Source organism: Vipera berus (genome assembly GCF_964194415.1).
Source record: "Vipera berus genome assembly, chromosome: 3".
NCBI classification, from domain to species: Eukaryota; Metazoa; Chordata; class Lepidosauria; order Squamata; family Viperidae; genus Vipera; species Vipera berus.
Genome location: NC_138204.1, coordinates 180,821,739 through 180,965,917, shown reverse-complemented (window position 1 = coordinate 180,965,917; position 144,179 = coordinate 180,821,739). Strand labels below are relative to the sequence as shown.

The 144,179-nt window shown below is 37.4% G+C and overlaps 4 protein-coding genes across 11 annotated transcripts in view; 2 read left to right on the top strand and 2 right to left on the bottom strand.

Moving 5' to 3' along the window:
• The window catches only part of DNAJC5B (DnaJ heat shock protein family (Hsp40) member C5 beta), a gene marked incomplete at both ends in the record, with an annotated part of 14,321 nt that extends 13,079 nt beyond the window's left edge, over positions 1-1,242 (bottom strand). The window contains one exon of the mRNA XM_081326127.1: positions 1,136-1,242. Within this exon, the coding sequence (XP_081182253.1) occupies positions 1,136-1,242 (107 nt within the window). The remainder of the gene's footprint in view (positions 1-1,135) is intronic.
• Positions 1,243-23,341: 22,099 nt separating this feature from the next.
• PDE7A (phosphodiesterase 7A) lies at positions 23,342-69,366 on the top strand. Of its 2 annotated transcripts, XM_081325820.1 has the most exons (13): positions 23,342-23,851; positions 28,662-28,722; positions 37,226-37,309; positions 45,046-45,197; positions 46,068-46,131; positions 48,371-48,466; positions 53,740-53,840; positions 57,459-57,590; positions 58,984-59,075; positions 60,332-60,476; positions 61,854-61,950; positions 64,834-64,914; positions 67,577-69,366. In XM_081325820.1, the coding sequence occupies exons 1-13, from the start codon at positions 23,714-23,716 to the stop codon at positions 67,786-67,788; spliced, it is 1,455 nt and encodes a 484-aa protein (XP_081181946.1). In that variant the 5' UTR covers positions 23,342-23,713; the 3' UTR covers positions 67,789-69,366. The 2 variants fall into 2 exon arrangements, with proteins under 2 accessions (XP_081181946.1, XP_081181947.1); XM_081325821.1 differs by lacking the exon at positions 37,226-37,309.
• Positions 59,157-88,059, bottom strand: MTFR1 (mitochondrial fission regulator 1). 5 transcript variants are annotated; one of them, XR_014026176.1, is made up of 11 exons: positions 87,956-88,059; positions 84,512-84,606; positions 83,153-83,296; positions 82,552-82,650; positions 79,767-79,894; positions 78,473-78,708; positions 76,851-77,097; positions 75,918-76,068; positions 74,518-75,061; positions 60,290-60,404; positions 59,157-59,802 (listed from the first exon to the last, which is right to left on the bottom strand). XR_014026176.1 is itself a non-coding variant. In XM_081325822.1 (9 exons), the coding sequence occupies exons 3-9, from the start codon at positions 83,216-83,218 to the stop codon at positions 74,999-75,001; spliced, it is 990 nt and encodes a 329-aa protein (XP_081181948.1). In that variant the 5' UTR covers positions 83,219-83,296; positions 84,541-84,606; positions 87,956-88,059; the 3' UTR covers positions 73,087-74,998. The 5 variants fall into 5 exon arrangements, 1 of the variants encoding a protein (XP_081181948.1); XR_014026177.1 differs by having other exon boundaries at positions 83,153-83,218; XR_014026178.1 differs by having other exon boundaries at positions 84,541-84,606.
• Positions 88,060-89,621: 1,562 nt separating this feature from the next.
• Positions 89,622-109,739, top strand: ARMC1 (armadillo repeat containing 1). Of its 3 annotated transcripts, none has more exons than XM_081322473.1 (7): positions 89,622-89,744; positions 92,065-92,264; positions 95,032-95,123; positions 101,321-101,510; positions 106,610-106,726; positions 106,822-106,896; positions 107,571-109,739. In XM_081322473.1, the coding sequence occupies exons 2-7, from the start codon at positions 92,091-92,093 to the stop codon at positions 107,760-107,762; spliced, it is 840 nt and encodes a 279-aa protein (XP_081178599.1). In that variant the 5' UTR covers positions 89,622-89,744; positions 92,065-92,090; the 3' UTR covers positions 107,763-109,739. The 3 variants fall into 3 exon arrangements, with proteins under 3 accessions (XP_081178599.1, XP_081178598.1, XP_081178600.1); XM_081322472.1 differs by having other exon boundaries at positions 89,629-89,850; XM_081322474.1 differs by having other exon boundaries at positions 89,702-89,850; positions 92,068-92,264.
• Positions 109,740-144,179: the final 34,440 nt, after the last annotated feature.

Genomic DNA, 144,179 nt, shown 5'->3' with positions numbered 1-144,179 from the left:
CATATAAGGAACGGCTGCTGGAATTGGGTATGTCTAGTTTAATGAAGAGAAGGACTAGAGGTGACATGATAGCAGTGTTCCAATATCTCAGGGGCTGCCACAAAGAAGAGGGAGTCAAGCTATTCTCCAAAGCGCCTGAAGGCACGACAAGAAGCAACGGATGGAAACTAATCAAGTTGAGAAGCAACCTAGAACTAAGGAGAAACTTCCTGACAGAACAATTAACCAGTGGAACAACCTGCCTCCAGAAGCTGTGAATGCTCCAACACTAGAAGTTTTTAAGAAGAGACTGGACAGCCATTTGTCTGAAATAGTATAGGGTTTTCTGCCTGAGCAGGGGGTTGGACTAGATGAACTCCAAGGTCCCTTCCAACTTCACTGTTATGATTATGATTATGACCTTGATTGAGGTAAATATAAATGATTAAATAAATGTTTAAGGTGAAAATATATTTTAAACATTTTTAGAATTAACGTAAACTTCACATACTGATGTATTTACATTATTAATACAATTTCATTTTAACTATTAAATATTTCTTAATTAGGAATAGTTGAAAATCATTCTTATATATTTATTTATATACTGCAAATATTAGTTGATGCATTGTCTGGATTAAATCTGCATGACTTTAATCATCAGTCTTCTCATAATAGTAGCAAATTCAGGGTTGATATTAAGGTTTTTCACACTTTAAAATAATAAACATATTTGAAATATTTTTTTTAAATAATGTAGGAGTCTAGAAAATAAAGCAGAGCTATTTTTAACACCTATGTTTGTCTTTTTAAAAAGGGCTCTTCCTGTAACTTTATAAGGTTTATGATTTCATTTGCAAAACTGTTTTCATAACAAAGCATCAATAGCCATTTTGTTTTTTGTTTTGATTTGAAACATAACTGACACTATTGTAATCCATTGTCCTACAATGAAACATTTAAGCATGTCCAGCCCTCAAAGTAGGCAATTCACATTCAGCCCTTGAGCATCAACCCTCAAACTCTAGACAAAATAATCTGAGCACCTCTGGAAATGGCTTAGGTAAAACAAGGTATTGATATTTTTAGAATAGAAATAAACAAATATGAATGGATAGATAAATCTGGGTACTGTATGTTAGATTTTCATAATTACCTGTAACTTTTCTTGATTTCGTCATGGGATGCCCGTTTTTCAAGACCCAGGAGTTCATAGAGTGCTTCTCCTGATGTAGATAAAGTTCTCTGTCTTTGGTCAGCCATCTTATCAATGCATTTTCAAGAACTCTGTGAAAAAAGGACATCCAAGAAGAAATGTTTATTATTGGTTAAGGAAGCTCTGAAATGACTCCGTATCTCATATTCTATTTTTTATGCCACGACTGGTGGAACATAGATGATCAGTGTACAAAATGTGGCAAGCCACCTGACTCTTAAATGTATGCAGCAATATAGGCAACGGTTTGGTTTTGAACCATTCCATAAACTCAGAAGCTCCGCCCCAATATCTGACTCATTCCGTTGCCATGGCATGATTAGGTTAGCTCTTCCTTTCCCTCCATCCATTGCTGCAAAGTTTGAAAGTTATTTCCCAGTTTCATCTTTCATCACATTTATTTTTGACATTTAAGGAACTAATTGCTGAATCCCATTAGTGGTGCTAAAGAAGTATGACTAGCTTGATTTTAAGACTGGAAAGTTACTGATTTTGAAGTATAACCTGAGCAATAATCTAAGGTTGCTTGCTTGCTTATTTACTTATTTATTCCTGCAGTCAGGACAGGAATGTAGCCTATGATTTTATGGTTTAAAATCAAGCCACATATACTTAGTATATTGGCACTGGATCCAGGAGCAGCTGATCATAATATGATCTCACAGGCTTCAACCAGTCCTTTGGAAAGTTGTGCTTGTGTTTCACTTTACAGAATTGCCACATTAATTGATTTTAAAGATAAAATCTGGCAATATAAAGCTCTCTATTACATATAAAGTCAGTGCCTAGCCTTTTCTTTTATTGGTCAGTGAAGCAGAATCATGTGTCAGTTTATAAATTGTTAATGGGTTATGTTATGTTATGTTATGTTAGATATTCAGATTGTAATAAATTAATTTTTGTTATATATTCAAACTGTAAAGTATTCTGTCATGCTATCTACTACTGTCTTTTGAAATCAATAAATATTAAAACTTAGATTCATAATAACTTGGGAAAAGTCTTTCCATTTTATATTGTTTTACATTTAACATTGCTTTTCTCAACAGCATTTTTGAAACAAATATACAAACATAAAATGGTGCATGATTTATTGATACTGATTTTATCCAGAGGAAGTTCATGTCTCAAGAGAAATAACATTAAAAGACATTATTTAAAGAAATGAGTATCAGTTTTTTTCCTATTGTAAAGACTAATGGTCATTTCAGGTCTCTAAATTATTAAGTTGCTGGCTGCACTGTGTGCTGTTAATTAAGAATAATGTATCCACAATATACTAAACACTTGAATAACATGGGGACTAGAGTTGCCATCAATGAAATTAGTGGAAACAGGTTCTATAACAGGATGGCACATGTCAGTAAAAATCCGATAGATACTTTTAAGGACAGTATTATTCCTTTTACTTTATATAAAACCATCTATGATACTTTTATAATTACTGGTGTTTTCCTATTTTTCGACATAATCTGAGTTTCTGAAATCGATAGATTTTATTCCAAACACAAAAATGATAGGAAATTAACAATGCAGTCAGAAATTAATTTTATGGTTGAATCAATTGGGTCTTAAAAAGAAAAGATGCATAGGTTATTTTTTTACACAATTGCAACATTGTGTACATCTGCACAAAAGCAAGTCTTAGTGAATTTGATAGTTTCTTTTGGCCAAGAATACATAGAATTACATGGAAAGACTACAGTCCTGGAAGACAAATCTACTAAACGCAGTGGAACTTCTCTCCAGTTAAACTTGCACAGCACTGAGTTTCGCAGCTTCAATATGATAGTGGTTTTTTTGGTTTCAAGCAGCCTGCAGAATTATTTGTCTAGTTAGAATCCATCCATCTATGAAAACACAAATGGTTAACTAGGGACAAAAATGCAGTAAAGCTATCCATCTCATTTAATTTGGGGAAGAGACAACTATGTTTAAATCATTTTGATGATAAGTTCAGTGGTATTTATACACATAGCCCAATCCATTTTAAGTTTATTCTGAAGAGAATCAGAGTCCAATGTCATGAGACCCAAGACTATATACAAAGATTCTTAATCTTACATGCAGTATGAATTGTAATAACAATCCTACATTTACTATTCTACATCACACTAAAATAAAATGGGAAATATAATAAAATAATCTTATACAAAATATTAAGCCTTATTCTAGAACTGGAATAAACAGCATCATTTGTATTTCTGGGTAGAATGTATCTTGATTTGTGCATATGGTTCTAAAACAAATGCAAACATTCACAGATGCAATTAAAATATTCCCAAAATTCCAAATGGAATACATTTTACAAACATATTACTATTTGCATCAAATAAATACAAAACAGGTAAATTCTAGAAAAAGGGGAAAACATACCTGCTTCTGAAACAGAAGTCTTGTATATGTACAGTATATATATTGTTGCTCTATATTAGTAAGTTACTGTAGTGGTGATTTTTAAAATATAAAAGAATCAGTTTTAAATAATTACACAAAAATGTAAGACAAAAATGCAATGGAAGGCTAAACACCTGTATTTGAAAAGCTCTCCTATGGAAAGAAGTTGTTTATATTTTTCTTCACCAACAGAGATCAATGGCATCTGGTTACTTTTTGTTGCTCCAATATTCCATTGGTTGTCCCTTCTGTAGGCTAGTGAAAAGGTGAATTAAAGATTAATGAGTGGACAGGTTGCTATAGCACAATAGTCAGTGACACCAGAGAGGGCATGGCATCCCAGTTTTATTATGCTTCATTCTCAGCTTTGCTTTGCCTCCATCAGTGTTGTTGAGCTTATATAAGAATTAATAAATGTTTCTTTGTAGCATCTCTAAGCAATCAGGTTTTCTTATATTAACAGGTTAAAATGAACAAATAATAGGGAAGGAGCTCTTTCTGCCAGAACATTTAGGAGATAGCAGAATGCTGTTGACATGTTTTCACATCTCATGAATTGAATATGATGTCTAATTGGGCTTTAATTTCAGTAAGGATGCTCAAACAAGGTTAGCTGTAAAACACCAAATTTGTCTAATATTTATTCATTTCATTTCCAGACTGCTTAACAACCACAGTTTCTGGGTGGTGCTCAGATCTTTAAGTGACACATCTAAAGACATTTTTTTTATTTCTGTACTATGAATAAGATGTTTCTACCTCCAAATGTAGGGTGCAGTGTATGCCTCCCAGCATACACAAAGGACAGCACAGCAGGAGGCTGATGGTGCAGATCAGCAGAGGGGCTGGACAGCTCCGGGTGATAACTGCTCACTCAGGATAAGCCTAATGACTTAAGCTGTTGACAGCCCCAGGCAAGATCAGCCTGGTGGGAAGCCAGGATCTACACCCATTGTCACCTGCACTGGCAGGAAGCCCAGGTTTGAACTGATTGGATGCCATCCACCTGGGCAGGTACAAATAGACGCCAGGCTTCCCTGTTTCCCCAGTTCGTTCTGTTCAGAATAAACTCATCTTTACCCCAGCTCTGTGTCCGTCTCTATGTGAAGCACGCGACTTTACATAGGGTAACAATTCTTAACTGGTAATTGTTACTAAGCTTCTGTTACACATTATCAGAGTGACTGCAGGATTTCTTAGCAGTATAAAATTTTACTATTCATTCTGGTCCAAGTGCTTGAAACAGAATACCACTTAAAAATCACCACTGAATCTTAGACCAATCACATTAGATTAATATACTGTGCTGAATTATAATATGATATATTTGGGTTTTTTTTGCTGAAATGTTGCATGAATTTTGCTCAGCGTGTTGCATGAATTAATCAACTACTTATAGAACATGGTTTAGATTTTTCATATTATGTGAACTTAGACCATTGTAATTAATTCAGTAAACTAGAGAGTAAATTATAGCTGTGAAGCAAAATTATATGGACTTCTTCAAGGATACTCTTTTTGTCTCCTAGATTTTAAAAAAATCCAAAACTAATCTCAGCAATACTAAGGACACATATGTTAACATATTTACAGTCTCTAGAGCTTGCAGAAAACTGCCAGCAACTGGTGTTTATCTTTTTGAATCAACTGAGAATGCACATGGAATGGTAAGCAAGTCTAGTAAGAATAAATTTTAATTTGTTCACATTTTTTGACTTAGAGTAGGAAGACTTATCTGTCTTCCAAACTGTTGATAATTGTGCATTTGGGTTCCTCTTCTAGCAAATGAAAAGCAGGGGCTCACCTCTCCCAGTTCCAATATTGAGTTATCATGTTTGTGTATGCAAGATTTTACATCTGTAACTAACTGTATTTGAAAGACATCAGTGGACATCAATGGACTCTTCTAGATGGCTCAGTTAAAGTGTTACCCACTAGTCTTTCAGCCAGCAGAACATTACATTGACCAAATTGTGTCCCCCCCCATTACCCAAACCCTGGTTTGCCAAAATAAAGCCAGAGAATGAAACTATCCTTATTTATTCTGATCTAAGTTAAGGAAACAAATGGTGCTGTTGTTTTTTTAGCTTGGTTTCCCCTTTCACCACATATTATCTATCAGCAGAAAGATCAACTACTGTCTATCTTCCTAATATGGGATGGGGCAAGATGGGCTGAAATGAGACTCATGCCCCCAAATGGTGGATTTAGCCTCATCAAATTGTCAAACTAACGGGTGGCAGGTACTAAGAGGGGGTATGCATGAAGTAAGAGAGAGTTCTCCTGATGCTTTTTGAAGTCCCATGTGCCAGATGGCTAAAATTTTGATCATGGACTAGTTCTTCTAAAATACCACTACAACTAGTATTCAAAAATAGCCTGACTAGCAGAGGTGGAAGGTGGGATAAGGGGGACGCAGGGGGAAGATGAGGAAACTTACTCCTTTATTCCTTCTTGGTGCAACCATTTATTTGTATCTTGACCTTCTAAGGCTATTTCTAAGCATGGACCCAATGCACTTTTGCGCTGTCATGTTCAAAACTAACTTGGCTGAGAGATAAAAGATGTGGAGGGGACTGGGTAAAGCAGGAGGAAATGACTGAATGAGTTGTATGCTTAATAAGGGCTGCAAGGGAATGGAAGTGCTGGTCGTGAGCAGGCAAGGCTCTTCTGACTGGCAGCATCCAGGATTAATTGGTGGACAGCAGCAGAGAACATGCAGCTATGACTTACCCATGCATAACAAGAACTGTGATCACTGTGGCACTATTATTCCAGCAAAGTTGGTGTGCAGATTACAAAAGGATGCTGCCTTGTAACATGGTGCACTGTATAAACAGCAACAGGAATCGCATCTGTGTGATGCTAATTCTCAGAGTACTGGCTAATTCAGCTGTTCTGCTCAGACTCAAGTTCTCAGAAATAAGGGAAGTAATAAAAACTGTAAAAAATAGCCCTTCCTTATGGCCCCTTCTTTGAGCTGCCACCACCACCAATGTCTCAGTGTGGCATCTCCTACCTATCTCCTGATCTTCTCCTTTCCTCACCTTTCCACACCCCCATTATCTGCACATGTAGCCACCAAGGAAATCCCTTAGTTTTGATTTTTTTTAACCTTCTCACCCACATTTGGCTGGATCATCATATTGCAGCCTAAATGCAAATAAAAAAACCCAAAATGGTTTTGTTCTATGGAGCCAGACAGCCAAAATGTGTATGTTGTTGCAGTTTGGACAAGACTACACAAGTCAGCTGTCCTGTATAAGAAATAGTTTGTGCATGGAATGTTTTGAATAGTTTTATTATTAACCCAGTTTGTCAAACAGCTCTACTACATTTCTGATGATAGCAAACATGTAAAGGAGCACTTCTGCCTTAGTGTTATTTTTTTCCTGAAGGACTGTTCCTACATATGGGATAAAATAATCTCTAAAATTTTCATATGAAGGTAAAATTGTAAAGGAAGCTCATAAAATAGCATATTCTCATCTAAGGAGTGAAAGCAACTTCACTTTCTAGATTTATAATTGAAAAGCCAGACATATACAAGTAAGAAATCAAATGCAATCTCTGTCTTATCATTTATACTCAACTCAGTTTTGTTAATTGTTTGTTTCCTTCTCGTTTTTATTTGTTAATTCACATATTCATTTAACATTATAGTATTGAGGGCAGCAGGTTGGCACTATATTCTCCTGGCTTTTTCTCAAAATTTCCATAGTATTTATATAGTATTAGTTGAGTTAAATACTTTACTAACAGTCTTTAGTACAATTAAAATTCTGTAAATATTGTTTCTGGGAATCTCTGGTTTGAGGTATTTTGAATGAGGTTTCAAGAAAAATAAAGATGTTCTGCAATTGTTAGGCAGTGCTATAAATTGTATACTACATTCCATATGCTGGCAGTGCCCTCTGGTGTCAAACTATAGCAACTTATTTTAAATTGATTTGCATGCTAAGATAAAAGATTTTTTGAGGTAATATGTGGTATGAGTCAAACAGAAGAAAACAACATCACATCTAGTACGTGAGAATTAGACTATTAAATGCAGAGTTAAATGCAAGTAGAAAAATAGGGACCACTCCGGTGGGAAGGTAACAGCGTTCCGTGCGCCTTTGGCGTCTAGTCATGCCGGCCACATGACCACGGAGACGTCCTCGGACAAGCGCTGGCTCTTCGGCTTTGAAATGGAGATGAGCACCGGCCCCTAGAGTCGGAAACGACTAGCACGCATGTGCAGGGGAACCTTTACCTTTTTTTACTATAAAAGATTTTTTGAGGTAATATGTGGTATGAGTCAAACAGAAGAAAACAACATCACATCTAGTACGTGAGAATTAGACTATTAAATGCAGAGTTATAATAATACCATCGTGTGAGCATTTTAATTAATACAAGCAAAGCAACAGACATCAGGAGATACAGGTGGAGAATTCAAGTATATATAGTTGTTTGTGTATATGTTTATGTCTGATGAGCTTATGATTTCATTCATTAAGAAATGAAAAGGCAGTCCAACTCATAACAGCTAATATGACACATACAATCAAGACATTTGTGTTTCTCTCTTCTATCACCTTGCCTTTTCGCAGAAGGAGCCTTCAAGATAGCTTCCAATATAAAACTTGTAATATAAACAAAGATATGATCTAAATGTAATTGATCTGTAACCAAACTGAAATAAGCTACAGCGAGAATATGCCAATTAACTGCAGATTATATATATGTTCCATAAATCTCTCAGGAGAAAGTTCTTACAAGCAGGATTATTTCCTAAAGAAATCCTTACTTCCAATGAAGTCTGCTCTTTAAACAAATTCTGTATTTTTATCCTTAATCCACAAAAACATGTATTTATTTCTTATGTCTTGGTTGGGTTTTGGCCATTCTGGTGCTTGATGGATTCTCTGGCTAATGATAGTCTGTGCGTGGATATAGAATAGAAAAGAGATGGAAGGGACCTTGGAGGTCTTCTAGTCCAGCCCCCTGCTGAAGCAGGAGAACCTATACCATCTCAGACAGGTGATTGTCTAGTCTCTTCTTAAAGATTTCCAGTGATGGAGCACCCACAATTTCTGGGGGTAAGCTGTTCCACTGGTTAATTGTCCTCACTGTCAGGAAGTTTCTCCTTAATTCCAGGTTGCTTTTCTCCTTGACCAGTTTCCAACCATTGTTTCTCATCCTTCCCTCTGGTGCTCTGGTGAACAACCTGACCTCCTCTGCTTTGTGGCAGCCCCTCAGATACTGGAATACTGCTATCATGGCTCCCCTATTTCTTCTTTTCTTTAGACTAGCCAAACCCAAATTCCGTAGCTGTTCTTCATATGTTTTAGCCTCCAGGCCTTTGATCATCTTAGTTGCTCTTCTCTGAATTTTTTCCAAACTCTCAACTTCTCTTTTGTGATATGGTGACCAAAACTGGCTGCAGTATTCTAGGTGTGCTCTTACTAGGGCTTTGTAAAGTGGTACTAGTACTTCGCACGATCTTGATTCTATGCCTGTTTATACAGCCCAGGATTGTGTTAGCTTTTTTGGTTGCTGGCTCATAGTGAAGTGATCGTCCACTAGGACTCCAAGGTTCCTCTCACATTACTGTTTTCAAGCCAGGTCTCACCCAATCTGTATTTGTGCCTTTGGTTTTTCCTGCCCAAGTACAAGACCTTGCTTTTCTCCACATTGAAACTCATTTTGTTGGATAGGGCCCATTGTTTGAGTTTGTCAAGATCTTTTTGGATCCTTAGTTTGTCTTCTGGTGTGCTGGCTACTCCTGACAGTTTGGTGTCATCTGCAAATTTGATAAGTTCCCCTTTAATTCCCATCTAAGTCATTTATGAAGATATTGAAGAGTACTGGGCCTAAGACAGAACCTTGTGGTACCCCTCTACTAACCTCTCTCCATGTGGATGTAGTGCCGTTGAGGACTACTTGCTGAGTATGGTTTGCCAGCCAGCTACAGTTCCATCTGGTGGTGATGTTGTCTCTTCCACCTTTTTCTTGCTAGCCAAGGAGTAGGTTGTGATCTACTTTGTCAAATGCCTTACTGAAATCTAAGTATACTATGTCCACTGTGTTTTGCTGGCCTACTAGTTTAGTCACTTTATGAAAGAATGAGATAAGATTGGTTTGGCATGATCTGTTTTTAACAAACCGATACTGGCTACTAGTTATGACTTTGTTTGCTTCTAGTTGTTCGCAGATCTGTTTTTTGATTATCTTTTCTAGGATCTTCCTAGTTATTGATGTTAAACTGATATGTGCTTCCTGATCTTCTGGTCTCTAGTTCTAAGATGACTATAGCCTGTACCACATCCAGCAGCTTATCCTCATTCTCTGACAAGCATTCCTCTAGTGCAGGGGTCCCCAACCCCAGGTCCGTGGACCGGTACTGGGCCGCAGCATGCCAGCAACCAGTCCACACAAACAAGTAAAGCCCCATCCGTGGAATGCAGACAGCACACTAAACCACGCCTCCTCTGGTTCGTGGAAAAACCTCTGCCATGGAACTGGTCCCTGGTGCCCAAAAGAGTCCCTGGGGGCCTCTGCTCTAGTGGGTTGTCTGATACCATCATGGAAAGTGAAAGTATTGGGGGCACTATCTGAAACTGAAACTACAGTATATTATTTTTGATTCATTGCAGAAGAGACATGACATTGGATTGAATACAAATAATAGCTTTCTTTCAGAGTTAGAATTCCTTCAAAACTATATGAACACTTATATATTTTAAAACCACTTTCTAAATTTTTAAAAATTGTGAGAAAAAAGTCTTTCATAATTTAGTTATTGGGAGAATAAAACAAACCTATTCATTGGCCCAAATGGACACCTTTTAATAGAATAGTCTACTCTTTAGTTTTCTAACATATGGGTCTACTGAGAAGTCACATTTTTGACTACTCTACTTTAGATGTGTAAAATACAGTATGGTTTCATAGTACATTTATGTTTAAGGGCAAACTTTATACATTCTTCCATCAGAGGAACAGAAATATTTATTAGGTAAGAAAATTCCAAAGAGTTATTGTTTAACTCTTTTGTGTGTTTTCTGTGTTCCCTTTCTTTAGCAACTTTATATGAAAATATCACTTAACAGAATCACTCAACAGGAATAAGAGAAGTTTGGAGAAACTTAATTTACTTGTTTCTGATTAGAAATTTCAGATTGCTAATTTACAGCAGAATTCTTTCAGTATGAAATTCCAATTTCCTGAAGCCTTTCAGTGAAGTGTCGCAGTAATTTTGACAAGCTCTTCCTCCAGGAGAGCTAGAAAGTTAAATGTAGGATAGATCTCATAAATCTTATTCACCATCAGAATTATTGTGTTATTATCTTTCTCATTTTCTTTTAGCCCACAGACACATTGATTTCCCTTTCTATTCTGATGTTCCAAATTTTCTGAATAAAATATTCTAGGTACCTTAGAATATCTTTTTGTTTCTTCTATGTCATTTTCAATCATGGATTTGTCCATTTTATTCTATAGACTGCCCTGTACCAAATCCATACTTTTCTAGCAATTTGTTAGACCAGAGAAGTAAGTCAGATTTTTGGATGGAGTTATCTAATAATTTTATAACCTTAAATGTTCTAAGGAATAGTGAGACTTTCCAATTGTGAACTGAACTTATGTGGCTCTTATTTTTAATTAAATATAATTTTTGGACCTGATCAAGTAATGTATTATGTTCCTGTTTCATTCTGTAGAAAATTCAAAGAGAAAATATTTGTAAGCTTATCAGAAGCAGTTTTTAATGTAACTGAGATTTATAGGGCATAGAGTTCTTTTTTAAATGGTCAATAGTTCTTCAACTACTCTACCTGGAGCTCCAGAAGAAAGGAAAGGATAGTACTTCTTAGAAATAAGTAATGAAAATAAACATTCCAGTTCCTGCACGTCTCTTGCACTTCTTAATAGAAGAGTAAGTTAATGCAGAAGAAACCTGAAGATACATCTCACCAGTGAAGCTCAAGAACATTACAGTATTCTTAGTAAGAAGGCTAAATCCTGTATGATTTTTTTATATATACAAACCTGTTTTATTTTGGTCTGGAATCCAGGGATGGAACTGAATAACTTATGGATTTTGATACACTACTCTGGGCCAGATTTTGGGGAAAAGGGATCAATTGAAGTGACAGGGGAAATAGAAATAGAAAAGAATAATTTTCGAGAAATGCTGCATTGAATCTTTTTTTTTTTAAATTCCATTTATATCCCGCCCTTCTCCGAAGACTCAGGGCGGCTTACAAGCTTAGCAGTAGCCTTCATTCTATGTATATGCCTGCTTATTAGGGTTTTCACACACACCCCAAGCGGCATTATTACAAAGTCAGCTTAATTGCCCCCAACAATCTGGGTCCTCATTTTACCCACCTCGGAAGGATGGAAGGCTGAATCAACCTTGAGCCTGGTGGGACTCGAACCTGCGCTAATTGCAGGCAGCTGGTGTTACTTAAGGAGCTTGTGATACCACACCACGTGAGCCAACAGCTTCTTTGAAACCTAGACAGACCGTCTCCAGCCTTGCAATTGGTCTACCTTGGCGGGAAGCATGGGTTACATTCTATTGGCTGCTGCTAGAGGGTTGGACTGTATATATATATAGTGGCTGGGCACGGCTGGGGTTAAGCTCTGTCGTAACTAATAAAATATGTGTTACTTTCTGAACAACTGTGTATATTCATTCTGGATCACCAGAGCCCACAACATAACAGAATCATAAGCCTTTTGTGGATGAAAGGCTTTTCACTCATGGGACACAAACTATTGTTTAAATAATAAATGACATTTGAAAACAATATTAGTTGGATTTTTCTGAGAAATGTCTATGATACAGTTGTTTCCCATTGTTAAACATGTTACGATGTAATCCTATGTATGCTTATTTGGAAATAAATCCTATTGAACTTCTGTAGGAAAATGACAAAATCTGTATTCTTTATGTCTTTCTTATTTTTTCCCCATTGCACCTTCTTTTCCTTTGTATTAGTTTTTACTGTTATAATTATAATCTTTAATAATCTTTACTTGAAAAAAGTGCAAAAAAAACCCTGTCAATGTTAAATTGATTGTATTTCTTACGATATTTAGGATACGAAATAAAAGTGCATTTTAGATTGTATTAAGACATTAATCACACTGGTCTTTATTAGCAACATTTCCCACTGAGTGTGCTCAGGAGGTTTCCTTCCTTAAATTTCAGCAGTAAAATTCCAATTTAACAAAAATAAATCACTTTGGGCATGAGTAAACATCAACAGTTCTTCAGAATCCTTCATTCTATCCATTTTAAAGTTTTGCATTATTTGATACACATCAATCTCAATATTTGATGCAGTCCAATGAATCTGCTAGTTGATCATGCTCACAAACTAGTAAATTAGAAATTATTTCCAGGAATGAGCTCTACTCTGAGTCATATCTCCCTTTTTATTCCACATTTCAGACTTTGAAGTATATATTCATAAACATGAATTTATTCTTTTAGAGCTCCAGTTCCTTTTCTAAGCCCAGTTAAATGCTGCCTTTTGCTGGTCTTGAAAAAGTTGGGCAGAATTAGACCTGGTTAGGTGCAAGATCATCAGAAAATATCAGAACTGTAAGCTAGACTGGAAAGTCAAATAATATCTTGGAAAAAGGAGACGAGTAATTGCTAATGTATTGTTGCAAACAAAACTATATGGAAATATCCCTGAAGTCACAAATTAAGCTGAACTCATTTTGAGTTTTTATTTTTGCCACCTTTGTTAAAGTATGTTAATTTTTAGGGTACTCAATAGCAATTTGAATTACTTGTGCATATGCCATGTACTGAATTTTATTAAGAGCAGCATTAACTCTAATATATAACAAGCCAGGATCTATTTATTCAGAGCAAAGTCCTATTGAGTTTAATAGGTCTAACTGTTAGTACTGTGTTCCTGTATTCACAGAAGTGATGTTTTATTCCATGAGGTTGATTTTTTAGGCAAAGATAGATGGTGAGCTTTCCCAGTATTGTGTATTTCAGACATGTTGGCAATAAAAAGGTAAAGGTAAAGGTTCCCCCGCACATGCGTGCTAGTCGTTTCCGACTCTAGGGGCCGGTGCTCATCTCCGTTTCAAAGCCGAAGAGCCAGCGCTTGTCCGAGGATGTCTCCGTGGTCATGTGGCCGGCATGACTAGACGCCAAAGGCGCACGGAACGCTGTTACCTTCCCACCGGAGTGGTCCCTATTTTTCTACTCGCATTTTGACGTGCTTTCGAACTGCTAGGTTGGCAGAAGCTGGGACGAGTAACAGGCGCTCAACTCTGTTACGCGGCACTCGGGATTCGACCCGCCAAACTGCCGACCTTCCGATCGACAAGCTCAGTGTCCTAACCCACTGAGCCACCGCGTCCATGTTGGCAATACAACCCCTAGAATACCCAGCCAGCATAGGAAATTATGGCCTTAGAACTTTCAATACAGTGATTTTATATTTGTCTTTGAATATTTGTTACTTGTTTGTAAATTATTGTTTTTAAAATGTTATAATCTGGAATTCAACTTGTATTATATAAAGTACAAGTGATACGTTGCTGGCTGACAAACTGTACTCAGTGAGTAGTCGTCAATGGTACTGCATCCACATGGAGAGATGTAAGCAGTGGGGTACTACAAGGCTCCAACTTAGGCCCAGTACTCTTCAATATCTTCATAAATGACTTAGATGAGGGAATTAAAGGGGAACTCATCAAATTTGTAGATGACACTAAACTGGCAGGAATAGCCAACACCACAGAAGACAAGCTCAGTGTAATGTATTGGGCTTTGTTTTACTGAGTGTGTCACATGGGTTTGATTGCTGGAAGGTTGCTTAAGCAGGGAGCTGGCTAACGGCTCCCAGCTCCTCAGACAACCTGTCTCCAGCGCCGCCATTGGCTGCTTCTAGGGCGGCAATAAGTTGCTTTAAACCTATTGGCTGCCACCTAGAGGCCAGGGTATAAATAGCTGCATTTGCAGCCCTGTTCCCCAGTTCAGTTCCTGCAAGCAAATAAAGAATGTTCCTGATTGAACTCACTCGCCTCGTCTCTTCTCTCAAGCAACGAACCCAGTACACAACACTCAGGATCCAAAAAGATCTTGATAAACTTGAACAATGGGCCCTATCCAACAAAATGAACTTTAATGTGGAGAAAAGCAAAGTTTTACATTTAGGCAGGAAAAATCAAAGGTATAAATAAGTACAGATTAGGTGAGACCTGGCTCAAAAACAGTAACTGTCACAGAGACCTTGGAGTCCTAGTGGACAATCACTTGACTATGAGCCAGCAATGTGCAGCAGCCGCCAAAAAAAGCTAATACAATCTTGGGTTGCATAAACAGAGGCATAGAATCAAGATAATGCAAGTATTAGTACCGCTTTATAAAACCCTAGTAAGACCACACCTGGAATACTGCAACCAATTGTGGTCACCATATTACAAAAAAGATGTTGAGACTTTGGAAAAAGTTCAGAGAAGAGCAACTAAAATGATCAAAGGCCTGGAGACTTAAACATATGAAGAATGGCTGCAGGACTTTGGTTTGGCTAGTCTAAAGAAAAGAAGAAACAGAGGCAGTATTTGAGGGGCTGCCACAAAGAAGAGGGAATCAAACTATTCTCCAAAGCCCCAGAGGGCAAGACAAGAAACAATGGATGGAAAATAATCAAGGGGAGAAGCAACCTGGAATTAAGGAGAAACTTCCTAACAGTGAGGACAATTAACCAGTGGAACAGCTTACCTTCAGAAATCGTGGGTGCTCCATCACTGGAGGTTTTTAAGAAGAGACTAGACAGTCACTTGTCTGAAATGGTATAGGTTCTCCTGCTTGAGCAGGGGGTTGGACTAGAAAACCTCCAAAGTCCCTTCCAGCTCTATTCTATTCTGATTTGCAAGAAAAGGAAAACCATTAAATAATATTTAGTGGATATCCACTGTGTTATGTACTGGGCTCAGTAGTAATACCAAGTGGGTTGCTGGAGCAGCTGATGGCTCTCCAGCAACCCAGACTACAAGTCTCCAGCGCTATAATTGGCTATCTCTAGGCGGCAATGGTTGCTTCAAACCTATTGGCTGCTGCCTAAGGCTAGACTATATATTGTGGCTAATTGCAGCCATTTGTTCAGTACAGATTCTGCATGAAATAAACTATGAGTTTCCCTGTACTCAATTACCTAGACTTCATTCCTCTACCAAAGAACACTGTCTGAACACTACATAACACTGGCGACGAGGATGGGATTCTGCTTCACTGAAAAAAGAGTTGAAGTCTACGAGGGGAAGGCAGCGCATGCCAGAGGGAAAAGGCATTCCCCCCCCTCTCTCAAGGTTGGCTAGCAAGCTACGCTAGTGACCTCGTGCTCAGTGGACTCATTCCCTGAGCCTGGAAGCAGGATTTGGAAGGAAACGCAGGAACCAGCAAAGAAAGAATGCCAAAGGTCGGGAAACTTTGAGAATTTGACATGAAGCACCTGGAGGAATGGCCATCCTATTTGTCCCAGGTAGAGAACTACCTCAGGGCAAATCAGATTGCGGAAGAAGGACTGAAGGCTGCAACGCTACTCTGCGTGTGCGGCCCAGCAACCTTTGATTTGGCCGAGAACCTTTTCGTGCCGACACCGATTTGTTCAGTACAGATTCTGCATGAAATAAACTATGAGTTTCCCTGTACTCAGTTACCTCGTCTTCATTCCTGCGCCGAAGAACCCGCTACTTAATACACTGCACATCAAACACCATCTATTTCTTCTACATCAGGAAAGCAGCAGTTTACTGAAGGAGGAATTAAAATCTAAAAACAATTATTGGGAGTGAAGTACTTCATCTTGCCACCATTGCAATGATCTATCCTCTTATTTAAATTAACATAACTACATAACATGTAGTTTGGCCCAATTGACTTAGGACACATCCTGCTGACCATGACACAAAAATGCTCCACTCTCTATTTTCAAAGCACATGTTCACATGATGCACTCTTTGTCTTCCTTATGGCAACATTAAAGAGCTGCTTTTCAGTGCAGGAACTAGCAGAACACATGTTGACTTAGAGCAGAGGTCACCAATCTTTTCCTGCTGGTGGCCCGGAGGGAAAGGGAGCAGATGGGAAATTTGTGTGCATGCGCATGGGCCTGCATGTGGAAACAGCACCCACACAGTGCTATCGGCCCCATTTGCACAGGCGTGCTGGTGTCAGCTGTGCATCCCATGTGCATATAGCGGCCCCGTTTGCGCAGGTGCGGAGACGCTAGCCACCACCGCTAGCCCTGTGCACACGTGCAAACGAGCCTGCAGGCGCTAGCGCGGGTTTGTGTGTGTGTGCACACTGTCCAGCTTGTCCCACGGCCCGGTGGCCACTAGGCCATGGCCCAGTAATGGGCTGAGGCCCATAGGTTGGGGATCCCTGACTTAGAGAAGTGTTAAGCATACTTTCTACTGCTTTGCCAATGAAGCAGAATATGGGGCGAGAATATGGTATCATTTATAAACAATGGAAGATCAATCAGTCTTCTGCTCTCAATACTCAGATCTTAAAAAGTAATTACTGTACTTCGTGGGATCAGGGAAATGACACCAAAAAGAGCTTATCTGCTCCCTTCTATATATCCTGCTACTAATAACAAAAGAAAGCAGGCTGATCCTCTTTCTTTCCCGATTCACTTACTAAGAATGGTGGGAAGGATTGGTTATTCACTTCTGCCCAAGGAAGGGGGAAGCAGTTCGTCACACATACGCACACCTTTACTTCACTCCTTTAATGATGTATTTTTTCCTCATCTAGGAATTTCAAGATTTCACTTAAAATAAAAATGAAGCAATTCTTAAAATATGCAATCTGGAAATGGCTGGTGACCTTTAAGAAACATTTTAAGATGGCTTGCTTGATAATGATCTGTTTATATTTCCAGACTGCTGTTGTCTATCCTGCTGCTTTGCAGTTCCTATTCATATAGTCATTTTTGTATATATTTTGTATATTTGTGTATATATGTATATTGCTATGATTATCAGAAAAAAGAATGAACATTTAAGGAAAGTTTTACACATTTAAACTTGTCACGATAGGAAGAGAGAGTTGATTGGGATGTGGGATAGGGAATTTAGATTAGAGACTGATCAATCACCAAAATAATAGTAACAACAACAATTATTGACTATTATTTAAAAGGAAAGTCTATCAAATAATTATAAAGTAACAATAAATAAATAAAAAACTAAAGAACTATAATTGTGGCTATCTACTAGCATGAGATATTGATATTGCAACTTCATTAACCAATAAAAATAATCTGAGCTTTGGCTTATTTCCAAAAAAATGTTTTATACTTGATAAATCATACAATTACAGAGCCATAAAGATACAGGTAGCTAATATATAGTTCATTATTTGGCCTGGTTGGTATTTTTGAACTTCCTATTTAGTTATCATAAACAAAGACCATAACTGTATCTGTAACTAGTGTAAAATAAGGAAGATTGGACCAAAGATTAAACATTCAAATACTTTTATAGATATGTTTTCATTTGAATTTTGGGTAAAATGGAAGAATTGTCCCTTTTTGTCAAAGCCAATTCTAATAAGAGGACAAAAAGGTTAGGAATACAGTGTAGAATAGTGAGAACATTAACACAGAGAGCCTAATATATTTATTTGTTTATATTATTCCTATTGAGCAATTTGGTAGATTGCTAAATATTTAAATTTCCACAAAAAAGCTACTGTTTAACTTTGAAAAGAAAAATAAAATAAAATATAATCCTCCACCCACCCTTCGTTTTACTGTCATTCTTCAGTTTGTGTTGCCTAACGGAATTCTGTTACTTTGCCTAACAAAGTACCTCTGCATTAACTGTGATTGACCAAATTTGTATTAAGGGCAACAGTTCATCAAACATAAGTAAGATATAGCATATTTAGACAACATGATTTTGTTCTCCAAGTGCTTTAAAATCAAGTCACAGAACTGTAATAATTGCTGGAACTTGACATTATACTGATTTAGCTTTAGTTTATTGGTGTATTAGATTCATTGAGTTGCTTTTTTAGCACTTACATGATGGCTTTTCATGTTGTTACCATTCAAATGTTTGAAAATATACATGGCAAAGAGTTAGAAAAATGTTTTTGTCAGGAAGCAACAAAAATAAATATAGACTAATTAAGTAAGCAGTCTAGACTCCAGTCCAAACTTACAGATATCCAATTGCCAAATAGATTTATTTAATAATCCTCCACTAGGCTTGGGTAATACAAGTATCTGAGCACAGAGAATTCCTATCATGAACCATTACCATGATATGATTGATTATAGAATTCCCCCCCTCCATGTTTTACAAAATAAAAGTTGCATATGGCCTAGCAGGTACATAACTGGGCATGGAGGAAAAAGGAAATGAAGAGGAAAAATTAAAAATGAAGAAAGAAGCCTTGTCAGCTGAGGTGTCCTAATGCCCTGAAATCACAAAGAGCATTCTGGAGCTCTGTTTCACTCTCTTTCTTTTTAAGACTTCCACACCTGTGATTATGTTATTTTGGCTCATAAGATATTGCATATTTCTTTTGGCACCAGAAGCAGGATGTAGGTAAAATAAAATGGATATAGTTTGGAATCTTTCTATTATTTATCTTTTGTCTGAGAAAATTTTCTTCCTTACATTTATTTGGCACCCATCAATATACATGAATTTAATTTACAGGTTATGTTTAGAAATAGTTTATGTCACACACACAACCATATTTCATATGCTCATAACTGCATTAATGCAAAAATTTGCATAGCATGACTGATCTTTTAAAACAACTGAGGGGGCTCAGAATCAATAGACTGGCTCTGAACTTGTATTGTTTACATATGCACTATAGCAACACAGGCGGAATATGTCTGAACATAACTTAATATTGCTCTGTCTTAACAACTTTCATGGGGGAAATATATTCTCTAATTACTATAACTTAGTAGATAAGTATTATGTATCAATCAGTTCGTTAATGTCACTGGATATAGTCAATAAAAATTAAAAACAAGGAAGGTGGCTGCTGCATAAATAATTGAAGAAAAAATGTGATTGCTTTTCTATTAAAATAAAATAACTTGATCTTTTTCTACATAAAAAGATGTTTGTAAAAATGTTTATGTCTCTAATGTGACTTTTTTAAAAATACAAAGGAAAAAGTTTATTGAGTAATGGTTTTGTGCTATCTAGTTAGTGTCTAGGCTTAGCAACTACATAGATATATTATGGACAGGGCAATATGTTGTCAGCTGGATCCTCAGAACTTCTGTTGCTGCTATGACCCAGTCCATTCATCTTGCTGTTAAGTGATTCCTCTTTTCACTTCCCTTCCACCTATCCCAGAGACCTAGATCTTTGTATATGTACTAAATATGATAATTTGAATCTGCTAATTTGTTCAAGTGAAAATTCTTTTTTGTTCTATGATTCATGTAATTGTTTTCTTCAGAAGTCTTCTCCAACACCAAAGTTCAAAAGCATCAATACTCTTTCTAGCTTATTTATTCAATCTTCAGATTTCACTTCCTTAAAGTGTCACACACAAAAAAGTGTGCTTGATTCTGACCTTTGCAGGTATAGAGACATCCTGTAATCTGTATATATTTTCTATGGGCTTCATTGCTACTTTACTAAGTCATGGTTTACAGTATATAATAGCATATTAACTTATTGACTGTGCATCCTGATGATAGTTGATTCTAAAAGGCACATTCACCAATTACCACTGTCAGTTCTAAGGGTAGTTGCTGTACTCATTGTCATTAGTTTGATCTTCTTTATGTTTAATCTCATTTCTTTCATTGTATTCTTTGGTTTCTATTACAGCAGATGATTTTCATTTTCAGTTACTAATGTCATCAACATTGTGCAGATTATTTTTTTCTCCATTTAAAAAAACACCCTCTTCTAATCCATATTTTCTTAATATATATATTCAGCATTTAGATTGAATAAATAAGAAGAGGATGTACAGCCTTGTCTTAATCCTTTACTGACTTGAAAAAGACTGAGTCAGTCTGTTGAACCATGTCCCATCCAAATTGTGGTTTCCTGGCCTGTGGCTATGCTTCACAATCAGACTGCTTTGGCACTCCCATTTTCTTAAGCATATCTCACAGCTTGGATGGTTGACACAGTCAAAGGCCTCTGTATATTCAATGTGACACATATTAACTTCTTTTTAATATTCTTTGGCTTTCTCAATAATTAATTCACTGTGCATCAGCAATGTTTCTTTACTGTACAGTCTTTTCTGAAACTAGCTAAAGCTTATACTTTTAACATAATTTTAGAACATTCTCATATTTATCTTCTACTGAAACACAATTTTCTTATTCATATATGGTCAAATATTGTACATTAAAGCAAAAAATAAATTCTCAATACGAGAAATGGTATGCAGTAAACTGGATGCTGACTTCATTTCAGCTTCACACTTGATTTCAGTGAATATACTGTAATTATGACTAAGTCTTGCAACCCTACATTGGGATTTGGTTCCCACTAAAGAATTATGATTCATCCAAATTATTTTGTAAGCCACTTCCTTTTTCAATAAGGGTGAAAAGTGATGTGCTTCAAGCATTCCAGAACAGAGAAACAGTTATAAAACTCAAGATAGTGGGCAAATCCTTGGATCCAGAACAAGGTATTTTATTCCATGGGAAAATTTCCGCCGCGTGGCCAGGAGGAAACACCTTCATGCTTCATCAGTTCAGTTTGCAAAGCACTCTAGGAAGCCCCAAATCATAATGGGGAAATTAAAACCTTGAGTATGGAAGGGACACAGGGCTTGCAGTATTTATTTATTGGCATTTTATTTACTGAAGTAGACTTGTGAATTCATCAATGGTATCTTTCTGTACATCAAAGGTTACTTTAGCCTTTGAGGTCAGGGTTAGTTCATGTAACTTGGGAGTTGTTAAGGAAGTACAAGGAAACCACTGTTTGAGATATTATAGACTAAGAGTGGCCAAAGAAAGGCTGAGTGCTAGTATCTTATATCAATAGTGCTGGGTGTAGTTGCATCTTTTCCCTTAAGGCCCGTACAACTGCATTTGCTTTCCATGTAACTGTTGAAAGAAAAATCTTCATCAGGGTCCAGTCCAAACCGGGAATAAACAAAATGGAGACTGCTTTAGAAAGGTTCGTTTATTTAGTTGAAGAAACTTCACTGACAGCAGCACGTTTCTGGGTGGCTGACCACATGGAGCTGGGAGTGGTGAGTTTTTATACCTTCGTGGGCTTGTGTTTGGAGTTGTTTCGGTGGCATGAACTTTGATCTGAGGTTCAGTGTGCCCTTCTGGTATTCTATTAGTGGTGGGTTAATCCTATTATGTCCTAAAGTTCATGTCCTGTGGCTGATGGCTATGTCCTGTGTTGGATTTTTTGGGTGAGGGGTTGTTGGTTATAGGGATCTTTTATCTTTCTAATTCCATCAGCTCTAAGCTTCTTGGCTCCAGTCTTTCTGAAAGGATTATCAAATCTGCATTTTCTATTGGGGCAGAGACTTGGGGGTGGGTGGGTTTCTGCCCAAGATTTTCTATTATTCCTTTGGGGAAATATATTCTACTTTTTTAATATCCCCCAAAATATTTCTTTCTTGGGGGCGGAGCGGAGGTGGGGGTCCTGTCTTCCTACATAACAAAAGAACAGCTCAGAAGTAATGCAGTTTTTTCCTATGAGGCTTACATTTTTCTATGCAAAACTGTATGCAGATTATCAGTTTTAACACCTGTAGCTAGTATTACTGTGGAGCATTATTTTATGTAGCTTACAACACCTTTCCCAACGCTAATCCTTTTTTTTTAACCAAACAGGTTTTGTAGGTTACCAGAACCGTATTAAAAAATTTGTAACCACAAACCGTCAGTGAATAAATGAGTCAATCAATCCTTTTATCACGTCACCCATAACTGAATATATATTGTGTTTCTAGCATCATAGGTACAAAACAGGGCAGTTAAAGACAAACGCATGCTAGGACAAGTTAGGCAGGGGTAGGCAACCTCGGCTCTTTTATGACTCATGGACTTCAATTCCCAGAATTCCTGAGCCAGCTTGGCTGGCTCAGGAATTCTGGGAGTTGAAGTCCATGAGTCATAAAAGAGCCGAGGTTGCCTACCCCTGGGGTTAGGGGATAAGAAGGAAGTAACTTGAACGACTTATTCAGAGAGGCAGAGGTGGTTTAAGGTCAGGTTCTGAACATAAAAAGAGTTTTATGAAGTCTTCAAACACTTGGTACACCATGTCCTTTGCCCTTATCTAAAAATAAAGAAAAACAACAGACCTCACAACCCAGTGGAGATAGATGGGGCACTTTACACAACTACCCGAAGGAAACAAAAAAATAAAACCGGCAAGCGAGAAGGGTTTAAAAAAAAAAAACAAAAACAAAGGGGCATCAGGAAGGATCAGTGACGTCACGGCGTAAGACGTTCCCGCCGGGGATAGTCGCGCCCGCAGCTCATTCCAGGACGAGGTTTTCCTCTTTAGAGGCGTGCGCTCGCGTGACAACAAGGGAGGAGAACGTGCTCAGTGTGGGCGAGGAGGACGGGTTGCTGCACGCGCAACTCTACCCCCACCCCGTTAGCTTCCGGCGCCACTACCGCCATCACTCTCCAGCCAGCACCTGGCCCCGCCCCTCGTGCGCGGGGCCGCGCCTCGTGCTGGACAATAGCGGCGTTGCCGCAGCCGACTTGTGTCTCCTCCAAATCAGGCCGGGACTGCCGCAGTTACTACAGCCGCCGGGCCCGCCCGCTACGACCTGAACTAGCGGCGACAATGCCGCCGTCCCGGCCGCGGAGCTGACCGGAGGATTCGGTATTTGAGCCGGGAGCTTGATGTTGGTTTCTTCCGGATCGTCTCTAGGCTGCCTCTCCCGCTTCTCCTGCTTGCGAAGCTCGCCGAGCCCTTCTCGGACGGTAGAAAGAAGTCTTTGCTAGCGCTGCCCGGGTGTGCGTGCGTGCGTGCGTGGGGCAGGTGAAAGCGGTGTGTGCCGGGCCCTGCCTTGATCCCGGAGCCGGGCCTGGCTTTGATTAGCACCCCAGAAGACGAGGTGGTGGTGGCGGCGGCGGTAAGGCAGCCACCGTTTCAATGGAAGTATGCTATCAACTGCCGGTGCTGCCTCTGGACAGGCCGGTCCCGCAGCACGTCCTCAGTCGCCGGGGGGCCATCAGCTTCAGCTCCAGTTCTGCCCTTTTCGGCTGCCCCAACCCCAGGCAGCTTTCTCAGGTGAGGCCCCTCTCGCTGTCCCCCCATGTGGAGGTTGGGAAGCGGCCCTCGGGAGAAGGAGGGGCAGAAAAAAAACAAGGATACCCGTGCGGGACCCCGAGGGGGAAAAGGGATTGCTTTGAAAAAAAAACAAAAAACGGAGGCTCCAACGTGCAAGGTTTCGAGTCCTCCGGCACTGTTCGGTCAGGCGAGGAGGAACAAAAGCGGGAGGGTGGAAGATTAGGCCAGATAGCACGCAGATGAGGTTTTCAGTTAGCGGCGCAGGCAGGCAGGCAATCTCGGAACACGCGAAAAAGACGCACCAAAGCACAGCTTGACTCGGCGGAATTGCCCTCTGTCGGGCTCTCTGCTCGTCTCCCGTTTTATTTTTGTTAACTCTTGCTGTTTTGTCACCTGTAGCTGGGTAGTAATGCTGTAGTAGATCATCAAGATTGCCTTTAATGAGGCTTTTGTTGATTTTTCTCCCCCAAACGGGCTATACAGTTTGTAATTTTATCCTGATCATAAGGCTAGAAAGGAGGAGAGAACGAAATGGTTTATTTGGTAGGTGGTAGCTGAGGTAGTTTAGAAGCGTTCAGTCTTTTTCTCCTTAATATTTATACCGGTAGTAGTTATGAGAGTTACTAGGATATAATGAAGCTATTATACACGCTTCAGATTTTAGTGAGGAGTCTTTGCTTCACTTCAAGCTGAATCATGCTCGTCCTTTAAAATATTTTGCAAAAGATTGTCATATATATTTTTGTTCTGCCTTTTCCCGGCAGTTTAAATATGTCTCTTATAGGTTTTTAAAGTAAATATACTATGAGTCCAATGTGAATGATACCAGTAATAAACTTAACCATAACAAATGTAGGTAGGTGGTGAAATGTGAGAAAATAGATTCTGTTGCCATTTTTGGCGCTTTTCAAATGTTTTGAGGATTGGGTTACCCATCTGTTATTGCCCTGATGCAGTCTGCTGAGATTTCCCTGTGAATGATAACAAATCTCTGAATCTTAAGGCATTTGCCCAGAATTAGAGCTATGTATTTGCTTTCTTTTTGTAGCACTCCATATACTTGGGCAAATCACAATTTTATTCAAACATCTAAGGGTGTAGGTCCCTTTCAAATTTTGAAATAGCACTGGCTAATACTATTGCAAATGAAGAGGAATTTTTCTTTGGTTTCTTTTTTAGTTTAATAGCACAACAAAATATGCTACAGAATGTGGATTATAAAAAATTAGTTTGAAGAGAGAGTCAAACTTAAATTTATCAGGGTTGGTTCTAAAGAAATATCACAGATAAAAGCAAACTATATTGACTCCAAATTTATGTGAAATACAAAATTGCAAATTATTCAGAGGAGCATAGGTGGAATCTAATGTCAATGGTGTATTGAAAGAGTGCTGACTGAAATAGTCCTGCCATGTATCCTCAAAATCCAAGGATGGGAAGATGTGGGGTGTTTGGTGTATAGCAAATAGCTCTTTAAACATGTAGACTTTTGTTTGTGTGATGATGGATTCATCAATAACAAAACAGCTGCAGTTTTTGAGCCAGCCCACAGATATTCTTGAATTGAGATTAATGCATTAGCGCTGGGACTTTAGGCGATAATATCCTTTAATCTCAGATATTAAATATGCTTACATTTGAACTGATTTAGTAAAACCTGATTTGAAGCAAGGACTTTGGATCAAAGTTCTACTTTTATGTAACAGTAGAAATTACCTCCAATTGATTCTTATGCATTTGGTTACCTGAGTAGTTAACATAATTAAGTTGGCTGACAAGTTGGCTGACGGTGGAATTCATGTTCTGTTAATTATATCCTTTGGGTACAGAAAATGCATACAAGAAAAAGGTCTTTGTATGTTTATTGCTTAGTAGTTTAGCTATTCTATAAATCATATGCTATGATATCAATAGAAAATGCTATGCAGAATGGTATTAATTTTGAAAGGAAGATTGATAGCTTTTGTTTACAATTGTTGACACCTTATAAATTAAATGATTGTAGGCATTGCTATTTCTTTTGCAAACATTAATAATTCTTACAAGGAATTTACAGTTAATTTAATATTTTCTTTCCACAATTATTTATACTGAAGAATATTTAATATTAGTTATGGTCTCAGTATTCAGTAAATATGATTGTTTTTATACATAAGGACTGTTCTTAAGAACAAACCATTTTGATAAACTTATTAATAATGGAATGTATAAAAGAGCATATTTTATTCCAGATATTAGGATGCTAAGTTGTTTCGTACAATATTTAGTTACAACTATATTAGTGCAACTTTTAAGTAGAGCGATTCACAGAAAATACTGAAAGACTTAACAAGTCTTTTGATGACAGTAAATACATCTATGATTAGATGTTCTTATTTTTATTAAATTTATATGCCATCCATTTCACTGTCAGGTGACTCTGAATGGCTTACAAACATCATAAAAGCAAAGGTACATAACATTAAATATTAAACAAGCTAAATAAGTTAAAAACCCAGAATACCATGACGTGGCAGTGTGATCTTCTTAGGCCAATAATCACCTCCAACATGGAATGCCCCTATTGGGGCCCCAGGTCAGTTGGCAGAGCCAGGTTTTGAAGTTCTTATGAAAGTTCAAGAGAGTGGGGGCACATCTTAATTTGAGGGGCATGATGTTCCAGAGGGTGGGAGCCTTGGCAGAAAAGGTCTTTCTCCTGGACACTGCCAGCCAGAATTCCTTGACTGACAAGGTTTGCAGCATACTCCTGCAGGAACAAGTGGCTGGGCCAATCCCATTGGGTTGCTCAGGTAGCCTGGACTCATGCAATAAAGGGCTTTAAGGTCATAAAGCAACACACTGAATTGGACATGAAAGCAGACTGCAACTTATGTAGCAGCTAAGGGTTACATGGGCTGCCCTAGAACTGTCTGTCTGCAGGGGGGAGGGGGATAACTGCTACCAGCATTTAAGAATGAAGATTTAGAAAATGAGATGCAACAATTAAACATTAACAGCTCTAATATATAACCAAAATCCATGATTCAAAATCATGGTGAGCAAGATCCAACTTCTTTAAAAAAACAGTTGTATTACTCACTGTATTAACATTATTAACATTAACTAATTCGTTCCCTTACAGAATACCAAAAACATAAATGAGAGTGTAAAATCTCCTCTAGAAAGCCCATTAATTAATTCTCTAGTTAATAAATTCTAAGGATCAACATCCTTACAAAAAGTACACCCAAGTTATTTTATAAAAATATAAATAGATGGTAATATTGACTCAGTTGAAGACATTTTGATTGATGTCTTACCTATGGGTACATAAATTATCTTTTGTTTTTCTCTTCTATGTTTCATTGTATTTTAATGAGCAACTTGCTCTGAACTTGAAACAAGGGAACTCTACCTATAAGTTCAAAACAGCCTGATTTGAATTTGAATAGAGTACTTTGAACTCAAAATATTTTATACATCCCTGAACAAATGTTATGGAGACTTAAATTTTTCAGGATATGTGAAAATGTTTAGTTACTATATCTTTTGTTCTTTAAATCTTATTCAATCCATCCTTTTTCTTCAGGGGCCATCAGAAAACCTGTTTCTTACATCATCTAAATACTCCTTTTAAAGTGGCTGATGGTTTATAAAATGTGGACAGGAAATCTGGATTTAAACCTGCATATGCAGCTGTACGTCTTGTTGCCTCAGAAAGCCATTTTCATTTTCCGATGGTAGAGATTTTTGAGTTGATGAAAACTACATAGTATTGCAGAATACTGAAGGGTCTCTAAACTTCTGCACCTGCTATATTCACTATTGTCTTCTTATGAGATATACAGAAACATGGCATAAATATGTTGTCACTTTGTACCATATATAGATTGTGTCAGCTTCATTTTGCTTAGGGATTTATTGAAATACATAATTTGATAGAGTGTCTAAACTTTTGTATACAACTGCTGTTTAGTCAGGCCTTTTCAGTTTCATATCTTCTTCAGTTTCCTGTTTTGATTGTATATATCCTCAGAAGAAAGTGAGCTTTTTTCAATACTGTCATTGTCAATTATCAGACACTCTTATGAATTTTACATGGTCATGGAAGTTCTACACTCTTCTGTTATAATTAGAATGGTGCTTTCTGACTGGGAAGTGTCTATCATCTGGCACTCATGCTCAATTAATATTACACATTTTAATGCACTTTTCTTGGTAATAATACAGAAATGGTTTATTAGTACCTTCCTTCACATTTGATACTGGAGTGTTGGCCTTCCTTACATCTACCATCTATCATTCTTATCCCCATTATGGATTACTGTTACTATTCCACTCTTTCAACTATACTGGGAAAAGGTGCCTAAAATAGAGGTTCCCAATCTTGAATTATTATTAGAATAATAATCACAGGAGAAGAGTTTTACTAATACCCAGCCATTGGGGGAGTCAGGGGATACAGGAAGAACTAGTTCTAGTCAGGGATAGGAACTGTTTTAGTAAGTTTAGCAATTAAAATCCCTTGAGTGAATTGTTTTTTCTATGCAGAGATTGACTAGTAAGCTCACTGTAAAATATGATTGGATGTAGCCAAAATATATGCCATTGGCTTTATAACTAAGAAGCATCATTTTATAATTGATTTTAGAGAGTTAAGATGAGTGGAGTGTGAGGAAAAGTATGTCATCCCGGGTTAGTTTTATTAAACCTGATTGAAGTTTGAACTTTTGTCCTTTACTGAAGCATTAATTTACAATGGTCTTTAAATAAAATGAGAAATTAAGACACTTTTAAAAAAGTAGAACTAACATATATTTTTAATTTTCAGAGACGTGGAGCAATTTCCTATGACAGTTCTGATCAAACTGCATTGTACATTCGCATGTTAGGTAAGTGTGGTTGCTTATTGAGATATCAGTTCTCTCTGTCAAATAGACAATATGCAGAATGCATTTTAATAACTAATTGCTTCTTTTTGGTCCATTGCTTTCAAATGTTTCTTAAGTATTTACATTGAATTTGCTACCATTTTTACGTTGAGTCAGACACTAAAAATACATCTGAAGATTTCAAAAAAGGAAGATATGAGCTGTCCTGTAATTCAGATTTCAGTGGGAAGAAAATATGGGAGTGAAGATGCAAATATATAAGAGAACTACTAAAGCAGGGCTTTTCAACCTTTTCACCCATTGTACCACTTTTAGGATATGGCAGCATCCCAAGTACCACCAGTTGCCTAGCAAGGTGTCAAAAACCTGATGCCCCCCCCAAAAAGGAAAAAAGTGAAGTACAGGTAGTCCTCGACTTACAACAGTTTGCTTAGTGACTGTTCAAAGTTATATTGGCACTGAAAAAAGTGCCCCCCAAGCCACAGACAAGCAAGACACCTGCCTGCCTGCCCAGTGGCGCTCTTCCTCCTGTCCGAGGTTTTCATTGTTGTGAGCATTTCCGTTGAGGATTGGCAGCGGGGGTGGGATGGGGGGTGTTTGGTTTTTATTCTGCCTGTTTGCTGGATGGTTGCAGTAGGTTTTGGTCACTTCACATGTCCCTGGGACACTGTGACCATCATAAATATGAATCAGTTGCCAAGCAACTGAATGTAAAACACAAGACCCTGGAGATGCTGCAACATTCCAGCAGCATTTTTCTGGGCTCAGAAGTGCCAGGATCAGTGCTGAGCTCCAGCTGTAGCCTGGCGCTGATCCTGACGCTTCCACCGAGCCCTGAGAGCTCCGAAGAAGCGCTGATCTTGGCGCTTTTGCTGAGCCCTGACAGCCCTGCAGCTCCAGCCATCTTTCGCTCAGGCTTGTGCGGTGCTTCCACCGGTTCAGCTCATTCCCCTCCTCCACTACCACTTTTCTAGGATGGTCGCGTACCACCTGCCAGGTGCCAATGTACCACAGATGGTACCCGTACCACTGGTTGAAAAGCCCTGTACTAAAGAATATGCCAGATATTAAATATATGATACTGAAGTGCCATGTATTTACATTTATGTATAAATTGTATACATATATTTATTTTTAATGTCCTTTACCTGTGTTAAAGGTTAGCTCTTGTAGTTATAGTTCTTGTGTTGAACATGTAGAGATTACAGCAAATGCTGAATACATATAAGATTAAGAATTTGTTATGTTTAAAAATAGTTGAAATGACTCATGAATAAATATTTGTATAGGAATGAGTTTCAGTTTAAGTTGTAAACTAAATATTATTGTGTGCTAGCAATTTTGAAATATTGCAACAGAGAAAAAGATGTGGAAGGAATTTTTATTGTGAATTATTCATATTAGTTCCACAGATATAAGAAATACATCATCGTAAGTGATTTATTTGTTGCATCCTTTACAGTAACTTCTGTTTAGGTTATTCACTGTTATAAATTTTACAGAAATGTGTTGGTGGCTATTAGAGCACTGAACTCTAAAGTAAGTTCAGTTGTTAGTACTGAACAATCAGCAGACAGTAGGTGTTGGCTGATGTATCTACGAATTCTACTTTAGTACCTGGTAAATCATAGTAGAATCTCTGCATGTCCCCAGATAAAAAAAGAATTGCAATCCTGTTGCATATGGGAATTGATAGTAAATGATTCCTTAAAAATAATTACAATAGATTAATTCTAGATTTCCTTTCTGGTATTTACACAGTTATTCTTGTTTATTATACAGACAAGTTCAGACTAATTTGGCAAATTTCATTCATCCTTGTTTGTTGCTGTACCACAGCTACTAACCTCCCTGCTTGTTTTAATTTCCTTCTGTGGTATTTGTTGGCATTTGGCAACACTAGGGAAATATTTATTTTCATTGTTTCATTTAAGTTAAGAAGCCTTAATTTATTAAAAAGCACTTCCAGCCCTTTGATAGATAAGGCAACAAATCCAGAGGCATTCCTCTTTGTTCACCTGATCCTTCCATGAAAGTGAAACTTAAAATGAAACTAGCTCTATACCAGGAGTGTCAAACTGCTAGCCCATGGGCTGGATGCATCATAGCCAAACCGCTCCCACCCCATTGCCGGCAACACGTCACGTGACGTTGCGAGTTTGACACCTCTGCTCTATATCATTAGTAAGCTTATCTATTTTCCAAATCTGAGTGTTTCAGTACAGACATCATACAATTTATCTGGGACCATTATTTTATTTATTTTATTTTTATTACATTTATATCCCACCCTTCTTCGAAGACTCAGGGCGGCTTACAAGCTTAGCAGTAGCCTTCATTCTATGTATATGCCTGCTTGTTAAGGCTTTCACACACACCCCAAGCGGCATTATTACAAAGTCAGCTTATTGCCCCCAACAATCTGGGTCCTCATTTTACCTACCTCGGAAGGATGGAAGGCTGAGTCAACCTTGAGCCTGGTGGGATGCGAACCTGCACTAATTGCAGGCAGCTGGTGTTACTTAAGGAGGCATCAGCCCACTGCTCCACCAAGGCTCTATTATGAAAACCAAAAGCAATAGTTTTGAACCCAGGTTTTTAGAATTAACATTATGATTGTTAGAAGATACCTTCTGATTCTTCAGAAAAAATAACAGTGCTACTATAGTATGTAGCTCCCAAACCAAAATGAGTAAGATAAAAGATAGTAGTGCCAGAGGCATGGTGATTGCACTCATGCCCTCCAGATTTCAGTTGAGTCACATTCAACAGACTGTTCTCAATGCGAAGACTTGGAAGATACAAATCAGATGTGAATCCATGTAAAATTCCAGTTTAATAATGGTATAGAACTGAATATTCATGCTACCTGGTCGGTAAATTCACATAGATTTGGACTCTGAGCAAATTTGATTGAGTTGCCTAAGCACAGCCTTATGGCTTTATCTGGACTGAAATTGATTCTGTGACTCCCAGTGAGGTTGACAACTTTCACTGAATAGTAAATTTGGTCACTTATTTGCTAGGCCCAGTGTCCTGAGTCATTTGGTTGGGTCCATGTGGTGGTATTGCCATCTTTGAGGAGAGGATGATCCTTCTGGCTTGAAGAAGGAGGTAGTCCAGCCTTTTTTAAAGAGACCATTGCTGGATTCTTTTCTTCTGGATAGTTATTGTCCAATTTCTTAACCTTCGCTTTGTAATGTAGGTTACTGAAAAAGTGGTTGGATAGTTCTTGTAAAGGGGCTTGGAGGAAGCAGATTATTTGGACCCACTCCAGGCTAGGATACAGCACTGAAACAGCATTGGTCACACTTCTTGATGACCTTTGGTGAAGATGGTATGGGGATGGTATGTCCATCCTTGTGCTTCTTGATATATCAGCTATTTTCAGTACCATTGATGTCCTTTTGACTGGTTGTAGAAGCTAGGAGTTGGAAATGCTGTTGCAGTGGCTTGCCTCCTTCTTTAGTGATTAGTCCTAATTGGTATTGACAGTGGGGAGAGAGATTGCATCTACAGCCCCTCGGTACATGGTGCCTCAAGATTCTCACTCCCCCTTTTTAACACCTACATCAGGCATGTCAAACTTGCTGCATCCCGCCTGCGCAGGCCATGCCCACCCCGGCACTGTTTTGGCAAAAAACTCCCGATACGTCACCATGTGGCCCATGTTGCGATTGGCTTGACACCCCTGACCTACATGAACCTGTTGGGTGACATTGCCAATCAGTTTGGAGTCCAGTATCATCAGTATGCTGAGGATACCGACTTGTATATCTCATCCTTGGGCTGTGAAACTGTCAGTGGCCTCTGGAGGCTGTTTAGATCTGAATGAGAGAAGTAGACAACCATGACAGAATCCTGACTGGCTGTGATTGTCAGGACCCACCCCAAACCACGTCTTAGGAAGACAAAAACTCTTGGAGCCAGGTTTTTAGTCCAAAAGAAATCTTTACTATGACATGCTCGGTTGTAGGAAATGAGACAGGGCTTAATGGTTCCACGATGAAAATCCTTATAAAGAGTTCCCGGTTTAACCCCCCTTAATCCCCATTTGGTCAGTCCCCCCATCCTTCCTCTCGTATCATCCATCTCGTGGGAAAAAGGAAGTTAGGACCCTTTTGTTTATTGCTGTCTACCGTGACAAAAACCAGATGCTAGCCCCCCCTTTTGTTTCCCCAGTTCAAAAGGCTTCTCCTTTCCTTTGAAATGCCTATTGCCGGTTCAATACACATCTATCCTCTTCTCTTCGGGAGATGGCAGAATCCATGGGATATGTTTGAAACATTCCATTTATGAATATGATATAAATGGATTCTGACAGTGATTATTTGCCTTCCCCCCACAAGGGATGTTTTTGTCTTTGTCTTTGGATGGAATCACACTTTCCTCTGTGAGACTTATATATATGAGTTGAGAGTCAATCTGAACTCTCAGCTACTACTGAAAAAGCAGTAAAGTAAGGAGCTCTTATTTTTCTACTTATTTATTAGCAAGATAGTTGTTATTTATGCCTATTGTTGTTTAGATAATCTGGGCCACATAGAGTTTTTGTTGAAATCCTGGGTTATCATGAGTTCCTACCTTAAATCAGTGTACATAATACTGCATTGATGACGAAACAATTATGACAATGTTGGAAAAGTCAATTGGTATAATTTCATTTTTCCATCCAATATACCCAATTCATGCAACTGGCAAAAGAGTGGATTGTTAGTTTCATAAGATAGTGACATTCTTCGTTTCATTTTATCTCTGTTTTGAGATATTGCAACTTGCTTACTCTGTTTTCAGCAGAAAACCAGTATGATTTATAAAATGCTGCTAAATTAAGGTTTTGTTTAGTCAATAATCTCTTCTCAGAAAGGATTCAAGGAGTGAAAATCAGGAATGGATCTTGAATTTTTTTTAGTTCTGTATAGAATACAAATGACTGATTATATTCAAGAATCTCCCGCTGCATTTTGCATAAATCTTCCGTCCTACATAATGGGGAAAGGAATGCATTTTAGCAACTGGGTCCATTTTATTGGCATGTGGCCACAGTAGTTATTGGATATAATTTTGTACAGTATTTGAATGTGGAATATTTAAATTAGAGAAAAAATAGCAATAAGTCTGAAACTGATAGAACTATTATTGATTCAGTTAAATAAAGCAAGGTGCCCAAGACATTATGATGAATGTTTTTTCTCAGGGACAGAGGCAACTTTTGAAAATACCAGTATATCAAAAGGAGATAAAAGTGATAAGGTTTTAAAGTACTTGTCTATTCATCATAATTGCAAAGAATCCCTTTGAAAAGAAATGTTTGTTCTGTTCACATTGAGCCTAACTTTTTTTTAAAGGAATGTTTATTTTATTTAATTGGATTTGTTATCATGTTGGCATTGATATCACACTGATTTTATTCTGCATTTGTTAAGTTTAATATCCCCTGAGGAAGATGTTCACTGAAACATTGGGCAATGCATAATTCTTTAATCATTTCTGCTTTCTGCTCGTTTTTATTTTATAGGGTTTCCTGCTTGAGCAGAAGACCTCCAAGGTCCCTTCCAACTCTTGTTATTCTGTTATTTGGTCAAATGCTTTCTGAAAGCTCAAAATACATAGAAAAATTCTTATATTCTACAAGCTTGTAAGCCGCCCTGAGTCTTCGGAGAAGGGCGGGATATAAATGGAATTAAAATAAATAAAATAAAATAAAATTAATCCTATACCTATAAAACTAAGAAAGGATTAAAAAAGTTTAAAGTCCTAAAGACTTGAAATTTCAAATTATTTTTATTATTAATAGATGAATTTATGTTCATCCAGATGAATATAACTTGAGCCCCAGGGCTACATGTGCTCTTCCCAAAGTCTTAGATGTGTCTAAGAGACTTCTGAAAGTTGTTACCAAATAATATTTATAACCTATTGGAGCAAAGTTAATACATAATTGTGCTTTAACTATATTTAAATATAAATGTAATAAATTTAGCTGCTGTCCTGGCCTCACTCCTCCAGTGTATGATTCCAAGGTTCAGGAAATTATACAAATTATAACAATGTGTTATTTATCTTAACTATTGTTGGGAAGAAACTTCAAAGAATGGAAATTATATCTCAAATCATGGTATGTGAATCATGGTATATTTCAATTAATCATAATGTAAACTCAGTTTAGAATTTAGATAGCATCGTAAGCTGTGGATAATTTAAAATAAAAGTTCTGACTTCCTCATTTTTGTGTTGAAAGAGAGAGGGGGGGAAGTATAATATTGAGGCTTAATGAGATTTGCTGTTTTAATGTTAGATAACAGTGGTTAGGCACATTCACATGCAACTGCTGCAAGTGGTTGGGACTAATTTAGATGCAGGATTGGATTTGAATTTCCCAAACTGCCATTCTAAAATAAGATGCTCTGTTGCAGTCAGTGCTGTTTATTTTCCTAAGCATGGTAGAAGTACTAAGACTAAGAATTGCAAAATCGAAACAACTGCTGCTTTTTAGGTTGATGGGAACAGTGGCAGGTTGTAGCTGGGAACAGTGGCAGGTTGTAGCTGCTTTGGTTCTGCACTCCTAAGGCAATTGATCAAGGGATTATTTCATTTCGAGGTATGGAGAAATCAATTCCTTACATTTTCTGTTTCTTTGCCTTTGGTCTGTCTTTTCATCATTCAGCTAACTGGTGGCTCTTTGTCGTGAGTTGGGTGGCTGTAAACATTTAATATACAACCAAAGAAACATAGCTTGACTTGACTTGAACAATAATGGTCCTGATAGATTCATTCTGAGAAAATTGTGTGATTGCTGCTTGTGATTTAGTGCTAGCTACAGTGAAAGTTACATTGAAAGTGACTTTCACTTCTTTTTGATTAGGATTTTTGTAAAAAAAAAACTTCGTAAAACAATTAACAGCTTTTCATTTCCATTTGTAGCTTCTGTAGAAGGAAGGAAGGAGTTAGTAGAACTGAAAAACTCCTATATGTGAATACATTTTTTATTCATTGCATAAAAATACCATAGGATAACATGATTTTCTTCAAACTTGTTTCTATTTTCACCTAAAGCGTTTCTTATAGTTCAGTGGTTATGCATTTTTAACAGCCATAAGTGGATTCCTTATTAGGTTTATAGATAAGTTCATTGTTTTAGAAGAAAAACTCACAATTATGTCATATAAATGTTTTCTGCAAAAGGTGACATATATTATAACACAAGACTATCAACAATATTTTGAAAAGCAATCAATGATAATAATCAACAGAATCATCATCAGTCAAATATCAAATGCAGCTTTCTATTTGGAACAGCTTATATCCTGCAACAGAACCTTTAATATCATTAAACAACTGCCTGTCCCAGGTGCTTGGGAAACAGTTGATAGATGGACAAAAATGCTAAATCCAGTCTAAACATCTGGCTATGTAATTCATCATAATATAAAATTTGAACCTAGTGAGAAAAAAGGTTATAGTATATATCTGAGTTCTGAGTACAATTTGTATAATATCAGCTTTTGGCATATAGAAGTATTTCTATAATTTGAAAAAAAATCTAGGCATTGGTTAATACTGATTGAGAGCCTTTGATATAGGTCAGGGGTGTTAAACTGCCAGCCCACGGGCCGGTTGCATCATGTGGAGGTTGCGCCCACCCCAGCTTTGGCAATGTGAAAAAAGGCATGATACGTCGCAACACGTCACGTGACGCAGCGAGTTTGACACTGTGATGTAGGTGGTTAAGACATCAAGCTAGAAAGTGGGAGACAGTGAGTTTTAGTCCCATCTTTGGCATGAAGCCAGCTGGGTGACCTTGGGTTAGTCAGTTTTTTCTCAAGCTTAGGTAGGAGGCAGTGGCAACGGCTTCTGAAAAAGTTTGTTAAGAAAATTGCAGGGGCTTGTCTAGGCAGTTTTTGAAAAAGAGACATGATTGAATGGAAGAAAAAATATTTATTATTTTGCCAGTATAAATAATAACATTACTATAGAAGTTGTTTCTTTTTGCTGAAGGGGGAAATACATGCAGTAATTTTCATGTTAATAATACATTTTGATATTTTAACGGAAGATTGATATAATCAAGCTAAACATAAGTAAATTTTAATGGCAATTACTATAATTGTGAAAGCTATAAATGTAGGATTGTATATATTAAAAATCTATCAACAGGTATCTTTTAGAAAAATGATTTGATACTGAAGAGAAAAAAGAATTTTGATATCTTTAGATATATTTTTGTCATTTATTATGGAAATTTAGTATATGATATTAAATTTAAATATCTAGTGAATTGTGTATGAGAAGGTAGGAAAGGAATTTATGACAAGCAGGGAATTGGACATTTGTAACAAAACTTCAAACTTGTGAAATTGCATCTAAGGTAAAGGTGCTGAGACAGTTCCTTGTATTATTGTTACCCTACATCCACAGAACGTCTACACCTTGCAACTGTATTCAGTTGCATTTTTCTCTGTAGCTCTTCGACGGTATATTTCACTCTTGACCCTATTTCCAGGAGATGTACGAGTAAGAAGTCGGGCAGGATTTGAAAGAGAGAGAAGAGGTTCTCATCCATACATTGATTTCCGTATTTTTCACTGTAAGTATTTAATAGCAGTATAGTAATGAAGAATTCCATTTGTGTTTGGCTGCTGCGCATATAGTCATACCAGGTTTTATTAACTAATATTTCTCTTTTATGGAAATAATTTCTATTTTAGAAATTATGAATATACTTTAGGTAGAATATTACGGTATTGTTTCTTAAACTACATTATATGAAGTTTTTTAAAAAAGCACAATGAATTCAGACTTAAGAGTGTATGAGGATACAAAACATAGCAGTTGTCTTCAGATTTTTATTTTATTTATTTATTTATTTTAATTCCATTTATATCCCGCCCTTCTCCGAAGACTCAGGGCGGCTTACAAGCTTAGCAGTAGCCTTCATTCGATGTATATGCCTGCTTATTAGGGCTTTCACACACACCCCAAGCGGCATTATATGTCTTTTCCTGGGATAGTGCAGTGCAGTAACTGCAGAGAGTAATTGAATGATCTTTTGAAAAGACATAATTGTCTACCTTCACATATTAGGGCATAATTAGAGAATCTCATTATTGCGTAAATTTACTCGTTCCATTGGCAAAGAGACAATATTCTATAGGAATGTAAAACTCCTCTTACCTCTCCCAGACTTTAAGAATTAAAGACTCTGATGGCAAAGGATAACCAATCTTTGCCTGTTTAGATAGCCATGATGATAAGGTAGAAGTGCAAATGTTTTCACTGTGGACATGGCTTGAAATTTTAATGATAAAATTCATAAGATTCTACTAAAAGATAGTACATTTTGTAGTTGCAAAATGATAGGCTTGAGCAAATCATGACATACTGGATGTAATTATATCTATTTTTAAAATACTGTCTTCTATGAATGTTTAAAATGCTTGGATTAATCTGAAAGCTGCTTCTTGACAGAACACTGAAGATTCGTATATTTCAGCTACATATATATATATTATGTAAAGAAGTTCTGATGTTCCTGGTAGACTTTGGCTTTATTGTATATTCTTTCATGGGATGACTTCCCCACATTTTGATTTGAATTTTATTTAATTTGGAACACTTCATTTATATGCAAAGTGGAATGTTTTGAGTATTTTAGAAGTATTTTAAGTTCAGCTGTTTCAATTCTGAAACACTTCATAGATGCTCAGTTTAGGTTGCCCTCAAGTTACAACCACTTGTTTAGTGACTGTTCAAAGTTACAGCAGCATTCAAAAAAGTGAATTAGAACCAGTGCTCACACTTAACAACTGTCACAGTATCCCCATGGTCACATGATCAAAATTTGGGGGCTTGGCAACTGGTTATTTATTCATGGTGGTTGCAGTGTTTCGAGGTTATACGATTGCCATTTGCAGCTACTCTAGCCAGCTTCTAAAAGCAAAATTTATTGGTGAAGCTGGTTTTGCTTAACAAAAACATAGTTTATTTAACAGCTGCAGTGAATCACTTAATTGTGGCAAAAAAGGTTTTAAAATCAGGTGTGACTCGCTTAACAATCACCTTAGCAGAAATTCTGGTCACAATTGTGGTCATAAGTTGAGGACTACTTGTATGTTGCTTTCAGAAATATGCTGAAGCTCTTCATGAATACAATTCTTTCATCTATTCACTGGTACTAGAAAAAAAGCAGGAAGTAACAATGGCTTCCTTTTTCTTTTTGTTTGAACTGTGAAACTTTAGTTGCCAGCTTTCAACAAGGCACAATCTTTAACGCCATAGGCACTAAATTAATATTCTGGCTTAATAAGGTTTCTTGACATAGTTTTCTTATTCAGGTAAATTGAGTGACCATTATCTGCATTCATCTTACTATAGTTAGAATCGTCCAAGATTGTGCTGGAATCATTGATTGAAATGGGTATTTAGTGTCTCATTTTGATCCATCCTCTTTTCTAGTCCTTCTAATGTGCTGTCAAGTAAAAAGAGATGGGAAAAGAGTATGCAATTGGAACTATGTTTCCCTCTAGCATCTTCAAAATGCCTGCTCACTACTATTAAAGGATATATCTCCTGATAGAAAAACATTAAAATCAGTTTTTGAAAGCAAATGACCTTGATCAGGTACTTTATCACTGGTGAGAATCTTAGTCTGAGCTTAGGTAATAGTTGTCTGTTGAATTTCCTTCCTTCCTTCCTTCCTTCCTTCCTTCCTTCCTTCCTTCCTTCCTTCCTTCCTTCCTTCCTTCCTTCCTTCCTTCCTTCCTTCCCTCCCTCCCTCCCTCCCTCCCTCCCTCCCTCCCTCCCTCCCTCCCTCCCTTTAAATTATGCTAATATTCATGTATACTGGAGAACAGGTAATTTAACAAGAGTTGTAAATTATGAATAATAAGAGATGGCAAACCTAATTCCCTACATGAACAATTATTGAGGTTATTTGACGTAAGCAACAACGGCCGTGGCATACTACTGGGCCATGAGCCGTTCAGAACTGGGCCATGGAAGTGGTGGTCGCATTCCCACTTCTGTGAGTAGTGGGTGAGCAAGTGTGCATGCACTCTCATTTGCATGAGTATTGAGTGCACATGCCCACCACCCGTGCAAATGGAACTGAGCGCACACACGCTTACCGACCACTCGCTCGGAACCATCCCCTCACCTGGTAGTCTGCAAATGCAGAAAAGTTGGGGAACTCTGGTTTAGAGGGCAACCACTTTCAGAGCCATTTTTTCTATTTGCACTGTTTTACATGGACATTAATAAGTCTTTAGCTTGAGAATAACAGCTGAAATGTTTAAAAGACAACCTTTATTCACACTAGAAATAAAGAGGTTAAAAAGCCCTAAAAGGAATAAAAGGAAATCATGCAATTGAAGTGCATCACAGAGAGTGAGATTTGCTGGATTTTCTGTACCAAGTTGGAAGGTCTAAGCTGCCAATTACTTATACTGAGTGCATTAATGTGAAAATTATTCTAGCTAACTGGTTATGTGAAGCTTCATTAAATTGATTCAAAAAATCCACCATGATATTGTCTACATCTAGGCAGATTGATACAATTTTTCTGTTTCAGATAATCTTTCTTATTCCTGCCTTGAGAGTTTGGGGGTTAAATTTAGAGTCCTATGGGAATAGTATGTGCTGTACCATTGTCGATTGATCTTGTGAATGATAACCACAGGACAGTATATTAAGTCATTCATCCTTACATTTCTAGTTTATTGTTAAGATGGAAAAAAATAAGTTTATTCATATGTTCTTGTTTGGCAAGAATATTGCTGTGATAACACATTTAAATGTAGGAAGTATCTGTAACTGATTGCTCTATTAACAAAGATAAATAAATCTCAGTCCTAGAAATGTTAGTTAACAAGACGAGAGATAATGATATTTGGACTAACATATACTCATGAGCTTTCTACCTGGAGTATAATTCTCTTGGTTTTATATTTTCGCTGTATCTTTTAGGTTGGATTAAAATGGGCAATAAAGAACATGAAGTCATGTGACTAATATAGACACTTTACACAGAATTTTTGAATATGTGATTGATGAACTTTAAGTATTTCAAAGATTAATACTGTTTTGAAAGTAGCTATATACATCCCCCATAATTGTAACTTGTTAGAGCATGTTCTGATTCCTTCCATTGCTATAGCCTTTTCTCAGTCACTACCCATATACATGTGAAATTGTTATCAGACTGAATCCATACCTACTTGTACATAGTTTGTTTCTGATAACTCTATGTTAGATTGGATTTTAGAAATATTGGCATTATAGCACAATTTAATGTGTGTGCTTTTCAGATGAAATTGTTATATCTTGAGTTTTGAAAATTGCCTCAGAATCTTGACAAGGAGTAAAACTGTAGTGTAGAGCTATACTTATATAGGCACATACTTAAAGTGTGATCCCAACCAAAAGTTTGAAACTTCTAATTTAGTTATTTTTAGTATATTAAAATAAAGCCAAAACATTCTAATGTTTTTCTTGTGCCCTGTACTTTCTCCTTAACAATAACTTGACAAGGATTTCAAAAAATCTAGTGAAGATAAATATTGCTCTTAGCTTCACATTATTGTTAATCTCTGAATTGTTCCGCTTTAATAGTAAATGTACATCTACATATCCATACACACATACATATAATCAGAAATTAATCCTGTTAATATTTGTGGGATTAATTCTCAATATGTAAATGCATATAAAATTATAGTCTAGGTAGGTTAAACTATCATGGTGTAGTTAACTGAATGTTAATTGAAAACTGGCACTTTCAGTTAACACTATTACAGAATGTATACATTATTTAAGCTTTGTGTGCTTCATGTAAAGATAAAACCTGTCATGCCATATTCTTTGTAAAATGTTTCTAAATGTTAAAAAGCCAGAATGTTTTAAACTAGATTCTATTGTAGTTTAATTTACTATTATTTTTAGTTCCAGAGTTGTCCATAAAAAGCTTGAAGAATAGAGTCTTAATCCACTTGTGATCTGAGCTCACAGATGGACAATTTTTAGTGGAATTCAAATGTCCCTTATCATCTCTCTATCTCACCTCCATCCATAGATTCCACAATCTTCTGTTACAGATGTTTTGAAATGAAAAGGAAATTGAAAGGGATTGTGCATTCATTTGGTGTTAGCAAGTTTGAAAACTCTTGTTCTGATCAGACCTATGACTCTTATGTAGCTAATTTGTAAACCTGGCCATTTGGATGGCCTGCCTGCCTTAGAAATTGACACGTAATACTAAGTCATAATGTAAGAACTGATACCAGTATCTGAATGCTACTTACAGAATTTAAAGAAAAAAAATGTTATTCATTCTTTTAAGTTGTGTCCAACTCTTCACAACCACATGGACAATAGCACGCCAGGCTCCCCTGCCCAAACTCAAACTCAAAAGACTCATCTATATATGAATTATATGTTAGTAACTTTGGAGATAATATCATGTTTCTTGTACTTCAAATTCTGGCCAGCTGGTTTGGGTCCTTGGAATAAAATTATACTTTCACTGCTTTTACTTTACTTTCTTGTTCGCAGATTATTGGGCCAGAGGGAGTAAAGGGTTGATGGTTAGATATGGTGTTCAACATGGTACTTCTTTTTTTTTCCTGATAACAGTTTTATGGATATACCAGTGTATTGTAAGAACTGCTAAGGTTATAAGGAAGGGGAGTCAATATAATGCAGTGGTAAGATGTTGAAGCAGGTTTGAGGAAAGCCAGGGTTACGTCTACCCTCAGTCACAAAAGTCCTCCCATTCAAGTTATCTTTTCATAAGCTGATCCCAAATCTTGGAAGAAAGATGATACATACATATATAAATAAATGCACCTGAGTATGCTAAAACAAATGCGTGCTTTTCACTTCTGAAATGTTTATTGTATAGTAATGGACAAGTATGTGTGAAATTTTTAGAGCACAGTTTTGTCTGTATGGAGAGGAGATTTCCATTTTCAAAAATAAACTTTTTGAGAATCATTACGTAGACATCTACTTTTTCTAGTATTCCTTTTCCTTTTAATTGATATATTTCAACTTGGTCAACAGTGTTCTTTTCTTGCTATCATGTACTTTCTTCCTCTCTTTCCTAGTTTGAAATCTGAGAAAAATTGGTCAATTTGATCAGAAACATAACCATTTTTGTTATTAGTTTGGAAACATGATTTTTCACTTCTGTAGATCCTTTAAAAACATGTTCTAGAATAAAAAGACATTCGAAAAGCACAAACTGTCTTTCTCCTTATTCAGTTTAGGGCTTCTTTAAACAGGTGATTTTTTCCATTTTTTGGGATGTATTAGGACTTGTCTTTAAAGTGCTACTGGAAATGGAATACGAACTTATCTTGTGAAGATACATGTCTTGCTTACAGTTAATATCTTTATTTACAGGATTGTACTTTTGATATCCAAGCCACTATTCAGTGTTTGATGAGTGTATTTATTTTGTGGTGTAGGAGTTTGATATATTGGATGAAAAATACCTCAATTTTTCTTAATAATGGTAATTTTACATTTATTTTGTATTCATTTCTATTTTGTTTTTCTTTGAAAGAATTGATTGAGTACAATTAACTGTAGTATAGGATAATGCATTAAATCATATTGAATGTGCTTCTGAAATGTGAAGTTATGTCACGGGGTTAAATTATTTCGCATGAGACTTAATGCAGAGAACTTAAAAAGTAGTACAGATATTCCTCCTTTACCAACTTTTTTATTCAGTGGTCATCCACAGTTATGATTGTGGTGAAAAAGTTAACTTTATGACCACTCTTTGCATTTGCGACCTTCACAGGTCTGTAAAGCAAAGGAAAGCTGAAGTAAGATCATAAAGTTGCTTTTGATAGCGAAAGGTGTGGTATCATAAATTTAATAAACACATCCACTGTTTCACTTATCAATTATTTTATGACTTAGTTGCCAGTTCCAATTGTGATAACTAAATGAGAGCTACCTGTAGTTTCCTTCCCCTTCCCCCAAAGTTTTATTTACAAAGTGACGATTTAACATTTTGTCCAGGCAACGTAAAATCATGGCTTTGTGGATGACTAGTTCCTAAAAGTGTTGAAGGATCCACAGAGTGGGCTTTTCTGAAAATGGCCCTATTTCTCATAGTGTCTGAAAAAATACCAGAAAAAAATGAGTATTATGACTTTTATGTTGCAAAAGTATCGAAATAGGCTTAAAGTATTTTAGTAAAATCTGAAAATAAAGAGCTTAAAGATCTTAGTTTCAGAAATGTTTTTGTGTCAGAGACTGCAGTGGGTATAAAGCTCATGAATAAATATAGGAATACAAATAGAAAATGCAAGATGTATATTTTAGAAATAAGGGTTTTCTGTGCCTGAATCTCTTTGCAAATAATAAAACTTCCAGATTACACAGGATTATAGATATGTTTTATTATGTGAATTCTAAACTCTCAAGGTTGTTGGCCGAGTATGTCATTAATGTTTGTTACTATATGGCCAACCATAAGTTTATTTTCAGAACGTAGCCTGATCTATTGTTCTTATAAGGTTTACGATTAGTCCACTCACAGTAATTAAATAGCAATAGTTTATCTGCTAAAAGTCTTGGAATGTATTCATTCACTGTACCCAGTAACTAGAAGACTTGATATATCACAGTATTGAATTCAGCTTCAGAGACATGAAGTAGATTTCAAGCAATAAATTGGTTTTTATACATTTATGTTAATGGCATCATTACAGTTGAATAACAATTATAGCATAAAATAATCTAGATATCTAAATAATTTTTTCTCTTGCTTTGTCTTTTTTGGAATTTAAATGCTGCACCTTAAAATCCATGAGGTAAAATTTGCTCATGAAAGACATGTCCCTGACACTTGCTAATTGGATTGGGAGTTAAAGGCTGTTTACATTAGTTCCTGAAAATCTGATCCATATGTACTTTGGAGGGCTGGCAAGGGAATGTTGAAGAAGAGAAAATTACCTTTCCCTAGATATAAATAGGTTCTTTTACAGTCAAACCGTAAATATTCAGCACTAATCTATATTGTTTTTTTCTTGGTTTTCTTTTTTAATAAATGAGCTGACTTATCTGATCTCTGAACAAAATTGAAATAGTTAACACCAGATGAGAACTTTTGATCCACAAGTTCTCATCAGTCCCAGTCAGTGGGATCACTGGTCAGCAATGATGAACATGATAGCCCATAACATCTTGGGAGGGGGAATATATGTTTGGCTTTTCTTCTGTAAATAAATATTGCCTTTATAGATTCAGCTTTTGAAGTTTTAGGAAAGGGCTTTACAACTTAAATCTCACTATTTCCCTCCCATCTAGCAAATTCTGAATTTGAAGTTTCTGTGTCTGCAAGAAATATCCGAAGGTTACTGAGTTTCCAGCGGTACTTGAGATCTTCCCGTTTCTTCCGTGGTATTACTCTTCCAAATTCTTCAAACATTTTAGATGATGATTACAATGGACAAGCTAAGGTTTGTTTTTGTAGTTATCTTGTAACTTTGCTCTAAAAGAAATAGTAATTTTTCTTAAGGCATGCAAGTAAATAAATAATTTCTATTAAAAGTTAGTAATGCATCTATCTGTTCCAGACTTGTAGAAGTGACATTTCCGTTTATCTTCTCCCTCTGCAATTTGCCAACTCATCAATTTACATAATTTATATTGTAGATTTTTTTAAAAAAATCTATAATTAAAAAATAATGATAACTAAAAGTAAAAGTCAACACTAACAACAAGTCAATGTAATAAAATATGCATAATGCATAAACCTAGGAGAAAGCTGTCCAGAAAATCATGTTTAAATATTTTCCTGAAGACCAGCAAGGATCGCTAGCCTGATTGCTGTCAGGCTATTCCAAACCATAGCCACTGCAACAGAGAAGCAGCACCTTCTACTTCTAGCTGTGCCTAGAAAAGTATCCACATAGAAGTAGATCTAACTATAGGTGGCACATGGAAAGCAGCGGGCAAAATCTTTGTCCATAGTAAGGTTCAGATGAGTCTGCTTTGTTTTAGAAATAGTTGATCATTTTAATATTGGTCTACTTAGGTTAAAAAAAAAAGAGAGAGATGTTTTGCTTCTATGAGAGAAAGCTGTTGATGTAAGAAGGCAGTGCAACCCCTCTGATCCATTAGTGACAAATATGATTTTAGAATTTCTCAAGTCAAAACGATGATGTAGTCTCAGACCTGGAATATTGTTGCTTTTCTGTTCTGACTACTATTCTTTTCAGAATCTGTATAGATTTATAAGATTGCAGCAAGGATGATTCAGATATGTAGTATTTGGAAAGAAATGGTTTTTATTCCTAAATAAAATGTTCTTTTCTTTTGGTTTTCAGTGTATGCTAGAAAAAGTTGGGAACTGGAATTTTGATATCTTCCTTTTTGACAGGCTAACAAACGGTAAGATTCCATTTGTTACTTTGAAGATACTGCTTTAAAAATTGAGCAATTGCTATATGTGTATATAAGCTTATTTAGATTGTTGGGCTACCAAAATAGATTGACTAATATTCTACTTTCAGACATTAAATCTAGTAACTTACTACATTGGGCACAATCATTTAACTTTAAATCTTGTATCCTGTATTCTTATTTTTATTGCCCTGTACACCGCCCTGAGTCCTTCGGGAGAAGGGCGGTATATCAATCAATCAATCAATCAATCAATCAATCAATCAATCAATAAATAAATAAATAAATAAATAAATAAATCTGGTAATTAGTTGAGTATTGTGCTTGTAGAGTTGGAAATAAGTTTTCTCTTTAAACCTATGTTGGCATTTCTCAGTTTACATGCAGGGCTGATGAGGGGAGTGTGCACACATGCTTGTCTCCATGGCTGCTGAAAAGATGTTCATATGGATAATGGGGAAATGGCAAGGGAGTTTAAAAGCATATTCAATTTAACATTTATAAAACAATTTTATAGGCTGTTAAGTTGAAGGGAGGTCTAGAGTGTGTGTTCATAGCTCCAGTTATGCTTTAGCTTTATGAGCAGAAGGATATTTCTGTAGGGATTTTATGGTAAGAAGTCTGTGGCTCAAGAGACTTAAAACAGCCAGTTCCTTCACTTTTTAAAATTCTTACCCCATACTTTTTAAGGCAATCATGTGTTAAGGACATGTGCAGAATGTGATAAGGCAGAAAGTTAAGCTTGCATTTAGATTTACAGATGAACTATTTTGTATAAATATATTGTTTGCTTTATGCAGGATGTTCTGTATCAGTGATTTTCAAACTTGGCAACTTTAAGATGTGTAGACTTCAAATTCCCATTGGCTAAAGTAATCAGCCAGTAATTCAGCCAATAAACAAATTGGGATGGGTGAGTTCTGAAAAAGTGGTTGGAATAGATAATTTCAGAATAGTAGCAAATATATCTAGGGGACTGCCTGTTTTGTGGTTAGTGAGTAAATATACTCTAACTATTGAGAGAGGAATCAGAAACAACTTCCAATTACATCTTTGGAAGGTAATTCTTGATTTGTAACCATTTGTAAGTTAGACTAATTCCCTTATTATACTTGAGATTATAGGGAAGAATATTTTTCCAGCAAAATCTTATTTTTTTTTAATATTTCCTAATTTTATTTTGCTAAATGGACAACAGTGTTACATCAAGTTAACTGCTAACTCACCTGGTTCAATATTAGTGACCCAGACTATCAGCTACGGGTAGTTCTCGATTTAACAACCATTCATTTAGGACCCTTCGAAGCTACAGTAGGACTGAAAGGTGTGATTTATGACATTTTACAACTGATGCAGCATTCCCCACGATCATGTGATCAAAATTCAGCCGCTTAGCAACTGACTCTTATTTATGATAGTTGCAGTATCCTGGGGGTCATGTGATCATCTTTTGCCACCTTCTGACAAGCAGAGTCAATGGGAAAGCCAAATTCACTTAACAAACTTGTTACTAATTTATAGGCTGTTTGGAAACACCTCATTTTCTGTTCCCTGCTGAAGAGTTGTAAATGTCTAATAATGACACTGTGTAAATGCTCTCTCTCTCTCTCTCTCTCTCTCTCTCTCTCTCTCTCTGTCAGTGAGTGATAAAAAATTGTGAATGGAATTTATAAAAAGTATAGGTAGTCCTTGTTTACCAATTACCTTGTTTAGTGAACCTTTGAAATTACAATGATTGAGGGAAAAAAGCTTTGCAGCCAATCTTTGCAGTTATGGCCGTTCCAGTGTCCTGCAGTCACATCACCATTTGTGAGCTTCAAAACTGGCTTCCAATAGCAGAATTAATGGTGAATGCAGAAGTGAAATTGAAAGTTGTGGTCACCTGATTATTGTCATGGTGATTCATTCAATGTGATTTTTTTCCACCCAGCAATTGTAACACATAGCATTGGAGCTGCTTGTCCCAATTGTGGTTGGTAAACAAGGGCTACCCGTTAAGGGACTGTTGAAAATTAATGGATTCATTTTATAATACTGGGTGATAGATTTCTGAATCACTTGGTGATATGAAAGTACTGAACATTAGAAGTCTTAATTAAAATATTGAGAACTATATTCTAGTTACAGATTTGAAGAAGAAATATGCATGTTATGTATAACAGAATTATTTAAACAGACTTGTCTACTTCCTACTAAACATGGTTTCTTTGTGTATGTGTACTTTTAGGAAACAGCTTGGTCACATTAACCTTTCACCTGTTTAATCTTCACGGACTTATAGAATACTTCCAACTAGATACAATGAAGCTACGCAGATTTTTAGGTAAAAAATTCATAAGTTCAAACTTTCCCAGTAAATCTTTTCTTTAAATGCATTTCATTAATTTGCTGCAACTGTTTTCAATAAAATGAGAAAAATGTCTATATTATGGATTGATAACTCTTCATGAATATTGTCCAATATGACTAAATAAAAAAAACCCTATGAAGATAGGGAAAGTAAACAAAAAAAATGAGGTGATTATGTCGTCCTGGATATTTCTATATAATAATTTCCTAGATGTGTGCGAATATATTTGATAGATTTTACAGAGAAAGTCATGTTATGAATATAAAATGATTTTTTTTAAAAAAAGTAGTTTGCAAAATATTACTGAGGAATTGGAAGGCAGAATGTATACCTTGCCTTTAGTGATTATCAATCATGTTGGCAACTAGATTACCTCTCTTCTCCTACCTTAACTGCAGAGCAATTCAAACTATAGCAGGTACATTAAGGATGTGTGACTGGCATTTTCCAGTACTGTAATACTGAAGAAGTGATTAGAAAAACAGTAATGTCCACAACTGAAGAAACCTGGATTTTTTGCAGCAGTTGTGCTACATGGTAGAAAATGAAACACTTTGCTAGAAAGGCCTTTGTGCTAATGTTGCACTTAAATTTGCATATAAATGTATGTTGTATACTAGCATTTTCTGGTAAATTAGTCACTGAAAAATGCAGGATGATACAAGTCAAATAAATTAGGTAATTTATTAAGGCAAAGACTTCCTTGAGGTAGATACTGTACTTGGTGACTACATGAAACATTTGCAGCAATATGGAAACAGTTGTTTTTTTACTGCCTTCTGGGATATTACTTGATTTCCCTGTCTTTTTGAATACCTTGAGATTTCCTGGTAATCTCTTGTCTGAAGATTTAACCATGGCTTTTTGGATCAGATTTTGGTTAGATGCCAGGCATAGCAAAACAATACATTCTTGATTATAACAAGTTAAAAAGATGTTATCTAGAAACTTCATTTGGGGGCATTTATTATCAGTGTGCATCTCCTGAATGAGATTATTTTCTGTCCCCCCCCCCAGAAAAAGGATAATGAAAATAACAACAACAATAACAATAATAAGTTGGCTGTCCAGTCTGTTCTTAAAAACTTCCAGTGTTGGAGCATTCACAGCTTCTGAAGGCAGGTTGTTCCACTGGTTATTTGTTCTGTCAGGAAGTTTCTCCTTAGTTGTAGGTTGCTTCTCTCCTTGATTAGTTTCCATCTGTTGCTTCTTGTCCTGCCTTTGAGCGCTTTGGAGAATAGCTTGACTCCCTCTTCTTTGTGGCAGCCCCTGAGATATTGGAACACTGCTATCATGTCCCCCTGCGTCCTTCTCTTCGTTAAACTAGACTTACCCAATTCCAGCAGCCGTTCCTTATATGTTTTAGCCTCCGGTCCCCTAATCATCTTTGTTGCTCTTCTCTGTACTCTTTCTAGAGTCTCAACATCTTTTTTACATCGTGGTGACCAAAACTGGATGCAGTATTCCAAGTGTGGCCTTACCAAGGCATTGTAAAGTGATATTAATACTTCACGTGATCTTGATTCTATCCCTCTGTTAATGCAGCCTAGCACTGTGTTGGCTTTTTTGGCAGCTGCAGCACATTGCTGGCTTATATTTAAGTGATTGTCCACTAGGATTCCAAGATCCCTCTCACAATTACTTCTATTGAGCAAGGTACCTCCTATACTATACCTGTGCATTTGATTTTTCCTGCCTAAATGTAGAACATTACTTTTTTCACCATTGAATTTCATTTTGTTAGATAGCGCCCGGTGTTCATGTCTCTCCAGATCCTCCTGTATCTTAAGCCTGTCTTCTGGAGTGTTGGCTATTCCTGCCAGCTTGGTGTTGTCTGCAAATTGGATGAGTTTCCCATCTATCCCCTCGTCCAAATCAAATTGTTGATGAAGACGTTGAAGAGCACTGGGCCTAGAACAGAGCCCTGGGGCATGCCACTACACATTTCCCTTCATGTAGACGCGGTTCCATTGAGGACCACATGCTGAGTATGGCCGGTCAGCCAGCTACGAATCCATCTGGTGGTGATGCTGTCTAACCCACATTTTTTTTATCTTATCAAGTAATAGGTTGTGATTTACTTTATCAAATGCCTTACTGAAGTCCAAGTAAATTATATCCACAGCATACTTCTGATCCACTAATTTTGTCACTTGGTCAAAGAATGTTATAAGATTTGTCTGGCATGATCTGTTTTTGACAAACCCATGATGGCTTTTAGTAATGACTTTGTTTGCCTCTAGGTCAGGGGTAGGCAACCTTGGCTCTTTTATGACTTCAACTCCCAGAATTCCTGAGCCAGCCATTGAGGTCAGGCTTATAGGTCTGTATTTTCCTGGATCCATTTTTCCCCCTTTTTTGAAGATGGGAACTACATTAGTTCTTTTCCAGTCCTCTGGTAGTTCCCCAGTGCTCCAGGATCTTTGAAAAATATAGTTCAGTGGTTCTGAGATCACATCTGCCAGTTCCTTGGGGTGTAATCCATCTGGTCCTGGTGATTTGAAGTTGTCTAGGCTGGACAGGTGCTCACTTACCATTTTCTTGCGTATCTTAACTTGTGTTTCTATTCTGTTTTTTATGGCACTATTTTTGATAGGTTGGTCTGTTTTTTTCACAGACAGATGCAAAAAGACAGATGCAAAAAATGAGTTAAATAGTTTGGCTTTCTCCCTGTTGCTTGTCACCTTCTTGCCACTTTCACCGACTAATGGACCAATCATTTCCTAGACTTTTTTCTTGTTTTTTACATGTTGAAAGAAGCTTTTTTGTTATTTTTGGTCACAAGCCTTAGTTCATTTTGAGACTTAGCTTTCCTCACTTCATCTTTGCAGGCTCGGGCTATTTGCTGATATTCTGACTTAGTTATGTGCCCCTCTTTACACTTTCTATACTTGTCCTTTTTATCTTTCAATTTATCAGGTTCCTGTGGCTTCAACACCTTCTATCATTTCATCTCTGTTGGTGAGAATTAGATCCAAAATGGCTAATCCCCTAGTTCCCTCCTCTACTTTTTGGGTGACAAAGTTGTCTGCTAGGCTTCTTAGGAATCTGTTTGATCTTCCACTTGGTGCAGAGTTTGTCTCCCAGTTGATGTCAGGGTAGTTAAAGTCCCCCATTACTATTGTGATGTGTTTCCTACATTCCTTAGTTAGCTGACTAGCAAAAAGTTCATCTGTTTCCTCTGTTTAGTTGGGTGGCCTATAGTAAACACCTATGGCAGTGTCATCTCCCCCCCTTTTATATTGACCCAAATGCATTCAAGTTTACAGTTTTCATCATTGTTGTGCTCTATTTCTGTAGGATGTAGTTATTTCTTATATAGAGAGCAACTCCACCTCCTCTTTTATTTGGTCTGTTTCTTTTAAATAATTTAAATTTCTCTAGCTGTGTGTTCTATTTGTGGGTTTCATCCCACCATGTTTCTGTAATGGCGACAATATCATATCTGCCCTCATTAACCTGAATTTCTAGTTCACCCTGTTTGCTGTTCATACTCTGTGCATTGGTGTATAGACATTTGAGTCCTTTATGACTGACCCTGTGTTTACTTTCTACATAATCTGTGTGGTGCCTGAGTTCCCCTATTGTCTTACCACCTATTTGGTTAGTGCACTTTGTGTGGCACTTGCTATTAGAAGCTTGATTTTGCTTGACAGCAAGGTTGACATTCTTGTCCATACACAGATCTGTGCTACATGCACTGATATCCCTATAATTTTTAGATTGTCGGGGACAGGGATGTTCTGTATCAATTAACTCACTGTCCCCGCTGTTTAGTTTAAATATTCCTCCAGAAAATCTGTGAAATTATAGCCGAGTAAATTTCTTTGATGGATGCAAACCATCTCTTTTGTACATTTTTTCATTGGACAAGCTACAGACATCGTGACTAATATATCCAAAGCCTTCCCCTTTACACCACTCCTTTAGCCACATATTGAATTGTGCTGGCCTTTTCCATTTTGCTCCTTATACACTGGTAAAACCTCTGAAAAAGTAAGCCTATAGCCTATTCTGCTAAGTTCCTGCCCCAAGCTCTGGAAATCATTCTGCACAGAGAGTACATCTTTTTGGGACAGATTGTTAGTGCCAAGATGTACAATAGCCTCCACATCATAGTCCTTGCTGGCATTCTTGATTATTTTAGAAATATGCTTCTTGTCCCTACTTGCAGTAGCACCTGGAAGACACCTGACCTCTTTTAAAACCTCTGTGTCCTTTCCTAAATTTACATCCCTTATAATTGAATCACCAACCAGAAGGTGGCTTCTCTTTTTGGATGCCTTTCTGTACTTGAATGACTGATGTGTAATACCTGATTCGCACTTCTCCCTGTCGAAAACAAGTTCTTCATCTCGGACCACAATCCCCTGCTTATTTCAGTTATCATCACAGATACCTTTACCAGTCTCCTTAATGTCCCTATTAAGGTCAGCAAGGGCACTGTATCTGTTGTGCAGGGACACAGCGAAAGCTTTGTGTTTATGGTTCATAGCTCTCACCCTGCCAGATCCCACGGTTGTCCACACTGCCCTTCTCCTGCAGGATCTTTGTGGTAGAGGGAGCTGATAGCGCGGAGGCTTAGTAGAGTAGAAGGGCTGAAGTGGACACCTAATTTCTGCCTGAAGAGCACAGATTACAGACCCTAGATATATAATCTGTCCTTGTAGACTAGTGATTTGTTTACAGAGAGGACAGTTTCCAAGTTTGATTCCATGATTCATAACTTGCTGTAAAGAGAAAAACCTGCTTGCTTTTATGGCCATAAAAGCAGCATTTCGAATAATCAGACTTCATTTTAGCTTAGATATTATCATTTTAGATTGATATTGGCAATGCTTTTCTGAATTTTCTGCTGTTCAGTTTTATTTGGACCATATTGGAGTTTTTCATGTTTATGTCTACAATAGTCAATGGCTAACGAGATTTAAAAACTTCTTCATATTTGTTACAGGCTTAGAAACAATATGCCAGGCCATTTCCTGATTTTCCCCCCAGTTTGAATTTTTAAAATGAATAGAAATCTTATTTTCTAGAGATGACAAGCACATTCAGAAATCCCTGAATGTTGTAAAGAAGTTTGCCTTCATTTCAATTTTTCTGCTAAATCATTGCTGAAGTTTATCACATTTTATATTATATCTATTGTTGCCATTTTAATTGATTTGAATCAAGAATGGAAGGGAATATTTAGAGGTTGTCTTATTCTATTTCCTCCACACATTAATATGTATTTTCATTTGTAGTAATGGTTCAAGAAGATTATCACAGCCACAACCCATACCACAATGCAGTTCACGCTGCTGATGTGACTCAGGCCATGCACTGTTATTTAAATGAACCCAAGGTAAAAGAAAAAGATAGTTCTGTCATTATTTCCATGTATTTATAACAAAATTGCTGTTACAAAAGAAATTGATGACTAATGTCATTAGTAACATTAAGCAAAGGTAATATAGAATTTAATTGTTTTTGGAAGTGCTTGCTTTAAGCCATAAATTATTTTCCTTGATATGACTTCCTCCAGATATATTGCATGTATTGATTGGAGTTTCTGGAGTTGTAGCTTGGTACAAATTGGGAGGGATCCAAATGGGGACGTTCTGTAATACAGGTGAAACTCGAAAAATTAGAATATTGTGCAAAAGTTCATTTATTTCAGTAATGCAACTTAAAAGGGGAAACTAATATATGAGATAGACTCATTACATGCAAAGCAAGATAGTTAAAGCCGTGATTTGTCATAATTGTGATGATTATTTATTTATTTATTTATTTATTTATTTATTTATTTATTTATTTATTTATTTTATTAGATTTATATACCGCCCTTTCCCGAAGGACTCAGGGCGGTTTACAGGGTATTTAAAACAAGAAATACAAAAGTTAAAAACAATTTAAAAATTACATCAATCCCTGAAAAAAAGTAAAAACCCCAATTAAAATTAAAATTAAAATTAAAATTCTCAGCCTGGGCCAGAGAGCTCAAAGAGCCAGGTCTTCAGGTCCCGGTGGAATGAACAGAGGTTGGGGGCAGTCCTGAGCTCCACGGGCAGCTGGTTCTCACCCTCTGAGAAGGCTCTCCCCCTGGGTGTTTTCCGCCGGCAATTTTTTACCGCCGGCACCCTGAGCAGACCCTCCCTGTGGGAGCGCACTGGACGAAGGGAACTTGATGCTGGCAGCAGGTGTTCCCTCAGATATCCCGGACCCAAGCCATTTAGGGTTTTATAGGTCATCACCAGCACCTTGAATCTCACCCAGAGGGCAACCGGGAGCCAATGCAGCTCGCGGAGTAGAGGTGTTACATGGGAGTATTGGGAAACCCCCATCACAACTCATGCGGCCGCATTCTGCACCAGCTGAAGCCTCCGAGTGGTCCTCAAGGGCAGTCCCATGTAGAGAGCGTTGCAGTAGTCTAGACGGGAGGTCACGAGCGCATGAGTGACTGTGCGTAGGGCATCTTGGTCCAGGTAGGGTCGCAACTGGCGCACCAGGCGAACCTGGGCAAAAGCCCCCCTGGTCACGGCTCCTATATGGTCTTCAAAATTGAGCCGGGAGTCAAGGAGGACGCCCAAGTTGCGAGCCCTATCAACGGGGGTAACACCATCGTTAAAGGTGGAATGGTCTGGTTAACCCGAGATGCCAATATGCACAGCCACTCAGTCTTGGCAGGATTGAGACGAAGCCTGTTTCTCCCCATCCAGACCTGGACCGCCTCCAGGCAGTGGGACATCACGGCGAGGGCATCGCTGGGTTGGTTCGGGGTGGAAAGAAAAAGTTGGGTATCATCAGCGTACTGATGATACCTCACCACAAAACCACGAATGATCTCACCCAGCGGCTTCATGTAGATGTTGAACAGGAGGGGCGAGAGAACCGACCCCTGAGGAACTCCACAAACGAGAGGCCTCGGGGTGGACCTCTGCTCTCCCGTCAACACGGACTGCGAGCGGCCCAGAAGGTAGGAGGAGAACCACCGTAAAACGGTGCCTCCCACTCCCAACCCCCTGAGATGCCGCAGTAGGATACCATGGTCGATGGTATCAAAAGCCACTGAGAGATCTAATAGGACTAGGACAGAGGAACAACCCCTGTCCCGAGCCCGCCAGAGATCATTCACCAGCGCAACCAATGCCGTCTCCGTGCTGTGCCCGGGCCTGAAACCCGATTGGTATGGGTCCAGATAATCAGTTTCCTCCAGGAACAGAGGAAGCTGATGCGCCACCACACTCAACAACCTTCGCCAAAAAGCGAAGGTGGGAGACTGGACGATAATAATTATGGCTTACAGCTCATGAAAACCCCAAATCCACAATCTCAGGAAATTAGAATATTGTGAAAAGGTGCAATATTCTAGGCTCAAAGTGTCCCACTCTAATCAGCTAATTAAGCCATAACACCTGCAAAGGGTTCCTGAGCCTTTAAATGGTCTCTCAGTCTGGTTCAGTAGGAATCACAATCATGGGGAAGACTGCTGACCTGACAGTTGTGCAGAAAACCATCATTGACACCCTCCATAAGGAGGGAAAGCCTCAAAAGGTAATTGAAAAGAAGTTGGATGTTCCCAAAGTGCTGTATCAAAGCACATTAATAGAAAGTTATGTGGAAGAAAAAGGTGCACAAGCAGCAGGGATGACCACAGCCTGGAGAGGATTGTCAGGAAAAGGCCATTCAAAAGTGTTGGGGACTTTCACAAGGAGTGGACTGAGGCTGGAGTCAGTGCATCAAGAGCCACCACACACAGACGGATCCTGGACATGGGCTTCAAATGTCATATTCCTCTAGTCAAGCCGCTCCTGAACAACAAACGCCAGAAGCGTCTTACCTGGGCTAAAGAAAAACAGACCTGGTCTGTTGCTCAGTGGTCCAAAGTCCTCTTTTCTGATGAGAGCAACTTTTGCATCTCATTTGGAAACCAAGGACCCAGAGTCTGGAGGAAGAATGGAGAGGCACACACTGCAAGATGCTTGAAGTCCAGTGTGAAGTTTCCACACTCTGTGTTGATTTGGGGAGCCATGTCATCTGCTGGTGTTGGTCCACTGTGCTTCATTAAGTCCAGGGTCAACACAGCCGTCTACCAGGAGATTTTGGAGCACTTCATGCTTCCTTCCGCAGACGAGCTTTATGGGGATGCTGACTTCATTTTCCAGCAGGACCTGGCACCTGCCCACACTGCCAAAAGCACCAAAACCTGGTTCAGCAAACTCGCCTGACCTGAACCCCATAGAGAGTCTATGGGGCATTGCCAAGAGAAAGATGAGAGACATGAGACCGAACAATGCAGAAGAGCTGAAGGCCACTATTGAAGCATCCTGGTATTCCATAACACCTCAGCAGTGCCACAGGCTGATAGCTTCCATGCCACGCCGCATTGAGGCAGTAATTGCTGCAAAAGGGGCCCAAACCAAATACTGAGTACATATGCATGCTTATACTTTTCAGAGGTCCGATATTGTTCTATGTACCCTCCTTGTTTTATTGATTGCATGTAATATTCTAATTTTCTGAGATTGTGGATTTGGGGTTTTCATGAGCTGTACGCCATAATCATCACAATTATGACAAATCACGGCTTGAACTATCTTGCTTTGCATGTAATGAGTCTATCTCATATATTAGTTTCCCCTTTTAAGTTGCATTACTGAAATAAATGAACTTTTGCACAATATTCTAATTTTTTGAGTTTCACCTGTACTTTTGAAACTTTTAATAATGTCAAAATCAGGATTATATCAATGATTGGTAGTTCCATATTTGGAAAGAAAAAATAACAATATTCCTTATTGTTTCAATATTGCTAGCCCTAGAATTAAAAAAAACCCAAAGACTTCTGTATACTAACTAAAATACAATCAAAGTGAGAGAATAACTTGATGCCATGCTTAAACTCTGTTGGAAATGCTAGCCACATTTTTTGGAAGTGTCAGTAATAGATATTCATATGGTCATAATTTATATATTACAGTTTCTCCAGTCTCTAACTCCATGGGATATTCTGCTCAGTTTAATTGCAGCTGCCACTCATGATTTGGATCATCCAGGTGTTAATCAGCCTTTTCTTATTAAAACAAACCATTATTTAGCAACTTTATACAAGGTAAGTAGAAGACTAATACTTCTGTCCTTTAATGGGATCTGACTAGCAGTGATTGATCAGGAAAAGAATCTTGAAGTCATAGCACACAGCTTGAGAAAAATGTCAAATCAGCTAGCTGCTATTAAAAAAAGGCAATCCCTGTTTGGAATTATTAGGAAGGGAGCTGAAAATAGAACTACTGATATAATGCTAACCTTAAAAATTATATTCAGGTTACACTTGATTTGTATAATGTTGATTATAAGAGGCAGAATATTGTATAGTTTTGATCACTGCATCTTAAGAAAAGATGCAAAAAGGAGCAACCAAAATAGTTGGTTAGTGAAGCACAGTGCAAGGACAAATTATAGCAACTGGGCCATTCAGCTTGGAATATAAAAGGGGAGACATAAAAATTACATAAAATCATCATGGCATAGTTAACATGAAAAGAAGGAACAGATTCAATGTTAGAAGCCCGGATTATCTACTGAAATTAAATACAGGGAGATTGGACTGACAAGGAGTTTGCTGACACCTGTTTTTAAAATCAGCCCATTTGGATGGTTTCAAAAGGAGCCTGGATAGTATTATGGAGAAACAGACTGTCAGTAGCTAGCAATATTGATGAATGTTTATTACTCTTGAATCAAGGGCAGCATGTCTTATATACTGGGAGATGAGAGAGGGGAGGAGGTCTGTTGCATACAGTCTGGGATTGTGAGCCTCCCAAATGCATTTTGTTGGCTCCTGTGGTACAGAATGCTTGAGTGGATCAACATATGAACTGATCTAATAGGTCTCTTTTTATGTTCTATTCAGAAGTATTAAAGCATTTAATACAATAAGGAACACAAAATACACATTTTTTTAAAGAAATGATAATTTCTGTGGAAAATAATTCTTAAAAAAAAATCAAAGTACAAAAAATAGTGCCTAAAAGTTCTAGCACAAGGTGATAGTAGCATCTAATCAATCTGGATACTTAAAAAAAATCCCTACTTAAATTGTCTTCTTTGTTATTTGAAAGTGGGCAGAGAAGACATTTTGGTAATCCTAAACTTCACACTAAGAAGATCCTGCATCTGAAAAGTTGCCTGCCTCTTCAACTGTTAGCAAGACCAGGAAAGCATGTTTACACTGGAACAAAATATGCTCCGGTTCTCCTCTGGGTTATGGGGGAAATGCTATTCTTCAAGCTCAAAATCAGTTGAATCTGAGTAATTGGTGAAGCCAATAAAGAGAAGTCAGGAAAGGAAAGTGTGGTTGATCAATATTAAAAGTGGCTGATTTATCCAGGAAACTGAATAGGATTGTGTACCCTTCGTTAAAAATCAGTATAATTTGTTGCTTGTTATATGTAATTCAGCATTCAAAGAATATATAATACCAATAATCTTTTATTTAATTTCAGAATACCTCAGTATTAGAAAATCATCACTGGCGATCCGCAGTGGGGTTATTGAGAGAGTCTGGATTATTTGCACATATGTCACTAGAAAGCAGGTATGTATCAGATTTGCAAAAACCCAAAATATTTACAGAATGGAGAATACATTGCAGAATGAATGGTTTAAAATGGATAAATTAATAATAAAAGGTAGTTGTACTTTTCAAAAATGCATTATAATTCTAAATGCAATTTTACATTCCCATAAAGCTAAATGCAGGTGGTTTTCACGATGACCACTCATTCAGAGACTGTTCAAATTTGCACTGAACTATGGTGCTTATGACTGATTTCTCAAAGGTTCCACCTGTCACAGCATCCCTGTAGTCTCATGATTGCAATCCAGCTTTTCAGCAACTTGCAAGTATAGTGTTGCTGTGTCCCGTGATCATGTGCGCTTTTAACATGCAGAGACAATGGAGAAATTGGTATGAGGTCACATATGCCTCAGAGTCACTTGAAAAGCCCATACGTCGGAAACTTGACAGCTTAACAATCATGTGGGATTTGCTTCCCAGTGGCAGCTGAAAGTGCTGGAACTGTTATTGCTAAATGGTGTGATCATGTGATGTCACACTTGCAAGAGCAGTTCTAGTACCAATTCCTGTTGTTAACTGAGGAGAATTTGTAAGAAAAATGGATGAATAATAATTCTTGATTCATGATGCTTTCATCTATACTAGCACCATTTTTGTTGATATAGAAAGTTATAGTCCAAATATTTTGAATAATTTGGATTAATTTTCCAAGCAGCATAGCTAGTCCCAAACATCTGAAAGGCACCTATAGATAGACAGAACCAATAAAATACAATCAGTAAAATGAACAACACAAAACTATCTCCCAATAAAAAGAATTATTAGCAACCAAAGCTTACATATAATGTAGCAAAATCTTGCTACTTTGGAGAAATAAATTTATCTTGATTATTTAACAAAAAGTACAGATAAAGTTGTAAGAGTGCCCTAGAAATTTAAATAAAAGAGGGGTAATCAATTGGTGGCAAATGTTCTTATAGAACTTGCAGTGTAGCAGAACCTGGGCTGTGGTTTCTGTGGCATCCATATCACAATGGCAGTATCCAGTTTCATATGGGTTTTCCTATATTTTTCTTAAAGGACAACGGGGTGGGGGGAACGGCTGAAATGCACCTAAACATCCGAGTTACATCTTTGAATTACTAAATTTAAACTTCATGTTTTCCAAACATTGTATTATGATCAGTATTGAGCTGAATATTGTGTAATAATTCATGTTTGCATTTACTTACTAATTATTGCTTTGGGTTTCTTCCTCTTATCTCCAATTTCAGGCAGCTGATGGAAAGCCAAATAGGAGCATTGATCCTCGCCACTGATATTAGCCGTCAGAATGAATATCTGTCCCTGTTTCGTACCCATTTGGATAAAGAAGATTTAAGCTTATTAGAGGAAAATCATCGGCATCTTGTCCTCCAGGTAATTTACATGAATCTTAGATGGAAAAGAAATTATGGTAAACAGTACCCTGCTAATATATGGTTTGAAAAAGTCCTGGTTCTTTACTTATAGTTTTTATAAAAATACAGTTTGCTGGGGCTGAAAATTAAAGCCTCATATTTGTTCCTATTACAAGTGTAATACAACAATATGTTTTCCTATTCTGGCAGGACCATTTGATAGAAACTGATACATTGTCAGTTTCTTGAATGTTCTGAAATTATTAGGCAAACATCAGCAAGATTTTATATTTTTCAAAACTTTGTTGCAATAGAATTTTAAAAAAGTCTTTAACCTTTAACCTTTTAAAATAAAATCTTGTTGGAACAAACACCTTTTCTGTCTTAATAATTTAGCTTGGATTCAATAGGGAAACAATCACATAGAAAGTGAGATCTCACCACAGTTCCTATTCTGAATTTAATGTGTATTGCTACAGAAGTTGATTTGACTTGAAGTAGGTATTTTGAACTTGTAAAAACAAAATAGTGTAGTTATAAGTTAATAGGAAAGATGGCTGCCACTTTTTTCTTTCAAATAATGTAATTATCACATGAAGGCAACAATCTGACATTTCAGGTAAGAAAATCCAATCAGGTGATATGTTTGCTTTCAGAAACTAAGCCTTAAGACAGGATACAATATATAAAATATTTTAGAGATTGCCGTGTTTTATCAAAATAATAAACTGTAATTTGTTATTAGAAGTATTGAAGGTTAATTGAACTGTACTAGTGAATGATAATTCTCTTATTTCCTTTCGTTTCTTAATTTACAATCTTTGGTTCATTTCATCCCATCCTCTCTCAGAAATTATGTGCCATTGAAATAATGGACATTGTGTTCCATTTTAATTACAGCAGGTCCCTGTTGTACTGTTTCTTATGTCCATTTTTATTGCAAATAGAATTCCATAGAATTCTATGGAAGGATAGTATTATACCAATTCTCTGCAAAGTGTAATATACATATAAAGTCCCTGATGATTAATTAGTAGTAATTAAAACATACACAATTATTTAAAATGTAAGACTACTTAAGTTACAAAATTGTAGAATTATGAATATTTAATAACTTTTCAGTGTTAGTTTAATGTTACACTAATTTCTGTCTTCCATCTTGAATGGATTTCCTTCTCATTTACATATTGGCCATACTCCAATGTAGTTAAATTCAAATGGTTAAATTTAGTGGCACACCTCATTTAACTATATGGCCTATAGCTCTCATTACTCATTATCATTTACTTTATCTTTTACTGTTATCTTGATTTTCAGATATTACATGGTAACTGTAAACTTAAACATGAATGCTAAGGCAAACTAGAACTAAATAATGTGTTTCTTTGTTTGCTAGATGGCTTTGAAATGTGCTGATATTTGTAATCCCTGTCGGACCTGGGAGCTAAGCAAACAGTGGAGTGAAAAAGTAACTGAAGAATTTTTTAATCAAGGCAAGTAGTGAGATGTGAAGAATTATTACCATAGATTGTGAAACATTAATGGCTGTGGTGATTGCAAAGCAACGTGAGCTATTTGCAAGAGGTTCTATGGCATGGGTGTTAAACTCGCGACCTACATGACGTGTTGCGACGTATTGTGACTCTTTTTGCATTGCTGGCAATTGGGTGAGCATGGCTTCAGTATGATGAAACTGGCCCACAGGCCAGCAGTTTGACATCCCTGTTCTGTGGAGTTGGAATGGTTTCATTAATTTACTGTTGCTGGGGTAATAAATTACTATTTTTTCTAGATGTATTTTTTGATTTATTGTTTGGTTATCTCCCATCAGGTCATTTTCAATCCTAGCGCCCATACATATAGATTTTCTCCATGGTGATGTATCCCCAATTTGTTCTTTCAAGTTTCCCAATGATGCACTCATTGTCATTGTAACTGAAAGTATCCACCTTGCTGCTAATCATCGTATTGTTCTTTTTCCTTTTGTCTTTATTAGCATTAGAGTGTTTTCCAGATAGTTGAGTCATATATTGTGTCCAAAGGAGGATAATTTGACCTTCGTTATTTGTCAGAAATCTGGGTTGATTTGTTTGATGATCATGGCTATGATATTCTCAGGAGTTTTCTTCAACACCTAACTTCAAAAATGTCAATATCTTTTATATGATTCTGAGCTTTGTAGGTATAGAGACTTCATGGCATTTGAATTTATTTTCCAAGGCAGAAGCTATCCCTACTTCAATACCTTATCTAGCTGTTATTATTAGTTTGTTCTTCTTTACATTTAATTTCAGTCCAATTTTTTCACTGTCCTCTTTGACCTTTAATATTGAGGCTTGCAAATCCCTTGCATATTTGGGTATTAGGGTTAGTGTTAGCAGTATAACAAGTTACATCATGATTTATTTCTATGCATAATCATGAAAACCATAAATCATAAATTCAGTTTTTCTATTTTATGCAAAAAGTCTGTAAGGGTTTTTCACTCAACAATAAACATTGTGTCTCTTTTCTCTGATGAAAGAAGTCAATTTGGCTATCTCAGCAAGTTCCATGTTCACCAGTTATTCTCAGTTGTGGGCAATGCCAGATCTTCCCATCTTTGCACATATAATAATCTTACTGCAGTTATCGTATAGAAAAATAGAATTTGAAGGTTCTTTTGCAACTGTTTGTCCATCTTCCTCAAAAGAAGGACCTCTGGTCTCAATTTTATATTAATCTCTTGGAAATTTTTCTTTCTTTAGATACTCCTTTATTTTCTCCAGAGAGAAATAATTTCTTTTATACAATATTGGAATAATATTGATGAAATGCTTTTTGTATAGGCATGATATCCACTAATTAAGTATCTCTCTCTTGTAATTTCAAAACCATTTTCTTCTCTTTTTCTTTTTATAATTTATATGCCAAACATTTGCCTGGTTTGTTTGCAAACTCAGCATGTTTTTCCCTTACATATTTCATTTTTATTTCAATTTCTCCTATGTTGTATATATAATTATCATTGTAAAAGCTTAGTTTGTTGAGAAATACTTATCTTTTCTGGAGATTTCTTTAATTCTTCTGTTTATCTCATCCAAAATTGCTTGTGTGTTGACTCTTTTTTTGAGTTCTCTATTATGTTCTCTAACAATAAAAGATTTGTGTCCCAAACCACCCTTAAATTTGTACCTTTATTGAAATTATTTTTAAAAATGTTTTTTTTACAACTGTCCACCATTGTAGTACATTTATTTATTTATTTATTTATTTATTTATTTATTTATTTATTTATTTATTTTATTAGATTTATATACCGCCCTTTCCCGAAGGACTCAGGGCGGTTTACAGGGTATTTAAAACAAGAAATACAAAAGTTAAAAACAATTAAAAAATTACATCAATCCCTGAAAAAAAGTAAAAACCCCAATTAAAATTAAAATTAAAATTAAAATTCTCAGCCTGGGCCAGAGAGCTTAGAGTCCTCAACTTAGGACTACTTGCTTAATGACAATTCAGATTAACGATACTCTCTGAAAAAACAGAAATCCCAGTCCCAGTTGTTGTCGTAAATTGGTTACCCGTAGTCTCCATCTAAAAGATTTCCTTTTATCCTCAGGGTTATGATTCAAACAATTCTTTAGTAGTTTCTCTACTTTAGAAACCTTAGTAGCCAAATTCTTTAAAATCCAAAACACGTCTAGGAACTCATTATTGCTTATTATCTCAAATTTTGTGTGGTACTTTCCTTGGAAAATAGTGATTTTTCCTTTTTCAGTCTGGCTATTAAAATAACATGTACGGGTAGATCATGTATAACTCCCACCCTGCTATTACATTAGACAGCATGAGGAGTTCAGGCATCTGATTGGAGAGTGGTGTTTTCTGTTTTCATGGGAACACACACACACACACACACACACACACACACACACACACACGTGTGTGTGTGTGTGTGTGTGTGTGTGTGTATAAGTGCAAGTGTAAGTGTAAATTGTAAAAGTTTAAGGGTGCACAGCAGTATTGATCTATCCTCCTTCTCAAAACACTGAGAAATCCTACAGCTAATTTTTGGTAAGAATGGGTCTGGGGTTCCATGGATTTTATCTGATAGGGCTGAATTTATAATAATAGTTATATTAGGTGTAGTATACAGCTAATCTTTGGGTTACAACTACTCATTCAGTGACTGTTCAAAGTTACAATGGCACTCAGTGAGGGTTTCACTTCCACGGTAGAACTTTGTTTTCTTCACTCATTGCGTTCAGTCAGTTGCTCATTCTGCACTGTGGATCCCCATATGTTTACTGTAGATTTTGGAGGTTGGGGGCATATTTCCTGCCTTATTGTGGATAATAAATTATTAAAACAATATTTTTTTTATTCTGTTGTAGGAGACATTGAGAAAAAATACTGCTTAGGTGTGAGTCCACTATGTGATCGACAGACAGAAACCGTTGCCAACATCCAGATTGGTAATTACTGATTTATGTGGAAAATTGTCATAATTTTTTTTATTAATATATAATATGGAGGAGCTAGAAATGAACTGTCTGAATAATTTAAAATGTCTTTGGTAGATTGCAAACAATTGTTTTTGTTTTACTGCAGTGTATAAATGTTACTTGAATTATGTTCATTGACTTTAAAATGTTTCTTTGTTCATGAAACAGGATTTCTTTTATCTAGCACTTACAATTTGCCCAAAATACTATTAAATTGCTTTTTTGAAATGAGCTTAAAATTTCAGTCTAATTTAGGTTTGATACATTTTTATACTGAAGTTTTAAATTTATAAATGAGGAAACAAGAGTTTACAAGTAACAACTCAGCCAAATTTAAACCAATTTCTTCGTTAAGATATTACATTCAAGTTTTGGAAAAGAAATATATATATATATTATTTTTTTTAAAAAGAAATACTTTTAGTAAAAAAAATTTCCTAATATAAAATACAAACAGAAATAAAGACAATGGATAAAATCAAGGTGAAGGAAAGTAGGGGGAAGAGGAAAGAAATGTTTTGATAGGTTTGCCTGCTCCATTCTGAGCTTTATGGTTTAAATTAATCATAATAGGCGTTGGTGCCCAAATTCAACACAGTGTGATACATACTGCAGTTATATTTAGATTCCAGCCATAAATTTGAAACTCATTTCTAGTTACATAATAGGAGAATGGCTGTTATTTGCAATTGATATGTGTCTATATCAATCTTAAAAACAGACTATTCACAAAGATATAAGAACTTAATAAATAACACCGAAAACTTAAGTGATTCAGCATTCTGTTTCTATAGTGGTCAGCTGGATCGTTGGGGAAGCCCACTGGCAGGGCAGGAATGCTGCTTGGTGGCTCCCAGGGGGAGAGCGTTCTCTGTGGGCGCGCCTGACCTATGGAACCATTTACCGGTTGAGCTCCGGATGGCTCCCGACCTTCGCTCCTTCCGACGCGATCTAAAAACATATCTATTTAAGCAATCCGGTCTGGTCTGAGGGGTTTAATTTTAATTGTGGTTTTAATTTATCTTCTACATTTGGGCAGTAGGGCTTAATTTATTTTCAATTTTCTGTATTTGTGCATTTTGACATTTATGTCACTGTTCACCGCCCTGAGTCCTTAGGGAGAAGGGCGGTATACAAATCAAATAAATAAATAAATAAATAAATAAATAAATATCATCCTTCTGCTCGAGTACTGAAGGGAGTAGCTGTTCAGGATGAAAATGCCTTTGACCTTATGCTAGATCTTTGGGAAGAGCCACATCAAGGCTGTGCTTTAGCCTAAATATTGGGTGTGACTATTGATTTGAATGTACGAGGACAATTTGAAAATAAACCTCCGTTTGGTTATCAATGACAGACACTTGTAGATACAGAACTTTTATTATACACATTAGAAAACTACAACATTACATTACTTTTTGACATAATTGCCATTCAAATTGAGGCACTTGTCATAACGTCTTACAAGGTTTGAAATTCCTTTGTAGCAGTTGCTTGGTGCCAAATCTGGCCTGTGGGGGGAGGCGATCAAAAATATCCCAACGCAACTGCTTCCAAAGTTCTTGGGTGTGTCTAGCGGTGTGTTGGTGAGCATTATTGTGAACCAACACTACCCTGGAAGTCAGCATACCCCCATGCTTGCTATGGATGGCTCATCTGAGTTTTCATAACATTTCACAGTAGACTTCTGAATTGATGGTCGAACCATGCTCCATGAACTTCACTAGCAGTACTCCTTTGGAATCCTCACATTTGGTGGGATATTCCATGGCACCACTTCTGGTGTGGTGTTGGTTCATGATAATGCTCACCCACACACCGCTAGAACTTTTGAAGCAGTTGCATTGGGATATTTTTGATCGCTTCCCCTCATAGGCCAGATTTGGCACCAAGCAACTACTACAGAGGAATTTCAAACCTTGTAAGACATTATGACAAATGCCTCAATTTGAATGGCGATTATGTCAAAAAGTAATGTAGTTTTCTAATGTGTATAATAAAAGTTCTGTATCTGCAAGTGTCTGTCATTGATAACCCAATGGAGGTTTATTTCCGAACTGCCCTTGTATGTAATCTGTGGTCACTTTGTACAATATGGCATATTGTAAAGTAAAACTAAATTCATAGAAAGAATGATAGACTGTTTCTCAAGGACTATACATTTATATTTACAAATGTATTTTATTCACTGTATATATTTCCTATGCTCAGTAATATGTATATGCTGTACAGTATATTTTAAAAAACTGAAATATTCCAGTATTTGAGGGGCTGCCACAAAGAAGAGGGGGTCACGTTATTCACCAAAGCACCAGAGGGCAGGGCAAGAAACAATGGTTGGAAACTGATCAAAGAGAGAAGCAACCTGGAATTAAGGAGAAACTTCCTGACTGAGGACAAAACCAGTGGAATAGCTTGCCTCCAGAAATTGTGGGCGCTCCATCACTGGAGGTTTTTAAAAAGAGGCTAGACAGTCACTTGTCTTGAGATGGTATAGGTTCTCCTGCTTGAGCAGGGGGCTGGACTAGAAGGCCTCCAAGGTCCCTTCCAGCTCTATTTTATTCTTAAAATGTATAGAGTTGTGGGGTAGGGTTTTTTGATGTTCACATTGTAACTTATTTTGTCTTTCTAGGTTTTATGACCTATTTGGTGGAACCATTATTTGCAGAATGGGCTCGTTTTTCAAACACCAAACTGTCTCAAACTATGCTTGGTCACATGGGACTGAATAAAGCTAGCTGGAAAGGTATTCAGAGAGAACAATCTAGCAGCGGTGATGATACTGATCCTGCATGTGAGGAAACAGACTCTGATGTAGTACCTCAGGAACACCGATTATCCTGACCCCAGAATATCTGCTTAACAAACTGCTCTTGCTTGGTATCTATAGACCAGCGTTTGAGGATAAATTCTGCCTGACTGCCAAGGTTTCAGTTTAAACAATGCCAGCATTATTTATTTCCAATAGTTTTCTTTGAGAAATCATTCAAAACTGGTTTTCAGTTACAAGACCTGAATACAGAGCAATATGCATATGCCTCGGTTGGCTTCTGCATGGAACCTTGAATATGCAACCCTGAGAAGAATACAAGTCTGGACTGGGAAAGTTCAAGATTTGTTATGTGCCACATTGTTTGGGTTTTTTTAGAGGAGATTTGACGTAAGGCCTTCAAAACTGCTCCGTGACATGGATGATTCTATTTTCCTGGAATTTAGCAGGACTCCATTCGATCCTTGTCCAAAATGTGGAAATGTGAAGTGCCCATACTTGGCTGCCTTGGGCAAGAACTTATGTTTACACACAGACCTGGAAACTGTAGATTCAAAAATAACCTTTCTGCATGGCTGTGAAGGAACCACTGATTTTTTTTTAAAAAAATTATCAAATCTGAAACTGCAGCTCATTTTTCTCTTAGTAAGAGAAGTCTGCCGTGGGTTACAAATTTGGCTGTGCATTGGGAATTGAACATTTAACATAAAAGCACAGCCACGTTTTACTCCAGAGTATGGGAATGCAATATAGCAAGCAGAAATACTTCTGAATTTTGGGAAGGGAGGTGGGATGGAGGAGAGGAAGAACTTCAAATTATGTTAAGATTCTATGGTGAAAACAATTGCATGTTGTTTTTGTTATTGTACACTTGAACTGCACATGCAACAAAAAAGGTGGAATGACTACCAGAAACAGCTCAGGGTATTGCCAGTCTGAAATAAAGTGGGATGGAAAGCATGTCCTTCATAACAAGGGTACAAAATGCCCCTTACGCTGCAGTGTGTGTGTGTGTGTGTGTGTGAGAGAGAGAGAGAGAGAGAGAGAGAGAGAGGGGAAGAATGAACGAGTACCTGGTGGGATTGTGAAAAAAGGGGAAAATGAAAAGGAGTCAAAAGGCATTTTTTAATTTATTCTTTTTAGAATGTGATATTTTCATGAGCAGCCACGGGGGGTGGGGGTGGGGTGGGGGGAAGGGGAAGTGATAGGTTGTTACAGCTGCCTTAAACTATGCACAAAGCTAAGTGACCAAATTTTGTTGATTGAAAAAGTGCATTGTTTACTTATTCCCTTCCTCTACTGAAATGTTATACCCATTCTGGGTTTTTTTGATGTGAAAAGGAGAAATGTTTTTAAGGACAAATTTTAAGGACTAATTTTTAATCTTCAAGCATTCCTTTTTTGTAAGTTTTAAGTTTTAAAGTACTGTAAGCACAACTGTAATCTATTTTGAGAAATTGGTGCTTTAATTTTGTTCATTTGTATTTTCCTTGTTTTTACTGTAAAGACTGTTTTGTTCTGTTTACAATTTGCAACAGCCATTTTTGGGAGAGAGCTTCAGTGTAAAGCCATTTCTTAAAGGCTTTGCCATCCTCATGTTAATGTGCCTGTTGCTGTTAATCTTTGATTAATAATAAAAACTTTTCACATTATCTCGAGTCTAGTTTGAAAGGTGGAGAAATAGTTAAGATCACATTAATCAAAAGAATTTCTTAGTGACTTTGGATTCTATAAGAGCTTCTTATAGAAGCTACAAAACATTTTGTAGATGTTTTCTTTGTGGTCCTTATGCAGCAAATAGGTAAAGGCAGTGCTTTTTTTGTAAGAAAAAAAGGTGCCGGAACTCACACATGTCATACAACCCGCCATGCCTACCCTACAAGGTTCCATCCAAAAAAGGTGCTGGAACTCCGTTCTGAGTGTTCTATGAGAAAAAAAGCCCTGGGTAAAGGTAAAGGTTCCCCCGCACATGCGTGCTAGTCGTTTCCGACTCTAGGGTCCGGTGCTCATCTTCGTTTCAAAGCCAAAGAGCCAGCGCTTGTCCGAGGACGTCTCCGTGGTCATGTGGCCGGCATGACTAGACGCCAAAGGCGCACAGAACGCTGTTACCTTCCCACCGTAGTGGTCCCTATTTTTCTATTTGCATTTTTACGTGCTTTCGAACTGCTAGGTTGGCAGAAGCTGGGATGAGTAACAGGCACTCACTCTGCACTCGGGATTCGACCTGCCAAACTGCCGACCTTCTGATCGACAAGCTCAGTGTCCTAACCCACTGAGCCACCACGTCCTTTAAGTGCAAATATACAGCACTTAAATCAAAATGTTCTAAAGCCAAGGAAAATCTTTAGTGGGAAGCATATCCTAGGGCCCAAATTCCTGGGTGTGGGTCCAGTTATATCCTCAGAGTCTCTTCAGCTACAGAAGCAGCGCCAGGAGCCTTTTTCTCTGATAACCTATAGTGCACTATAGGTGTTTCAAGGGTTTGAATATATGGGTAGATCCAGGTTCTAGGCCATCATTAGCCATGGAAGCTCACTATGTGGTTTTTGGGACAGTCACAATTCATCAGCCCCAAACTTCCTCAGGATTGTTGTTATGGGAAACTAAGAAGTCTTGTATTGCAATAAGCAATAAGCCTATACCTATTAAAAAGCTACCAGTGGTTTGTCTTGAGGGTATTTTTTTCATTTTTCTTTCTCTTGCTTTTCTAATCACAATTTCTGTATTATCTTTGTAGTAACGGACTTTGATTAGAAGGGGGGCCTTTTCTTGGGGAACATAACATAATGCAGTGAAATAACCTTTTTATATATATTAATGTGGAGGCAAAATCTTATCCACTGATGGGTGTTCCTTGTCTCTCATATGCCTTAGAAAATGGCACATTGGCATTGTTTTGCCCACAAATCAGGGTCATCAAAGCTGAGGCTGTTCAGACAGGTGCTAGTGTGGGAACTCTTAATTGCAAGGTCATTGTTCTCTTCATCCAATGCAGACATACAGTAATTCTTATTTTTATCAATTTTTTTTAAAAAAACTTGCTATCAACAGCTGTGGTTCCACTTAAGTCTCTTCAGTTCCAAACTATTTGTGAAACTTGGCACTGTGCACAAAACATCTGGTTAGAAAGAAGGGATAAAAGCAGCTTTAACTCTCTTTAGTGGGTTGAACTTGGAGTGTCCCATAACTCCTATTGGTTGAAGTGCAGCCACCTTCTATTCTCCCTTGCTCTTCATTTGATACGTTGCTAAAAACTTTTGTGCTTTGTCTGGTCTTTTAAAAAAAGAGCTTATAGATTCTTAGTTGCATGTAGATGACCAGAGTCTGGCTTTCTGTTGTTGAGATTTTTATTCTTGGCACATAGGTTTCTACCATAACTGCTATCTCATTGGCAACTACCTCCTTCCTGATGTTTCTGGGGTTCTTATTTTCTTCAGTCTTAGTGTTTCTGATTTCATTGAGACCTAACAGTCATGACACAATGATTCTTCCAAGTTGTATCAGCCATCAGAGACAGCACAGAAAACTTCTGGCTTGCTTGTGGTCTTGAGCAAAACCTCAACACTATTCAGCAGTCATGGTGTAGATTTCATTCCAGCCTTTTAATGTAATCCACTCCTTTGTTTGCTGTCATATAATACTAATACTATAGTGCAGGATCTTTTAGAGATGCAACATCTATCCAGTCTTGAATACATTGAATTAATTATCAATCATAATTGGATAAATCTGCTTGAGAAACCACTCCCCCGCTTCCAGTTGTCTAGGGTATGAGCATTCTTTCTCTGAATAAAATGCAATTTATGCAGAACAGATTTTTTATACATTAGGTTTTGAGATTCACCAGTCTCCTTGTTTATTCGATCTGATAATCAAAATTGCTGATTCTAATATGCAGACGTTGCTAGCTATGATACAGCTATTGATACCATTTAAATCTGCACAACACTGATTACAGAAATAAGATACCCAGTCTGTTTTCTTTTCAGTACCTCTCCTCAAACTCTTTAATTACTGGGGACTCCAATTATTCCTGGAAACAGCAATGCTTCATACTGATAAACTAGAACTCAATGGGACATAATGGGATATAAATTTATTATATCTTTTTAAAATCACATTACTGCTAGGCTTGTATGGTTTCTTTGTGAATTTTTTTTTATTTAACCAACTTACAGGTTGCCTCAACTACAACTGCAACTCATGGACCAATTACCTAGATCAAGATTAGTTATTCCTTTGACCTCTAATCTAAATCATGTTATCAGTAATCCAATCCATAGCAAATACTGTTCTTTGCTCTCTTAAGTTAAAAGTTGTACTAGGAATCTTTGTATTTACATACCTTCAGCAGTGGTAATGGCATACAATTGTAATGCATACGGATAGTCCTCAGTGTATGACTACAATTGAGAACTTAAGTCAGGGTAGTTGTTAAGCAAGTCATTGTCATTACACACACCATTTAGTAGTAAGTATGATGCTTAATCAATGGGTGTTTTGGCCAGAAAATAGCAAAAAAGTTGCAAAATGTGATCATAAATGTGAGCCAGTTGCCAAGGGCCTGAAATGTGACCATGTGATCATTGGTTGGGAGCAGTGCAACACTCTCGTGATGGCCCTTGGAGGCCAACATAACTTTGAACAGTAGGTAAGCAACGGTCGTAAATTTAGAACTACCTGTATTCATACAAGCAATTATTTGCTTACAGGTACAGCACAAAACATATAGAACCTATCCATTTATATACAGGAAGGTTAAGTTCCCTTAAACAGTACAAACTAGCAATAATAAATTAGACTATCAAGTTGACTGAAGTTTTTTGACTGATAGTATGCTTAACTCTATCTTCCTCTCATTGGTCTGTTCCCACATCATCCTATTTTGTCTAAATATTAGCAAAGATATGATTTATCTCTGTTGCTATATAAGTCAGGCTGGGCCATTTGAAAATATATTTTATTCACAAATCATAAATCAGCCACAATTTGACATTTTGAACCATTGGAAAATTTGAAGCAGCTGTTCCAAGGTTAAAACACTTTCTATACCCCCTCTTTTTAAAACTACCTTTTCCAGTCTAAAGCAAACCTGATTCAGGACTTAACAGATACAGGTTGTATCTTTAAATTGAACCAATCCTTTTAGTGCAGGGGCGTCAAATTGCTGTCCAGTTGCATCGTGCAGAGGCCACGCCCACAGCAGTTCCGGCAATGTGAAAAAAGTTGTGATACGTCACATGTCACGTGATGCGGTGAGTTTGACACCCGTGTTTTAATGCATACATTTTGTTCATTTTATTTGCTTTAGATGTTCTTAGGTCCCGTTGTGCAATATTCTTTGTTCAAGCATCAAAAAATGACCACACTAATGAAATATACTATTTTTTAATTTTGAATAGTGGTGGAAAAGTTTAAAAATACTGATGTAGCTAAACAATAATAAACATTAAAGCAGGGCTTTTCAACCAGTGGTACGGGTACCACCTGTGGTACATTGGCACCTGGCAGGTGGTATGTGGCCATCCTAGAAAAGTGGTAGCGGGGGAGGAGAATAAGCTGAACCGGTGGTAGCACTGCACAAGCTTGAGCGAGATGGCTGGAGCTGCAGGGCTGTCAGGGCTCAGCGGAAGCGCCAGGATCAGCGCCGCTTTCCAGCTGATTGGCGCTTCTTCAGGGCTTAATGGAAGTGCCAGGATTAGCGCCAGGCTCCAGCTGGAGCTCGGTGCTGATCCTGGCGCTTCTTCTGAGCCCAGATGTTGCAGCATCTCCAGGGTCTTGTGATTTACATTCAGATGCTTGGCAACTGATTCATATTTATGATGGTCACAATGTCCCACAGTCATGTGAAGTGATCCAAACCTGCTGCAACCACCCAGCAGATTGGGGGGGGGAATAAAAACCAAACTCCCGCCCACCCCACCCCCGCTGCCAATCCACAACAGAAATGCTCACAACAATGAAAACCTTGGACAGGAGGAAGAGTGCTACCGGGCGGGCAGGCGTCTTGCTCAGCTGTGGCTTGGGGGGGCACTTTTTCAGTGCCATTGTAACTTTGAACAGTCACTAAGTGAACTGTTGTAAGTCAAGGGCTACCTGTACTTTATCACCCCCCCTTTTTTTGGGTCATCAGGTTTTTGACACCTTGCTAGGCGACTGTGGTACTCGGAATGTTGCCATATCCTAAAAGTGGTACAGTGGGTGAAAAGGTTGAAAAGCCCTGCATTAAAGTACCTGGGAGGAATTTTACATGATCAATTTAAAAACATTTTCATATTTGAACAAATTTCAAAGTGAAAGCTTTTAAGCATTTCATGACATTTATGTTAAATTTACTCTTAATATATATGCAGATAAACCACTTTTCGATGTCACACCAAATTATTCAGCAGTTCACAAATACTACCCAAGATGACAAAATACTCTGTTCAAGAAGTAAAATGTTTTACTCAATAGGAAAGCTGGTCTTCAATTTCCCCCCCCCCCAATCTCAAATTATTTTCTGACTTATTTGACAGTTGTTTATTATTTGCAATTCAGTTCAACAGGAATTGGTGAGTAAGCAGGATTGAAGGTCTATGAAGGAGGCAACAATGCTAATTAGATACTAAGTTTCATTAGTAACTGTTGATATGCTCATATGTGCATTATCACTAGAATGAAGTTGAAATTATAGTGTTATATTCTATGTAAAAACATGATCAAGCTTTTTCTAGTTTCTTCCATATAAATATACTTCTAATGCAGCATTTGCTTTAAATTTAGCCAATTCTGCTAATAATAAAATACTTTAGCGTTGTCACCTTCATCCTATAGCATGGGTGTCAAACTGCCGGCCCACGGGCCGGATGCATCCAGAAGCTGCGCCCACCCCACTGCCGGCAATGGCAAAACTCCTGATACGTTGCGTGACATCACGTGACGTCACAAGTCTGACATGTCTGCCCTATAGAAAGAAAAGTAGCTCCAGTGAAGTCTGTACTTCAAGTTCAACATGAGATGTCAACACAGGTTAAATATGTCCTACTATTATATTTCAGATATTACATCAAAGCAATAATTTAAACTATAATTTCATCCACATAAGTTTAAGAGTGACATTTATAACTTAGTGTTAGCCCAACACAGCTTGTACATAAATACTAAAACCTGTGCTAGAACATGGTAGAATTTTCATTTTTAAACTTGTTCATGGAAGCAAGACACACTACTCAGTATTGTAAAATTAAAAATCTAATTCTCAAAACAGTTGAGGTGGTCCTTTTATACTGAAGCATTGTTTTTCTACTTATCAATTTCAATCAGATTCTTCATTTTTCCTGTAGGCTTCAGCAGGTGTGGCCCAAACTGTGAAAAGAAAAAGAATGTATAAACTAAAAAAAAAATCCATGTATTTTCCTCCTTGCAATGTTTGTATACAATAAGCGGGAATTTGTATTGACCAGCAGTTCAATAAAACACCTTTTAGATCAGTAGCTGGGGAATTTTTACGATTTTTTTTTAATCCCATTTATATCCCGCCCTTATCCGAAGACTCAGGGCAGCTTACAATTTAAGCACAAACCAATGTGCTTAGCAATAGCCTTCATTCTATGTATATGCCTGCTTATTAGGGCTTTCGCCCCCCCAAGCGGCATTATTACAAAGTCAGCTTATTGCCCCCAACAATCTGGGTCCTCATTTTACCTACCTCGAAAGGATGGAAGGCTGAGTCAACCTTGAGCCTGGTGGGATGCGAACCTGCACTAATTGCAGGCAGCTGGTGTTACTTAAGGAGGCATTAGCCCACTGCTCCACCAAGGCTCCTTTAGGTCCACGGCTCTTAAGAGTTGCCAAGTTTGAAATTCATTGCTTTAGATTCTATTAGTGGGAGTACTAAATCCACTAGAATGAAAGGAAGCAAATGTTCCCCTGGCATGTTGCTCCTTTAATTCAAGGAAACCAATCATAAATACTGGAACTGATAATAAGCCAAGTTAAAAGTTTGGATGGACATTAGTTTGCCAATCTCTTGAGATGAGGCATTCTGGAGATCTCTAGTCCTGAATTTATGTAAACTCCAGTGTCGCTTGGCTAAGCCTAAAATGTGAACCTTGGTTGCTTGTAAACCGGCTTACTCCTGATGTTAGTACAACCAGATTCTATGACTTGTTCAACACACCATGGATCAGTACAACAGACAAACTTGGGACCAAACACTTACCATCTTTGTTTCAAAATCTGAATTCTGTTTATCACTTTCATTTGAACTGTCACTACGGTATCGATACGCAAATTTCTTTTTAAGAGCCTCAGCTATTACTGCAGCAGGATCTGTTGGGTCAGCAGTTTTCCTTATTGTGCTTTCCTCCGGCCTTCAAAAGAATAAGGTAAGGCTTTTATGACACAGTGACTTCAAATGAGGCAAATATATGCGCCATTTTCACCAATGTTTTGCCTATCTTTTTTTTTGCTTTCACACTTCAAGTGCCAGAAAAACAAGAAAGAAGTATCAGAATACCTCTTTATATTCAGATCTACCAGATAAAACAGCTGGGCACAGTAAATATATAATAAAGTATATCATCCTCTTTCTCTTTCGTTTTAAAAGTTGATAGATATTCATTTAATGACTGTCTTGAAAAAATAACTTTATGACCTGTACTTAAGATTGCTGTCCCTGCAATCCCATGATTGAGATTAGAGTACTTCGCAATTGGCAGGCGTTTACAACTGTTGCAGCGTCCTGTGGTCATGTGAACAGCTGCCTTCTGAAGGTACTTCACTGAGAAGCCATCAGTAAAGCTGCAATTTGGGCCATGTGATGTCTTTCTTAACGACTCTAGTGACTTGATTAACCACCCCAGGAAAATCAACATTATAAAGTCATGATATTTTGTCAACTATCACTTAGCAATGTGGTTACGGGTCCCAATTCCGATTGTTAAGAGGATCTATTTGTACTTGTTAAAATGACAAACTCCTGTTTGAAAACCAAACAATGAACTTGATGCACATTCACTTCTGGGAGGCTACTTTAATTATCTGAATCAAGCAAATAAATGATTATCTCATCTCCATCTCTGCATAGCAATAATCAAAATACTGCACTTCTTCCCTGCAACCCTATCTCTAATAACTAAAGGGGAAAACATACCTTTTCACTGAGCGCAGCTTGACATTGTTCATGTCTTTCAGGATATCTAGCATATTTGGCATTTCAAGCTTCTTTGGATCACTATCTATCAGAGTCTTGCCAGAATTTATTCTTTTTCCTTTGCGCTCTTTAATAAGGTCAATGGCAGAAACACTGTGCTGAAGTGGTGGCGGTGGAGGCAGGGGTGGTGGTGGTGGTGGTGGCGGCGGCGGTAGGACAGAAAGGGAGGCAGAAGAACTTATTCCAGCTGTAAGAGAAATGTACATTTAAACATGCTTCAAATATCTTTAATATTTTTTTGTTTAAAAAATGTATCCATTATTGTGTTTACCAAATAGAATCAGCACTGAACTGAATTGTTATCATGTACCACTACTATATTCCCTCTCTGTTCTTGACAGTTTCCATTCTAACACAAAATATAATGAAAAATGTGAAACTTCTTTTAAGGGAATACATAGCTTGGCTGTAAAAATACTGACCCCAGTATTGAAGCAGCTTTCTAGTGTGTGACATTTATTACATTTCTATACTGCTGAACAAAAAAAAACTTTCATTTACAGATAAACATAGTTTATTGTGTTTTCTATCCCTGTTTGCTGCCTAAGTTATAAGGGCTAAGATTGGTAGCTGTATGAATGTTAACTAAATATAAAAACAACATCATAATGAAGAAAATGATAACTATTCAGGAACAGTACTATTTTTAAAAGTTACTGAAGGCCAATGAGGGTGCCAGCCTAACTTCAAAAATGAAAACATTCCAAAATATGAGGGCTAGAAAACTGAAAGCCAATGCCCATAAGTCCTGGTCCTTTTTACTTCCTACACATGGTAGACCATTAAAAGATACTGGGAGAATTTCATCATGAACAGGTTGATCAACTCACTTCTATTCTATATTGGGAAAGGTGGTTCTTTTAAGTATCTTGCTGCCAAAGCATATATAGTTTTATAGGTTAAAAAAACCCCAGCATTTTAAACTTACTGCTATCCAATCGGCAATTATAGAAAGAAACAGTGTTTGTATACTATTTCTCAGGAAAATACATTACATTGTTGGGTAAAAGGAAAATTGGAAATGCGGGCAAAAAATTAATCATCACATAATGTGTCAACTGAACCTTTCATAAAATTGTTTTTAGATACTGTGTAAGAACAATCACAAGTCTCATTTTAAGAACTTCCAGTCAAAATCTTTACTATTGCCAAAAGTTTGTAATACAAATCCCAAGATCATCTTGACTCAGATTTCTACAAGAGTTTAATGTAACTTTGCCCAACCTATTACTAGTATTACTACTATTACTCTATCTAGTGCACCAGATTACACTTTTCATCACATGCACTCAGCAAAGTATGCTGGCTTAGAATCATGGATGCTATCATCCACCACAAAGGGAAAACAACAGGTTGTGGAAAGCAGGTTCAAGATCATATGTGCAGATGGGTAATAATACAGAAATATCCCATTCCAGATCTTTCATGTCAAGATAAAGTCTAGCAACTAATTTTCTAAATGTCATAATTTATACACGAAGAATATTTGTATCTGAATTTTTAATATTTTTTGTCTATAGGCATAACACTTAAAACTTACAGAGAAAAGGACAACTTAATACCTGCTGCCAAATTTTGTTCTTGTAGGCTTACAATTTTGGCTATTTGTGCTCTTAAATTAGCAAGCTCATTTTCCAATGCATTTATTTTCTGCAATGCTTCATTGTTTGTGGCTACTGCAGTTTTGGAGTCTTCCATTTCTTGTGATTTCTTGGGCAACAATTCTTCAGTACTTGAGTCTCTTCCTGAGCAGCCTTCACCTTTAAGGAATAGTTGGGATTTTGACCAGCCTTCTGATCTATAATCAAAAAAATAGCTTGTTTTTTCACCATGTAGCATAAATCCCTTAATCAAAGGTAGCCAGGTTAAAGTTCTGTCTCTTAAACCAAATATCTTATTCTTTCCAAATGTAGAATGCTGTCTTTGCCATGTTTGTATTTAAGCTAAAATGTTTAAAAGTTCCTGTAAACATCATTAAACTATATTCTGCTCTGTTGGAAAGGTGAAGGCAAAGTGTTCAGTTTTGTTCCTTGGCCTTCAGCAAGATAAGTTAAAAATCTGATAACATTTAGAAAAATATAAATTGTATTTTAATAATAAAATGCTTTCAAGAACAGATGGTTTAGATATTAAACACAACCAGTTTTTCAATTACTATGTCTGCAAACAGTGCAGAAAAATTCATCTATACAGATATCATTAGTCTGATAACACTTTAACAGCTTTTTTAATGTCTAAATTGCATTATAATTTCTTTGGTCCATGTGACCTTTAAAAGATGTCTTGTACTCAGATGGTTAAAATGTCATAAGACTTTTTATAATTTTGCTTTGCTTACTGTTCTCTGGTTTCTTCTACCTTCAAACTTCAGCAACTGCTAAAGCCCCTAAAGATCCTGTGTAAGTATTTTTCCTTTTGTACTAGAACTGCTGTCAGTCAAGGGTTTTTTTTCCCTTTCAAGGGCTTTCACTGTACATGACCTTACATAAACCTACTTCACAGTAATTAAATCAAACTAGGAGAAAATCAAATAGTATTTTATCAGTGCTTTCATTTTCATATTTCTTTTGCTTTGTTATTTTTAAAATTAGTTGTGAACTTCTGTGGACAGAGCCAGATTATTACAAATCTATCCAATATATAAATTCACATGTTGTCAATACTGGAGTATCAATAGAATATTCTTCCCCGTCCTTTTACGTATAAAAATCAATAATATTGGCCAGTTTTCATGTTATCAGAAAACCTGATTTTCAAACGGTAAATTTCATAGAAGTTGGTTAATGGCCTTGGTCAACAGGTTATCTACCAAAGCTTAAAGAACCAATAATAGAGGGTAAGCTTTGAGAAACATACCGGAACCGTGTAAACACTTTGTCTCCTTCATCATCTTCTTCAGCAACCCAGCCTACATCTACAAGGGAGACTATTGCATCTTCTTTTAGTTGGTTAGACTGAGTGTTTTCTGCAGGCTGAGATGGAAGCTAGATTGATTGGATAATGTTACATATTAGAGCAATTGCCTGGGCCTGGATCAGTATAACATCACTATAAAGGTAACATGAAGTTAAAATACAGAGTGAGAATATGAATAAGATAAATAAATGGGAGGGAGAACAAGCTAATACAAGAGTTAAAACACTAGGTTTTTTTCCCCATTTGAGCAAGGTTTCAAACTTAGTAGCATGATCCAATCTAAGAAATCTAAGGAACGTCCCACAGCATTAGCATTTCCATTGTTGTTTCCTAATGATATGACACACAAATTGAGTATTACATAGCAAATATCTAGCTGCAGGTTAGGAAATTTACATATACCAATAAAGTTACATAGGTGAAGAATCTGGTTAATTTCAAACTATTTCTCATACATATTACATAATATTTGGATGAGAAATGGAAGACAGAAATTCGTTTCAGAGAAAGAAAATCCAAATCCTTATTAATGTGTTAATAAGCGTTATTTTAATGTATCTGTTTCCAGATTTGCCAGCCCAGGTAAGGACTACTTTCTAGAAATGGCTGAAGTTAAAAATACTGTGTTATCATTATTGAAAATCAAGCCTATGTTTGCTATTCTACAGTGTTCAATGAGAGTGTTATCACTGTGACTATTCTGTCTAATACTGGATCATTGTGATATAATTTCCAAAAAGGAAGAAAAGCATATAACCATGTCTTTTAATAGTTCAACACTTTATTCAGAGATTATTTCATGGTCATGTGAAACTAGAACTTTTATATATGCAAGTATTTTAAGTGGGTTAGAACTTCTCGCTTGTTTATTATTTCAGACTTCACATGCTTTTTTGGAGATGTGCCACAGGACAAACTCAAATTTGCCTTTTGTCAGACCTTAAGCTAGATAGGCAACTAAACCTAAGCTTTGTGAAAAGATTAAACCTGGGGCACCAAAATAAATATCTAAATTTCCCATCCACATTTAAAATATCTGACTAATTAAGTCTCATATGCCCTATTAAAGTAGCAATCCTGAGTATGTTTGTCTTGAAGAAAAGTTTAATTTTTCAGCAATATTTTGCTGTTAGGCTTCCAAAAATGACAAAACAACTGTCACTGTCATTAAAGATCTTTAGCTCATTCTCTATGCACAAGAAAATAAGGAACACAGAAGTTCATTAAGATTCTTAACAATCAGATTTAAATGTAAGTAAATACCAATAGTTAAAGTGAACTTTAGTGAAAAAAGAGAAGACTGACTTACAGTAGGCTCAGTGCACGATCCTGCGATATAATAGCTAGAGAGCAAGAAAGGAAGAAAAAGGAAAGAGAGAATGCTATAGAAAAGTTTCAAGAAAGCAGGAAGAAAGCTGTGATATTATTAGGTGTTTTTTTTAAAAGTTTATTCTGCCACCATTCAGAAAACTATAGTACTTTTCAGCAAGGGTCAGGGACAGAGAACCTTTTTAGTCTAATAACTATTTTAAACATCAAGCATGTGACAACTCAAGAACACACTTGTATTTTCCTATTCTCTTGGGCTTGGTTTTAAACTGAATTTGTGCCCACCACTAAACTCTCTTTCCTATCCCTGCATTAGAGCTTTGTAAACAACTGAATCTGCCTTTTGCTGCTGCTGCTGTGAACATTATATTGAGCCTTCAGATAGCTAAAGTATGTAGAATAACAGAGTGAAGATCTCTTAACATTGGCATTTCTCTTTGGTGAATGTTCCAGAGAAAAGTATTGATTAAGATAGAAGACATTATTTCTTATTTTTGAATCAATTTCTGCCCAGGTTTATCAAAAATATTCGGAAGTCACTGACAGCTTAGACCAGTAATATCATAAAATAAATGTATCTATAGATAAATAATAAGGGAAGAAATATTTTTTATTCTAGAAAAAAAGGACATTATGATATTCACATATGATACAAAATGTTTTTAAGTTGCTGAATTTGTAATGTGTAAATATGATTTTATCCTTGAATGCCTTTTCCACTCAAGAGCTGTTAAAATTCACAAGAGTTCGATAAAATTCAATGTTATTGACATCTGAGTACAATAGAAATAAATAATGACCAATCTTCCTAAAAATATGTTCTCTCCAACTTTCAAATATGTTAGTTTTACTATAAATCACAATTACTGAAAAATCTTTCAGAACTCATTACTTAGTACTGAAAAGGAAGTTCTATTTAAAATATATGGCATTGTCATCTGAAAATAAATCTAAAATTAAAAATATGCTGAATTTGACCTTTGTCTGATCAATGGTATTCAGTTTGCTATTTTCAATTACAAAATTATTTTACAAAATTCTTATTTCGAAGGGACTATTTTTTAAATCAGAAAATAGTACCATTTTTTCACCTACTTTTAAATATGTTGACATTGAGTTTCATTAGATATTTGAATTATTTTCTACTCTCACCAATGAAGACTTCAGGATCAATAAATCCAATTTATAAATCCATGTCATTTTCATTTAATTAAATTTTAACCTTTAACATTAATGTAACTACTTTTTTGCTTAAGGAAATAATTTAATTTGGGGATATCCCTATTTTTGGTTCCAAACTGACAGAAAGTAACTTATATATCCCCAGGTACCACAGACCAAGATGTTTAGGTCTTAGTAGTTTTTGCAAATCAAAGCAAACAAGTAAACATCTTACCTGAAATTGAACCCTTGGGCATTGTATCAGAGAAAGGTTGGAGCCAATTTTTCTTACAATACTTCTGCTTGGACCATAAGATTTATTTGACCAAAGCAGCTGAAAATAAAATAAAAAAATTGTCTGTGTCAATATTACTTTACTTTGAAGTTTTACTTACAATTAAATAAATCCAGGAAAACTATTTTTGTGTAAACATGTATCAAATTGCATTGTAAGCCTGTATATTCAGAAAACAGATTTACAACTTAAGATTTATTTTATTGTACAGTGCCCAGAGTCATGCAAGTGACATGGGCAGCAATATAAATTTGATAAAATGGCACTATACTCAGTCCAACAAAATTTGAATGGGCTCACAATATCTCTCTTAAGCAACATTATTTTTATTATGTTTTATAATGGACTACTGAAATGAACTATTCATCAGACACAATCCAGAAAACTTTTATGTATACTTATATTCCACAAATTCAGTTATATTTAAATATTATACTATGTGTTTATGTCATTTTAATGTAATTGGCATTTATGCATGTCATTCCCTATACGTTATTCAGACTTTGTTTTTGCAGATATGTTACTGTAATGATATACTTACTGATTCCATAGTTAACCCAGCTTGCATAAATATCCCTCTAAATAGATGCTTAATCCAGCAGATCATCTAGAATAAAGTAAAGGTTTCAGTAATTTGTAAGTTGACAACCTTAGCTTGCTAGGAGGTAGAAGCTCCATAGTCATCCTGGAGAGAAAAAAACATTTAAGCAAAATATGCAACTGTTTCAATGTGAGAATTCATCTCAAAATAAATATAATAACAGCTAGAGCTCTAGCATTTTTCACCAAAAGTATGTAAGTGGTAGTTTAATTATACACCACCTTTAATTAAACACTATAAAGTTGTATTCTAATATTCAAAACATGAAAAAAGAAGGAAAACAGCAACAACAGAAGCAAGAACCAATTGTATAAAAAAGCATACATTTAAAGTTATACAGGGTATACCCATAGACCAATCACAATATATTTTAATATTTTTTCCAGATAAATTGTTATCGTACTTACCATAGGAATGTTCAAAGATCACATTTCAAATGAGTATGATAACGGTAACCAATTCAATTATTTAATGTAATTTATATAATAAATTGTCTGTAGGGCCTGAGTTTTGGTACCAGCAACTGAAGCAATTATAAAGACCAATAATAAATGCCATATGATGCCTGAGAATGATTTTAACAAATATAATTTTGAAAGCATACTGCATTAAAACATTTAGTATACTTTAGGCAAATTATAATATAAAAACATCTGTGTGGTGAGTGTGGCAGTACTTAAGAGACAGCAAAACAGAAGAGAAAAAACTGGAGGAAATTATAAAATACAAAGACCTACAAATAAATAGATTAACTGTAGCAAAAGAAAGCAAAGATAGTACCAATAGGAATAAGCACTTTGGGTGCAATCCTAAAACATCTGGAGCATCACTTGAATACTATCGGCACTGACAAAATCATCATCCGTCAATTGCAAAAAGCAATTTTATTGGAACAGCTTATATGCTGCAATGATACCTCTAACACCATGAAACATCTATCTATCCCAGGTCCTTGGAAAGGATTCAATAGGTGGATAAAAATACCAAATCCAGACTAAACATCTGCCAGACTGTGCAACCAATAATAATATATAGTTTTGAATAAGAACAATTTAGTCAAGTGAACAGTTACGATTATTTTGGAAAGTAATCAAATTTCTGAGCTTTGTAATGGAAAAATGCAACTGAAGAAAAGGAAATGAAATTCAAGCAAAACTGCTATCACAAAATATTCCATTCTGATTATAAACTTCTTTTAGTTGATGGTTAGTTTCTTTTAGCAGAGGAAAAATAGATTCATTTGGAAAGGCAGTTCCTAGTTTTAGGCTTTATTACTTATAGCAGGTTTTAGAAGCTAACCTGTGGCTGTTCAGTTGTCAGTTTCTCACCTGGGAATAGCAGTTCACTTCATGACATATATTTCACAGGTGACATTTTAAAAATATTCCTTTAACCTGAAATAAAAAATATAGTATTTGTTGTTAAAAATGAGTATTGACATTGGCTAGATTTATCTTTGCTCCTGGACCTCAAAGCATTTTACATAGCACTTTCTCTTTCAACTTCTTTCTCATAACAGCAGACATGTAATGGAGTGAGAATGACTAACCCCAAATCATCATCCAATAAGCATCCATAGCTGAGGACTTTCTATAATACTTCAACATGTTAACTTTAATACCCATGTTGGCTCTTCTAAGAGCTAATAATTGGAAGCTCCTAGCTGATCCAGACAAAAAAGAACAGGTTATCCATTCCCAAAATTAAGTGAAGCAACATAGTAAATTTTGGGGTTGAGGTTGTAAGTTGAGGACTACCTGTACACAGTTGCAATTCTCCATTAATATGAGTATTTATAGCACAATCTGTCCACAAAACATCCCATTTCCCCAATCTCTTACAGCATTTAGATTTATAAATTCTAACATTAAAACAAGAACTTACATTCTTTTGCTAAAATGTATTATTTTGTAACAAATTGAACCAACAAGCTATGTAAGAAAAGTAAGGTACTACTTCTACAGAGAATAAAATAAACAAATGTGATTTGTTCAGTAATGTTTAACACTGACAAGATCAACGGCAATCAGTGTAAGCTATTCTGCTTTGGCTGCTATATTATTTTTTTATTTCTAATTTTTACTCTGCATGCGTGAGTTTGTTTGTGTGTGTTCTGGGACTCTAGTTATAAAATCAAATTGAACCAGACAATCAAATAGAGTTTTTTGTGCTAACAACATAACGTTTTGAGTAGATATTATTTGGTTTTTTGATAGAAGATCCAGATGTGTGAAAGCCTGTTTACAAGTATAGGATCAAATAAATTAGTAAAATGTTGACCTATCAAATTCATTAATAATAAATAATGCATCCTAAATTTTAAGACATTTTTCCATTTATCTCCTACATTTAGAGTTCAATATTTTGAACTTTAAGGAGGCTATTAGAATGCTTCTTTTCATAGGACCTTTATTAAGTCAGAAAAATATTCTCTCTCTACTGATTTATATTAAAGTTGTACTGACTGTTGACTATGTGTCAACTACTTGATGTCAACTGTAAACAAATAATATTTCTCCACAATGGCCTTTTCCTAACCTAATTTTTCAAGTTTTCCAATGGTGTACTCATCACTAATGTAATTGCATCCATTAGCAATTGGTTATATTTACTATATTCTAAAATGAATTTATTATTTTGGTTTATATTATATATAATTTTTATTAACTTATACCAAGCTTAGTTATACATACTTAATGAAACTATTACTAGCACAAGGCACTTTACAAATTGCTAACAAAATGTCTAATATAGCCTTCACACCTTTTTGTCATCTCTATATACTATGAGTGCATGACCATTCCTTGGTAACTTTCTATTTGTCTTTGAAGTAACTTAATTGTGGCAGAATCAAATAAATGAGTGAGCCAGAGCTTATAATAATTAGCTATACAAAATTACTGGTTTTGCACACATGGTTGCTACATGTTGCAACTCTATAATTTTAATTTATGGGAGAACATATTCGTTCCCACAACAAATACAATTATATCTGTGAAGAGCGAGTATCTGTACTGCAAAATAAAAAGCTGTATTCTGCCAAGTCAGATTATTTTCTGTATAGCTCAGTTCAGCTGTAAATTCAGATTCAGAATAGTTTTGTGTGATGTCAGTTATTTCATATCATTTCCTATTGCATCCATTTAACTGCAAAAACCAAATATTGTGATTACAGAGATTACAGGAAGTCCTTGTTTAGTGACTGCCTTATTTACTAACCATTCACAGTTACCATGATGAAATATTTATAACATTTCAGGTCTGTAAAGCAAAGGAATGCTGAAGTAAGACCATAAGCAGAGTCTGAGTTTTACTTAGCAACTTCACTTAATGACTACGTTGGTGGTCCCAATTGTCACTAAATGAGATCTATGTGTGTATCATGATCCTATTTCTCACAATATTGTTGGATGCAACGACACAATTTTGCAAACATATTTTTAAAGTTGTTTTCAAAATATACTTCAATATATTAACCACAAAGTTCTGAAGCATTTTGACTATGGATGTCAAATCATAAACACATTTTCTAACAATAAATGTAATAGACACAGCTAATGTCAGAGATGAGAAAAAAAAATTGTTTTTGTGGGAGAAAAGGAAGTAAAAGACTGCAGTGGGTGATGAGTTAAAGTGGGTGAGTGATATGTTAACTATATAGGAAGGATTTTTAGATCTTTTCGAGGGAGAGAATCTCTTTGACTGTGCAGGAATCCTATTGTAGATCACAGATGTTGTGTGCCCCACTTAGAATTTTTCATTAAGTGTTAGAGGCAAAGTCTAGATGGGCTTATACTGAGTTATTTATTTTGAACCAGACAGGTCTTCTTAAGCCTATGGCTCACAAAACAGCGCAGTCTTTTCTACATTACTCGATTATTATTATTATTTTTTTGGTGTCCAAAGTAACAAACAAGGAAGAGGAGGAAAATCCGGCACTATTAGAAGCAACAGACAGTAGCCAGGCAAATTCTGTTTAGATGTAGGAGTAACTGTTAAGAGTAACTGCCTTTTCCGGAGCACCCGAAAAGAGAAGGGAGAAGACAATCAAATTGAAATTTCTAAGATTGGCCACGGGGCCTCGCAGGGAAAAAAAACAACAACCTTACGACTCGAGGAGCTTAGAAAGGGCGCATAAGCAGTAATTTGAGAACCGCCAGGTTTAGGCCTACGTCAAAAATCAGATCCTCCCGAAGACGTAAAGCAGGGGGTCTTCAAACTTGGCCCTTTTATGACTTGTGGACTTCAACTCCCAGAAATCCTCAGCCAGCAAAGCTGGCTGAGGAATTCTGGGAGTTGAAGTCCACAAGTCATAAAAGGGCCAAGTTTGAAGACCCCTGACGTAAAGGCATAAAACGGTTCTCCTGCGAGCACTCTTCCGGCCCTGCCGAACATGCTCCCACCCGGGTCTGCCCCTTGCCGGGAGGGGAAGAAGGAGGCGCGCAGGGCAAGAACCAGGAGTCGCCGGCTACACGGCGGAAGAGCCAAAGCAGTTGCGGCCGGGAAGGCATAACTTCTTTTCCCGCCCCGCGATTGGGGAAAACAAAAAGCGGCGCCCGGCAACCTCGGACGAGACCGTCGGCGGTTAACAGCGCGTGTCCTTGACTCACACGACCGGCAGATTCTCTCTCGGCCCCGACCTGACGTTATTCGTGGACGCCGTTCGGCCCACACCCGAAACGTCGCGGCAGGGTTGAACTCTGACAACAAATCGAGGCCCCGAGGCAGATGGAAAGAACTCACCCGCTCGTCGGACCGGTACAGTATTTATTCCTTTGCTCGGACTCTCCCGGAGCCGCGGAGTCCCCGCCGGCCAGCAATCCCTCGACTCTCTTCGTCCGTCTCCCGCAGCAACCAATCCTGAGGAGCGCCGGCTGTAGGCCTGGCCAATCGCGGTCCGCCGTTTAGGGAGGCGAGGCTTAAGTCTTGCAGCCCGGCCAGATGACGGGATGCATCATCGAAGATATCATCATCGAGACAAGGATAGTAGCCCGCGGACTCTATGATCTCTGGGGTGACATCCGCTCCAAAGGCCTCCTTTCTCATCTCGATGGTTTCAGAAAGTTCAAATCCCGCCTAATGTTTTTGATAAGCTATTTGCGACAAAGGCTTGGAAAGTTCTGCTCTTTAGTATCAAAGGATCATGTAGCAGCGCCATCTCGTGCTGTCTTGCTGTAACAAATACCTAAGTTTGCGTAAAGGGGGTACTTTGCTTTGTCCTGTAGTGCCATATATTTTGGCACTAATTGATTGACATGCCATCACATTATTATCAACTCTTAGCAGCCACGAGTTTTCTCCATGATGATCTGTCCCTAAATTGGTCCTTCGGGTCTTCCAACGGTACCTCATCGCCACTCTAACAGAGTCCATCTATCTTACTGCTGTCCTCTCAAATATTAGTGGACAACCCTTAAAAAAAAGAGCACACATTCAACATATTTAAATCCAAATACCTTAAATGAGCTTAAATGGACTCCAGAAGATGGTAGAGGACAGGAAGGCCTGGAGGAACATTGTCCATGGGGTCGCGATGGGTAGGATACGACTTCGCAACTAACAACAACCTTTATTTTGCAAGTCTAGTTGTTTGTTGTACTACACAAAATAGAGTAAAACCAACTTACACAGAGTAAAACCAACTTATCGAAACTTAAAATGTCTTAGTATTATTCAGAGTTGCAAAATTACAGCTCTCCAAATTCATTACTGTAATTCCTATTAGGTGCATTAATTGAGTCTGATGAGAACTGTAGTTAACTGTAGTTAACTATTAGAACATTGAACTACAGATGTAATAAACACCCTCAACCCCAAACAGCATACCAACAGGATAAAATAAAGTAATTGCTACTACTACAAGCAACACTGTAGATGTTTATGTATAGCTTAAAGTACTGATCTTTAAGAAGGACTGTTCCCAATTAGATGTGCGCGGGATTGAAGTCTTAACCACATCCATGCCTTTCCTAAAGACCAAATGAATTTGTCTACTTCAAAGGTATAGTTACACCTATGCACTTATATATTCTTACTATGTATGATAGCAAAAAATTAAGATTATTTGGCTAAAACAGGAGCCACTAAACTCGGGGGGAAATGCCTTCCCCTTGCCTTCGAATAAGCCTCACTACAGAAGTCCACGAGCAAGCAAATGTCAGCGAAACGTTATTCATTCCCCCTGCAAAGAGCAAACGTAAATTGTAACCATCAGAAACTGAACTGAGCTTCTTGGGAGTTGTAGTTGTCGAAATGCCTCCTAAAATTGATTTCATTCTAACCCACAATGCCTCAGAACTCCTGACCCGGAATAAGCCAATCGGAGGGGAGGTCATAATAAGGCAAGCCACGAATGGAGAGGAGACGCCTTCGGTTGCAGCCAATCGCGTCTCGGGGATTGCAGTGGTGCCGGAGAGCGGCGATCGCCCGCCTCGCTGGGTGAATACTGCTGTGGCGGGCCGGCGATTCCAGTTCAGCTGACCTTCGCCGGGTGCCCGGAAGTTGCAAGCGGCTTCTCTGCCAGGGTCTCCGGGTATGCGAAGGTAGCAACAGCGGCGTTAGCCGATACGTGACTTGAAGTGGTTCTTCCGCCGTGGGGCGGGAGTAGCAAAGCGCCTCCCCTTCTGCGTCCAATGAAAGTGAGGGCGGTAATGGGGATCCCTGGACCTGGGAATGGGGCCGGAGGGGCAGGAAAGAGACGGGGAATTGAGGTGGGAGTGGATTAAAAGCGGACGGGAAAGAACGCAAAACAAAGATCTCGAATGCTGCTACTTCTTCGATCTCCGGAGTTCTTTTAGATCTCCAAATTATCATCCTGTCCAAGACTTAAGGATTTGCAATTACTTGTAGTGTCGCTCGATTTAGTCAGAAACTCTGTGGCAGTTGGTTCCTAGTTAGGTTTAGCATTACAGCTCAACTCAATCTTATTATGTTCAAACGGAAACCCAGGTTTTTTTTATGAGTGAGGTTGCAATCCTATTTACCTTCCTTAAAACCAGTGTAGTGATTTCATTGACACTATGTGATCCCTGTACGAGAGCTGCACTGCAAGAAAGTGCAAGGACCAGGCCAGGCAGCTGCCAGGAGTCTAGTTGAGTTACTGGCTTGTAAGCATGAAAAGCAAAAGAAAAGCTGTTTTAAGTTCAGTGTCCTAATTGGAATATGTGTTCCTAGAAGTAAGTCGCAGGCTACTTGTGGGTAAATATGCATATGTTTGGACTTTGGATTGGGATTTTATCTGAAGGCTGTAATTGTGTCTCTGGAAGTGCTAGTAAAATTGCTAGACTTCCAATTAAGTATCCATAGAACAGTATTTCAAATGCCAGTCTTACACATGCTTTCTTGAAGATCCTATTTCCCATAGTGGGATTTCTGTAGTTTAACCCCTAGGGATTCAGCAAACATCTGTAAATTTTTAAATGAAACTTCTTTATAATTTTTGTGTGAGCAGATTACTTGGCTTTAAATGTAGTTATAGTGAGAAGCCGTTGAGTACTTCTGTGATATTTCTGTAGCACTAAACACAGTTTGCTCATATGTTATTATATAACAGCACATTTAAATAATATTTCTTAGGTCTGATCCTAAGTACAAGTTTGCCAAGTAACTTCAATGGCATTGTATAGATTCCCAAAGCAGCTTATTGTGCTGTTTCCTTGTACCAGCATTGTAATGCATCCTATATAGGGAAAGTGCTCTGTTGCAAAAGTAGCTCTGTTTAATTAAAAATCTGCTATAAAATATTAGGTAGTGTGATAGTGTGGTTTAAATAGAGGAATACATCCATATTTTTGTTCAGTGATTTCAAATTCTTCACCTGCTTGGCACTCTTTCAGTTTGTTTTGGTGTGGAATTTCTGAATAAGAAATTGGGCCTACTCAAATGGGGATAGTCACTTCCCATTTAGAGGGTGCTTATTCTGCAGATAGTCCTCAACTTATGACCACAATTGACCCTAAATTTTCTGTTGCTGAGCGAGACACTTAAGTGAGTTTTGCCCCATTTCATGCCACAGTTGTTAAGTGAATCATGCAGTTAAGTTAGTAACATGGTTGTTAAGTGAATCTGATGTCTGTGTTGATTTTGCTTGTCAGACATTAGCAAAGGGGATCACATGACCCTGCAACCATCTAAACCAGGCATGGCAAACTTGCGCCATCACATGACGTTTCGTGATGTATCATGACTTTTTCCCCATTGCCAGCAATGGGGTGGGTGAGGTTTCGGTGTGATGCATCTGGCCCGTGGGCTGGCAGTTTGACATGCCTGATCTAAACTCAAACATTTCTGGGAATGTTGATTGCCAATATCTATGGGATTAACTGTGAAACTTGTAAGAATCCTCCAAAAATTCCAGTATTTGTGGAAGTGTAATATACTGATTGTCTTTCTAGCTTTTTATTTATTTCAAAATTGCTCCAAGCTGTGATTAAATTAAGAAGCCTACTTTATTATGTTTTGCAAATAATATACCAATTGAATAATGGATTATTTTAGCCATGTTTAGCTTTTGAAAAAAAAATCAATCCATAAGTGGTTAGCCTATATCTAATAAATATTCAAAATTTACTTTCTATGTTTATATGATGTTAACAAATAAAAAACTACAAGATTTATTTTCTGCATACATTAATCTTGTTAAGGTGTTTATATGGTCCTGTGCATTCTGATGGAGGACTTCACAATTTTAAAATCTCACACCTTGTTTTTTTCATCACGATCTAAGCAGTACAGTCTTCCTTCCTAAAGAATGAATTATATCAAATTGTGTTAAAACAGGATGCATTTTTGTTTTAGTAGTTATGAAATTACTTCATATCACTACAGTTATTAATAACAACTTCCTTTTGTAGTAGAATCTTATGTATGACAAGGAAAAATGAATACCTCAATGAATGTGGAGCCTGATGCACTCACCGTAGTAAACCAGCTGAGAGATCTGGCAGCTGATCCCCTGAATAGAAGAGCAATTGTCCAGGATCAGGGATGTCTACCAGGCCTTATATTATTTTTGGATCATCCCAACCCACCAGTTGTCCATTCAGCGTTACTTGTAAGTATTATTGGATAGCTCATCTTGTAGCATTAAGGGTTTCCGGAAGCTATGGAATCTAAAATGTAAGAATCTAAATGCATATTTGCTATCATGCATTTCCATGATTTCATTCAGGTATGGTGACTACACATGAGGAAAATTGCTTGAATTTGCGTTCTCTGGATGAGTTGCAACGTCCTGAGTAGAGCAAGTTAAATCCTTTATCCCACTGAGACATAGAAAGATAGCTGAAATGAAAATGATAGGAAAAATTATAGCATATTTAATATAGTTTATTGCTCATCTACCTATATGGTCATAGTGGTAACTATAAAAAAAATCTGCTTAGTGTTATGTAGTTAAAGCAACAAAGTTTTTTACAAGGCAAAGTAACATTTGGAAACCTGTATTTGCTCAGCATTTTGCAACTAAACTTATTTAATTCATTGTCACGTGAACTTTAATTCTTCTGCCTTGTCTTGGAAGTTTGTAGGACATCCATTTTATTCAAGGAGATGTTGTGGTATTTATAGACTTGTGTGATGGCTAGCCTTCACATTTTGCCAGAATAGATGTACATTGTGGTACATGTTTTGGACATTCCTTATAATCTGTTCATTTTCTTGCATGTTTTTCTGCTCAGAAATTCTGACCAGATGCTATCTACTACATGCAGGGGTCTACAAGTAGGCTTCACGTGTTTTAGAAAAATAAAAAGATTTTGTCCCTTGAAAAATATGGATGCATAATATAATGAAGCTTGCAAGCATAAAATCCAATGTGCTAGGGCCCATATCAGAAATCTAATTTCTGTATTGCATGTTGGCTATTTATTGTTCAGATCAGCGTGCGTCTAGATTTTTTTTACATTTTAGTATTTATTTTTAATCTACAGCACCATTTCTCTGCACTTTGTGTAATGTTGTTAATTCCAGAAAGAAACAGTATGCTGAGTGTATATGTATGCAAATTATTCTCAAGACGAATTATAGTATAATAATCCCTGAACAAGATTAAGGATACTCTGCTATTTGAAATACATAGATTTGTATCTAAAATATAACATATGGCCTACTTAATTCATAGCAAATGCAACTACCAAATGGTGTGTGTTAACACAGTTTGGTCATTTCTTTCAATAATACTCAAAAGTTTTAAATCTCTAGAGAAAAAGCTTGCTCCTGACATCTCCAGATTGTCTATATATTTTGGGTATTTCTTTGAACTTAAATGTAAGCCCTGATTATCCTTTAAGGCAAAAGCAAATCACTGCAGTTTAATTATGTTGTTTTGATATTCTGTTCATGAAGGATAGAAGCCTGCATGAAACTAGTATCAACAAATTAAACTGGCAAGTTCAGAAGTTTCAATACTTTGTCCAAGGTTACTTACTCCCTTTCTTGGGATTTTGTTTCCAAATGTTTTATTGAGGTGTATGTAACATAAGGTGTAATGAAAATAAAGATTAAGGAAAAAAAAGTGGGGGGGAGGAAGGAAATATGCAGGATTTTTTTTTAAAAAAAAGAGAAGGAAAAAGGTGTTGATTTCCAACTCCTATACAACACAATAAAATACTAACATAGCTGAAACCTCATCTTTTACATTACCTATTATTATAAGCCAGTTCTATAATTAGATATTAATTCTTCAGATTAAATTCTAAATTTCATTTTTCTATTTCAAGCATAAATAATCAAAAGCAGTTTCCCAATAGAAACAAGACCAAATAAAATCTCTTTGTTTTAACAGTTTACATTGTCATCTTAACCAAATCCATTTTTTTCTTTTTCCTCTGTTGTGGGAAGTGATGCGTAGTTCTATTTACTGGGTAGCAGTTATTAAGTGATGTCAAGTGTCACTAAGCAGACTCCCAAGTAAGGAACATGTACTTTGCATACGCATCAGTTGGTTTTGCGAGGGAAGTGATTATAATTTGTATATTGATAATGGTTGGAGAAACCAAGGCTGAAGTTAATCAGAAATTGGAAGGATCCTTTCCAGCCAATCTTTTTTCCAATCTTTTTTGAAATCCTCCAATGATGGAGCACTCACAACTTCAGGAAGTAGACTATTCCTTTGCTGTATGGTTTTTAATCAATAAAGCTTCCACCCATTGGTTCTTGTGCTACTCCTGGCTGCTCTGGAGAGTAATCCACATACTCTGCCCTGTGACATTCTTTCTGATATTGGAAGATTGGTATCACTTTCCTTTAGCTTGCTTTTCTTTAGCCTAGGCTTCAAGAGCCATGTTTTTTTAACCAGTTTTATAGGATTTAGCCTCCAAGTCTCTCACCATCTTTGCTCTTTTTCTCTGCACTCTTTCTAATTCCTTTCCATTTCATTATTGCATTTACCTAATTTGTGCTTTCAGAATATGCAAATCAAAATCCAATTATTTTTTAATATGTAGTTTCCCCAAATAGAGATTGTATACCTAACTGCATACATTAGGTGGAATGTCCATGAGTTTATTAAAATCCCAAGGGTAGCCAAACTTGGAAAAATGTGAAATTGAACATATCAGAATTGTCTGTTCTTATTTTATAGAGAGACAAACATTATTTTTAATAATTACCTGGCACATACATGCTAACATAGGTGAGATGGGCGATATAGAAACATGATGAATAAATAAACAAACAATATTTTAGCTTTATGTTGTAAGCATCAAATAACATATTTCCCAATCTTTTGAATTACTACAATGCATTGCTGAGAGGTGTGAAAGCAAATGCTGAGAATTCTTTTGTTGTGGTTTGTTCTTTGATCCATTTGTTTCTAATAGGCTCTACGTTATTTGGCGGAATGTCGGGCCAATAGAGAAAAGATGAAAAGTGAACTGGGAATGATGCTGAGTTTACAGACTGTCGTACAGAAGTAAGTATAGCATGTTTTCTGTGGTAAATGTACCTGCGTTGTCTTTTCCTTTAAAATTGCTTTCAAAGTCATATACTCAGCAATACAAAGGTAGTTGTTTTTGCTGATTCCATACAATGTGATCAATGAAACTCTTTTAAGGCAGCGATAATATTGATACCAATTCATTGGATATAAATTATAATGGGAGGCAAAAATAAGGAGAAATCACAGCGGCGAAGTTATAAATGAAGTTTAGCAACATTACTACAGTAAAGTTTCCAAAATGCAGGTGCTATGAAAAAAGGTATTCCCAGCAGAGTATTTTCAGAAAGATTTTGGTAGCTCAGAGGAAACTTGCTTATTGAAGACAGCTATGCGAATAGTGAAATCGTCAAGATGTTCCTAGAGTTTTGGATGAGGTATTATAGACATCAATCTTTTACTATAGTCATAGACCAGAATTAAAAATTAAAAAAGGCATTATAGTTAGTTCTTATTTACAATTGGAATTGGTACCAGAATTGCTATCGCTAAGTGATATGGCCATAAAGTACAGTTACTACCAGTAAGTAGTAATGTGGCTCATTAAGCGAGAACCTCACGTGATTGTGACATCCGATTTCCTGCAGGGTTCCTCACTGACTTTGTAGGAAGCCAGCAGGGAACGTTGGGAATTGTTATTATATGACTGCAGGTACAGTGCACTGGCTGGAACTATGAGGACCTGTCATAAGTACCATTCATTCAATGCCACTGTAACTTTGAATAGTCGTTGAATGATTGGTGATAACCTGAAAACTGCTGTGTGGAGATCCTAAGAGACAGAAAGTGAGTCTCACTATATCCCAAGTACAGGTTTCATCAATCAATCCCAGTGCTGCCAATCTTAAGGGAGTCTCACATTATAGTCCAAAGCTAAATGTTGCTAAAACGTACTAAATTGCAGATTTTGTGCAGTTGTTTTGGCTTATTTTGTGTTAATCAGATAAGTAATCCATGAGTAGCTGAAGGTCAACATTTGTAGCTCGTTTGATAATCTTAAGGAATTTTACAATGTCTTTTTTATATTTTACAATTTAGGGGGATTTTGATAGCTAGGAACTTTTGATGGAAATTGGCAAATTAATGAAAGCCGAACTCTAATTATTTAGCTAGAACAGGGGTGTCAAACTCAATTTCATTGAGGGCTGCATCAGCATTGTGGTTGCCATTGGGGGGCTGGGTGGGTGGGGCTAGCATGGGCGTGGCTTACTGAGTGGGGTGTGGCCAGCTTGACATCACTCACGTCGGCACCTGTGCAGGTCTGGGCAGGACTGGGGCAGATCTGAGGGTCTCCGGCGGAAGGTGGGGTGGGACCGGGGCGAGCACCGGGGCATGGTCCATTGGAGGAGCTCACTGAGCCTCAGGCTGTGCACGGGGCCCCTGGACGGTGGCATGGACTGCCCAGCGCCCCAGGCAGCGGAGATCAAGAGCCCAGCCCGGCCCTTGAGCTCCCATGGCACCAGGGCCCCACAGCCCTGCCTAGCCTAGCCGCACTTCCCCAAGGGGGCGCCCACCTGCGCTTACCTCCTCCTCAAGGCTGCTGCTGCTGTGCTCCCTCTCCTTGGCCAGGTTGCTCATGGTGGGTACAGGAGGACAAAGTGCATGGGTCAAAGGGAGGTCCACTCCCTCTCCATGCAAGGAGACCTGGCTTTGTAACCAAAGCATCCTCAGCAATAGGATGGGAGACCACCAGGGGATGGTGAAAGGGCAACAGGGCTGCTGGTGGCCAAGTGCTAAAGCAGGACTTTCCTCAGATCCTCCCTCCCTCTTATTCCAATCTCCTTCCTTCCTTCCTTTCTTCCTCCCTCCCCTCCTTCCCTGCCTCTCTCCTTTTCATTCCCATCTCCTTCCTTCCCTTTCTTTCTTCCTGTTTCCCTTCCCTCCTTCCTTCCCTCCCTCCCTCTCTCTGTGCCCAGGAAGGGATGAGGGGAGGGGGAGAGGTTGGCAGCACTTCTCTCAAAGAGTAAGAGTGTTGGAAGAGACCTTTGAGGTCTTTTGTCCAAGCCCCTGTTCAAGCAGGGGACCTATACCATTCCAGACAATGGGATATCCAATCTCTACTTAAAAGCCTCCAGTGATGGAGCATCCACAACTTCTGAAGGCAAGCCTTTTCACTGGTTAGTTGTTTTCACAAGTCCTTAGTTCTAGGCTGGTTTTCCTCTTGATTAGTTTCCATTTATTATTGCTTTCTGATGCTTTGGAAAATAGGTCGACCCCTTCTTCTCTGTGGCAGCCCATCAAATATTGGAACGCTGCTATTATATCACCACCTCTAGTCCTTTACACTAAGCTAGACGTACCCAATTCCCACAAACATTTGTCATATGTTTTAGCCTCCAGCTCCCTAATCATCTTTGTTTGCCATCCATTTAGACCAGATGGTCTCCCTGGTTTGGTTTATAGAACAGTGGCCACGAGCAGAGCCTTCTCAGAGGCAGCACCCCAATTATAGAACTTTCTCCCAAGGAAAATATGAACAGTGCATCCCTCACCCCTTTAGAGGCAACTCCAAACACACTGTTCAGCCAGGCATATGTAGAATAACAACACATTTTATGGTCAAACAGCACTAAGTAAATTACTACTAATATTTTTCTTTCTTAAAATACACACTTAATATTGTTTTAAGGAGTGCTAGTGATGCTTTGCAATAGTTGTCTTTGAGAGTTTTCTTGTAAACCACCCTGGATTTCTCAGAAACTTTAATTTCAGATTAGATGTTGATTTAGTAAATTAGGCAGAAGAAACAAATGTTTACATACATCTAAATCCCACAGACCTACTGCCTCCTAGGCGCATACTGCAGAGAAAATAAGGCATTGCATTTCTAGCCAGCGTAGCCACAGGATGATGGGGACTGTGGTCCATGGCTCTCTCTCTGTCTCTCTCTCTCTGTCTCTCACTCACTCACACACACACACACACACACACACACAGAGAGAGAGAGAGAGAGAGAGAGAGAGAGAGAGAGAGAGAGAGAGAGAGAGAGAGAGAGAGACAGACAGACAGACAGACAGACAGACAGACAGAGAGAGAGACAGAGAGAGAGAGAGACAGAGAGAAACCCTGAATGGAGCAGGAGGAGGTTAAAAAAAAGAAGGGGGGAGAAAGGTGGAAGATCCCCTTTTTTGTAACACGGCTTTCTCCTCCTCCTCCCCTCCTGGCTATCTCTGCTGTCTCTGCCTCTCTGTCTCCCTCCCCCCCTCTCTCTCTCTTACACACACACACACACACACACACACACACCACACACACACACACACAGAGAGAGAGAGAGAGAGAGACAGAGACACAGAGACACAGAGACACAGAGACAGAGACCCTTCCTGCTTTCTCCTTCTCACCCTTTCTCTCCAGCCACCACAGAGTTCCAGGCTGCGGCTCTGCATGACTGCTGTGTTCCCCTCTCCGGCCCTAACGTGGTGGAGAAGGCAACTGGGAGCCAGCAGCCGCGTGCTCACATCTCTGCGCCTTTCATCCCACAGGCTGGGTGTGCCCTGGGGTGCTAGGCAAGCGAGGAAAGGCGTGGCAAAGCAGAGCCGGAGGAGGAAAAGCCCTGCAAAATGGGGCAAGACATGGGGAGGCTAGCCTGGCAAAGCAGAGCCACACGTGGAGAAGCCCGGCAAAGTGGGGCGTGGCTGGATGTGACGGGGTTAAGCTGGGAGGGGCGGGGTGGGCTGAGACAAATGAGCTGTAGCTGCTGCTGCACACCACCAGCCCCTGACCGCTCACCATTTCTGTGTACATGCGCCAGGGCGCCCAGTTGGGTTGCGGTGGGCCAGGGCTGGGGCAGCGGGGGCTGCTCCCTTGCCATTTCTGGGACAGCCCTCGGGGGCCAAATCTGGACCCTCCCTGGGCCTTGTGTTTGACATGTCTCAGCTAGAAGCACTTTTTATTCCATAGTTGTCTACTTTTGCCAGGATATGTTGAATTAAATCCAGCACAGATTTTCCCAATTTATTAGTTGCCTAAAATAATCAGCTAAATTAATATGTATTTAATTGCACAAGAATCCCTTGCAGGTATGTATCTCCCTTACCCACACTTCTGTAAACCTAACCATTTCCATCACTTTTAATTTAATACAGCTTTAATTGCTTGTAGTTCCCATTAGAAAAGTTTAAACTGATTATCTTAAGTTGCCAGAAGCAAGGGGAGAATGATATCCTTCAATATGGTAATACTATGAATCCAGAATTCCTTGATTATAATTGAGTAAAATATTTTATCCACTGTGGCTATTATTCAATTTAACAGAGGATGATGAGGCAGAAGAGGTCACTGCCAATGGATAGTAAGAATCTTATTTTGAATCCATAAATTGGATTTTGTATTTTCTTCCTGATGGTCATGTGCAAATTTCTCATATGATGGTGAGAGAAATAGAAGTGTGACTCAACCCAGTTCTAAGTCTGGATTGTTAAAATTATAGTAGGTTGAACCATAAGTACCTTGGTTTACATACAGTTAATGGTAAGCAGTAAGAAAAGAGTTAACACATTCTTTGATCTTGACTTTATGGAATTCTTCAAAATTGTGAACATTTTATACATTAATCATTGCGGTAGAAAGGACATGGATGCAGACTGTATAGTGCAATATGTTGTTTAGGACTATAGCTTTAGTTTAATTTTAATGTTCTTAAATAAAAGGCAATGATGCCATCTGCTGTGCCTAATTGGAACATGCCTAAATAATTTTTTGGAAATATAGTTCAAATTTTGTTATGCAATTAAAACTAATACATTGGGGAACAAAACAAATAATGCAGTCAATGTCTATTTGTTTAATAAGAAAATACCTAGATTGACAGAAGGGAATAATCAAATAAGTTATTAATCATAATAAAACTCATAAAATACTTATAATCCCCCAACTGAAATTTTCTAGGAACTGATAATATTTTCATAACTGTGTTACATAAAGGTGCCATTCCAGAAATGTGGAGAAGAGTTAAAATTATTGTACCAAAGCAGTAGTGTCCTGATTAAACTAAAATAAGCCTCTAAATATTATTACACCATTTTCAGCAACATTGGATTGCTATTTCTCCATTTTGTGGGATGCATGTGTGCTGAAATGTATTCATTACCCTTGTGATTTTGTGTTTCTCTGCCAGAGTATCCCTGAAACTATAAAACATCTGTTAAATGTTGCTTTGGACAAAGAGTGCATATATACCTACAGAAAATATACAGAGACCCATATTTCAAAACTACACCCATCTTTATACTGATATCCTTCAATAATATTCATCTTTTCTTTCTAAGAGCAATTTCTTCCCATTTTTGAGGCACCTTTATTTAACATAATACCTCCTGAAAGAAAATCCAAGTAAGGTTTGATTATTTTATTCCAAGGCTAAGTACTTCTTGCTTTAACATATTTTGTTATATGACTTTACTCTGGATGGGAGCAACATAGTATTTCTTCCACACCTTTTTTCCTTATGTCCAGTTCCCCAGATTATCAGATCAGTCATGCTTTTAGATTTAGATTTATTCTTTCCCACATATACATATAATACACTTGTGGTTAGACCCTGTGTTAAACAAATATTTCTCCCCTAAACAGACATTTAAAGAGTCATATTTCTAATTCATTGTTGGGTGTCTCAATGGCTCAATGTCCTTTTTGAATTCTCTCATCTGATTGTCACTCATGCGTTCAATGTCAGCTTCTCCTTGTACTTCATTCATTCAGAATATTGCACATTCTCCCCCCCCCCCCCCAATTTCATCTCTGGTTTTTCCATTACTACTATTCACTGGAGAATGTCATGTGACTACCACAAATATATGATTTTTTTAATATATATACATACAATAACTAGCTCAGTGTTTCTCAACCTCATACATTAAGGTGTCTGGACTTCATCTCCCAATAAATCATTTAAGCCAACATCCATAATTAATTATTAATAATGTTAAAATAAGACACCAAAATCTTTCTGGAATAACTCTGTCATCTTCTGGAAAATATTTAGGGAAGGAATCTTATTGTAAGGGAGGTTGCTTTGTAAAATTGATAGCCAAGACTGAAAAACAGTCTTAGGATCTATAGTTCTATTTACATTAAAAAAAACAAGCAGCTGTCTTTTCTGGGAGAATTGTAAAAGAAATTGGGTTAAGAAAACCTATAATCTAAATAAATCTGATTTTTCTTTGCCTTAGGACCACAACACCCGGGGAAACAAAACTATTAGCTTCTGAAATCTATGATATTCTTCAGTCTTCCAATATGTCTGACATGGACAATGTGAATGAAATGAATTCTCGACGTCGAAAAGCTCAGTTTTTTCTTGGAAGTACAAATAAACGTGCTAAAACAGTAGTTTTACACATAGATGGCCTTGATGATTCGGTAAGAAATTCATATATATTTTGGAATTTATAACTCACACTGAAATATGAAAATGAAAACAATTGTTTTCTGTAAACATATTCTCTGTGTGTAAATTAGATGTGATGTGTAAATAAATGTAAATATAAATAATCTGTATTAAGTCTGTTTTCAAATCCCTTGGGTGTGACTTATTACCTAGAACTGTAATGAACATTTCAGGAATAACTTTACATTTTCCAAGAAACTAACCACAGAAATGTCTCTGGATATATAACCTTATTGATCTATGTTCAGCCACTTTAGGACCTGGAAGTAAGTAAAAGACTTGGATAAAAAATTGAGCATATGCAGTTAAAATGGGAATCTATAGGAAAATAGGTGAAGTAGGCCGACCAGCCTGCTGATCTGTCATCTGGCTGCCTACACGTTCTTCCAGAATATTCTTTTCAGGTCCATGTTCTGATTTCCAATCTCTCCAATACCAATAGGCTCTTATATAAAATGTAACTTGGTGGTTCCTAATACAAAATCATAGAAAAATAAACTATAAATCACATAATCTAAAAAAAGTTACTATGATGGCCCAGGCCCACAAAATTCTTGGTTATTTTAATTTTGATGACCATTTCTACCAATTTATCTGGGATAAATAAAGCTGACTAAGTTATTATCCTGATCCCTCTTGGTCTCTTTTAAAAATTAGTGTCATATTTGATACCTTCCAATCTTCTGGTATCCTCACTAATAAAGCCGGTGGGTGATAATCTGAGTAATAATCAGCATGCACAGTGTTGGAAGTATGAATGTGACCATATCTGATTTCAATTGATCCAAATTGTTGAAAAAGGTTGATTTCAATTACAAATCATTCTAAAAAAGGTTTCTTCACATCTGCAGAAGCATTCAATTTGTTTGAATAGATTAAAAGCAACTCATGTATTTAATAATTCAGCTTTCTAAGCTGGTGCAGTGATTTGACTGAATCTTCAAATCAACTATTTGCTCAGACCTAGTATGGACTCAGCCCTATACTTCCAGAATTACACTTCTCTTGGCTTTCTTTCTCCTTTTTTCATTAAGACAAATCTAATTAGTTCCCGTAAATTTGTCCATGTTATGGCAATTAACTTGGTTGTTTATGTGTTTGCCTATTGGTATGTCTTAAATGTTTCTAAAAACTAAGAAAATTACGGTGGAGTCATTTCTGCTCCCTGAACTTGATTGTTTGCTTGCAGACATTTCATTACCCAACTAGTAAAGCCCAAACTCACTTTCACTGATGCTGTTACCTTAATTGGATAATAAAATGTCTGGAAGCAAACAGTCAAGCTCAAGAGAGCACCAAGGACTCCAGAGCTCAACTTTGAGCTCTGATATATTCTCTTGAATTGCAAGAAAATACTACCAAGTTTTCATTTGTTTGCCAGTTTAAATACACGTTGTTTTTAAAAATGATCTGGGGTCAGCATAACTTAGGGTTTCCTGTGCATTCTCCTGAGAAGACCTTGTGCAGATGTTTGCAATTTTACTTTTCAGATTAAGGTGAGAGTGATTGCTTCTTACAGACATAAATTGCTTCCAATAGCATCTAAAAAGACATGCAACTAGGTGTTATTCAAAAGCTTCCTTCCTCCCTCCCTCCCTCATTTACAGATAGTAAAATAATGTAGTCTATATTGCCTGTTAAAAAGAAAATAAGGGGCAAGGATCTTACGAGAATTGCTATAGCAGCTCACCATCATACTCCCCAAAGGCTTTTTCAGCATATTAGTATACTCGTAAAAAGTAAAATATGCATAAGAGGTTTTGGCAAATATTCTCAGAACATTCAGTTCACTTCTGTTTGTAAAGATGAATGAAAAAGACTTCAGTTGCTGCTACTGTCTGAAACTGTAGTCAGAACATTTAGCAATTCTGAGTTTCTGGAGGTTTTTTTTTAATGTGAATAGGTCAATCAAATGTTACTAATGATTTCACAATGTTTTTCTAAAAAAATACAAATGATGATTATTATTTTGCTACAACCTTTGCTTCCATTAAGATTAGCAGTTGAAGGTTTAAAATGATTTAGTATTGTTTTGTTTCCAGAATTTCTAAAGTAAAATAAGCTGTATTTTTTCTAAAAGTCATTTCATTTCGGAACCAATTCAGTTATTTAAAGCTTTCTGTGTATCTAATATATATTTTAGTGTATAAAGAGAAAATTTTGTCAGCACTTCTTAGTTTTTCTACAAGTTATTTTCCCTTTGCAAAAGTTACTTTTTCTTTTTCATAAATATTGACTTCTGATTAGGAGAAATAATACAGAAAGGAAAGGAACCCTGAATTTAAGATGATCTCAGACAACCCCCCCCCCCAAAGAAAGATTACACATAAAAAATTGAAATATCCTTTCAATGCCCAGGTTCCCCATCTTGTACCTCTAGATTGTCAACTCCAGTAGACACTAATCCTGGAGATTCTCCCCTCACCAACCCACATGCTCCAAATATATATACATGACACATAGATACAGGGCATGCATATATTTATGTTTATAGCATAGTATATTTTGGGAGAATGAAGAACAAGGACTTTGATGCTTACTTATATCAAACCACTCCCTTATTTAATTATCTGAACCATGATTAAAACAATTCAGCAATTTCTATTGCAGGAATAAAGATCAGGTCAGCATGGTCCCCATCCTCTATAGTAAACTTACTGGAAGCATTATTTTCCCTTTAAATAAATATTTCTCTGTAAAAACTGAATCTGTCAAAGCTTGATGCAGAAGGCCTATGAATGACATAAGCTAACATACAAGTTGCTATGTTTCAGACACAAGAATATTTGTGTAAATTTTGAGCTGTGCATAAAATTGGCTATACTGATGCACTTCGCTGACATCTCTGTTGATGTTCATTAAAGTTCCTGAAGTTTGCTGTTTAGTACTTGTGCTTGGACTAATTATGCCCACTTTAAGAGGCATCTTAATTACTCTGTGGTGAGAGACTAAAATAATTAAAGCATGCTTTATAGACTTTATTTTATGTAATGATCAAGCTTCTCTATTTTCAATAGTAGTTTTAAAAAAGTATAATTGCAAAGATAATTAATAAAAACAAAGAAAAAATAGAAGGTTCAGAAGAAAAACTAGAAAAAAAGAAAAAAAGTAAAAAAAATAAGGCAAAGAAGACAAGTATATAAAGAAATGACTTCCTCATCACAAATATAAACAATATCAGTAACTTACCACCTTCTTTTAAAATACAACAAATAAATCCTTCTTTCTATATCCCCTCTCTTCTCTATAAACAAATCCTTAAGGTCTCCTCGTTACCAGAGATAACATCTTACCTGTTTTAACTTTAATCAAATACACCAATTTTATAGTCCTTTTAACAAAGTTGATCATACAATTTGATTTCTTCTTATGTTTTTCTTTGTCCCTTCTCAAAATTCTTGGAAGTTTAAATGACTCTTTTGTAGGAATTTAGGAAAATTATCCAGGTCATTTGTACATCTCTTAATTACTAAAACATCAGCTATTTTCTTTTGTATGTCCAATGTAGAGCAGTGATTAGAATGCAGTATTGCAGACTAACTCTGCCCACAGCCAGGAATTCGATCCTGACTGGCTCAAAGTTGACTTAGCCTTCCACCCTTCCAAGATCAGTAAAAAGAGGATCCAGATTGTTGGGGGCAACATGCTGATTCTGTAAACCCCTTAGAGAGGGCTGTAAAGCACTATGAAGTAGTATTGCTAAGTGCTATTGCTACATTTCCCCATCATTTTTGTAGGCTGCCATTTTAAAATCTACTTTCAAATTACTCTCAATCTTGTCAAGGAAAATGTTTTCTTCTCCTATAACATTTAACAAACACATAGAGGCAGATACTTTTAAAATTAACTTCTGGGTCATTGTTCAAAAAATATCCTTCAATATGTCCAATGTTAAAATAATTTATTTCATTCTGTATTAGTAAGTCAAATTTATGTGTTCTTCTCCTTTAATTCTGGTGCCCTCTAGTATCCAACTTTCAAGTCTCATCCTATCATTTTTTTTAAAAAAAAATCAAAATAAAAGCATTTCTGGAAGGATTTTTATAATAATTTTAAAATTGATTTCAAATTCGTCTGGACCATCAGTCTGTTTGTAACTTTCCAAAATTAAATTCTACTGACACTTTTGCTGTTTATTGTACATACATACATACATACATAGACACCTTAAACTTCCCCCCCCATTAAATATTGAAGAAAACGCATCCGTTTTTTTCAGCCTTATCAATCCAAACAGTTAATGAACAATTTCTGAAAGTGATTAGAAAAGGAAGTATGTGAAACCAGTATCCTTTTGAAGGTACCAATTATGGTTTAAGTAACATAGGTTATTTTCTCATCTTCCATATATGCTAACCTGTCCGAGAAGAGCAACACTTTGCGGCACTTTTCGGTGATTTGAAGGACAGGGAAGGGATTGCGAAGAGCTGGTCTACTGGCTGGCTTTTCATTCCACTGCAGCCGTTTCTTCCTCAGAAGTCCCTAAAAAAGATTAAAGCATGCTGGGGCAATTTAGAGTTGGTGAAACGAGCATGGGTTACTGTTGTGTTGTTGCCTAGAAGAGGCCCTGCCACTTGCTTAAAAGCATAAGATGTGCTTGTGATTTTATAAGCAGGCATTGTCAGTTGACATCAGAATTGAATTGTGTAGTGCAGTGATGTTCCTGAGCTGCCACAGTTAAGGAAGCTGAAGAATGTAACAGCTGCTTTGATGCATTCAGTCAGTATGGATACAAGATGTCTGATAAATAGCAACTTAAAACTAACTGCTCATCAGGGAGGATTTCAGTCAGTCAGAACTAAATCACAAGAGACTGTTTAGCTGATCATAACAAAGAAAAGCTGCTTTGCTTTTCAGCACTTTCCATCGTTATTCATAGTTGATTTCTCCCTAGTTTGCCTTCAGATTGTAAGCAGAAATGTTACCTTTTTATTTCAATACAGCCAAATGCAAACATTCCCTTCTTTTTGTTTAAAAATGTTCCACTTGTACAGCATCACATGCACGTATGCGTTAACTTCATGTTATTTACTTAGTATTGGCCCATTAAATGCATCTCTTTAATTTCCAGTCACGGAGGAACCTGTGCGAAGAAGCCTTACTTAAAATTAAAGGGGTCATCAGCTTTACATTTCAAATGGCAATTCAAAGATGTGTTGTCAGAATCAGATCAGATTTAAAAGCAGAGGTAAGTGTTCCCAATGGTTTACTTTCATTATTTTCAGCTTCAGGTAGATACTTTTTAAAATCCTGTTCTACTTATTGTTTTCCATGTTTGTGCAGGCACTGGCCACAGCAATAGCATCAACCAAAGTTATGAAAGCTCAGCAAGTTGTAAAAAGTGAAAGTGGAGAAGAGGTGAGAGAACTGCCCACCCTATAAAAGTAAATTGTTAAAAATATTGGCACTAAGATAACAGCAGCAACAATAATTGTAATCTTTTCATCTGATACAACAATATTCACCATATATACACGAGAATATAGGCAGATAAATTTTCCAATCTGCTTTGAGCACCAATATCTGCATAATTGTGCAACAGTATATGCGGATAAGAAAAGCTTCAGGAGTGGAATTTTCCATGCCATCTATGTTTGGATAGTCTAGTACAGGGGTAGGCAACCTCGGCTCTTTTATGACTCATGGACTTCAACTCCCAGAGTTCCTGAGTCAGCTGACTCAGGAATTCTGGGAGTTGAAGTCCATGAGTCATGAAAGAGCCGAGGTTGCCTACCCCTGGTCTAGTAGAACTCATTTTTATTTTTTATTTTATTTTAATTCCATTTATATCCCGCCCTTCTCTGAAGACTCAGGGCGGCTTACAAGCTTAGCAGTGACCTTGAAGAGGGGAAAAAAATGTGTTTCAGCTTTTTTTTTTTAAAAAAGCTTTAAAAAGTCATTTTTATCCTTTCTACTGCTAGAAGTTAAATTATCTAAAAATGATTGCAGAAATAAATGTAGCTGAAAAGCAAAAGCAGATTTTGTGTGATGTTCCATGATGCATGTTTAACACCGTGTTCCATTTTATGCAGATGTTGGTTCCTTTCCAAGATACTCCAGTAGAAGTGGAGCAAAATACTGACCTCCCTGAATACTTGCCAGAAGATGAAAGTCCTTCAAAGGAGCAAGACAAAGCCGTGTCCCGTGTTGGATCACACCCAGAAGGGGCAGCCAGTTGGCTGAGCACAGCTGCGAATTTTCTTTCCAGGTCCTTCTATTGGTGACTTTGAATCAAGGCTAAAGGACTGTGCCAACCAACAGGGGGTAGTTTTTCCATTATTTTGGCGAACTGCCAAGTGCAATTTGCAATAAGTTATCGTAACAGATTTTTTAGACTACACAAAATATATACTGTGTTTTACATTTTATTGGACATTTTGGCCTTTGGAGCAGTCAGAAGATGGAAGCCTCAAATCAACGTTGGTTCATTCCCTCCCCCCACTTAATGTTTTATTTCCTAATTTTTTTAATGTGGGTCCATGATCAAACATTTTTGAATTTATGAAGCTTTAAGTTAACAGTTATAAATATATGCAGAGCCCACTCAATGTCAATGTCAGGACATACGTGCAAAGAAATTGTTAGATCTGATTTTACAAAATGAAAATGCCTTTTTTTCTTTTTTTTAGCCTTATTTCAGATTATATATTTCAATTAGATGGCTCTAGAAGGAAAAAAAAAGACAGATTTGTTCAACTTTTTTCAGTGCCAGTGTGACATGCTCTATTTGTAGGAATGTAAGAAGACTTGAACTTTAAACTTGGGAGCTTTGTTTTTTTAATTGTCAGCCGATAACCACTTTCAATATGAACGTTTTAGTAAAAAGAGGTTAAGAAAGAAATGCATGTATATTTATACAGATTATAAATAATCTGCTGTAAAAAATGCTTCTGATGAAGGCTGTGACTTCCAAGTATGACAAGACACTATTGATTGGAATGTAGGTCATTGCTTTTCACAAACTTCAATCTGTTCCCATAATGTTTTGTCTGTAGTCAGAAGTGTGGTGATTGAGTTGAAAACAAGCTTTGAGTGAGAGCTGAACATGTAAGATTATTATGGAGAAGGGATAAGGAACTGGATGCTGAATATGCCATTGTGCCCTGTCTATGTTTTAAACATTTTGGCTTGATGGAAACCATATGTTATTCCTATTGCCTTTTAAAGAAGCTGCTGTCCTGTGTCAATAGGGCTGATATTTGGAGCTGTATGACAGTTTATGTCATGTCAGAGCCAGGAGCAGGGCAAAACTAGTGCCTGATAGCTAGGATTTGAGGGGCATCCTTGAAAATACGAAGAGTCCCTAAAAGTGCACTGTAGCTAGTCTGTCAAAACCCCATACTTGGACAACATCATCTTCTGGTATTGTAGCTCATTAAAGAAGTTCCAAAGCACTTGGATCTTGTCTTTTAGTTCCCAATAATGATAAAGCAAGTGCTGTTTCAGTAGGCAAGATGTGGAGAACAACAATTAGATTATTGAAATTTTGGCTGAGATTTTTCTCAGTTTGTTAGAACAACTGCTACTTTGCACCACAGGAGTGTAGCTGAGGAATTGCAGTGCTGTTCAAAATTAAGTCCTTTATGAATCATTTTGTGCTACAGTTGTGACAGATACTGACCTTTTTGAGGCAAAGCTTTATCCTTTGGAAGACCTTATATTTGTCTTGCACAATAGCAGCAATTAAGTAGCATCATGAAATTCTCATTTAAAGGAAAATAATGTGCAAGAGAGAAGGAATATTCCAAAAATAATTTAAAGTTCACCTGAATGCAGTGTCCTTTTAAGATGAGCTTACTTTCAGATTGGATTATTTTCTTTTTTTATCATATCTAGTTTATTTGGTTAAAGTTTACACACAGAATACAAACTTTCTAAGGCATGTATTATAATCAATATGTATTACAAAGCATATTGCTGTCTAGAATGTTACAATACCAAATGTGTTTGCAAAGATCTCTGCTGTGTAACCATGAATGCAATGTTTACTTTTTATTTTAACATCTTTTCTCTACATTTTGCATTGCCGCACATCCTCTTTACTACATGACACATCTCTGGATATTAGTGATTCTATACTAGTAAATATTAAAACGTGTATTTGGTTTATAGGTATGCTTTTTTTGGTCAGTATTGCAGCTGTCCCAGTTAATGTATCTGTAAAACAGATTTTGAAAAACTGTAAAATAAAAGTGTAATATAATGAATTGGCATCCTTCTGCCTTTCATAAAAGATTTTTTCTAGCCTTTTTGAAGCATGAAGTTCAAAATTCGTTAGAAGATGACAGTTTGTTTGCATAGGGAGAGCAGGATTTTTTGTAAGTGCGGTTGCATTGTGAATGTACACTGGTTGCTCACAAAAATAAAAAATAAAAACATATTTTTTCAGGGAAGCAAAGTTCAAGCTGCTGTGGCCATGAATAAAACTTAAACTGCTTGTTAGCAGAAACAGAATATGGAATGCTTCAACCTCAAAATGCCCTATTTCATCTTGCTGGAAGTGTCTTGAATCGAGAATAGCTGTTCTGATTTAATGGAAGAAGTATGACCTTGAAACTGACTATTTTAATTGTACCAAGAGTGAATTATTCTATTATTTTCAAAACTGAACCAATTCTGGTAAAGTTGGAACAAGACAGTTCAGCGAGACAGTGTTATAATCTTGAAATATTTTAGACATATCAAATCTTACGCAACAATGGGATGTTTCCTCTTTGGAGGAGTCATTTGTAATCCTCCCCAGCAGGAGAAGAAAGACAGACCTGCTTCACACCTTATCTAATAATTTTCTCCTCCCCCAGCATGTAAGTAAAATGGCCACTTAAAATGCAAAGATTAATTTCTAAATATAGGTCTCTGAAATCAGTGCCCTTCAAATGTGGGCAGTGCATGTTAATGAAATTTTATATAAAATAAAACCTCAGGATATTGACAGAAAGTTTTATATTTTATATATTGCTGAGCCAACTGAAGCATGTTGCTGTCTATATTATGGAGCCACTATAGAAATTTCCCAGGTGTACTGAACTGCTGAAGCAAAGTATGATGCTTTATAAGAAGTATTTCCTCATCAGGATAGAACACAGGACCAAATACTCATGCAAACAATACAACTGTATACATCTTGCTCAATGGTACCTTGCTCAATAGTAGTAACTGAAAGGGATCTCGGAGTCCTAGTGGACAATCACTTAAATATGAGCCAGCAGTGTGCTACAGCTGCCAAAAAAGCCAGCACAGTGCTAGGCTGCATTAACGGATAGAATCAAGATCATGTGAAATATTAATACCACTTTACAATGCCTTGGTAAGGCCACACTTGGAATACTGCATCCAGTTTTGGTCACCATAATGTAAAAAAGATGTTGAGACTTCTAGAGTACAGAGAAGAGCAACAAAGATGATTAGGGGACTGGAGGCTAAAACAAGGATCATTTGCTGGAATTGGGTATATCTAGTTTAATGAAGAGAAGGTTGAGGGGTGACATGATAGCAGTGTTCCAATATCTCAGGGGCTGCCACAAAGAAGAGGGAGTCAAGCTATTCTCCAAAGCACCTGAAGGCAGGACAAGAAGCAACGGATGGAAACTAGTCAAGGAGAGAAGCAACCTAGAACTAAGAAGAAATTTCCTGACAGAACAATTAATCAGTGGAACAACCTGCCTCCAGAAGCTGTGAATGCTCCAACACTGGAAGAGACTGGACAGCCATTTGTATGAAATGGTATAGGGTTTCCTGCCTGAGCAGGGGGTTGGACTAGATGATCTTCAAGATACCTTCCAACATTATTGTTATTGTTATCATCATCATCTCTGTTGTGATTCAGGGTCAGCCTGTGGGTTCGGCAGTTGGGTCGGACGACTCAGAGGAGGAGGAGGGGGGTGTTGAAGAGCTTGCTGAGGGGATTGGACAGCTTGATGAGAGCCCCCAGCAAGGCCCCTCTCATCTGGTCACGATGCAGACCCAGCTGTGTGAGCCTGACAGCGTGGATGAAGATGACCCACAGCTGGCCCTGTTCAAGGACGCCCGACGCAGGAGGCAGTCAATCAGGAGTAAACAGAGGAAGGCAATGGGGCACCTCGCAAGGAGGCAGAGAGAGGCCACGCCCTGAACTGTATTTAAGGGGAATGTGTGGGAGGGCTGGTTTGCTGAAGGCAACCGCTTGGATAGTTCCTGTTTCTTAAAGCTCCTGTTTCTTGGTTCGTGTCTTGTTTGTTTTTGTAGCAATAAATTTGGCAGGCGTAATTCCAGCCTCTTGCCTTCTTGTAAAAGGGGTTGTCCCTGCCTTTTCTGCAGGGCTGGTAGCAGGCTAGTACAGAACAATCTCTATTCAAATGAAAATACTACCAAGATTATGGGAAAATATTGTAACTATAGGATAATTTTATTGTTGCGGGGTTTTTTCATACCGACTTCATTGTAGAAAGAACCGCCACTTTCCATTCTTGAAAATATCACCATCAGCATGGTGAAATGTGAAGAAAATTCTGAAATTTACATTATTTTTTCTTTCCTTTTGGTTTCTATTTGTAGTAAACGGAACATTTAATTTTTGTGACCATTGTTCTGTAGAAATATTGTCTCATGGATATTTAAGATTGAAAATTACTGGGCATGTATGGAAATTCTGCAAAACATGTTATAAATTGCTCTTAAAATGCTCTCAGATTGATCATATCTTCATATCTTGGAGGAAGATCTTTAGATTGTGTAAGAACATATGATTGATTAGTAGAGAATGTTCCCACTGCTGTTGCGCAGAGATTCATTTTTCAGATGATCTCTTTTCACTATTTTTAGTGATTGGCTCTCCACTGTCTTCCCTCGAATACACATGAGAATGCATTATCTTGTGATGGTCTTAGCTGAATTTCTATTTTCCCTTTCCAGAAGCTTGTGGGAAACAATCCGATAGGCTTTCTCCCACATTTTGGTCTACAGATTAGTTAAGAAGTCAGATATGGGTTGCTATTACGGTATCAGATGAACAAAAGTCATAATTCAAATCCAAATATAGCAAAATGCATAAAGTACTACATCATGTGCTATTTCAGTCCATTACTAGGATTGCTTAATGAATATGAATGAATGTATCTTCCTTCCTTCCTGCGTGGCTGTAATTACATTGGATACTTTTCCTTCAGTATTATATTGAAGCCAAAACTACAATTAGTTGTTAGCTAGTAGCAGTTAGCGATTACTGTGTGAAATCATGTTGACATGTAAATTTTGTCCTGCTGTTAATTTCAAAGCCACAACATCATTTGCAAAATAAAATGAATGTATGTGTGTAATATATGTGGGCTAAAATCATTGTTACTTGGACTACATGTTATATAGCTCAGATAAAGTCTTCATATTTATTTTATTATGTACAAAGTGGATGGATTCCAAAGCTTTTCTAAAAAGAACCTTTGAAGAGTTTGCTTTCTGTTTAAACACATATTTTAAAATGTGATGCTGTTCTCTCAAATCAACACCAGATGGCAGAACAGAGATAGTATTGTGGAGATTGAATATTAAAGGTGTTGATTGCAAATGCTGTCCTCATAAGTAGGTGAGAATTGTTCATTTACCTTGGTTTTTTTTGCAATATGTAGATTACATTCATTCATGTAATCTCTAATCTAGACTGTTTACACTGTAATGTAAAATAGTGCATTGATATTTTAACTTTTTTAGTGAGTTGCAGCAAAAACAACAGAATTTTGTTAGGTCTTAAACACCTTTATTAATATATGTTTTTGTGGATTAGCTCAGCAGAAACATTCTGCAATATTTATGACTTCTTTTTCAGCAGAAACATTCTGCAATATTTATTTGACTTGAACAATAAACTTGGCTGAGGGGGAAAATGATCAGAAAGCTCTGTCAGCTTTTAACAATCTTTAACAATAGTAAAATATAACTCATTTCAAAATTTAATACAGCTAGACCCACATAGTCAACACATTTTTGAGGAGAATAAAATAGAATATCCTTTATTTGGATTATTGTGGAGTAAATGGGAAGGAAAATGGGCGGGAAAGGGCATATGCCATGAAGAACCAATTTATAGTGTAAAATGAATAGGATGTTGCATAATGAAGCTCTGCTTTTGCATAACTTCACATTCTTTCAGTGGGAGTTGCCACAAGCAGTAGCTGGATTGATGTGGTCAAATGTCTATATAATTTAGTTTGGTTACTGAGGGACCAATGTATGAAAAGAAAACCATGTTTCTGATGTGAAGATAAAATAAGAGAGTTGATACTTTATACTTTATGATGAAAAAACAAGATTTAGACAAAACCATGGTGGACATTCCAGCATTTTTACTTGCTTTACATTGCTTCAACCCCATCCATGCAGTCTCTAGTGGTGGTGGACAAGATTTAGACAAAACCATGGTAGACATTCCAGCATTTTTACTTGCTTTACATTGCTTCAACCCCATCCCTGCAGTCTCTAGTGGTGGTGGACATTCAGGACAGGACCTTTCCAATGAAAGCAGCTCAATACTTTGCGTAAAGAAGTCAGACTAATTCCTTTATTGTACCTGAGATAATACTGAAAAATATTTTTCCATCAAACTTATAATTTATTTCAATATTTACTAATTTTATTTTGCTAACTGGACAACAGTCTCATTTCAAGTTAATTTCTAACTCACCTGGTTCAGTATTAGTGACCCATTCATTGATTCATTGGCATCCTTCAGTCTTGAGAGACTATGGTATCGTGCTCTGGAAAGAGGTCCTAAAGCAGCATCTGGTGACTATCAGCTATTGTCCCAGTGTTCAGGAAGAAGTTTGAATTTGGGATTTTTTCCCATGAAAGCCAAGTTAGTCTTTGTGGATGCTCTTTGATTGTCTTCACTTTTTGCTGATTTTTTTAAAAAAATCCACGTTTTATCAAGATTCCAAAAAAATAATAATGAAATAATAAATTGGAAAGCATAGAAACTTGATAGGAACCATCATTCAATTGTCTTCCCTAGTCTTTGAGTATAAATCAGTAAAACATTGAAATGAATGAGATCCAGTTCCATCTGCCTTATTTTTTTTTAAATAGCTTTCTTTCCATCTCACTTCAAAATAATTTTTGAAACCGTTTCATCCTCAAGAGGTAATAAGACCAGATTTTGTTATGTTTTATTTTTATGCATCATTGTTCTTAATTTTATGATTTGTGAAACTTGAGACCTACCAGCATAATGCTTTATTTCCATAAATAGTTACTTTTGGCCAAATGTCTTGCATCAAATGTTGTGAGACCATTTTTATGACTTTTGAAAATGTTTTGGCTTTCCTTCTGGCTATGTAATACTGGATCAGAATAAATGCTTTTCAGCTGGGCTAGACAGTGTTAAACTAACTCAGAATGTAAGCAGCTACCATGCTGAACTGACCTAACTGACTGCTTCTTGTCTCTCCTAGTTAGGCAGATCAGGACCACAGGACATATCAAAAGCCTGTTACATCTGTAGATGAAGGTTGAATGTTTAGATTTCATAAATACTAGCTATTTTACCTTCTTTAAGAAGACTTGGTTATGCAAATGTGGATATATGCATAGCTACTGTTTATATTGGTATGTGTTGACTATCCATTTTGTTAGATGCCACAGGAGATTCTTACATGGATACTTTTCCTATACGGTGTCTTTATTATCATAGACAGAATGAATAATGGTTTTTCTTGTTTCAAAATCCAAAATCCAACTCCTATGTCACATGGAAGAATGCTCCATCTCAGACAAAATCTCCAAGATTTTCAGGTAGGATGACCAGAATAGGGAATTCTGGGATTTGGGGCACAACATGTCTGGAAAGCACAAATTTGGGGAAAGTCAATCTATTGCTCGGGGATTCCCATCACTTATAATTTTTCTGGTTTTGTTCACTTGTTTATCAGTATCAGAATCACATCCAGTTTCTGGAGTGCCAGAAGTTCCTTGACTCACAGCAAGAGTCACATCCAGAAGCTACTGAGAAGTTCATAAAGCACAAAGTATCTGTTGTTATCTTCCTGTTTGCACCCAACATTTATGCTCAGTGTTATATTCTGATACAGAGGGCCCATTCATGTCTATCAATGAAGAAGAGTTTTTAAAATAATCTAGCAAGTGACTTCAAACATCAAAGCTGAAGCATAAGATAAATCCAGTGAAAAAAATATATATAAGCAATTGTCAAAGCTCCAAAAAATGTATGACTCCTAGTTCCAATAACCATGCTTACAAAAGCTTTTAAGAGTTAAGTGGCTATTTACTAATAAGATTGATCTTTGTGTGGGAGATTAGGAACATCACGTAGTGTAGAGACCTGGTTTAGCAATATCAACACTGTATCTGTTGTCCCTCTGAATTACTAACCAACATGGCCCACAACAAAAAGGATATAAAAGCTAATCTGATTATTAATAAAAATGGATTAATCATGTGGAAGTAAGCTGGAGTCATTCTTGAAGAAGGTCAGTGAAGTAATGTCAGAAATCACCTCTATGGTGATTTCTGAAAATTCTGGGAATCAGCTACATGTCTTGAGAGCACCTTAATTTGGGGAAGACTGGCTAATACACAATATCAAATTTTCATACTGTTTTTCTGTCTGATTTGACTAGTTTTCATGTTTCTACCATGTTTTAGTGTGTACATCCAGCCTTTATTTTATAAAATTCAAAAGTTCATCTTCTAAAATGATGCTGTTTCGCCCTCATATTATATTTTCTTTTTCGTGCGAGTGCTTTCTTTCCCTATCACTTGACAGGTTCTGTCTATTGAATTTACTAGGATCCCTCAGGTTTCTTATAAAACTTGATTTTTTTAGTTGCTTGTGAAAGCTGTAACTACGTCTAATCATTACTAACCTGTAGGGTGGTCATTCAGTGGTTAAGATTCTTTTAAAAAAGGATGCTAGTGATACCCACAAAAATGCTATGGAGACAGTAAAGTTCCATATTTCCAGAAGGCACAGAGGAAAGGAGTGGGTGTTGCTGATTTTGCTATCAAATATTTTGCTACCATTTACGGAGTAGTACAGCTAGGGATGTTTTCAGTGCAATTATGAGGCAGCAGTACAAATACTGAGTCAACTCATAAAAGTGCAGAAATCTGCACCACAGCAGATGTATAACAGAAGACACTTATGTATAGCCGACTGTGAATCAGTGAGGCTAGGCACAACACTGCATTTAATATGATGGCGATGACTTAATGTCTTGCATGTGGGGGATAGGGAAAGGTGGCTAGGCAAAGAGATGTAGTCTTGCCTTTATTTTCCAAGGCAAAAAAGAATTTTAAGGACAGCCTTCCATATTGCTATGGGCTGTGTCTGCTTGTGTTGCTTTATGTGGAGTTTTGCTTGGGAGAAGATTGGAAAGCCGGAAAGGTTTCGGAACTCTGGCCTAAATAACTCTATCCAATTCTGATCCTGTGCTTTCAAAAGTGTCTTAAAAGGCATCTTCTAAAATGGTGGCCTTATCTGAGCAACCCCAGTTTTCCCAAGGCTAATTGGCTACCTGGATCAGAACCAAAATTCTTCTGAAACTTGTTATCCTGTGTTTATATTCTCTCCATCTTGCCCCCTTCCCTAGGGTTCTCTTCCTTCCCCCCCCCCAGTCTTCTCATCAATGATTAGGAAAGCTGAGCAGACTCTTGTGACACTTCTTATCATAGACACATGGCTACTTATGCTTTCTATAAGATGAGGTATAATTTGTGATTTCATCTTGGCTAAAGCTTTTCCTTGAGTGACTGCCCTCTTCTATGCTTTAGAGCAGGGGTGTCAAACTCAATTTCATTGAGGGCCGCATCAGCATTGCAGTTACCCTCAGGGGGCTGGGTGGGTATGGCCAGGGTGGGCGTGGCCTACTGGGTGGGCGTGGCTAGAGTGTGTATGGCCTACTGGGTGGGCATGGCCAGCTCTAGATCGTTCGCATCAAGGGTGCCTATGGGGGCCTGGGCAGGAGTGGGACAGATCTGAGGGTCTCTGGCAGAAGGAGGGTCTCTGGGCCAAGGCCAAGGCAGTGGGGGCCGTTCCCTCACTGTTTCCAGGATGGCTTTGCGGGCTGCATGAAACCACTTCGCGGGCTGGATCTGGCCCCCGGGCCTTGTGTTTGACATGTCTGCTTTAGAGCTTCTCTTGCAGTTCCTAAGAAGCAATGGCACTCTGCCCTGTCCCTTGTTAAATAGCTGTCATTGTTCTTTATTTTTAGAGGTTGAAACAAATCTACTGGATGGATTAAAGTAGTTTGGGATTCTTAATAAAGACCTCTGTACAAATATGAGCTTCACACAAGTTGGATGAAGCCTCCTGCTTGAGAAGCTGTCAGCCTCGGTGCCCTCAAAATCTAGCTTTCACAGTTTTCCATCTGGGTCTTGGATGAAGCCTGCAAAAATGTTTAAAAGTGCCTGTTTCATTTACTTAGGAAAACTAAATTAAAATTATCTATACACCAGCCAAACTAACATATTAGTTTTTTTAAAAAAAAGATAAAGAAGTCAACCCCTCTCAATTGAACTGGGATGTTGAAGTTATACTAGTGCAAAAAGAGAGACAGAGAGTGAATTATCCTTGACACAGAGCTCCAAAACAGGCTATTTAAAAAGAAGAGGTCTGGCACAAAGCAGAAGTTTGAAACAAAGCATAAAAGGGAGAAAGGAAAAGGCATAAAAAATGATTTTTCTTTTTTTTTTCTTTTTGGAGTTTATGGAATTTTTGTTTCTTTTTAAAATGAGTTATTATTTATAGCAATGGAATGCCTAACTGAAACCTGAAATGCTCTCACAACAACTTCCATAATAATAAAAAGTCACCACCATCAGCCTCATGACGTACAAAGACATAATATAGAAAGAAAAGGGGATGCATAAAGAGATAAAAACAGATAATTCTTTTTTTTTAAATATAGATTGTACTGATTTTTTAAAAAACTAACAACCTGGTGCTTAGTAAACAACATGCTGTCTGGTTGCACATTTCACAACAATCAATAATAGTCAATTTCTATCATATCGTACTCTACATAATAGCTTTCCTTGATTTTCTTTTCTTCCCATATTGTTTTCTTTTGCAAACATTAGGTTAATACAGTTCTTAGTATTTTAGTAACAAACAGGTTAAATATAAACATTTTTCTAACATTTATCCAATTAGTAATAGCATCAATATAGAAGTTCTTTTCTAGTTAGTCCTCGGTTGCGTTATATGTCCTGTTTTCAACATTCTCATTTAGACTTTCCCCCCACAAAATTGAAATCACTTTTATCTGTTAAGATTTTCTCAAAGTTGGTTTACAGTTAAATTTCTAAGCTGTTTCCCTCACAATAATCCTCCCAACAATTACATTTCCCATATTATAAAAAAATACAATACTACTCAGAATAAGAAAGAAGAAAAAGAAAAAAAGAAAGAAAGAAAAACATCTCTCTCTCAAACTAAAATTCATTTATATCCCCGTTTTTTTCATTTTTTAACTCTATTCCATTTGATATTTACTAACTAAGTAATCCATGTTATATTTTAACCATATTCAAAGAAATACTCTTTAAAAATTGCATCTGATAAGACAGTTTACACTTCACACACACACACACACACACACACACACACACACACACACACACACACACACATGCACATATGTATATGCAGGGCTTTTTTTCTCATAGAATGCTCAGAACGGAGTTCCGGCACCTTTTTTGGATGAAACCTTGTAGGGTAGGCAAGGCGGGTTGTATGACATGTGTGAGTTCCGGCACCTTTTTCTTTTACAAAAAAAGCACTGTGTATATGTATATATGTATATATTCCATTCAATAGTTACTCGTTGAGCAGATCATATTATATTTTAACCATATTCAAACAAATGCTTAATCTTTAAAAATTGCTTCTGATAGGTCCTAATCCCTTGAATCTGATTTTAATCTTTTTCTTTCACCAAATGGCTTTTCTCATCCATCTATTCCACTTAGTTAAAAAATCTTGCCATTTTCTTGTGTTGTTAAGTTTGGGAGTTTGTAACATAGTGAGCATTTCCTCCTGGAAAGTATTTGGTTTTTCTTGACAAGTTCTTTTTGCAAGCTTTTGAGATTCCATGATAGCTAGAATTCAAAAAAATTTCTTTCTCTGAAAACAGCTTTAAAGTCACAGTCAATAGGGGTTTATCATCCAGGAAGGTGAGTTATGATTTTCAATTATTGCTTATTATGGCTGGCCCAAAATGTTTTGTTTAGTTCTTTTAAAGATCAAAGAAGAAGGTTATGTCATTCTGGGCATCCTGCCAATACTTATAACAAAGCAACTAAAGTTATATATTCTCTTCCACCACTAGATGTCAGCAACAATATATTTTTGTCCCCCTTAACTGTTTAATTCTTTGCTTCCTTCTGTGGGAGGATGGGGCAAAGCTTCCTCTCCTTTTCATTTTCGGAGGCTTTTTTGCTTCTTGGGGTATCTTTTCCAAAAGTTCAGGATATAGAGCAGGAGAGAGAAGATCAACTTTCTCACCCAGTTTCAGCATGCTGTTCACCAATGTTCTGGTGAGTACTTGTGGACTTTGGCTGCAAGTAGCTTGGACTGGTTACCGAGATGGAGCCAGCCTTTCTCCTGTTGGGTTAGAGGGAATTTCCTGATCGAACAGGACGACTGCCATTGTTCCCGAATCACTGGGGCACTCCTCTTTCTTCGCTGCCTCTTCGGGGTGGCTTTAGACCCAGTTAGAGTACCCTGGCAGGGTGAAAAGAGCCACGGGAAGTGGAACTTTTGCAATCCCACATCCGTGCGCTACTGGGCAAAACTGGAAGTCCAAAACAAGATAATTCTTAATGCTTTAATTTTCATATAATGGTTGCTGGATGGAAGTGGACTGCTCATTGAGATTGAGAGGGCATTATTTTTCAAAGTAAGTCCCTTTTTTCCTTTTCTGACAGGATAACATTTCTGTGAGGAGGGAGATACAGTTGAGCCAGTTGGTAATAGTTGATCTGAAGGAGTTGCAGAGGAGTGCAGAGATAAGGAGGAATGCAGATTTGTAAACACTAGATCATCTCTAAGAAGAAAAGTGGGGTGAGAAAGAAACTCAAGATTATCCCAACTTGATTCTCTTTGGTATAAGAGGTTTTGGTATTCTAGAACAATATAATAGAGCTTCAGTAGTTCTTGTGGTGGCTTTTTCTTGTCTGGTGTATCTTAATAGTTGACAACAATGAATAAGAATGGGTTTGTGTCTTAGCACAAGGAACAAAACAAGAATTCAGAACAAAACTAGCATTTTTTTAAAGAACTGTTGCAAATTGTAAAATAAATAATAATGTCTCAATGAATGCTATGTTCTTAATATCCCTCCTTAAATAAACTTTAAGAAACTGATATCCCTAACACATTTAGCATTTATTAGAGCTTAATGTTAATATATATATATATATATATATATATATATATATATATATATATATATATATATATATATATTATTTGACCTCCAGATAAAACACACTGTATGTATTCATAGCCTTTCTATGTATACCTGTTGTTGTATTGTTTTTTTGTAAACAAGATAGGTAAGCTAACTTTATTAGCAAAAAAACACTTAGCGATGGTTAAAGCAAACTTAGTTTAATGTTATGTTAGATAATTTGTGGCATATTCATATATTCCTGTGACAAAAAAAGCAATTCATGAATTTAAAAATAAAAAAATGCATCTGGAGATTAATTGTTTTAATTAAGAATCTGGAGTGTCATCAGGGCAGATAATGTTTGAATTTTTCAAACTGTCAGAAGGCTTTCTTCTTCCCCAGGAGTGAGCTGAAACATGTCTGGCATCGAAGAAAGAATTTTGAAACCCAGAAATGCATCTGCTGTCATTAGTTCTTTATTGGCTGAAGTACTGACTTGATTCTGACTGCATTTACTGTAGAAATGGATGATCTAAAGACTTTGGCTTTGCGAGAAATTAAAATAGAAATGAATGAAGAAGACGAACCTGGCCAGGTAAATGTCCTTTCCTGCTTTCCCATGTGCAAGATTGACTGCTCTAATTTTACTGCAGGGCTCTTGTCAGTGGCCACACAGCAATGCAGTTTGAAGGAGAGATTTGATGAATATCTACAAGTAAAAAGGCAAAAGCTCAAGGGCTAATATATTCTGCATAGTATATTCTATGTTTCATTAGCTAGCTTAAGGCCTTCATTGACATTAATAAGCAAAAGAGACCGAAGGACAAAGGTAAAATGCAAGTAGATTAAGAAATATAGTTGGCTCAAGAATTTTATAAGTACCTGCCATATTTAGATAATAGGTTGGCACAGTGGGAATTTATCTTGTCCTCTGAGACAAGGAAGGGGATGATGTTTTCTTCTCTTCCATTATCACATTCATATAGTTTCTATCTACAATGTATAGATATGATAATGAAAAAAAGCTCAAGGTAGCATAGAATGTTGAGTGAGTGTGTGTGTGTGTAGGTTGTGCTATTAGATAATACTAAGGAACATGTGTCTTCTCGTTTACTTAAATATGTCTTTTAAAAATAATTTTCAAATACAAAATTGACTGCCTTTTTGACTTGGACAAAGGAAGTGAATGCAATATTTGTTATTCTGAATGTTGAAGATGGACTGTAAACTCTGGACACAAATCTTCAAAGCTAAGAAAGCTGCATAATAAATGTTCTCATAGCTCGCATGCATTTTATCAAGGATGAGCGAACCTTTGACCTTCCAGATGTTGTTGAAAAACACTCCTGGCATTTCCCGTCAGGACCTATGATGGTTGGAGTGACTGGGAAGTATAAATTGGTAAGATCTAGAGGTCTTCAGGTTCTCCACTGACATGTTGTATCTTCTGCCTCAGATGGACCAATGGGTTATGAGTCCAGTTTCTGCCAGATTTTAAAAAAGCATAATTCACGACACTGTAAACGAGATTTGTCTCTCATAGACCTATTTTGACCTTGAGTTAACTCTGACTATGGGAGATATCTAGCCTTTGATTTTGAGATATTCTGTTTCTGATGTCTTTGTGGCTCCCTTCTTTTTAAAAACCCTCTGTAAAGATCTGAACACATTTGACATTCTTGAGTTGGATTTATATCACCTGGATAATTACTATAGTCATCCTCTACATGCAACTGAATTAACAGAGATTCCACTTGTTGGATTCATATCGAGACTGCAGCTGCATTCTGCCTTATTACCAAATGAGTATAGCATGCCTTTTAATAATTCTCTAAACTCTCAAATGCCCTGGAAATAATATGCAAGGATATTACTGAACTGTGACTGAAGCATCATTTTTGCTAAATGTGACAGTGCACAAATGATATTCCTCTATAAAAGTTCAAACTACATTAATCTTTCACAGAGGTTCCTTGGCTAGGAAGATGCCTGAGTTACAAAATAAACCACAGCAGCCCTTTTTGAAATTATTTCTATTGATTTCTGTCTTGTTTAATTTTTTTTGCCATGCATATATTATTTTCTCTTTCATATTATGTATGTATGTAAGTATGTATGTATGTATGTGTATATGTACATTTGTACAAGCATTAGTACAAACATCAGGTCTGCATTTGCAATAGATAAATCCCTTTTAGATCATGGTATCTTCAAATATAATATATAATTGTTGCCAGTGTAATATACTGTTCTTATTTTTATTCCTTTGGGATGAACTAATATAACTCATCAGCAGATTTGCTTTCCTGGGATACAATGAGTTACAATATGATCATTCTCAGAAAAGGAGAAAAATGGGTTCCCTGAATCTATTTGCAATTGAAAATTGTCTTACATTTGCTCCACAACTGTCTAGAATCACATACCGCATAATAAACTAATATGATTTCTGGTAAACAGGTTGTGTGGTTCTCAGTGTTTCAGATAATAATTTCTGTAATTCTGACCATTTGCCATTATGGTTGACTTTGTTGAGGGTTGCATTAGTCCAGTAAGAGCCACCAGACAGGCTATCCCTGTGCCAAACAAATCAAAAGTGGTTGGTTTAACACTGGCATGGCCAATCTCTTTAAATGATAAGCATCATTCTGTAGCCTTGTGCAATGATATGTGTAGCATATCATTTAAGGTACTGGTACTTACTTTTAAAGCCCTACATGGCCTAGGCCCGGGATATTTGCAGGACCGTCTGCTGCCGGGAACGACTTCCCATCACCCAGTGCGCTCACACAGAGAGGGTCTCCTCAGGGTGCCGTCGGCCAGACAATGTCAGCTGGCGACCCCCAGGGGGAGGACCTTCTCTGTGGGAGCGCCAGCCCTGTGGAACCAACTCCCCCTTGAGCTCCGGATGGCCCCGGATCTCCGGTCCTTTCGCTGCAGCCTTAAAACTTTCCTTTTTCATCAGGCTGACCTGGACTGACGACAGGGTTTTTTAAAATGTTTTTTAATTTGTAATTGTTTAGTTTAACTTATTTATTGGGGCTGTTTACTTAATTTCTTTTAACTTTTGTATTGTTGTTTTTATTGTTGTTAGCCGCCCTGAGTCCTTCTGGAGATAGGGCGGCATATAAGTCCCAAAAATAAATAAATAATAAAAGGAATAATTAATAATCTGGGTGGAGGGGCGCTTGGCCTGGGATGGCCGAGTGCCCAACTGACAATTGGTTGGTGGACTCTCCCCTCCGGTGGAAGTTCCACAGGGGTGGAGACATGCCGACTGAGGGGCCACGAGCTTTTCCTCCTCTGCAAAGGCCCTTTTGGGGCCACTTTTTGGAGGATGGAGGCTGCCGACGATGCTGCCCGAAGAAGACCAAAGAAGATCGTGGTGAGACCACCCCATTTCCCTGGATGATATTTATATTCTGAGGCTTGCTATAGCCCTTGGGCATGAGTTTAACTGGAGATGGGGACACATGACTGGTTTGAATTTATTGCTGCCATTTTCCATCTGTGGTGGCTTTGGAGGTGTTGTCGGTGGGGCCTGGCGATGTTGGGCGGCAGGGGGGCCCGGCTGTTATTGGCCGGACCTGTAACCTGAAGCTAGAGACCTTATTACATCTATTCATTATTGGAACTATGGACGCCTCCACCGACAAATGGACTATTACTACCTCCCTGTCATCAGATTTTTCTTTTCCCTCTCTGCGACCTACCCGAGCTGGATAGTGGCATTCCCTGATGCCGGAAGATCTTCTTGTCACTGTGAGAGGGTGACTTTGCTCGGGAGTTGCTGTCCAGCTCTGTAATTTTATCATCAATTGTTGTTGTATTGATTCCTGCCGATTCATCTCCTCCTGCTTTTAGCTTATTTTATCTTTTTATCTTATTGATGATTTATTCCACGGGCACATTGCTTGCCCTGAGAGATTCCCCCCTCTCCCAGGTGTGGCCCTCTGGTTTGTGCCGCCGGTTCCTTAATGACGGATCCTGGGATCCTGAGAGGTGGCATGGCACAAAAAGGAGGCTTAGGGATTTTTTATGTAAACTTTTTAATGGGTTAGGGAGGGGGGAGGAATGTAAGTTCCAGCAGAAAGATGGGGGGATTTTGCTGGATCTTTCTCAATCCAGGTTGGTAAATGGTCGCGGTGGTGGGGGGGAGGGTCTTGGGGCCTGAGGGGATGGGGTGGGGACAGTGATACCCACGGTGATTGGGAATGGCGGCAGATGGATGAACAGAGGGCCATATCGAAACTTGGGATCACGCCCCCGCTATCTCCAAGCGGTGGCACGCTCCGACCCTCTGGCTTCATCCTGCTTTTCTGGGGGTGGGGGAGGACAGGTACCTGAGCTCAGGCTGGTTTATTTGAATGCCAGGTCTGTGGTGAATAAAGCTCCCCTCATTTGGGAATTGATTGAGGAGGAAGACGCAGACCTGGCATGCATCACTGAAACCTGGTTGGGCCCGGAGGGAGGGGTCCCTTTGATTGAATTATGCCCTCCAGGTTTCCGTGTGCTTCACCAGCCTTGGGCTCAGGGTAGGGGCGGGAGGGCGTGGCAGTTATTAAGGAGGCCCTTTCTCCGTGGGAGACCACTGCCCCTCAGATAGGCGGATGTGAGTCCCTTCTCCTGAGATGGGGTCCTGGGGGTCAGTTGGGTCTGTTGCTCACGTACCTTTCTCCCAGCTGTGTGGCAACGGCCCTGCCCGGGCTACTCGACACTCTCTCGGGGTTGGCAGTTGAGTTTCCCAGCCTTATGGTTCTGTGAGATTTTAACCTGCCTTCCCTGGGTGGTGCGTCGGGGGTGGCCCGAGAGTTCATGGCTTCCATGATAGCCATGGACCTGGCCCAGATTATTCAGGGTCCGACTCACGAGGGGGAAAACATGCCCGACCTTATTTTTATCTCTGGGCAGTGGCTTAATGGTCTGGGTGGGGTTACTCCAACATCTCAACCCCTTTCATGGACAGACCATTATCTCCTGCAGTTAGGCCTCCGTCATGCCACTCCCCGCTGCTGGGAGGCGGAACCGACCAGGTTGTTCTGCCCCAGGCGCCTGATGGACCCAGATAGGTTCCAGACGGCGCTTGGACTGATTCCTTCCTCCCTTTCCCACAGCCTGGTCGAGACCTTAGTTGATGCCTGGCAACGGGCTGCTTCGGAGGCTCTTGTCCGTGTTGTGCCTTTGCGGTCTCTGACCCGGCGCAGATCCCGGTTCGCTCCTTGGTTCTTCGCAGACCTGCGGGAGATGAAGCGCCGGAGAAGGGGCCTAGAGAGCATTTGGAGATCCAGTCGGTCCGAGTCTGACCGAACACAGTTAAGATCCTTTGCTAGATCTTATCTTGTGGCAATGGAGGTAGCGAAGCGTGCTCACTTTGCCACCCTCATTGCATCCGCAGATAACTGCCCGGCCGCCCTGTTTAGGGTGACCCATTCCCTTTTAAATCAGGGGACGGGAGAGGACCCCTTGCAGGGACGGGCCGAGTTTAATGAGTATCTGGTGGATAAAATCGCTCAGATTCGGGCTGGCTTGGACTCCGACTGGGTAGTATCTGACGAAGGGGAAACGATGGGTTTGGCCGATAATATTTGGGAAGAGTTTGATCCTGTGACTCCGGATGAAGTGGACAGGATCATGTGGAAATTAAGTGCCGCCACGTGTTTGTTGGACCCGTGTCCCTCCTGGCTGGTTTATGCGGCTCGGGAGGTTACACGAGGCTGGCTCCTGGCAGTTATCAATGCTTCCTTGAGTGAGGGGTGCTTCCCTGCTGCCTTGAAAGAGGCGGTGGTAAGCCCCCTCCTCAAGAAACCTGCCTTGGATCCAGCTATTTTAAATAACTTTTGTCCTGTCTCCAACCTTCGTTTCCTTGCGAAGGTTGTTGAAAGCGTGGTGGCACGGCAGCTCCCTTTGGTCCTGGAGGAAACTGAGTATCTGGATCAATACCAATCGGGTTTCAGGCCCGGGTACAGCACGGAGATGGCATTGGTCGCACTGGTGGATGATCTCTGGCGGGCCTGAGACAGGGGTTATTCCTCTGTCCTGGTCTTTTTAGACCTCTCAGCGGCTTTTGATACCATCGACCATGGTATCTTGCTGCGACGTCTCGAGGGGTTGGGAGTGGGAGGCACCGTTTTACAATGGTTCTCCTCCTACCTCTTGGGCCATTCGCAGACGGTGTTGGCAGGAGGGCAGAGGTCAAACCCTAGGCCCCTTAGTTGTGGGGTGCCTCAGGGGTCGGTCCTCTCACCCCTCCTGTTCAACATCTATATGAAGCCGCTGGGTGAGATCATCCGTGGTTTCAGGGTGAGGTATCATCAATATACCCATAAAGGCATTTCAGTACATCCTGCTCAAAATGCTAAAGGTCTGGAATTGTCTTTCACCAATTCGTATGTTATCTAGTTCAGGGGTCTCCAATGTTGACAATTTTAAGACTTGTGGACTTCAGCTCCCAGAATTCCTCAGCCAGCATGGTTGACTGAGGAATTTTGGGAGTTGCAGTCCATAAGTCTCATAGTTGCCAAGGTTAGAGACCCCGGGGTTGACCCTTTATCTCGACCCTTTATCTAGTTTGCAAGCCTGCCTCAACAGGAACCTTTGCTAATTCTATAAACTATAACATTCAGAGCAACGTAGGTCATAAATGGTGATCATTTAACTCTGGGATATTGCAACCATTGTAAATACACACCTGATGCCAATTTTGATCACATGACTATAGGGATGCTGCATCTGTTATAAGTGCAAGGACAGGTTGTAAGTCACATTTTCAGTGCCAATGAATGGTTGTAAGTCAAGGATTACCTGTAATATTTTTATTTAGTGATAATTTAACAAGTAAAAAAGCCAGTAAAATTAGTTTGAGGGTTGAGTTTATTCTCTTGCACCAACATTCATATTTATTTTTGTGCACAAAAATGCATCTAGTAACTTATTTTGGTACTCATGAAATGCCTTGCAACATTTTGGATCAATTAGCAGAGTATGAATGGCATTGTCACCTCCAAACCAAGAAATAATATGTGAAACTTTAATTATACTTTCCAGAAGCACCTTCTATTATTTATTTGTCCCTCCCTTATTATTTTGTTAGTTCACTCTAATTTGATAGCCCATAAACCCAGAGCCCTAAAACAAAGTTTGATGGATTTGTTTCTATCAGTAAAACTACCATGAACTCATTTTGTCATCAACTAAGTATCTGAGACCTCAAACGTATTCAGGAACCAGAACTTTGTGGTAATTCTCTGTTTTGACAGAAAATTAGTGTCCGTCAGAAATTAATCAAAAGAAGTCATATAAACAGAGCCTTTGAGTTAAAGAGATAAATTTCACCTGCCATTCTACTCATTAGGACTAAAAAAAATAGAATTCTCCTTCTGAGCTTAAATCTCTGATCTCTTGCTTAGGAGCTTAACTGATCACAGTAGAAGATGGGGCCAGGTTTTTGTTTTTTTTTGCTTTTGAAACAGTTATTGTAGATTTAAGTGCAGTATGAGAGGCATAAAACCATTAATGATTTATTGGGGTGCTCTAGTTCATCTCTCAGAAGGAGAGTTCAGTGCCTTCATTTAAAAGATTAACCACCTAATCCTAGAACAGCAATTATAGCCAGGGGCAACCTTATTAGGCAAACCACATTACACAATTTAAGCTGCTAACTTGGTCGATGAATCTATTCAGAAAAGCTGAACTCAAGGCACACAACTGACGTGAGCAAATAGTTAATCCTTTTTATTTCTGGATTACTATGATCAATGGCCAGTGAATTAGAATTTCTCTCTCTCTCTCACACACACACATTTTTTCTGGAAGCATTATATTCAAAATGGTTTTTTCCTAGACTACTTGGTACAATGATACTTTTTGTGTCATGCTCACTTCTTTATGGGAGAATAACTATGCATAAGTACTGAATTTGTAGTTAAACATTCAACCAATGCTTGTTCAGAAGGGAATTTTCTTCTCATCACTACTTTTAATCTTCTTTACGTGGCAAAGGATTCTAGTGAGAGAGAAATTCCCTGGGGAGGGGCTCCAGTATGAGTCTGAAAGCTCGGAAGACAAAACCCCTGGTCCTGCTGACTGACCCAGATAGGATCCTGCAACATTATCCTGGGACACGTATAGTCGCCTTCATTCGTGACATGGCAAAGGAATCCATTTGTAGCATCTACTCATAGGCATGGTTGCTCCCTGATCCTTGAGGGGGCCAAAATATCAGATAGCATTTTGGTATTACATAATGACACAAAGGCAAGCAGTTTGTATTATTTAAACTGAAGAGTAAATATTCTGAAAAATCTACCAACAATGTACCTACCTTATCTGATCTGATGGAATGGGCAGATAACCTCAGGGAGAGGAAGTCCTACAGATAGCCTGGCCCCATTCCATTTAGGACTTTAAAGAAGATAATAAGCACTTTGAATTGCAACCAGAAATAAACTGGAAGCCAATGCACCTTGCATGCCCCACAGTTTATAATACTAGATTTAAAAAAACCCGAACTATTTGTTGTAGCCTATATCATCTACTAATCTTCACATTACCATCTTGAGGTTTGGCACCCATCATTTACTTTGATGATAATTATAGATGGAGCGTTTGGAAGCCTTGTAGCTCTTTGCGAAAATACTGGTGCAGATGCCATTCTAAAACCAGATTTTTTTATTTATTAACAACATAATATTTTGTGTCAATTTATTCCGAGAAGCACCTTTGAATCTTCTTCCATTTATATTTGTAAATAAGCTTCTGCTACATCTATTTTGCTGAAATATCAATCCCAAATGAGGTTGGCAAAATATTTTTAATTCTAGATAAGAGTTGTTGCTTAGTCTGTAATATTATTAAGCCATTTGAAATTACTATTAAACTTTAAAATAGCCACACATGTTGATAGTTTCATTATTTTTGGCATCTGGAACCACAAATGTAGCTCATGAAAGGTACTATCAAATACATACATTTTTCTAACAAAGCTATCCATCTTGTTATGCTCTTTTCACCTTTGATTTTTTTTTATATATATAAGCTTTTTATTAATTCTTTTTTCTTTACATACATATGTTAATTGTTCAACCAGTGTGCGGTCTGGGTTCGAAGGCGCTAATAAATAATCAAATCCTACTCTTTGGTTCTCTCTACCCATTTGTAGAATAATTTCCAGTTTTGGTAGTATTCTGTTTCTTCTTTATCTTTCAATCTCACAGTTAGTCTGTCCATCTCAGCGCATTCCAGTATATTTTTAATTACTTCTTCCTCTGGTGGTATTCCTTCATTTTTCCAGTATTGCGCGAAGGTTATTCTTGCTACTTTTGTAATATGTAGAACCAAATATAAACTTTTCTTATTAATCTTTTCTGGTGTTATACCTAATAGAAAAAAATTCAGGATTAAATACTACATGTTCTCCCAATATTTTTTTCTAACCAAGCATGTATTTTTTCCCAATAAGCCTTTGCTTTATCACATGTCCACCAGATATGATAGTATGTGCCTGAATTATGTTTACATTTCCAACATCTATCTGACATATTTTTAAACATTTTTGCTAATCTTGCTGGTGGCAGGTGCCATCTATAAAACATTTTATATAAATTTTCTTTATACGCAGTTGACATTGTCAGTTTATAATTTCTCTCCCATAATTTATGCCATTTTTCTAATTCTATATTATAACCAAAGTTTTTCGCCCACCATGTCATTGTCTCTTTAGTTTGTTCATTTTCCATCTCCAAAATTAACAAAAAGTTATACATTTTCTTAATTAGTTTCTCATCAGAGGTTAACAATATCTTATCAAATACAGTTTGTTCTTTATAAAACCCATACAGTTTCACATCTTTTTCATATCTATTTTGTATTTGTAACTGTACCCACCATGACATGTTGATGCCCTGATTTTCCAGCTCTTGTTTCGATTTTAATGTCCCATCAGTATTTAAAATATCTCTGTATGCCCAAATTTTTTCAAAATCTACCAAATATGCATGTGAAAAAGCTTCCGTCATTGATAACCACTCTGGAAGTTTTACATATATTTTAGTTTTAATTTTTTCCCATAGTGTTATCAAAGCATTTCTAATATAGTGATTTTGGAAATAATTATGAATTTTGTTTTTCCCGTACCACAAAAAAGCATGCCACCCCAATTTTAAGTCATGTCCCTCCAAATATAACAACCTTTTATTCCTAAGAGTTATCCATTCTTTCATCCATGTTAATACAGATGCTTGATAATACAAAAGCCACTCGGGTGGTCCAAAACCTCCATTTTCCTTAGCATCTTGCAATGTTTTCATCTTTATTCTAGCTTTCTTTCCTTGCCAAACAAACTTCAAAATTAATGAATTTAACTCTTGGAAGAATTTTTTCTCAAGTTTTATTGGAATTGTTTGAAATAAAAATAAGATCTTAGGCAATATATTCATTTTAACTGTAGCAATTCTTCCTAATAGTGACAATTGCAAGTTCTTCCACTTTTCCAAATCTAGCTTTATTTGTTTCAATAGCCTTATATAATTGTCTTCTTTTATTGTTGAGCATTTGGCTGATAAATATATACCAAAATATTTAAACTTTTTCACTATCTCTAGCTCTATTGATTCTGACAATTGGCTTTTTTGCTTATCCGTGAGATTCTTAACTATTATCTTAGTTTTTTCTTTATTTATTTTTAATCCCGCTATTTCTCCATACTGTTCTATCTTTCCCCATAATTTGGGAATCATCTCCAGGGGTTCTTCCAAAATAAATACTAAATCATCAGCAAATGCTTGTAATTTATATTTTTCACCCTTTATCCCCAACCCTTTAATTTCTGTATCTTGTCTGATATTTCGATTTAAAACTTCCAAGGTGAAAATGAATAACAGAGGTGATAATGGGCATCCTTGCCTTGTGCCTTTTCTTATCTCAAAGTTCTCATTACAATCTCCATTCACAATCACTTTGGCTGTTTGTTTGTTATATATTGTTTTTACCATATTTATAAAATTCTGTCCAAAGTCCATTATTTGTAGTTGGTAAATCATAAATTGCCATGAAAGATTATCAAATGCCTTTTGAGCATCTAAGAATATTAGTACCATTTGTTTCCCTGGATGTAGCTCATTTTTTTACCTTTGATTTTACTCATTACAACTACAATGTTATTCTTGGTCTGTTTTTTTCCCTATGCTTTTTCTCCCCTTCCTCAGATAAAGTGCTCTACTGAAACCTCTAGTAGATTCATCTCCAGTGAGTCTACATTACAAACAAATTCAGGCAAGCCAAGACAACCAACTAGTAGTAGGAGATCAAAGACATCCTTAATCAATCAACAATAACAATAATCAATATGTAGCTCTGCTACATCAATCCAAGGCCCATTTTAGTCCAGTATTTTGTTTCTTACAACCACTAACAGCAGTTTTCAACTGCTTGTGACAAGAGGTGAAGATTCACTCTTCCCAACAATTGCTATTTGGAGGCATCTGACTTCTATGTAGAGGTAACACGGATTTTTAAGCCTAATAGCTTACCTCCTCTCCCTGAATTTATTCACTCCCCATTTTAAACTACTACAGTTGATTCATTTTCTAGATTACTATCCCACATTTTTGTCAGAAGGTCAAGATAGCATATACAGTGGCCTTTCCTCCAGATATTTCTGACAACAGCCTTAGGTAGGCTGGGCTGAGAGAAAGTGACTGGCCACAAATTATCCTGTGAATTTCTATGGCTGTCCAAATAAATGCTGTCTTTTCTTGGTGGAGAGAAATTAGTACAGATTAGGTCAAAGAAAGCAATTCTTTACATAGCAGTGGAAATTCACTGAGTGACTCTGGGCCACACTTTCTTGGCTTCACTGGATATTGAGAAAGAGAGAGAAAGAGAGAGAGAGAGAGAGAGAGAGAGAGAAGTTAGATAGATAGGTAGATGATAGATAGATAGATAGATAAATAATGAGAGAGCGAGAGCACCCATGCCATGCATGATTTTACTCTTCTTAAGCAGTGACACATAATAGTGGATTTCCATACTCACCAACAAACAGAGAAAAATAATAAAGGGGTAGCCACAAATGAAGCTGAAATGGGGAAATTCTCCTCAGTGTCCTCTCTGTGTAAAACAAATCTCTACTATGTTAAATAATTCCCTAGTGGCTTATCTCTCCTCCCGCATAGCTTCAGTTCAGTAGCCTCAAATTATGACATGTGTCCCTGCATATGAGAGCTTTTGGCTGAGGCTGAACAAGCTTTCTGGTAAGACAGATGTTCAGCCTTTGGATATATAATAGGAAATCCATCTGATGTCTCATCAGTACAAAATCAATGATGTGATTCAACTGTAGAGGCCTGGCATTCTATGTAAACTTCTACATCCATTACTTTGAAAGGGAAAATTTCAAATCTGATTACACAAAAATCCTGGTTGTAATTCATTGACTGAATCTGGTTCCTGCATTTGTCATCACCAGGAATAGAAATGAACTTTCCCTTTTTTTTCTCCAGAATGATCCTTTACAGGCTTATACAGAACAGCTATTTGGTCCATTTTTGGATTTGGGGCACTAAAATTGACCTTGCTTGATTTTGAAAAAGATGCACGTCCTGACCTAATTAATACTTGGATGGGAGCCCATCAAGAAATCTCAGGGCTGCAGGCTAAACTAGGAAATTGGAAAAAAATGTTCCAGAATAAAGCAATGGCAGACATTTCTCTATTGTTACCAAAAAAATTATGTGACTCTGTAATTTCCCAGTTCAAGGGAATCTGTTTAGAATACACCAGTTCAATAAGAATATCCAGAAATATAGTCTGATGCCACATTCCAGCTTTGGTCTAATCATATACTTTACTTATTTCAAAGTTAATATCAAATCATCACTGAAGATGTTATATGGGAAAAGTATATTTAGGATGGGAGCATTATATAAGACATGGGTGTCAAACTTGCCACATCACATGATGTTTTGTGATGTATTGTGACTTTTTTGCATTGCCAGAGCTGGGGTGGGTGTGGCCTCTGCATGATGCAACTGGCCTGTGGACCAGCAGTTTGACACCCCTGATATAAAACATTGGCCCCCAATCGTTTGGACACTAGGGACTGGTTCTGAGGAGAGAGTTTTTTCCGTGGACTGCTGAGGGTGTGCTTTCCTGTGGATGGAGCTTGGCTTATTTGCATGGCCTGGTTTCTGGCATACCACGGCCTGATAGTGATTCACTGTGATTTCAAGCATTGCATTTGCACACAGATGGAGTTCCCCATCTCCCCAAGCTCTCCGTTTGGATAAAAAGTGCTCCGGTGGTGGCGGAAAGGAGTTGGGGGGAGCACAGAGTTTGCACCAAAAATGAAAGTTTCTCTGGTCTGTGATCTTGTGAGAGTGCAGGTACCCATTCTCTGCAAAAGAGCATGGGTGCCTGAACTCACACAATTGTGAAGAGATATAGTGAATGTTGCAGAGCCTCTACAGTTGTTTGTAAGGGCGAACAACTGCCATGGTGCTGTAACGTTCGTAATTTCGGGATTATCTCATAAACACTAGGGGGCGCTTATCATTTAACTTTGAATGAGCATTAAGTGAACGCTTGTAACTCGGGGAATACCTGTATTAAAGTTAGTCAGCTTTCTTCAGTAGCAAAACAAAGCAAGTAATGTAGAAATAACTATGTTAATAACCTGTTGAGATGCACTAGAATCTTACAGTAACTGTCTGTAAGAAAAGTTTCAATAGAAACAAGAAAATGCACAAACAAAAAAACACACAACTGAAAACCAACAATATGTCAATTTTACATTATGCAGTATACAAAACCTGGGCTGCTTATGTCACAACTTTCAAAGAGATCTCAAACATTTGCCTGGCTTTTGAAAGTCAAGTGTATTGTGGGAGTGTGACTGATTGCTTCTATTCATGATGGATATGAACTGCGGAAGAAAATGGTAAAACTGAAAATTCATTCTTTTTTTTCATTTCTCAATCTACTTAGAAGTAAATGATGCTAATAAAACAAGTCATAGTTGGCTAACAAGGTAATTTCTCCCCATATAAATCTTGACTCAAAAAAGATTTGTATCCCCTCGTGTTCACTCATTTCCACATTTCCTATGAGTGACAAAATGTTGTGACCTGGATATTTTCCCCTTGGTTGTGAAATCCTTATAAACCGTAAAATGACATTGGTAATGGATTTATTAATCTTGTAGTGCTGTATAGATTACAAATTATTGCCGATCTCTTTCTAAAAAAAAGTTTAGTTTCTCTCATGGGATATTACAGAAGAATATAGGATGCAGAAAGGGACTGATGAGGATGCTGGCTTAAGTTAAAAGAGGTGATATATTCTAGAACGGATGTGGAAATGATTATAGGAAAAGGAGCAAAGCAGTCATACATGAAGGAAGAACTATTTATATATTTAATAGATTTATATAGCTAGCCATCTTAAATGTATGTCTGAGCAACGTACAACATTAAAATAATAATGCCCCTTTGACCTAATCAGATAGAAATGGTCCCCAAACCCTGAAAGTCTTTAGACCTTGTAGCATCAATTTGGTTGGGATTTAAACTGACTGTTCCATGGATCAAATGCTTCTGTTCACAAGAGCTAGTACTGTATGTTCATGTTGGGAAAAAAATGGCAGGAAGACAACCATTACTGATTCTCCCTTTTTTCCCCAAACCCATTGATTGTTTCTTGCTCTCTAAAGAGTTTCCAAAGTCCATCAATTGCTATTTTTTAATTTAGAGGAAATTGAAGATTGAAGGAAAAGCTCCAAAACGTATCCCTCTGTGTTTGGAGAAAGTGAAATTCCACTTAATGAATCTCCAGATTCTATCCTAAATCTTTATGATGGCTTCCAGACTTCTTGTTGTAAACATATCAAATTTCTTGGGTCTTCAGTATGAACTGAAGTTTAGTGAACAAACATGTGTGAAAAAAATGGCTCCAAAATCAACTAATATATTTTTGGTCTAATCTTTTCTTTGCATCAAATTTTTTGCATCAAACTGATGAAGGATGATGATATGGAAAAATGTTTATCATATTTTCATATAATACAACATTGGACACATTCTTAATAGTCTAGATATAAAATTTTATCATTCCACATTATTTTACTCAGAAGTACCATGCCCTCATTTTAAAAAGGTATAATAAGAGAAAATGAAACAAGTTTAGAGAAGGGCAACAAAGATGATCAGATGACTAGAACTTGTTATGTTAAGGGACTAAAAGGTATTAGAATTTCTCCAAAGAAAGGACGAAATCTTGGATTATAACATTTAAAAATATTATATAAAATTGTTTTGGATTTGCAGCTCTTTGAACAGGATGTTATAGCAGAAGGCTGTGTTTTTCATAAATAACAACACTTGCCTAAAAGGTCCCTTTCTGGGTTCTCAACCCTCCTAAGCACTCTGTCTAAGTTCTATGGAAATAGGATACGGCAATCTCTTCAAGTGAAAGATTTCTGTCCGGAGGTAAATTAAGCCACTGCATGTTCTGAGATGTCTTCTTTCACCAAACTCCATAGAAGATTTTTGTATGTATGTGATTATACTCTTGTTTGCCTCCAGAGCTCCATTGGATAGAAGGGCAGACTTAATAAAATAAATAATAGATACATTTAGATAGGACAGAACATAAAATTTATCTTCTTTAGGAGAAAGCTTTTAAAAAGTTTTTCTTTCTCAGTAGGGCTTTCAGGCCCACACAGTTTAGAGTGTGTGGAGTATAAAAGAAGAAAGGATATTTATTTTAATAAAGGCAGCAACAGAAGAATAGGAGAAACAGGATAGCTGTACATGTTACATGAGAGTAAAATCTGCACAGCACAAGGATCAATAATTAACTTACAAATGGGCTGATAAAGATATACAGGAATAGAGAATGGGAACCAATGTAAAATTACTTAAACTGAGCAAAAGTGGCATTCAAAATAAACCCCATGCTGATGAAACCACCTTATATTATCTTTGCTAATATTCAGCCCTTCTAGGACTTTTAAAAATCTGCCTCTAAAAGCACTTGTTTCTTTGAAGGCCTCTGGCCAAGATGGACTGGGGATAAACATTTCAACTCTTTCTCCCATTTTGTTCCCATCCATTGTCCATGGTAGTCCTCAGGAAGGGACGTGATTTATATATTTGTGTTACTTATCAGGATGCATGTAGTATTTTCATGCAGAGTAACATTTTCAGGATAGCATCCCCATGCACTTATCATAATTTTTATATCATCATAGTTTTCTATAGATACCTCAGTCTCTACCTCTCTTTGGAAAACCACAATGGTTTCATTCCATTAAAGTCAGCTGCTAGCCTGGAGTGTTTCAAATTTTTTTATAGGGAAAGGCCAAGAATGCATTGCTTGAGAAAGTCTGTAGGTTGGCATCTTTACTGAAGGTATGAATGTGGCAAACTCTATCAAACTGTCTGCTCTCATTGAAACATGCAGCCATTGGTATAAGAATCTATTTCAATATATATAATGGAACCATATATATCCAATTTCATCTATTGCAAGGTCCTAAGACAACATTGGATGCCTGCTTCTAGCTAGCTTCTATATTAACAATGTTTGTTGGATAAACTGCAGTAGGTGGGCTTCACACTACATGTGAAGATCTAACCGAGTTGTGATTTGTTTGGTTTAGCATCTCATATAAACTCAGCCTTTATAAGAAAATATAAGAATCAACGTTTTTGGTTTAATTGCTCTCAATTTCTCAAGCTGCTAATGTTTCAAAATAGGGGACAATACTTAGTTTTCTTATTTTGCCTAATCTTAAATACCTAAAAATCAAACACTATTTTAAAAGTGTTGTTTTAGAAAATTCTTGTCATTCAAATTAATAGGAAAGCTGCCATTTAATGTTGGATATATAATGTTTGAGAGGATGGATAATTATAATAAAATTCACAAATGAAGGCAAATATATGTGTCCCAGGATAATGTTGCAGGATCCAATTGGGGTCGGTCATTGGGACCCAGTGACTGATCCAGATCGGATCCTGCTATACTGAAATTGCCAAAACATTTTATCTTTGTTTAAAAATCCCATTTCTAACTATCTGATAGAAAGTAAATACACCATGATGAGAAAGGCACCAGTTTCCTTTGAAAAGGCTTGGAGTATATTGATATGTAATTCAGGAATTCAAATCTGAGTTATGTTGGGGATTATCTGTTCGAAATGTATCCCTTTGTCTAAGTGGAAAAGTCATACAATGTTCTGTGAAACCAGGCACTGATTTATTACTTTTGAAAGGACTTAATTTGGTTCTCATGCTGATTTGTTTAGCAGAATGTCTTACTGTAATTGTGTGGGGGACAGAACAAAATCATTTTATATGCCAGGAAAAAAGGAAGCAATTTGCTCAAAATACATTGCTTGATCCAGGTTAGAAAATTGTTCTGTTTATAACAGTTTGATTTACAATAATAAAACATAATAATCCTATATCTAAACAAGTGTGTGGTAATTTCGTCTTAGGCTATTTGTAGGTTTTTGCTTCCAGGCAAAAAAACTGAAAATAAGTCAGAAATTGGGATTTAATACAGCAGAAAAAATTGCATCTGAGAAAAATAGACCGAGAGCTTGTGGCAGGTATCACATTTTTCCATATGGACAAAATATATTTCTGGGTGGCAGCCTTAGGACTGGATTAAAGTTAAAATAATTATAGTTCCATTTCACAATCTGATATGTTTCCATATTATTTTCTCTGGTACAGTTAGTAAAATTACATAGTTATTAAAATGTACATTAAATTAAATAGGCTGTCAGTATCTATAGCTTTTCCAAATCATGTTAATATAAGATACAATAGCAATTATTTTAAAAAAATCAGCTTCATAGTACTCCTTCAATTGCAACAGCAATTATGATAGCGACCATCTTGATCTTTGAGAAGATTTCATGTTACAACCCTGAAGTCTTTTGCTAAAAATGGACTGAGAAACATGATAGGTGAGACTTGCACTCAGTGTTAGACAGAACTGTTAGTAGAACAAGGCTACCTGAACAAACCAACTTACGTTCCTGATGTTTGCATTCACATAAAAGGATACAAGTTTGCCCATTAGGCTATTTTCTTTTAGGATGACCATCACCGCACTGTGTACTGTAGAGCACTGAAGTGGTGCAATAAATAGTGAAGAAATAACAGTATGAGATAAGAAAAAGTAACACCTGAGACTAGTTTATTTTGGCATCAACTATTGCTCTCTAAACTTCCTGTCTTTGGGAGCCCTCATTGCTTCTATGATCTTGAAGTACTGTACCTCTGAGAATCCATCTAAGTTTGATAGTTTTTTCCTTTCCTCTTCATCCATCCACTCGTTTGATATATTTGTTTTCCAACATTATTCTTTAATATTAGTCATTCACTTGGAACTAAAATTTCATTTATTAAGCATATGTTCCTTTATCTCTTCTAATTGACCCACAATCACTTCTTAAATACACCGGTCTGACAGCTTTGAAGTTAACTTATGCTTTTTATGACATTTCTATATAAAAAATGGGCAAAGCTGTTCTTATAACAGTCATTTTCACTTCTTTCAAGAAACATTAATTTGTGCTTGCTTTGGTAGCACATATACTAAAACAAACACTAATTCCACCTCACACTATCTATTACATTCTATCAGTATTTGAATATGTTAAAATTTCTCCATCTATTTCCTCATCCTTAATAAATATTGTAGCAAGATATACAGAATTATCTACTTGCTCTAGGATTTTTTTTGCTACTTATGAGCAACTTGCAATCACTCATTCCATTTTTTATAAGAACTGCACTTTTTTTTTCTTGTCATCACCTCTTGTTGTCTTCCCATCAGAATTCTTCCAAACGATTTGCTAGGAACACTTAACCTTATTTACTTATTTATTTGATTACTTATATCCTTATTTTATATTTTTTACAAATAACTCAAGATGCCAAACATATTCAACAGACCTTCCTCCTCCTATTTTCCCCACAACAACAACCATGAGTGGTGAGTTGGCTGGGAGAGTGATTGGCCCAAGGGCACCCAGCTGGCTTTCATGGTTAAGGCTGGACTTGAATTCACAGTTTCTTGCCTTCTAATCTGGTACCTTAATAACTAGACCAAACTATTCCTACATTTTCTTTTGTATAGTGGACTAATAATGACATTTTTCAAATTGTCAGACCAAAATACAGATTCAATCTTCATCCATAGTGTATCTTATACAAATTGTATAGTCAGTCCATAAATGAATCCATTGTTTATATACTGTATTATATATACTGCACACACACACACACACACATACACATATATGCATATATATGCATAGAAATAGATATATGTACATACACACACACACACACACAGACACAAAGAGATTTCTCGTCTTATTTTTGTAGTACTCATCTAATGGATATTTTTTCTCATTTATAGCCTCTTGCACATTATTGTAATATAGCCCTGGTGGCACAGTGGTTAAAGTGCAGTATTGCAAACAAAACTTTGCTCTCAGCCTGGAGTTCAGTCCTGATCAGGCTCAAGGTTGATACAGCCTTCCATCCTTTTGAGGTCAGTAAAATGAGGACCCAGATTGTTGGGGGCAACATACAAATAATACTTCAACATTGTAAACTGCCCAGAGAGTGCTGTAAAGCACTGTGGGGCAGTATATAAATCTAAATGCTATTGCTATTGTTCTACCAACCATCCTTTTTTATATTTCTCATTCATTCCACTCACTTCTGTAGCACTTTGTCACATTTTATTTCCACACTCATTTTCCTTATACCTGCTTACCATTCACTGTGTTTTTAATAGTTTTACATACACAACTTATACTTCTGTTCCTATAGTTATCTTACTTTTATGTTGTTCGTTATCTTTCTTTCCTTTTCTTCCATGTCCTTCCCCATTTCTCTCCCCCAATATCCACTCCTGACACTATCAAGTAATGGAGAGCCCAATTTCAGAACTTCTTATCATAATTTTTTTCAACCTTTCATTCTGAACTATCAAATCAGTTCTACTTCTGAATTATATTAGTGTATATGAATAAAGCTTTGATTAAACTACATACAGTGTTGAAAAGAAAGCTTTTTCTAACCAGGTACTTGTCAGTCAACATCATCATTCACTGGGGGGCTTCTAAATGGCTTGATCATTGTTTATGTACTCTCATCTTTTTTTTGTAATAAGCTAGCAAAGGGGTGAACTAGTTTACTTGCCTCCTGTCTACCCATATCTCATGTAGCGTTCTCTGCTAACAGGAAGGATGGTACCAGGCAGCTTTGATGCACTTTGGTCAGTTTGTCACAAGCAAAACCGAAGCCCAGTTTTACCCCAAGTCTGCTCACATTGGGTTCATTCCCACAGCGTCCTTGCCCACAATATCCTTGCTCTGCTTATTTCTTGAGGATATGTCTTCCCAATGGAGCTTCTGTCTCACAGGAAATCTGCTGCTAAGGTAGGCTGAAAGCAGTCCAAGGTGTTGTGGCAGGCAAGTAAAGTTTTCCCATTTCTTGTAACAGAATTGCCCATCTGGGCAATCCACGGCACATGGAAGATGGACCTCCAGAGGTCAATGATCTGTTGGGCTCCAGTTGGCTGGCAGTTCTACCATGGGACATTTCTTCTGCCCAGCTGCTAGGCTCAGCAATTCCATGACTATTTGTATTGTGGCTGCCAGAGAGAATAAGCTCAGCAGCTGTCCTATTTTTGTATCTGAGTTTCTGCTTTTCTAATTAGGCTCTAAAGCCAATCTTGAAATGATAAGGCAATAATAATAGCAATAACAATAATGTGTTATATTTTTATTTGTTAGCATCTAGTTTTGTCATTTATGTCACCATTATTTTTATCTTTTTTGTTTCCTTGCTTTTAAATGTTTGCTAGAAGTTCAGCAGCATATAAATTTCATAAAATATTAAATGAGTTTTCAGAACAGTAGTATTTTCAAAAAGGATGGGGAGGGTGGAGGAGGTTTATCTTAACTTTGTTTCTAGCTAAAATTGTTTTTATTGCTTCTCTGTTGTGCTAATGTATGTCAGGGTGGGATCTAGTTCTACTGCTTTGTAAAGCTGGCTTGCTTATTCCACAATTACAGTCTGATACAAAGTGTCTTCTGCAACCTGTAGGCTTCCTCTCCTCTTGCTGTCCATAGTCCCACTTGAGATCCTTGTCCTTGTTCAGCTAATCCATGTCCAGCAGCTGAGGAAACAGTGCCCAGCTACCTCTCCGTGAGGTAAGTGACCACCAGGAGTACATATAGAAGGGCTCTTCACCAATCCCTCCACGTTCACGTTTTAGCCATCCTGTACACCCTGTAATTTTTGAAATTATGGATTATTTTTTTAAAAAAGTTTTAGTCACCTGAAAATTGACCTAATAACTTCAATAAGCATGGATTTAGTTGCCTAAGCATGGGAAAGGTGTGGTCTGAGGGCAGTGCTTTTTATATTGACATACTTTCCTCCCGTTTCAAGGATAGAATAAAAGTACATTGACATTGCTATGTGTACATTATAAACCTACTATTCTATGCAAGCTAGGACCTCTGTTGTCCAAATTTAAAAGGTTTGTGCATTGTACTGACACACATGCATGGTGCACACATGAGATTTGGACAGTCCTGAGTTTTACAGGCCTTCCAGAAAGCCTAAAAAACCCTGGCTTTTCCACCAGGCATTATGATTGGGATGTTAGTAAAGCCCATAATTGATGTGATTTGATTTATGTTTTTGGGGAAAAAATCTAGATGTTTCACCAAGGTTTTGAATTTATTATTCTTACTGTGTTTTTATTAATTTTATTTTTACTACATTGCCCAGAGTTTTCTTATTTAAGGTGGTCTGCCATCTTAACTAAATTTTTAAACAAACAAACAAATAATGCTTAAATCCAAAGAATGAATTAGAATGCAGAGATCTGTGAATGATATAATGGTTAATATAATTAATTGCATGAGAACATTCACGACCAACTGCATATTTTATGAATGTTGTATGTCAGCTACTAAAATACTTTTGTTTTGGGAGGCACAGAAATATGTTTAATAAAATAAAGAATAGAAGATAGGACAGGTCAGGCTAGGACAGGACAGGAGAGGACATGAATCCCTATAACATTGAGCCCTATAAGATGTTCAGGCCTTACCTGAAATGAAAGGTCCACACTTGCCTACACTAAAATAAGTTAGCAATTTTTTCTATCATGCCAAAGACTTTTTAATGTCCATTTGATTCTATAGATTGGAAGATCTTTGCTCACCACAGGGGGAACAATTTGTTTATCTTTCCCAGTCCTGAATCATTTTGCTCCTTGTGTTATCTATTATATGGTACCTGCTACTTAATTGTCTACTTAATTGTAGAGCAGGGCTTTTCAACCTTTTCAGAGATTGTACCACTTTTAGGATTTGGCAATATTTGACTACCACCAGTCGCCTAGCAGGTGGGCGTGGTCTGCTCGACCCCACTCACTGGACACAGCTGACTTGAGACAGCTGGGTCAGAACGGAACAAGTTGCACTGACTAACTCAATGTGGGGACAACTCGGTGCCCCATAAACTCCTTGCCTCCCCAAACTGCTAGCAGCCAAGCACATGCTTGTGCACACACACATGCACACACACCGCATTCCAGGTTTGGGGACTTTTATCCACAGAGGAAGGAGAGGGCCTTCTCCCCAAGCCCAGGCATTTGCTAGCTCAGATGTGGATACAAGTGTCCAAGCTTGAAATGTTTGTGTGTGTGTGTGTGTGTGTGTGTGTGTGTGTGCGCGCGCCTATAGATAACACGCTAAAGAGATGTTCTTTTCCCAATCTCAGACATCATTGGTGTTTCCCTGTCTGGTGCCATGCTGTCAGCCCTGACTAAAGGCCACACGCTCCAGCCTCAGACTGCCAAGGAAGAAGGTGGTGGCTGAGACTACAGCAGATCTGAAGCTTGCCAGGGGTGTTCAGAGGCTACCCAACTTTAGTCTGCAATTTTGGGGTTGGAAAGCAAAGAAGCAGTGCCATGTTTGCAGGCATGGTGGCACCTGCTGGAAACCCTCCTGCTTCCCCCCCTGCAGCTATGTCCTTTGGAGCCGTCCTGATCCTGATGGGCCTGCTGGCATGGCGGCAGACGAGAGCACAGGGTGAGCCATGCTTTGCAGGACGAAGCTGGCGGATCAACGCCAGCAGGCCTGTCGGCATCAGGATGGCTCCAAATGAGTTAGCTGTGGGGAGGGGAAAAGCAGGATGCTTTTTAGCAGGTGCTGCC

Excerpts from the sequence above, each read along its gene's own strand:
- PDE7A (XM_081325820.1), top strand. The coding sequence starts at position 23,714 with ATGGAAGTATGCTATCAACTGCCGGTGCTGCCTCTGGACAGGCCGGTC. Across the intron at positions 37,310-45,045 it reads TGATTTCCGTATTTTTCACT|CAAATTCTGAATTTGAAGTT; the intron begins GTAAGTATTTAA and ends CCTCCCATCTAG. Across the intron at positions 64,915-67,576 it reads CGTTGCCAACATCCAGATTG|GTTTTATGACCTATTTGGTG; the intron begins GTAATTACTGAT and ends TTGTCTTTCTAG.
- MTFR1 (XM_081325822.1), bottom strand. The coding sequence starts at position 83,218 with ATGATCTGCTGGATTAAGCATCTATTTAGAGGGATATTTATGCAAGCT. Across the intron at positions 78,709-79,766 it reads AAAGTGTTTACACGGTTCCG|ATCAGAAGGCTGGTCAAAAT; the intron begins GTATGTTTCTCA and ends TTTTGATTATAG. Across the intron at positions 77,098-78,472 it reads AGAACAAAATTTGGCAGCAG|CTGGAATAAGTTCTTCTGCC; the intron begins GTATTAAGTTGT and ends TTTCTCTTACAG.
- ARMC1 (XM_081322473.1), top strand. The coding sequence starts at position 92,091 with ATGAATACCTCAATGAATGTGGAGCCTGATGCACTCACCGTAGTAAAC. Across the intron at positions 95,124-101,320 it reads TTACAGACTGTCGTACAGAA|GACCACAACACCCGGGGAAA; the intron begins GTAAGTATAGCA and ends TCTTTGCCTTAG. Across the intron at positions 101,511-106,609 it reads TAGATGGCCTTGATGATTCG|TCACGGAGGAACCTGTGCGA; the intron begins GTAAGAAATTCA and ends TTTAATTTCCAG.